Genomic DNA, 107,858 nt, shown 5'->3' with positions numbered 1-107,858 from the left:
GCAGTGAACAAGATTTGTTAAGACTCCAGGGAAAGTTAAAGCCTGTTAATATGATAAATTACAATAGATGATTATAATTTCTTTCTAGCTAGATTATAATAGTAACAACCACTGAAAATACCACTCCTCCTAAACCGTAACTTGTGACAAAACTAACTGCCCAGGATCATATGTTTACAGAGGAAAGAAGGAAAAGATTGAATCAGCTGTCTCAGTTAAACAAAAAACATCCCCAAGAAAAGATTTTCCATGTAACCAACTTAAATTTTACAGAAGTCTCTAGCTATAGCTAACAGCATTCTAAGGGCAGTGCTGATGCCTCATGAGAATGCTTCCCTCTGACTTCCTTTCTCTGCTAAAATGAGTTAGAGCAAATTGCAGATATTACAAGAGCAACTCTGCAACCCTGAAGTGACAGAATCCTACAAATATTTGAATCGTGGCAGAAATTCAAGTGGATACTATCATATTTTCAAATCTTTTGCTCTGACTGAATGCTTTGAAATGCAACAAGAATGGTTAAGAAATGCACAGTATTTTAACAGCACAAAGTAATTTCTTATCCTTCTAATGTGACAAAACAATGAAAAATGAAAATCCTGGTGGCAGAAAGTGTTTCTGCCTGGCAAACATTTGCATTGACAACACTGTATTCCCTATCACAGAAGAATTATATTAGCAGATATTGTGCCAGAAGTCATTCTAAGTTTTACACCATAATAAGTGGGGTTATTTTAGAACTGCAGGATACTTTGACAAAAGCTTTGACAGAATCATTTTGCTCAGAAAAGACCTCTAAGACAGAGTCCAACCCTTGACCAATCACCACACTGTCAAGTAGACCACTGCACTAGATGCCACATCCAGTGGTTTCTTGAGCATGTCCAGGGATGGCAATTCCACCATCTTCCTAGGCAGCCTGTTCCAATTTTAACAATCCTTTCTGTGAAGAAATTCTTCCTGATAATTCCTTTCTGGAATGTGAAAGCATTCTCTTACCATAAACTGACAATGCTAGGCAGTCTTATAGACACATACTCATAACAGCAGCCTAAATTCATTTAGAGGCAAGATTTTAAAAGGTTGGCTGTTCAGTGTATCAAAACTATTAAGCACCCACACTTCGCTAGGTTCTGTTCAATATTGAGCACTCAGAGCTTTCGAAAAACAGGCCTGACATCACGCATTTGTATGGCTGCAGAATACAATTTCGGTCACAAATGATGTGTAATTGGAAGGATTAGTCAATCCCCTGCGGGTATCCTGTGCTCTCGGCCCGCTCCGGACTGAGCATGGAATCCCCAGGAACAGGTGGGGCTGTCATTACTAAATCCACCCAGCAGAGGGCAGAAGCAGCCCAGCACTGTCTTAGGCCGTTCAAACACAGACGAAAACTGTTTCAAAATTTATGATTTTAAAGCCTGTTTTAACAAGAAAAATCCAGATAAATAGCCAACAATTTTCAGTGCAGAATACTTTATCTGCTATCTTCTTAATTTCCTTAATATATCATCATTCACAGAAACTGAATATTTTGGAGTATTACTATAGTCCATGCAATAAAATTCTAAAGATTAAAAGTTTGAAAGCTATCATTAAAACATATATATGAATTTTCATTTAATATATAAAACATAATTTGGTTATACAGACAAGAGATTGCCCCAGAACCTAGAAATTGTGAGCAGGCACTTAAAACCTTAGACTGGTAAAATAAAACTTCAGTGCTAAGAGAGCAAGAGAGAATCAGACAAAAAGAAGGTACAATAATTGAGTTGGTAAAAGGTTATAGATTTTTTTTAAAGGTCACAATGAGATAATGAGTTTGAAACATATGCAATTTAAAAATTGCAAACTCCCAAAATTTTATAGTGATTAGTAACAAGACTAATGACATAGATAATTTTTAATGAAGGGGACTATCTTATACCACCTGCCTACTTTTGTCCTTTTAGCTCCAAATTGCACACGATTCAGGAAAAGAGTGACAGACTGTACTCATTGTGTTCTCAATAACATAAATTTAAAACAAATTATTATGCAGCCCAGCATCCCAAATAGGGTCACAGGCCCTGGACCTGTTTCAGGAAAACACTGCTAGAATGTTTAAGTCCCATTACAGTCAGAGGCCCAGTATCAACCTGCCCGAGCCTAATCTGCAGCTATTGATGGCTGTTGACATGACAGCTTGCCCATTTTAAGAGAGGGTTTTTTGCCAGAACAGTTTTTCACCATCTTAGTCAATGTCTCAGCTTGTCACTAGGGTCAAATGATCCCTGGAGCCAAAGCAAGGCAATATGCCTGGAAGTAAAGGATGTGGCTTCATGAGCTCAAGCCAGAACTAGAAAAAAAGAAGATTAAGACTTTTGTTCATAGTGAAGGGCAGAGATACAAACAAACTGCAAGGCAAGGCATGCAAAACTGGAGCAGGGCTGGATTCCAGCGTGCAGAGTGGCCTCTGCCAACAGCCTCATCCACTGCCGTTACTGGACTGGCAGAGCCTGCTCAGGTAACCAAACGGGTCACACACAGCGCCAAGGGAGCCCTGCATATTGCCAGCAGCTACAAGACAAAGATCCTGGCAGGTCCACACTAATACTTGTCAAAGTGGAAAAACATCCAGCTGTATGTGAGAAAGTGATGGGCACAATTTAAACCTATGCTGGTCAAAGTAGGTATAAATGTAAAGTGAGAGGTTCTTTTTTGACTTGCTGATGAAGGGAAGAACAAACTGAGCCAAATGAAGCAAATCAGGCAACTCTGCTTTCAAATTCTTTTCCCCCTTGGCACTATGTGGGACACTCTCAGTACCTCACACCAATGGTCCTGCTGGTAACATTTGCTAATGGAGAGCAGGATACCAGGGCTGCTGCTATTATTATTCTGCCACTGTTCTACCGCTGCTCTTAAATTGCTTTGTCAGACTTCTGTCACTTGAGACAAGTTCCATTATAGCAGACATTAGGTGTATTTAGGTATTTGCCAGATAATAGAGTAAGGTTCTTAGGCAATCAATCTGTACAGATTAGTCTAATCTGTTGCTGCTGGAAACCTTGTTTCCAGCAGTAAAGTAGACAATAGTTTCAGATTACCTGCAACAAGGTTAAGCTTTGGGCTATATATGTTTTGAGGTGTGAAGAAAAACAAAATAGAAGAATGCATTCCCAATATTGTCTTTGCCTTTACCAGATCAGGCAGGTATCTGAACTGAGATTTCAATTTCTCTCAAACCTTTTTCTAATGGACCTGGTTAAATTTAAATTTCTTTACTTGTGAAAGTTGTCTTAATTATTTTGGGATGCAGGATACAACAGAAGTTCAGCTAGGAATGTTATTTCCCAAATCCAACAAAGCACAAAAAAATTAACATTTCAATATTGGATAAAAGTTTGTTATTTTCATATTAAAATCAGATTTCCAGAAGCAAAGTCAAACAATTCAAGATTTTTAGGATTCTGTATAAAAGTGAAGGCAATGAGCAATGAAGTTAAAAACACAGAAAGGCCAATAGCTGTAGCCCAGTTCTAAAGTACTGCAGTTTTCAGTGGTATTTTCCAGAAAATATAGAAATGTTTTTAACTCATAGCTCAAACTATCATTCAAAATACTGAGTAAGGACTGTCAGATCATCCTTCCCTTTAGCTTTTCCTAGTATGACACTACGTAAAATGATTTTTTTTATTGCCTCATTTGGTCAATTTACCTTTCAACCTATTGGCCAACAGATATGGATACGAGCACTGAGAAAGGAAGAGCAGTACTGTGTCTGTTCATGAAATAACGTACAATTTATGTCTGGCAAGAAACACAGGCTGAAGTCTCACTGAAGGATACCAGCTCTTCAGGCAAGTGCTTAGAGCTCTGCTGAACAAAGAACAGCATAAACTTGTACTTACAATGTTTTCCTACATTGTGGCCATGAAGAGTTGGGTGGGTTTTTTCATATAAGGCTCTCCTTGACTTCAGGCTGAATATCAAATATGAGGATAATTAACTTTCCTGTACTGTTTGATAAAAATGAATTCAACACCCTAAAATTAATGGCAATGATCTGGATATCTGGTCTGGTCCCTACTGAGTTGATCCCGTGAAATGCTACATTCTGTCATTAAAAGATAATAGGGCAACTTCCACAACTGGAACACTTTACTGACAAGAGAGGAGATAACCAAGTTAAAGAATTAAATAGGCAAATAACCTGAATTAATTAAAATTATGTAAAAATATTATAATTGTCAGCTTCTTTTAACTGAGCAGTTGTTCAAACTGAAGAGTCAGTTGAATATTAGACCTTCAACTTCAGACATGTTTTTCTAAAATTTACATTCTTTATGAAAACTATTGTATTCCTTGTAAATAAGCTATTTAAACTCCAGTGTGACAGACTGTTTCCAGTAGCAAAATCTATTTTGCATATTGTGTATTTCATACTTGAAACAGACTACTTCTAATACTATAAAACTTTGTCAAGTCATCTGCAGTAATTCATAGTGGCTGAAAATCTTGTGCAACCAAGGGTTTGCATTTTTTTGAATTGCAAAAATAACTTCTCTGAAAATACTTACTCAAATATATAGGAAAAGTTCACTTTTTCCACAAAAAATAGATTATAATAATACTTCAAGTATTTACAGTTTATTTGAATGAAAATTATAATAAACTTTCAAATCTGGGCATAAAATCATAATTACTATATCATTACTTAATACAGGTTATGAATAATTCTTCATTTTCTGTTGTAGTACTGTAACAGCAAGCCATCCTTCCTTCTACTCTAGCAGACTGGAGGTGAAACTATTTTTCACCATTAGGAATTGAGATTCTCTGTGTGATCTTTTCAGCTTTGCACGACGGTTCTGGAACCAGATCTAAAATGGAAAGAGAAGGGATGCTTTTCAGAAATACAGCAGTGGAAGCAGAGTAATATTTGAAACTTAAAATGTTCACACAGCATTACAATATTTTGTGTGATGACAGCAGTTTGCAAGTTCAATATAAATAAAATCTGCAGATGATAGCATGCAGTAATTCTAACATCACAGATGAAGAAAATAATATCCCAAGTTTAACTGGAAAGTGAGAATCAGCTTCACTATAATGAATATAAAGCTGGTATTAAATTTAGTGACAGAATCAGACCTTGGAAGACCCTGAATATCTGGAATTCACATTCGTCTTATGGTGCTATTTCTTCAGCTGCTTAACTATTTGCAACATCAAGTTTCACATCAACCCCAACATAATACTTGCATCAAAGCCTGATAAACAACAAAGTGAAGCCCGAATTCTAATGTTTACAGTATGCTTCTTATCACAGTCCATTGGACTATGTGGAAATCCATAATTTATATCCCTGAATGCTTTTGGCCAGGTAAAGACAGCTTCAAACACTGGTATAATACATATATCCTCTACTGGCAGTGTTGCAAAATATGCTGGCAGTCACACAAATTCTGTCCACACCTGTTTCAAATTTGGTTTTCAAATATGGTGACAAGCAAAATATAAATATTGTTTTAAGAAAATGATCAAGTTCTGCACGTAATAACTAGAGATTAACAGAGCAGATATTGTGGAAATATTGTAGTGATGAATACCTCATCAATGCTATGGAAGGCTTTAGATTTCAGAATGAATTTGGTGGTTTCCATTTCACAAATCACTGAATGCATATTACATGTATATACATTGTTTTAAATGGAGAGTATTAACATTCTCACTACTGCTGTCAAACTATTTACTTATTCAACCAGAGAGTACATATAGCTGGAATTACAGAAAAATTAAAATAAAATTTTAATTACCTGGATCCTGTCTTCATCTAAATCTAATTTGCGAGCTAACTCTTCTCTAATATCAATGCCAGGGTAGGAGTTCATTTTAAAAACATTTTCCAAGACTTCAATCTGAGGAGATTAAAACACACTTGTTGAATAGTTATCACTATGTTCATAGCAGTAACACACAAAATAAATAAAATAACAGTTTAGTTTGTTCAACAGGAGACTTCCAATCAGTGTTTGCACAATTTTGATTCCATGCATAAACACAGGTCTGCTGAAATTAGCAACATTCCTGTTAATTTGCACTAGTTCCTGATTACATTTCTCTCTGCAGAGGTGTATCACGCTGAATTAATCAGCTTTTACAGGTTTCTTCCAATATTTTACTAAAATGCATTGTTACCCATTTGTTAAATACTGAGGAAAGCCCTACCTGGTTTCTAGTGAATGCAGTTCTTGGTCTTCTACCCCTGTACCAGCTCAATTCTCGTTTGAATGACAGCCTTTCAGTGACTGAAAAATATTTTTCACATTTCAAAACTTTTTCCTCTTGCACTGGATCACTTTTAGCATGAAATAGTGGATTTTCATAGCAAACAACAGGGATTTGCAGATGGGGATTACTGTCATCACCTAAAACTAGAAAAAGCAAGCAAAGGAGAGCTTCAATTTACTGGTTTGCATTAGAAACATGAAGATAGTTTTAAAGGGTAAAAGCTTGAGAAGTCACAAACCAGACCGACTTACCCAAGCTGGTGCATGCATCCATCCAGGGTCTGTGAGGTTTCCCAGCTGGAATGCCATCTTTTTTCTGCTCCAGTCCCAATATACTCTCAATTGAGAAGGAGCACTGTGTGGTTTTACTCTCTGCAAAGGCGGACACTTTGTGCAGATCCTGGGAGGCTGCTGTGTTAGCAGCACACAGCGAGGGACCAGCCATGCCTTCGCCCTCAGCCAGCATAGCAGGGATACCAGACTTGCATTTCTCCACAAGCCCTCCTTATAGCTATGTTGACAAGGGGGTTGGATTTGCAACGTCATTAATTAAAATCTTTTATTAGAAAGTTTTAGCATGTCAATGAAAACTCTCCCACCAAGAGGCACGAGGAGTTAATTGTTTATTTGTTTGCAAGTAATTAGCAACTAATGGTGACACTAGGGGGGCCACCAAGGGGGACAAAAAGTGTTATCTCTCCTAACCAGAGCATCGACTTAACTTTCTCAAAAGAAGCTGTGCACAAATATAGTACTTCTCTTTTATTTGAAATCATTAATGTATAAAATCAGTTTTTAAAAAAACTTTATACTCTAATGGACTCCACTTACCTAAACATAGAAGCATGATAGGAAACCAGTCAAGTAATAAGTAATCTCATTTAAGTGAATTTCCTTCCAAGGAAATTTAAAAAATAATCTCTTAATGCTATTAGGGTAATCCCGATGAAAATGCCTCTGTTTTTTCATATGCATATGTAATGGTGAACGTGGTCAATAAAACAACAATAGCTTTTGGCATAAGGCACTGTGCAGTGGGTTGGCAGTGTTGTCAAAGCTCAGTGTAATTGCCTTCCAAGTGCCTGGATTAGTTAATAGGAACAGTTGCACCAACTATTTTAAATAATTCATGCATTCATTTTTCTTATTAAAATAACTTTGTTGCAGCCTTTTTGAAACATACCAGATGTGAAATTTCCTGATAATTCTTCACAACACAAAAGCAAAACTTCAAGTAATAGAAGCAGTACACTCAAATTTGCAAGTTTAAAAGCATCCTTTTTTTAGTAGATGTCCCTCCCTTCTTGTAGGTTTAAAGCAAATAGAAGTATATTTAAATCCTACAGAGCCAACACTTAAAATCACACCAAGAAAAAAAAGAGTAATGGGGAGAAAAGAGATAAAGGCTTTGTAATGGGGCTCAAAGTGTGACAGAATTCTGATTCCATCCACTATAAAGCAAATACTGACTACAATATTTTTATATTCAAGCTCATCTGTCAATCACACAGCAGTTAACATCACATGCACAAAATCAGCTTTTGGTTCAGGGCAAGAAAAGGAGGAATTTCTGTAGAGACTATAAAATCAAGATTTGTCCAAAAACAACACGCAAAAATGAGAACAATGTTTTCATTTCAGGAGGAAAAGTTACCTTTCTTACTGCTCTGACTTTGTGTCGTGCAGTAAGATTGTTGTCAAACCCAACTATTAAAAAGAGTGACAATTCCAGAAGTGATCTTACCAAGGACACTTCTCAGCACATATCAATAGTGGAACAGCATCAGTCCATTTGCAATGACACCTTCCAAGCTGAGCTCCAGCCATCATTTACAGACCTTGAACCTTCACTTGAAAACTGTATTTTATCATTCTGGCCCATTAGTAGTGACCAATACTACCTTGCAACCCATGTGAAATTACCTACAGACTTTTCACTAAATATCTTTGTAGGGGCAATTAGAGCAACATAACAAACATTAAGTTGAGAATCCTAAGTAATCAATAATAGAAAAACCCACTGCTCCTTGGATATGCAAATCCAATCCTCTTACAGCATCACATACTTGATGAGGCAGCAAACTAATCTCCCTTTCAGACTTTTCACCACTGTTTTTTGCCCAGGGACAGAGGAGTTCATCTCTTTAGTAGATGAAACTCTCGTTCTTTAGAGATGGGAAGCCTCCAAGGGCTGTTGACACCAGAGACCACACCGAGAGCTCTTGGGGACTTTGCTCTGAAGTCCCAGCCCTTACTCTTGCTGCCTTTGGCTCTTCCCAGCCATTGCTACTCCACTGCTGGGTCACCTTTCTCTAGAGGCTGGGCAATATTTTCAGCTTTTTAAAAGGCATAAATGGTATGTATTATCTTTCTTGATTACTTATCACACTCCAGAAACTTGCCCTTCACCTCATGCTTCCCACAGCTTCTTTACCCTGCTGCAGCAGTATTTCACCACCTCAGAAGTTGTGTTGTGTAAAGGTCTCTTTCAAATATATTTTGAACATGAATAACAAGTATTATATCAAAAGCCAACTTCAAAATTCTCAATTATTTTAAAGCAAGAATACCTCAAAATGGTAACACAAATTTTTACAACACAAAAGCAGTTAGGTGCTTCTTGGTTCAAGTCAGGTAAATTCAAGGTAAATCCAAGGTTGTCTCTAGCAAAAATATGAGAAACAGTGTTGTAAACAGTGGGAAACATTGCAAATAAAGCCTACCTTATCCACACAGCTACTGTTACCCTCCAGCTGCAGCAAAATGTTCTCTCTGTAAGGGCAAACATCTGGAATCCTCTAAAGATCTGTTCACTGCTCTTCTCCCTGTTGACAAAGTGCCAAGTGTTAGCTCCCCACATTTTTAAGGCCTCTTAGTAGACATTTTGTGGAAAGAACAACAAGCAGAACCAAATGAAACCCAATAAATCTCCCCCAAAAACCCCAAACCAAACAAAAAAAAACCCAACCCCACAAATCAAAATGCCCAAACAACAGCAAAAAACCCTCACACACAAACAGGAGGCCTGCAGTACTGAAAACAGTGCAGCACTAAAACCACACTTAGAGGATTCAGAGGGATTCTTCAGTTCATTACTACCACATTTGTTGCAGTCAAATTTGTAGCTCAAGTAAAACTTTTGGATGCCACTTGCAGCTGTAAATATACAAAGCTAGCTAAACTCAATCCATTTAAAGTTACTACCTTCCTGGATTCCACTGGGAAAACCCATCTGACAGGACAAAACAGAGTAATTTCTCAGAGGAGACTGCTGTGAAACTTAGTCACAAGTTAACTGTCCCAAAACCAGAAAGCACATATATTTATCGGTCATGAATCAATGTTAATGTCCTGTCACAAGGTTGCAGGTAGGAGATGTAGTCTTTAAAATACCTTGTAAGACAACCCTGAATTATTACCCTCATGGACAGGGAAAGGGAGAGGTGGTGTGACTTGTTTCAGTCAGGTGAGTCACTAACTGAGCTGGTAAATGAATTGACTGAACAGAATATTGACTTGGAAATTTCTTCACCACTCCCTACAGGGAAAAACAAAACAACATAACAAAAAAACCACCACCTACCAAAAAGTCCAAACCAACAAAAAAACAGACACACAAAAAAGCCACCTCAAAAAACTTTAATTGTTTGTAATTTAAAACACCAGCTCTGTCCTTTATCTGCTTCTAAAGGTAAATCATGACCTGATACAACATAAAAGAAAGGTCTCCATAACAAGACTGCACAATCATTAATCATTTGCTCTGCTGAATGACTTAATGTACTTTCTAATCTAGTTTTATACTAAGTTCACCTGGTTCCAAAAAGACAAAACCAACAAGGGAACAGCCTCTTTTTTTTTTTTCCTCCAGTTTAAAAGTATCATGAAGTCTACCAAATCTTGCTCTTTAAAACTACCTGAAAGGAGGTTGTAGCCAGGTGGGGCTTCCCCCAGGTGACAAGTGACAGAACAAGAGGAAATGGCCTCAAGTTGTGCCAGGAAAGGTCGAGATTCTATATTGGGAACAGTTTGTTCATGGCCAGGGTGGTTAGGCACTAACAATCACACCCCTGCAGTGTTCAGGTGTGTGGATGTGGCACTTGGGCACATGGTTTAGTGGGGAACACAGGGGTGCTGGGTTAACGGTTGGACTCCATGACCTTAAAGGTCTTTTCTAACCTTAGTGATTCTACAGTTCTAAGCAATTTCAGAGCTGACCCATTTTGCAAGTTCAACCAATGATGTGGTTCAATTCCAGCAAGCCCTCACAGTAGTTTTAAGCATTTAAAATTGGCCACCAACCTATAGCACCACACTTACTCAGTATAAGAGAGCAGGGAGCCCATTTTCGAATATCTAATCTGAATCCCCCGTCTCAGCTTAAGGCCTCTTGTTCTCTCGGTAGAAGTGACTGGCCTCCATCTGGGACGCCTCCACATGGCAGGGGAAAGAGGAGCATTCCCTAAAGGGATGCTCTAAATAACATGGAAAGGGTGCCAAAGATGCTCCATCACCGTAGGGACCCAAGAGGGCTCTCCCGCTGTGGGGCGGCCCACAAGTCAATTTTCTATGAGGAGAAGACAGCAACTCCCGGAGCACAGACAGGCAGGTCTGAAAGGACACTTTGCTCGACGCCGTTGCCCCGCACTGCCGGGCAGTCACCTCAGCGGGGACACACCCGGCTGTCTCCGCTCCGCTCCGCCCCACAGCAGCAGCTCCCGCCTCGCCACCCTGAGGGGCCGCGCGCCAGCGACCCCACCCTCAGCCCCGCGGCTGCGCGCCAGCGGGCGGGCCCGCCAGCCAATGGGCAGCCGGGCAGGCGGGGCTCTGTGCCCTGCCAGCCAATAGACAGCCAGATTTGGGGGCCGGCTGGCCAATGGGGAGGCAGGGCGGGCGGGGGCGGGACATCCGTCGCGCGGCGGGCGGGGGTCAGTGCGGGTCGGTCCGGCCGGGCCGGCGCGGGGGGAGCGGAGCGGCGGGGGCTCAGCGCGGCCGCCGCCATGCCCGGCATCGACAAGCTGCCCATCGAGGAGACGCTGGAGGACAGCCCGCAGGTGGGACAGACGCGGCGGAGGCCGCATCGGGCCCAGACCCCGCTCGCCGGGCCCAGCGCCGCGTCCCTGTCGCTGCCGGCCCCGGGAGAGCCCTGGCGGTGGTCGGGAGGGAGGGGGACGCTGCCTGCGTGGCCCCGCGGGGGTGCCGCAGTCTCGGCTCGGGCTCTCCGCCCCGCCGTGCCCTGCGAACGCCCTCCCGCAGCTCCGCGGCGCCGTGCCCCCGCTGCCCGGCCGGCGCAGCCGGGAGTGCGGCGGGGCTCAGCTCGGGCCTGGGTGCAGCGCCGGCACCGCTCCCTACTGCCCACCCTGCCCTCGCACCCAGCCTTGGTTCTGGACACCGCGGGACCCCAAAACCCGTGCTCCCTTCTCGAAACGACGTTTGCTCTCTGTTTTTTTACTGAAACCGCATGAAGGTTCAATAGACCCGTAGGAGCAGCAGGTACTGAGTGAGGTTATCGCGGCGGTGGTTAATGCGGAGAGCAGGTGGAAAGCACATGGTGCCCGCAGGCCTCTCGTTGCTCCGATTCTTCTGTTCCACCGCTACTGCCTGAGCTGTGTCAGCCATGCCCTGTAGAGCCCTGGTGCTCCTTTCTAAAGTAGCAAATGCTTTATTCAGTTGCACTGGTTTATCTTGGTGGCAGCAGCAACAGCAAGTCCCCGTACTGTGCTTCTAAGATGTGGGAAAAAAGTTTGCAGTATATTTTCTTTTATGGCAGCCTTTTGAATGAAGATCTTTGTTCTGATACGAGGTTTATGTAGTGAACAGGATGTCCTATATTGCAGTAACATGTGCATTGGTGGATTTAATTCCTTGGCCATAGGAAGAGAAATTTCCACTGCCCAATAGGGAATTTAACCCCTAAGATTACAGTAGTTTTAACGATTCTACATCAAGTGGAAGGACGACTTGAAAAAAGAAAGAGAAGGCCATGCAGAAAAGGAATAATTGCTTTCCTAATGGCAGAGCTTCACGTAGCTCAAATGCTGGATGTGAGATGAGATCTGGCCCCTCACGTGGGCTCTGGTGCAGGGGCAAAACCTGCTGTCATCTCACGAAGAAGAAAAAATTTTGAAAAATCTTGCAATAATACTGTTTTTTAAAAATTATCTCTTGAAGGTTTGTTCTTAGTATAAGGAAGTCACAACTATTCATATTTATACAAAATGTAAAATGTGACATTAACTTAGGACATTAGGACAATCTGAGGACATTTGGGAAGCACATGAAAAAATGCTACTTGTTGGAGCATAATTGTAAATTCTAGAATCTTCTGTGTGAGATTATTTATTACAAGCAAAACCTAATTCAGGCCAATGAGTTTGACATGCTTAACCTTAAATATTGGATTTGTCAATATTGTCTTATGATTTAGGTAGAAAATTTACGTCTTCCAGTCAACTTTAAAACTTCAGGTGAATTCTGGGAGCCAGGTCCTCTAGTAAGGACTCAGTGGTTTTCTGTTAGGTTAGTCCATTTGTTACATTAGTTAATTCCTGTTCCTTTGAAATCAGTGCAGTGGAAATGGCAACAAACGTTGCTTGAAGAAAGCAGAACCTCCTCTCTGGAGGAGTTGCCGTGACTTCGATGCATTCATGTTGGAGTATTGCAAAGCTCCTGGGCCTGGGTCAGTGTTCAGTGCTGAACTATGGCCTGGAGTTCGTGTTTCAGACACGAACTGTGGATGTAGAAACGTCGTATCAAACGTACTGTGTGTCTGAGGGAAGGAAAGGCTTTTCGTAAATGTCCAAACCCATTCATTTCCTGTTGTCACAGGTTAAAAATCTAACCGCTGTGCTGTCAGACCTAAACCAAATGCCAAGTTTACATAGTCTTTTGCATTGCAAAACAGAGCAATTTAAGTATTAACTTAGGGCATATATTACACACACGCACTCCAGTGTGTATTTAGAGAGAGTTTCTGCTCGCACTGATTTGCATTCCCAAAGCATTGCACAACAAAAAAGCCAGGAGACTCTGGCAGCACAGGCTCTGGCTCATGTCGCTTGCAGTTCCCTCCATATGATGGCACAGAAGGCTTAACACTGACTTCTGACCAGGTGGTTTCTTTGTGCAGCTTCTCCCTGGTCCTTTCCCATTTGCCTGCTCATATCCATGGGGTGAAAGAATCCTAAAGAACTTGCAAAATGATGCAGAGTTTTACTGGAAACACAAGTAAACAATTCCTCTAATTTTCTGCTAAACAGAAGTCTGCCATAACTTGTTTACAGTTTCAGGCTGATTTCTTTCCATCAGTATCATACAATGTGAGTTTGAAGGCTGAACATCAATAAGTGGCATTTTTAAAATAAAACACAGAAATACTTTTTTCCCCAATGTTCAGTTTTAAAGAGTAAGTATAATCCAGAAACCTTACATGATACTCCTTTAAAATTACAAGTTCAGATTTATTTATGTTCAGGTTTAAAGGTCACAAGTATGTAATTCAGTGGTTATAGTACCATGTAATCTTTTCTTTTACATTCCTTTGTGTATTTCTCCTTCAATAGGAGAGTCAAGGCTGTTAGGATGACACATGTTGCCACACCTGGCAAAGATTTAAGTTCTCCTGCACCTCTTTCCTCCTCTACCCCTTCTTTCTACTTGATTCTAAGCTAGAACCAGCTTTAAAGCTATTTACTGTGTTGATTATGCTGTTTGATTCTCTTTTTTAATATTTAAATGTCTTTTGGACATTATATAGCATGACAATAGTTGTGATACAGCCCAGCATCTAATGCAAGTTAAATAAAAGAATTTTATGTCAAAATAACTGTCAAATAATATACATTATACGGGTTTAGTATGTGCTCTTTGATTATCATTAAAAGCAAAAAATCAGAGAAGTAGGTGAAAAAGACCTCCATGCTTCAAGGGGAAATGGACTAAAGAATTTAGTAGTTTCAAGACAGCCTAAGGAAGACTAAGAAATAGAATTTCCAATTTCATCTGTTTAACAGTCATAGTTTGGGGGAAAAAAAAAATTATGTGCTTATAATTCTTTCCATTTTCTGTCTGGACATTGATTTTAGTGTAAACCTAAAAATAAAGCATAGTCCTTTTCCTAACACATTACTAAAGTATTTCTTTTGTGCCTCTTGTACATACTACTCCTGTTCTGCAGCCAAGCATCCCCAGCCACTGTTTTAAGAAAAGCCAGTGTAGCCTGTGCTGTTACTGGTACATCCTCTGCTTTTCCCCCTTTGGGATTTTTGTCTTGGTGGAAGGAAGCCATTCAATATCCTCATGGTGAGGAATAACCTTGCTTCCAAGTGCAAAAAGGATGCAAGAACACACAGTCAGCATCTCATTTAAGCTTACAGGCAAATTATACTTGAGCAACCTGATTGCCTTCTCATCGAGTCAGTCATTTGGGCAGAAGGGAGAGCTGGGGGTGTCAGTCACCCTGACTTATGCAAGGACTCTGACACAGTCTGGCAACATTCTTCTGGCCAAAAGGGACAGGTGTGGATAGTGGCCTGAGTGGAAAAACTGGCTGGGTAGTTGGGTTTACAGGGATCAGTGTTTTAGGCTAGTGGGTGGCCAATGATAAAGAGGTTGATTTTTGAGGTAGATTCTGTTAAGCACCATCAGTGATGCAGGCAGTGCAATAGGGCACAAGAGTCATCAGGCTTGGGGGTGACACCAGCTGAGGAACAGACAGACTGACAAGTTGGGGTAAGGACAAAAGGACAGATCTTTCCACTCCCTTTCAGTGGGGAGAGAAATGTATGTTGAGGACAGTCAGATCTAGGTTGTATCGTTTGTTTTGGTTTGGTGTTCAGCTCCTCAACCTTTTGATCACAGAATTGATGGTTATTTCACAGCTGAATTACAGGTCCAAGAACAGCCAGCAAATGTCTGTGTTGAGGTTGGACAGTATGGGAAAGCTGCAGCTGTTATTTGGATCTCACTGCAGGGGAAATGTGTATACCTGGCAAGCTGTTTAACCAGTCATGATAACCCTTCTCCTTAGGGATGTACTGTAGTGGGTCCAGTAGTTGCCCACAGTTTCAACCTTTTAACAGTTGCCCATCTCCCTTTTGTTGCCTTTTCCTTTCTGAAAATGTATTAACCTGGAGAGAGGCTGACAGGAAGAGGAAAGCTGAGCTTGGATATCTGTAAGATTCTTGGGCATGCAACAGGTGTCATTCCTTTAAACAGTGTTGGAGGGTTTATAAAATTTTCAGTAATGAAACCTGAAATAATGCTATTTAAGTCAAAATCCGTTACATTTAAATTCTTCTTTTCTAATTTGTCCTGTTGGTGTTTTGGCTGTTTGATTGTTACAGACCCGCTCTTTGCTGGGAGTATTTGAAGAAGATGCTGCTGCAATATCCAATTACATCAATCAGTTGTTTCAAGCCATGCACAGAATATATGATGCACAGGTAGTGTTAATGAAACTCTTGAATGCATTATAAAGCTTTTGAACCACATTTCATGTCTCTTGCTTTTTTTGATACTATTATGAGCAATATGCATTTCTTTAACTTCCATATTCTTTAAATGTAGAAGTGAGATAAAGTAAGAATTAATGATTGTTTTTCTGCATGTTAGGGAATGTTAAAGACTAAGTTCTTGTAATTCGTTTTGCAACAGAATTTCTTATGACAAGTGAAATGATACTCTGTCCTCCTAGTAGCTCTCGTGTATTTCCCAAGTGTTTCTAAAATGTTTTATACACACTAAAATTATCTTGGTGGGTATAATAGTATGTATCAAGTGGGAGATTATTTTTTACCCAAAATATATTCATGTTTTACTCATGTAGAAATAACTCCACTTTTATGCCAGAAACAGAACTCATTTTGTATGTTTTTCTAAAAAACTGAGTTTATGGCCATATTTTTAATTTGTAGATACTTTAACTGTTTGACTTTTTTACTGATTTTGCTTTTTTCCCATTTTTTATCAGAATGAGTTAAGTGCAGCAACTCATCTGACTTCAAAGCTTCTGAAGGAATATGAGAAACAGGTACTGCATAAAAATCATTGTTATCTATGTGTGGTCAGGAATGTATTTTTGTAGTCTTTTATCTCCCAGAGCACAGTGTAGAATGTATTTAAGTTTGGTCCAGATAAAATGAACTGCTGTAGTTAGTGGTTCAACTTTTTGCCAGAAGAATCTGTTGCCTTTGTATTAGTTCTTCCAGCTAAACAAGAATGAAATTCCTCTTACCATGAAAAATATTAATATGTTCTGAAATATTTTACTTTTGGATTAATGTTTTGGGAATTGCTTAGGGTGGTTCTATTTACTTTATAAACCTGTTTACCCTTAAGTGCTTTAATATCAGTAATATATTGATTGATATATTCTCTCAACAAGGAGAAGACATTGCATTGCAATCTCCAATTAACAACCATCATTTACTCTGTGAAAATGATACCATCTTTGAAAGCATAGACTGTGGAATCCATAACTTTATTCCAGGGGAGCCTGTAATGTGAAGGGCTCTCTATTTGTAGCTTTGCTGCTGGGCCCCTTTTTCTGAGATTAAACTTTAAAAACAAAAATGTGCTTCTTATAGGAGCCTGCTGCTCTCTATCTTCCCTTTCCACCTAATGAGGTGAACTTCTTCAGTGTATCCTAACTGTATATTATTTTAAAATAAAGGAATACCTGATAAACTCCTAGAGATGATTAATACAGTTTTGTGAATGGCAGAAAACACTGCAAACAACATAACTCTTTTTATCTTTTCAGCGTTTTCCACTCGGGGGAGATGATGAAGTCATGACTTCCACTCTGCAGCAATTTGCAAAAGTGATTGATGAGGTAAGTGCTTGTATTTGCTTTGCTAATGTTGTCCTGTATGGACTTTACCTTTGCCTAATTATTCCAGCGTTTTTTAAGCCAGGAGGTAGAGAAATGGCATTCATCAACAAGGTAATGCTTAATTGTACATTGGAGCATCTATTTAAAGTTATGTAACCTGAAGATAAAGAATGAATTCAAAATGAGGATACATTGCTGAGAAAGAATGTAGTTTAACTCAGAATAGATACAGTAAAACACTACAGGGTGGCAGTTAGCAATTATTTACATGAGGGTGTCTGTACTGCCTGATCTCAGGTACTTGACTGACAAAGGAACCTCCTGCTGTCTCCCTTAGACACTGACTGTAGGACACTCAGCTGAGCACCATTAAGAGCTGAGTCAAGGTTTTTGCTGTGATCCCTTTCCTCACTTAAACAGCATTTTAGGAGGAGGATCACATTTTGTTCTACCCCTGTGAACTGTGAAAGATGGGCTGTGAGGTAGCTGGAGGGAAACTGGAGAAGTAAACTGACTAGTCAGGATGTATTGAGGATGCTTTTGGACATGATCCAGTAGCTTGGAAAAGTTCAGACACAAACTAAACTCTGTAAAGGTCTTTTGTAAAAAGCTAATGATGAGATCTGGAACCTAGAAAAAAGCTGCAAAAAAAGGAATGTGCAAAAATGTGTTTGTGTTGTACATGTCATCTTTGAGTGACGTTGATGTGAACCTATTGTGATTTGATTTGGTCTCAGCATTGTTTTCCTAAGATCTCCTTTCTCTTGTCTTTTTCAGCTCAGCTCTTGCCATGCAGTACTTTCAACTCAGCTTGCAGATGCAATGATGTTTCCTATTACCCAGTTTAAAGAAAGGGATCTAAAAGGTACAGGATTTGACCAAATACTGGTTTTTATCAACAGCAGCAATAATAAAAACATTGCACTTAATCTCCATAGCTCTTGTTTCACTAAATAGAATACACCACTTATTTTTCAGCTCTCAAAAGTATGCATCTCCCCATTTAAAAAGAAAAGTAAGTTATTTCTATTCGTGAGAGTATTACAGTTGAATTTAAAACTATTATTGTTTCAACAAAAATATTACTTATATTAGGGAAGCACTTACCTTGTATTCAAGATGAGCATGTAGCAGCTACTGAAAGATGTTAGGAAAGAAAAATTTTCAGGTAATAGGCATTTTCAAGAAATATTTGTATATCAGATCATGACATCAATATAATTACTGAACTAAACTCAAAAGGCAAAGTGCCAAGGTTGTAGTACTTACGATACTAAGATTTAGTAATTTGGTTCTTCAACCATGCTGATAATACAGGTGACTTCTTATGTGCAGATGTAAGGTGCTTCCAGCTTCTTTTTTTGTAATAATTTTATCTTATTCTGCCTGGTTTAAAATGACATCTAATGTGTGTGATTATGGCAGATTTTACTCAAGATGCTGAATAGACTGCTGTGGCAAATGTACTTCAAGTAGAAATTATTAGGGTTAAACCCCAAGTAACTTATATATCCCTATAGGGAACATTCTAGAGTGGGTATACCTAAGATACGAGTATCTTAAGTCTAAACTGAAATAAAACTTAAAAGTCTTTCATAAGTCTTCTAACTCTTTATTAATCTTGGAAAATACATCTTTGGCAATAGTTTGCACCAAAATTATGGAATAAATACATTATGCTTTTGGTTTTGTTTTTTTTTGAGCAAGAAATCATAAATATCCCAAGGTGGATATTACTCCTCAGAACTTGGAAAAATCTCATGTTAGCACTTACTGAAGGAGCATCCTTGAGGCAGTAATTGCAAATTAAATTTTCCCACTGGAAGTTTTTAGCCACTAGCTGATGTAGTTTGTAATGACCCCACACTTCTTTATGGACTTCACAGGCACTTCCTGGGCAGCTTTCCCATGTTTTTTTGTATTTGCTTTACCATAAAGTTGACCATGGCTCTCTGCTGGGTTATGTTGTAATATGGCACAAACCACAGGCAAGGTCAGAACAGGTGTAAGGCATTGTGCTGCTTACAATTCCCTGACACAGTGAAACAATAACCAGCTGGAACTCAGCTGATTTTAGGCAGGAGGAGTCACAGTGTAATTTGGGCTTTGATACTTCCACTTCCTCATCTCAAACCAGAACTCAGACTGGAACTACAAGTAATGTATTTGTGTTGATGATGACTTTCAAAGAATTTTGACGAGAAGTTCCTCCTTACATTATTGCAGTATAGTAATGTTTTTTTTTTATAAGCCAGACAGGTATAGAAATGATGCTCAGGCCCCAGATGGGAGCAGACTTGCCTGATCACGTAGTGCTTGTGCTGGTAACTGAGGATGGTCCAAGGTGTTACCTTCAACTGCTCAGTAGTGAAACATTACATGAGAAACTGTAATACATGGCTGTTATGTTAATAACAACTTACTGAAATTGTGATATGTTGTTTTTGTAGAGATTTTAACTCTAAAAGAAGTTTTCCAAATTGCAAGCAATGGTAAGTGTAAAGTACTTAATCTTATCAATATTACAAGACAACAGTATTGTTGTAGATTATTATTTGTACTTAACTAGTGCAGTCAAGCCTGTAGGCTTAAAGTAACTAATTTCGGTGTAATTTTTCTTGGTGATGCTTAGGCATTTAACTTTCCCTGGTTCACTTGTAAATCCCTACTTTGTGTACTGAAGCATTAAAGCAAATTGACAGGGTTTTTTTACAATACTTAAAATGTATGCATGATTATTAAATAATATAGGATTGTGCTACCAAAATTACAAAAATAGTAAGGTGCTAGCTCGCTTCTTAAAGTCAGGGTCAATAAACAAATTTTACCTCCCTAAAATTAATTTCATGGTTTTCTTCCCTATTGTCAGAAGTTATTTTTTTAGCTATGTCTAATATATCCATGTAGAGAACTTACTATTTAAGTAAGATTCTGCGTCTCTCAGTGAAAATTGCTTCATTGCTTTGGAAGCAAAAAATATTAAATACAGGTTTTAATAATGTACAGTTTCTCTACTTAATGGCAAGTTCTTTGAATAATAGAGGATGTTTAGGGAACTTTGTAACAATTGGGCAACATTTGCATCTGAAGAATTTTTCTTTAGCCCAAGTATTTGTAGCAGTGAAATGATTATAAACAGACAAGAACAATTCCTCAAGGTGTTAATATGACAGAACTTTGCATTCAGCTGTCTATGTAACACAGTGATACAAAAGTTTTTCTGCTGTTTCATAAGTCATCAATTTACGAAAATGATAATAATTTTTATCTTGATTGCTTAGATCATGATGCTGCCATTACCAGATACAGTCGGTTGTCAAAAAGAAGGGAAAATGAGAAGGTAAAACAAAATCTTAATATAAAGATTTTTAGAGAAGATAAATAATTTTCTTCTTAAATATATTTATGATGGAACACAATGTGTGGTAGATTCCACCTGACATTTGATAGTTTGTTTTAGCATAGACAGAAAAGCAGGTTTCTCCAATACATGCCTGTCTTGTAACACTGATGATGCTTTAGGAATAACATTGTGATATTATACTCACTTTGTTTCTGTGAAGAAATAACCACACTTTCCAGGGAGAAAAGAATGCTGTATTTGTTTTTCACATGTCTTCTGTATAAATTAGAGAAGCAGAATTGTGAAATGAAATATGCAGCTGCTGGTGATAGAGGGTGGAACATGACTGTGTGTTTTCCCATGCTGGCTATAAAACTGTCCAGAAGACACGTGATCTGTGCCTAGTCTCAAACATTCCTTTTCCCCCCTTCCCCTGTCTGTGTCTCTTCAGATCAAGGCTGAAGTTACAGAAGATGTATATACTTCAAGGAAAAAACAGCATCAGACTATGATGCATTATTTCTGTGCATTAAATACTCTCCAGTACAAAAAGAAAATTTCTCTGCTAGAACCCTTGCTAGGATACATGCAAGCTCAGGTAATTTCGGATTCTGAAAGGTGTAGGTCTGAAAGAACATGTAAAAGTGTTTCATAAAGGTTTTTTTTGCAAGTCAAACTTTCTAGCATCTGGTGCTGCCACAGTGATTTGAGTAGAAATTAACTTCTGCACTGTCTGAAAGCTTTCCAAAGGCAAGAACTCTTGCTTTCTTTTGAAACTTTCCAGCTCGTATTTAAGAACCAATCTCTGCATATTTTGTGCAGCAAAGTAGTGCAACCTGTTGCTTAGGTGGAGCTTTTTGTTGAATCTAAGAAACGGAAGGGCAGGGCCATGTCCTGTGACTTCCTGTTCTGGGATTTCTCATGGCTGAACTCAATTTAGCTGTAGCTACTTAGAGGCTTTGGTAGGAATGAGGGACAAAAACAGATTTCTCTGAGAAACTTTAACCTCCTATGGCTTCATCTGTTAATTGTTAGTGTAGTTTTATCAATGACTAAATATTGCCTTTTCCTCTTTTTCTTTTTTTTAAAAGATAAGCTTTTTTAAAATGGGTTCAGAAAATCTTACTGAGCAACTGGAAGAATTTTTGACCAATATCGGCACAAGTGTACAGAAGTAAGTTGGCTTTGTTGAGTTTTGAACTTTTATCAAGACAATTATTTTTTCTGTTTCTACTTATTAATAAAGTATCTTCGTTAATAAGACATTTATCTTAGTGTTCGCAGGGAAATGGATTGTGAAGTAGAAAACATGCAACAAACTATAGAGGACTTGGAAGTAGCCAGTGACCCACTGTATTTGCCTGATCCTGATCCTACGAAATTTCCTGCTCATAGGAATCTAACACGGAAAGCTGGCTATCTCAATGCAAGAAAGTAAGACTAACTTGTTATTTAAAAATTCCTGAGTAATCAGTTTTGGGAAAGGAATGCTAAAGAAACTGTTTTTTTTTTTATTTTTATGTTACCTATGCTGATTTTACATATTTAGTTGAATAAGTCACATAGGAGCTATTATTTTTCTTTCTTTGGACTTCTTCACCTAATTAGTATTAAATTAATTGTTACACTGACATAATGTTGTTCAGGTGCAAAGCATAATTATCCTGATTTTAGTGTAATTTTGCCTGAAAAAAGTTTGAGAGTGTAATTCCCCTGCATCATAACAGGGAGGTAACAAGATTCCATCTGTTGGGATTGTTCTATAAGTATCTGATAAAGCTTGGGATCCAAGTTATTTATAAAACATTGTAATTTTGATATAAACAAGGCAAAACATTCTGTTAACCAAAAACCCCTTTGAAGGAGCTTCTGGATTCCATGCAGCAGTAGCTCGTTGTCCACAGGAGGGAGCTGTGCCTCTAATGAAGTCCAGCAGCTGTTTTTCAGAGTTATTAAAAATAAGGTGTAACATTCAGATTTTTTTACTGTAATTTATGTAATAAGCTCCAAGGAATTAAAAAAAAAAAACCAAGTAGAATAATTCTATAACATCAGCTGAAATAAAATACTCACTGAATTAGGCATGAATTTCTCTAGTAGAACACAATTGCAGCAATTAATATTACAGAGTATCTGAGCAAAAATGGAGGCTAACTGAATATCTCTTTTTATCTCTTAGTAAGACAGGGCTGGTATCTTCCAGTTGGGAAAGACAGTTTTACTTCACTCAAGGTGGAAATCTGATGAGCCAGGCAAGAGGTGATGTGGCTGGGGGACTTGTCATGGACATAGACAATTGTTCTGTGATGGCTGTGGACTGTGAGGACAGACGGTACTGTTTTCAGATAACATCTTTTGATGGCAAAAAGTAAGTGGTATTACATTGCTGTTTCTTGAAAGAAATACTGGATTCACTAATTAAGAAAAGAAAGATATTAGCTTGATATATTTTGTGGATGTTTAGAAGCAGGATCTGGGATGTGCTTTTAACTTTGTAATGTCTGGATTTTTGTTTATAAGCTTTATAACGTAGCTGAGTAATATTTCAGAATAAGATTATGATAACCAGTTTACAGTCATGTATTACTGCGTTTTGTGAGTATTTAAGTATTACATGGTCATAATTAGAATTTTGTTGCTTTTCTGTTTCCAATTGAAAGGAAAGCATAGGTTCCTCCTCTCCCTAATTAAATGTCGATTGCACTCAGCACAGACACAGAATCTTCAGCCTTTCATAGCTTCTTGTTCAGTGTGTAAACATGAAAATGTAATTTCCTGGATGACTGTGTATGTGAGGCATTTTAAATATATGAAATTGTCTTTTCCATTCTCCTTTTTCAGGTCTTCAATCTTACAGGCAGAAAGTAAAAAGGATTATGAAGAGGTAAGCTTACAGGAGGTTTGCATGGAGCCCATTGATTTTCTGCTGCACAGAAGGAATACATTCCTAACCATAGCTGGATACTGCATATATTCCAGTTAGTTTCCTCCTTCAGAGAAGAACTGAAAAGCCAGGAACAGAAGCAGATGGTTTTCCAGAGCAGAGAGAGAAAGCAGATTCTAGCTTGCAGATGCAAGAAATGGGCAAATTCCAAAAAAGGCAAACTGAATTTTTTAAATGTCTCAAGGAAACAGTCTCATCTGCAGCACAGAATAATGAAGAACAGGGAATCTTCATGATGTTTTTTTAATTCCATAGAGCTGTGAGTTAAGCTTTCTGTAGTTTAGTTTCAGTTTGACTAAAATAATTTTTGTGAGTAAAATCTAAAATCCTGCAGTATGCAGGTGGCAGTTAATTTAATGACAAGCTGGGTGTGCAGAATATTTTGCTCCCTGAATTTATAAAGAAAGTGGAAAAAGTGCTGAAACTAGCAGGTATTCAATCAAGTTTGTTTAGAAGACATGACTAATTAATTTTCTTTTTCCTTCCTCTTTTTCAGTGGATATGCACCATAAACAACATATCTAAGCAGATATATCTAAGTGAAAATCCCGAGGTAACTTTACTAAAATTTGTACTTATCAGTAATATGTCTACATTTATATTTATATATCAAACTCATATTAATACAAACTTACATAATGATTTTTTACTTGCTAAATTTTCAGAATTGGCCCATTAAAAACTGTTTTATATCAGAGCATGTATCTATATATGAAGTGTGTCTTCGTGGGTTTTAGTTCACAGTTGAGGGCTGCATTTCTCAAATGAGATTTTTCTTTTTTTTCCTGGCTACATTTGCTTGTTTTGCCAAACTTATCATTGCAACTTCACTCTACTGCTGTCTTTAATTAACATTGGTAGTAAGCCAGTGTCTTCACTTAAACTGAGAAAGTTAACATCAGGATATGTGTTAGAAGAAAAGTTAGAGGAAAATGCTGCAGGTGTGTTAGTGAAAATGTAGGAATGCAAGATTCTCATGAAGGGTTGAATTTACAACTTCTCCCAATTGCATATAAATAAAACTAAAATCTGAACATTTACTTTGAGAGAAATGCTTTCAGTTATCTTTTCCCATCACTGCTGCAGGAAATTGCTGCCCGTGTGAACCAGTCAGCTCTGGAGGCTGTCACTCCTTCTCCTTCCTTTCAGCAGAGGCATGAGAGCATGAGGCCAACTATGTAAGTGAAGCAGCTAGAGGGCATTTGAAGTGCACATATAAAAAGAGAATCTTGGATAAAGTTCCAGGGGGAAAAAAATCATAATGTCTCTTTTGTTATGTGATTTCATAATGAGATTTTTCTTCATGTGTCCAACTCCTAGAAGCAGACCTCAGATTGCATTATACTTAATATGTGATTATATATTGATGCTAAAACAACCTAATGCAGTTATTTATGGAAGTAGTAACCTTAACTTAAATTTGACTAGGTACATAGACTCTGTTTACTATATCCTGATCTGCAGGTTTTTACATTTCACTTTGTTTTACATCTAAGTTCTGGAATATTGTATTTGTGTCCCCTATGGTTTAATTTATTTTCAACCAACCCAAAGTCACATACCCTAATTCTGCCTTTTTGGTTTTGTTGCAGACAATCTCGTCCTCCTGCAGCTCGTACCAGCAGCACAGGCTCACTGGGATCTGACTCTACAGCTCTCTCAGCACTTTCCTTGGATTCACTTGTTGCCCCTGACACTCCCATCCAATTTGACATAATATCTCCAGTTAGTGAAGATCTGCCTGGCCAAGCAAAATCTTCAGGGCAATCGGGCAGGTAGGAGATGTAGAGAGAAGGAAAAACATCCCTAAAGTTAATGTTACTAATTCAAAAATGAACAAGAAAACCCCATTTAAGCTGCAGCTCCAACATACACATTGCCTTTTCCCTGACTGATGTCACAAATTCTGCAGTGGCCAGTGAAACAAAACAATTTGTTTAACTGTTAAATGGAATTGTAAAAAAAAAAAAGGCTTAATTACGTCACCAGAGTCAAGGTGTAGTTTTCTCTTTCGCAGCAGCTTTTCTTGCTTTAACAGCCAATGCTTTTTTTACTTATTGATTTATTTTGAACTTTTGATTTCATGAAGTATTTTCCTTTCCTATTGCTTGCTCACCCAGCAGCTTGGGTTATTTCCTCTTGGAAACTCAAGAGAAATTTGGTAGCCCTGCCTCCAGGTGATGATGGCATACGATGACACTCCTCTTAAGCTGAAAGGTGAGTGAAAATGATCTAGGCTTCTAGAGTAATTTCACATACAGACAAGTTAAAATCATCTAAGACTTCATCCCAAAACATAAAAGCATTTTCTCCTACTTGTTACTATATTTGAGTGGGAGATGTACAAAAAACTAAAGACCTGTAAATCATCATTGCATTTCTGGAACTATATCTATAGAATTCAGATATTAAGAAAATGTATTTGCAGATCCAGCTGCTCTTAACAACAACAAAAACAGCCAAAGAGATGAAAACTAATTTATGTGACTCTTGTCACAAAAATGTGTTAGATCCCACTCCCTTCTAGGAAAACATTTGAACTTTAAATTGCATCTCACAGATGTAAGAGTTAAACTTACATTTGAGATTTTTTCGACAGTTTTCTTTTTTCTGTGGTTTGGTATAGCAGGATAAGCAGGTTACCAGCTAGATCCTTCAGAATATACTGAGCTAAAATAGACTTGAACTGTATTTCAGGAAGGTGAAAGTTTAAAACTTAGCTAAATTCCTTTTGTAGCCTGCTCTAGCTCAGTTGATCAGAGCAGGGTGCCAATAACACCAAGGCTGTGGATTCAATCCCTGTATGGGCCTTTCACTCAAGAGTTGGACTCAATGATACTTAGGAGTTCCTTCCAACTCAGAATATTCTGTGATGTCATCAGTTACAATTCTAGTCTAGAAAATAAGATTTTTCATAGCAGGGAAAACAGAGTTGTGCTTAGTATTTTCAATTAATCATCACTGTCCATAAAGAACTGCAGTGTTTGTACAGCTAGGTAACGTGCTTTCCTTGGTTTGTGATACTGATGACATACATTTAAATGCTATTTTTGCCTTTTGAGAGATCCTATGAGATCTTGCATTTACTGTTCCAGTTTAAAAATAAATGACAAGAAAAGTCTGAGCAATAGAAGATGCTAGTAGAAAGAATTTGCCTTTACTGTACTTACACAGGTCAGCATTTAATGGGATGGTTCTTGATTGAGTCCATATTCTCTAAACATTGTAGCAATGCCATCTTGACTTCAATCTAGAAAAAGTTTATTACTTTAAAGCAGATGTCTCGTAGTTGAAAGATTTTTGATAATTGATAAAATAAAACTGGCAGGGTGATGTGAAACTGAACAACTTTTTTTCTCATAGTTCTGAAATTTACTTTTAGAACACAAACTATCGAGGTCACACTTTCATTAATCCCATAAAAAACCTAATTTGAAATATACTGAACCCTTGCCAATAGCTTTTCAGCTACCAGTGAGCCAAAGAGAAAGGGTGATTGCTTTTTCACAAATTTCAAATAAAATGTCCCCATTTCTTGTGCTCATTCCTTTACTGCTTTTGAAAAATGCAGATTTGGAAGCCTAGAGTATTTTCACTTTTCTTTGTAACTGATAGTAATTCTGTCTTTGAGAGCCAGAAATAGCCACATTTCTCTTGACCCTCTAGGAGTAAAACCCCAGTGATGTTTTCAGAAAGCTGCATTTGAAAAAAACCCAGGGGCTTCTCTTGAGTAAGTAATTCAACACCTTGAGAGTGATGAGAAGTGGGTGCTCCTGTGGAGTACTGAAAGGGCCTGGCTTCTGGCTGTGCTTCCTGAAGCTGTTCTGTGAAATTTCATCCCCTAAAACTACACCTTTTCAAACATTAACAAGATTTTGGGTGGGGCTTAATTCAATTATAAAAAAAATAAAAGGTGAAAAACTTTTAATGGCAGCAATAGGACAATATCTGGTATTTTTCCCAAAATGTGGGGCCTCAAATACAGCAATTTATGTCTCTCCTGATAAAATTGCTTCTCCTTATGATTCATGACACATTATTATTCCTCCAGATTAAAAGTTTGTGAACTCATTATATGTTGGTATTTGATGCACCATGAGACTACTGCATTATCCATGAATGGTTCCTGGAATCTGACTCCTGCTTTAATGTTTTCATTTTTTTAATAGACGCACAAATCCTTTTGGTGAATCTGGAGGCTCAAAACCTGAAACAGAAGGTAAAACAACAACTTTATTTAAATGCAAAATAAAAATAGAATTTGAAAATTTTACTTCTGTTTTCATCTCTAGCTTCTGTCTTCTAATTTAACACCAGTTTTAAAATGCTTAATTACATTGCAGTGTATTTGATAAGTTAAATCAGAGTACTGTCTGAAAACTTGTTGTAAGAATGACTCATTGCATCTTTTGTATTCATTAACCAAATGAAAAGAGGTGTGATGTGCTGTGTAGTAACTGCACCTCTAATTGCTAAGTAGAAGCAATCTCTTTCCAAATTAGGAGGAGTTTGGAGTTTTCCTGACTGCAGTCCACCTTTGGTTTTGAATGGGAGACTCAAAAGGGAGTTTGCTTTTTTCAATACTTTTCTTTTTTCTTAGATTCAATTCTTCATCAGTTATTTATTGTAAGATTTCTTGGCTCTATGGAAGTGAAGTCTGATGAAAGCCCAGATGTTGTTTATGAAACAATGCGTCAAATACTCGCTGCTCGCGCCATCCATAACGTTTTCAGGATGACAGAATCACACTTGTTAGTCACTTGTGACTGTTTAAAGTAAGTTTACTTCCTGACTTCTACTGATGTTTATTTACAGAATGATCTTCTTTCACTTTGGTAAAATTTACTTTCTGGTTTGTCTTTAAAAACAAATTTTTAGGTTAATTGATCCACAGACACAAGTTACAAGACTACGAGTAAGTAACTTTCCATTTTAAGATAAATACCCAGCAATGTAATTCTTTTACTTTAAAAGTATTATTATTAGATGATAGCAAAAATCAATGATAGCATGAGCTTTCTAGCCAATTTGCCACTGAAATTAGGAGACCAGTGCAGACATTTAGAAACACTTGCAAATCAGGTTTAGGGGAGGAATTTCAATAGGTCAAATTGGCTTTTGAGTCTCCCTTCCCCCTGTGATCTGAGAGGATAAAATGTTAAAGAGAGAACATTCATGATGGAGTCACATTAGTTCTGAAGTCCAAGAGGGTTTGTTTGCTGCTTGTTTTTTTGTTTTGTTTTGGGGTTTTGTTTTTAATGCATAATTGCTTTGAGGGTGTAGCATGGTTTCTGGTTTGATTCCTTGTTTTTCTATATTGAAAATGCACTTGATATAAGATGTAAGTGGAATTCTTGTTAGGATATAAAATAAGGCCAGCTTAATTTTTCAGTAGTAGCAGTCTTTATTCTTTATGTTTCAAAACTATTCTCTCTCCCCCTTTTTATGCACAGTTTATGGTCCATCATTTAATTTCTTTGTGTTTTTAAAAACATTCATCTTTTTGGAAGTTCTGAATGGCTTTCCTTTCCATAAAAGGAAATCTTGAGCATGGAAAAATATCTTGATATTTAAAGTTTGACATTAAGTTCAAAAGTACTCCTAAGCTGTAACCTTTTACAGGTGAGATACCTGAACTCAGGTTATGTCCCATATGCTAAATGCAAACATCTAATCCTAGGAAAAGCTCATCCTATCACTTTATAGCAGCTGTAGTAGGGACTCTCAGAATTTTAAAATTTATCATCTTTTAAGTCTTAAAAAGGTAATTTGAAGTCCAACTTCTTTTAAGAATAAGAATGCAAAACAGTTTTCTTGTAACAAACTAATGAGGGTATGTGGTTCGTATGGGTTGGGTTTTTTTTTCTTGCTTGTATAATTCAGGAGAGCTGAGCTAAATGCAATAAAGCTTTTTGAGGAGTAGTGCCTTTAGATGGAACAATATATTGATAGCTTAGTCACAAATGTAATTATAATGAGTGATTAAAACAAAATAAAAAATAAGTGTATCCACATTTACAAAGATGACTGACTCGCACTGCAAATGTGGTCCCTTTTTCTTACATGGAGTTTGTTTTTTAATATTTGCTTGCCTTTTAAATAATGTAATCCTTGCTGTCTCATCTGTGTTTTATAACGTTTAATCAGATCTTGTGCTGTGGCTGTGCATTAATTCACATGTAGTATATTGAAACCTCATGTAGAAAATGATCTGGAACCATTAATCTGTCCATATTTGATCCTTTTGGCAGTTTCCTTTGCCCAATGTAGTTCTGTATGCTACACACCAGGAGAATAAGCGCCTGTTTGGATTTGTGCTTAGAACCTCAGGAGGGAGAGTGGAGAGCCGCCAGACTTCCATCTGCTATATATTTGAATCCAATAATGAAGGGGAAAAGGTATTGGTGATGGTTAACTTGTATGAGTTGTGAATCTGGATTCCAAGATGCTAGATCCGTTCAAGCTGTCTAAGGGATTTTTTGGTTTATGTACTGAAAAACAGTTAAACCTGTCAGTTTAACTACCTGCAAGTGCTTTAATGTGCTGTTATATCTTAATTGGGGATGCTGGCTTAAATTTAAAGGCATTTTTAATTATTTCCTATCTGTTTTGTGTTTAGATTTGTGACTCTGTCGGACTGGCCAAACAGATAGCTTTTCATGCAGAACTGGTAAGAATCTTTTTGAAGCAAGGGATACTTGAGAATGGAAGGAAGGTATATTTAATATGTGTAATAGAACGTATTCTGCAAGAAGCTTCTAGATGCAGTAATACTGTTGTGAATTTTAAGATTTTTTTTTCCTAGAATTTACATTTAAATTCAAATTAAAAAACTGACTGATATCTACTCTAGAATAATACTCAATGTAGGATTAATTTTGCTACTTTTAACAACCACACCAGTCCTTTAAAAGCAGAATAATCAAAACAGTGATGTCACAGTCAGCAAGCTGGTATCAGTCAGTAGTGTATCAAACATCTGAGGTTGTTGTTACTGACTGTATTTCCATTTTTGCCCTTTAGGACCGAAAAGCTTCAGAAAAGCAGAAAGAAATAGATAGAGTCAAAGAGAAACAGCAAAAAGAACTGAATAAACAAAAGCAAATTGAAAAGGTACCTTTCATCATTATTTCTTGATATCAGTTTTTTTCTACTTACTTTCTTTTGCAGTTTTGTCCTCCAAGCTCCACTATCATACTCTGTGGTATGAGTTCATGGAATATTGTGAAGTTAATTATCAGAAGTGTTTCCTGTGCAGATTTTGTATACTTTTGTATGGTAGTTTTAAGAAGAGCTCCTTGAGGAGATAAATGACAAAATATCTTTATAGGAATATTTAAAGAGCAGTGCTTGAAGGAACACTTATCACAGGCCAAGAATAATTTGTTGCTGATGAGGGTTCAGTCACACAATGAGGAAAGGGGCTGAAGAATCATAGAATTGTTTAGGTTAGAAAAGACTGCTAAAAGATTGATTGTTTTGGTTTCCTCTTCAGTCTTTTAATTCCCTTTGTGCACAAGGCTGTCCACTGATATTATTGATAGATCATTTAGAAATCATAATAATGGTGTCCTGTGTCAGTTGCAGATGGCTTTAAAGTAATACTCTTTTTCTGATTTCCCCACTCCCCTTTTCAACTTAGGACTTGGAGGAGCAGAGCCGGTTGATAGCAGCTTCCAGCAGATCCAACCAGAGCAGCACAGAAGGACAGTTTGTGGTCCTTAGCAGCAGCCAGTCAGAAGACAGTGATTTAGGAGAAGAGGGAAAGAAGAAGAGAGAATCTGAAGCCTAACATTGCCTGCTTCATTAAAATTGGAATCATGGATTTATCTGGTGAAATGGCACAAGTTCTACAAGAGGTGAAATGTAGGTGGAGGGTCTGTCGTGGTATAGAAAAGACTTCACAATATATAGACCCTATTATGCCTTGATTTTTCTTTCTCAGTTAAGAGATTTCCATTTCCTGTCAGTGTAATTTCTCTTGTATGCCAGATGAAGCATGGTGATGCTGCCATGTTTATTACAAATATATGTTTTCTCAAGGCTTCTCTGCAGTATGGGAAAAAACATGGGGTTCTTCCCCACTTACCTCTGTGCAATTGACTGCTGTGGAAGCAAAACTGAAAATTCAATGGCTTCAGCAGTAACACAGAAGTTCTTTACACTGCACTATGGAAAACACCTTGCTGGAAACAAATGTGGATGTCCAAATAAGACAGTGCTAAGCTTTACCCAGTTTGTTGCACATACCTGTTGTTAGATTTAGAAAGAAGGATCCTCATTAACATCAGTGAGATGTACAATAGTTCTAAACAGACGGATCTTTTTTGTTTCATTTTGCACTGTATGATACTGTCTTGATTTTTTTTTTTCCTTTGGTTGAGTACAATGCTAAAAAACTTCTTTCAACGGGAGAAAAAGATACTGTCAGACCTAGAGAAGAGCTGATGAGATGCAGCTGAACTTTGCTGCATGATGAAAAGCATTCCTCATCAAATTATATGAGTAATGTATATAGCCTTGTAGCACAAGTGCCATGTTCTTGGTTTTTCCCCAGTACTTGGAATAAAAAGCTGTAAACCTTTGAGTTCATTTTTATAAAACATGCTTAGAGTTGCAGGAACATCTTGAATTCCATCAAATAAAAAATCTTCTGCATATGGAAAGCCTTGCTGCCAGTACACTTCATCTACTGAAAATGCATTGAGGCTCTTTAGTCTTTTTATAAAAAATTATTTTGCAAACAGAATTTACCAGTTCTGAAGTAAGAGATGATACAAATCCTACATCCTAGAGCCAATCCTGGAAAGCATTTTTCAAAGTGGTGTCTGTTTACAGCTTGTAATCTGCACTCCATATGCCAGACCCTGTGTAATATTTATTTTGTATAGTATTAGATGTCCATTCACCTTTTGATCCAGAAGAGAAATCTTGTCTGAAGAGAAATATTTATTTTTGCACTAATTACTATAAATACTAAAATCCAGTGGAACAGAAGATAGCTTTCTAATAGTGGCATGAAAATAACAGGATATGTAAAGAGAAAAGATATACTTATATTCCAAGTTATAATATAACAGTTATGAGTGATTTACAGTTCATTGCATGGCATTTCTGGTGTTCAGGAATGGAAGCAATTTTGATAGTATCTCCTCAGCAGCTGGTGATGGCCCAGCCCTTCCTAGCTGGAGTTGCTCAGTGCTGATAAAGTTAGTGAGGAATCTCAGGTCGTGTCTGTTGGATGGCTGTAGGTGCACAGAGGGCTCTTCCAGCACATGAAGAGTGCCCTGCATTGCCTAATGCCAGCATCCTCCTCCTGCCCTTGCTGCTGGACATGTCACTTGGTGTGCAGGAGTTCATGGCCTCAGCTCCTGTGACAGACAGAAGGGCAGCAGTGCCTGCCACCACAGCCTGGGCAGGAGCTTGAGCAGCCACCAAAAGACCCTACCTTGAAAAAGGAGGGGGAGGCTGAGGAGGGCAGAGCCCCCAGGTTTTCCTCCTGAGTTAGTTATGAGGTCCTGTTCCAGTGCATTTTTCATCTCCAGAGTAGCCATTCACTTGTAGAAATATCTGCTTTTGCTGTTGCCCAGTTAAGTCAAATAGTATTGCCCTGTGGTCAGATCTGGCTGGCACACTGCCACATGGACCACCAACCAAACTGAGGCTTCTTTTAAAAGACAGTGGCATTTTTATTTCATATCTAGGCCTCCATTCTCAGCTCCCATTTTTAAGAGACTATTTTTAATCTTGCCAGTGAAAATGTACAGAGAGGCAGCAAATCCAGTTTTTTTTCCTTTGTGCTAAAATCAAGGCTTACAGAGTGGCAAAGCAGACTGTCTCTGTAAATTGTTCCAGTTCATGTTTGTTTGTGTTTCTTTTTATTTACTGATATTTCTGTTTTCTATCAAATAATATCACAGGGTAGCTCAAGGTTAGTGGGTCTTACTCCTATCTTTCTCAAGTATATCCTGAGGATGAAGCAGTTTTGAAGCAGCACAGGAAGTCTGAAATCAGTGATCTCCAGTGTCTAGAATCCAGTCGTCAGCTTGTCAGAGGAGGACTGATTGTGTTAAGCACTGGAGCTGCAGTACCCCAGGCTCCAGAGGGAAGAGAGATAATAGACACGCACTCTCATGAAAAAGCATTTCTGATCTGTAACTTGTTTTGCATTAGCCTTATTGAAGAAAGGTCAGAAAATGGAATTACTGTATTGTTCTCAAAACCTACCATTACTATTTTAGATGTAAATCTGCAACGATGAGGAAGAAAATCTAATGAAGTTGGCAGGGGAATTTATTGTCATACAAGATTTTTTGGATTTAGCAATAAATGTTGAAATTATTCCATTTGCTTTTCAGGCTTTCCATATATGCCATTAAATAGCTTTCTAAAACAGACAGAGTAGGAGTAAAGTGCATTTCACTTAATGTTGGATGATTCTCATCTTAACCACTAAACTACTGATATGTATGAATGAAATGTAGGGGTTGGTTTTTTGCTTATTTATGGCAGTTTCACAGGTGTAAAATGAGCAAGAAGGTAAAAGCATCTGGGATAATGATGGAAGCTGCAAGAGCAAAAGGCATGTCAGCAGAGCTGAGCAAGTCAGACAGGAATGGTGACTGAGTTAGGGGGTGAGTGACTGAGCTTTGCCTAAAGGGAGGATCACACAGGTTGTAATTGGAACTATCTCAAGGCAAAAATAGCTGCTGAGGTTTTATCCTCGCCCTTCTTCCCAAAAGGAAAAGTTATTTGGTACCTTTTTTCCCATAAGGTTTAGAACTACTTCATTAGAAAACAGTTTTGTTAATAATCATTTAAAAAATACACAATGCTTCGTATTTTCATTGAGAGTATGACTTTTTGTGGGAACACCTCATTGTGTGCTGGGAACTGCTGCCAGAAAGATTTCACCACCTGAGTATTACTGTAACTAAATTACTAGATGGTTTCCTCTCCTAAATTACAGGAGATTAAATAAATTACAGGAGATTAAATAAATTCTCCTGTTTATTATTTCCTATTGCCTTTTATTCACAAACTGATCTTTCAAGCACTTTCAGCTGAAGCTGTAGTTTGCTTCATGTGCATCTATTATTTCAGTCACTCCTTAAAATACTGTTTCAAGTCCATGATTTTGAAGTGACTTCATGTAGGTACTGAATTGGCAGTATTGTTCAGGACTAACTTGTTATGTTGCTAATTGCAGCCTCATAATTACTGTCACACTTTTATCCCTTAGGTAAGAGGATATGAAGCTTGTTAACACTGTAAATTTATACACTGCAGACCCAAGCCAGTCTTACCATCAGTTGTTTCAAGCTACATACATTGTTCCTGTATGTAATGGCATGAATATAAAAATATATCAGGTGTGCTTATATAGCTGGCACTCCTCTGTGGCCACTGCCAGTTTGGCCAAGTCTGAACCCGAGAACAAGGTCAAAGTCATGTGCAACTTAAACATATCTAACTGGTTATCATCAGGTACTGAAAAGTTATTTGAATGTCATAGTCTTAACTTCCTTAATCTGTTTAGGTTTGAAATTGTATCAAGACAATTTACTGTTGAACAGTAAAGTAATATTTCAGAGTTAAGAAACATTCCCCTTCTAGAGGGCTGTCAGATTTCCTCTTTATATGGATGTAAACCCAGAGCTGAAAATCACAAAACAGCTAAAGCTATTTATGAAGCTATTTATGAAGGTGTAATTGACATACATGGATATAAAGAAATTAACTTGATTGTTTAAAGTAAATTCTGTCTATGTTTAAGGTAAATTCTGATTAATCAGTTGCACAGCATTTGGGGCAAGCCAGTGGTGAAAAATGCGCTACAACATAGTCTCTTATTATTTAGGAAATAGTTCTCCTAGAGAAAGAAAACTGCCACTGCTTAGTGAATTTAGTAGAACTATTGTCTAGTGTAACAGCAAAAGCTCATACTTTATATTCTTTCTCTTGCTCTGTATTACAAAAGTTCTTGCAAGTTAATTAGTCCCCAAGGCTTTTTTATTTAAGTACTAAGTTGACTTTTTTTTTCCCTGCCACTGTGGTATCTAAGTTGTCATGAAAAAAGTCAGTGTGTCATTGTAAATGCACTTGTATTCCTGATGAAATTTATATTGCAAGCCGAGGATTTTGTACAATCTTTCTGGTCATTTTTATAATAGAGTGAAGTGGTCAAATTCTTATGATGGTGTTCTGGATTGGTCCTGTTCTGGTGAAGTGTAAGTGATTTTTGCAATATTTGAGATTGACTTGCACATTTTCCCTGAATAGCTGTATTAAAAAGCACCAATGGCACATTTATGTCAACTCTGATTGTTGTGTCTTAATCTTGGAAACATGGATAATAACCCTATTGTGCCAGGGCTCCAGTCAGCATTTTGTATATTAAATAAAAGCTTAACTATAGTAACCTGCTGAGTGGGATTTGTACTGACGCAGAAGCCTCCTGCATTCTTCATCATACTGACTTTCAGGAAGTACCATTATTGGTGACAGGATGTGTTCCCTTCCATTAAACAAAGTTCTAACATGCAGTTATAGCCCTCTGTTGTCAAGTGTAGCTCAGTTCTCTTAATTTTTATAGTATTAGCCAGGTAACCTCAGAGGAAGTTGTTATACTTGGGAATGCTGATAACTTATTTTTGCAACAATCAAAGCCTGAAGGTGACCAGGAGCTGTGGCAGCTGGCTGGGCAGGGCCCATGGTGCAGTGACACAGGACAGTGAGGGCTCTGCAGCGCCACGGTTCTGGGAACAAGCCCAGTGCAGAGGCTCTACCAGTGCAGAGGCTCTACCAGCACAGCTATGACCACAGGTACTGGACATATCTTCACAGGCTGAGTTAGTTTATTATGTGATAACCACCATGTAAAAAACCATGGGCCATAACCACATTATGGTTAAATTTGTATTTTATAAGGTTTGTAGATTTTTCTGGGGAAAAGCAGACTTTTGAATTCTGTAACTTCCATGATAAAGATGCATGTATAACTAGAAAAAAAAAGATCTATGCTTACTTGATTATGAAGGAATAAATACTACTAATGCCAAATGTGTTGATGAACTTCTCTTTTTTCTAAAACAGGGACTGACATTTGCAGTATTTTTAAAAGGACCAGGCATGCTCTAGGTCCAAGATTTCTGTAACACTTCCTAAAATGACAGGGCTCCAAAAGCCTAAGCTCCGTCTCTATAGCGAGAAACTGCAAAAATTGCAAGCATGCTTTGGACAGCACTGTAAAACGAAAACCCAGTTCTAGAGAGAATAATCAAAAGTCCCTAGTGGAGGGGACATACCAGACCTGAGAAGGAGCTGCAGACCTAACACATCTTTCAGCAGTGCCACCTTGTTGAAACCTTGGCATGTCACATGAGCTGCTGTGATAAGCAGAGGGTTCTACAGCTTAATCCCATTTCATTGCCTAGAATGGGAGATTGCTTTATTGGGTGAAAAAAAATACTTAAGCTGCTCTTCAGAACTTCACTGTAGGACTTCACAAATAAAAAGGGTTTGCAGTGCTGCATTTTACACTTTGTCACGCTAGGTGTTTAAAATGCTGTTGCCGTAATATTAACTAATGAAATATAGGTCATATTCTAGGAGAGCTGTAGAACAGGATCCCCAATACTTACATTTTGGAGTTCTTGCCATTTTCTTCAGGGGGTGAGGGGAGAATGTGGGCATTTCTTAATATACAGAGGAGAGAAAATCCCAAAAGAAAAAGGCACAACAGCCTTATCCATGTTACCATTCCCTTCAAAGTACAGGGCTAATACTTATGCACAGTTGAGGTTGTAGATCCCTGTGAAGTTTTCCTGTCCATAAAGATCATATTCCTTGTACAGTATATAGTCTTTCAAGCGGTTTGGTAGTGGGAGGAAGGTCATGAAGACAGGACAGCGGAGACGCAGCCGGCCCATGCACGCCCGGATCTTCAGCCGGCAAAGGTGCTTCAGGGAGCGAGGATTTGCTAGAAAGGAGAAGGAAAATTAAAATGCTACCAACCAAAAAGGCCCCAATGCCAAACCATCTTGTTTTCACTAGGAATGTAAGCAGATGCTTACTTAAAATGAAATTGATGTCTGGCCAGAGATCTTGTTCTTTGAGAACTGCTTCGAGCTTCCAGCAAATCTTAACGTGATCAACGTAATCCAACATGACTCGCACTACTTTCGCAGACACGTGCTTCAGCCAGGACAAGGTTATCACTTCACAGAACTGATAGAAACAAAACGTCAAGTAGGGCAATATTCAATACTGCAGCAAATGAATTCTGTCTCTGAGGACAAGAACAATTAACTAACTTGCGCAAAATCCAAGGAAGAATGAATGTTTTGTCAGATAAGGGAGTTCAGCGGTTACCACAGTTTGCGTAGGCCTCACTAGTAGAATCTAAAAACCTGAGAGATGGTTATTTTGTACCAGATCCAAACCAAACTTAAGCAGTTGTATATTTGGTAACTTGGTGCTTAAAAAGAGCTACCACTCTCTAAGTGGAATTTAGACTTGTATCCCAGGTGCTTAATAGGGGGATCCATCAGCCCAGTGCACACATCATCCTCTTATATTTAGGTTAAAGAAACGTTTATTACGTTCAAATGGACTTTAAAAACTGCAAAACAATGACACTGATGGGTGTCTCTAGGAACCTCTTTAGGTTTGCTAATTTTTGCTCAGTGCTTATCCCACCAGTGCCAGCATCCTTACAATAGACTTGCAGTGTTGGTGTTCTGGTACAGGACAGTGCAGAGAGGCAGCCTGCAAATCCCTACTTTCACAGCATAGACAATGCTGCCCTGGAGAGCTAATTCCATACTGATCATTAGCATATCACCAGCTGTATTTTCACAATTCAAAATTACCATTCACAATCATTTGCTGTCATGAACCAGGCTATTTAATTTTAAAGCCTTGTCTATTCCTCTCTTCATGTGTAAACTGTCTTCAAAACCTCCATTTCTGACGCTGCACTAAGCACCTTTCCGTTCAGTGTTTAGGAAGGACAGTGGTAGTAAGCCAGCCCAGGCAGCCATGTGGCACACATACCATGGTGTCTTTGATCACGGTGGAGGTCCAGCCGTCAGTCACGTACTGGGCATGGGAGCCGTTGCCCCGCGGGCAGTCGAAGCAGCGGTGCACATCGTAGCCGTAGTTGAGCAGCATCCTCAGCATCACCTCATCTTTGAGCGCGTACTGCAGAGCTGACGGGAAATGCGTGGTGTTCACGCGGCAGAAGTAATTGACATTGGCCCCGTGGCGCAGCAGCAGATTCATCAGCTCGTAGTTGCCCATTCTCAAGGCTATTTGAAGGCAGTTGATGGGATCTTGGTTTGTCAGGGCTCCAGCATTCAGCAGCAGCTGTGTGGAGCAGATATCCCCGTTGGAAACGGCAAAGTACAGCGCTGATTTCCGGTGGTCGTCGTAGCCCCTGCGAACTCTCTGAGCCAGCATGAAATTGGCATCAAAGCCAGACTGCAGGAGAAACTCGAGGCACTGAGGATGTGCTCCTGCTGCAGCTGAGTGAACTGGACTTATCCCACTTTCTTTAATGGCAGCAAAATCAGTCACTGGAACTAAGTATTTCAGGGCTCTGAAAAATTAGAAACATCTCAGAATCTTAAATATATTGGTCCAGCTAACTCATCTTTGAATTTCTCTGTTCAGAATTCATCATGACTGTTAAAATAGTCTTAAATATACCCAATCAGTAACATGGCCTGCATTGACTTGAATTGCTAACAATGAAATTGTTAGGCAGCAATGGATACTGACTTTACACATACTACACATAAAATATTATGATATTATACCATTATTCATGAACAACCCATTCCTTGCTACAGGAATAAATTCTCAATAGAAGTTTTTCTAAAGTTTTTTCTTTATTGAGAAGATTCCTTCTCAATAGAAGTTTTTCCTGAACGTTGAAAGCACAGTGTTATTGCTTAACCTACAGGAATTAGGGAATTAATGAAATATATATTGTAATATGAATACATATAATCTGTAATGTAACATATAAATCTAAGTTTAAATATAACAATGTATACAAAATATTAATACAGTAATAAGGAATTCTCAGATTCTTGTTTCTCATTTGTTAGTTGAGATTTTAGTATAAATATCTTCCAGTAGTCTTACTCTTTAAAATAGGGATAACCCTTATTCCTTAGGTCTATTTGCTATTTAGTACATTCACTTTTCTGTGATGGGGTGGACATGGGACATTGAACCAAAGTAAGTGAGGATGTCCTAAGAATCTCACCATCACACTGGGCAGTGTTACTACTTGTGACAAATGGGGAAATACTATAGGGATTAAGATGGACATCCTAAAATGATGAAGATTTTATCCTGACTGGTCTCTTATGTTCAGACACAGAACAATATTCACACAGTCAAAAATAATTTCTTGTAGAAACTACAGATTTGCTGCCTGTTTTGAGTAAGGTAAAATTAGTAGAATTAATATTTCTGGTATCACTATGACTTGATTTTAAAGTATATTAACTCACAGAAAGTGTCCTCTATATGCAGCTCTGTGGATTGGCAAATGACCCGAGTGCTTTGGTACATTGGCATCAGCCCCATATTCTAGTAAAAGACTCACAGAATCTGGATTTCCTCCTCCTGCTGCTTCAAACAATACAGAAGCACAATCCTTTGCCTGTGAAAGAACATCTGCACCTGGGAAGAAGCAGCAAGGATTTGCACAGTTGTCACTGTACATATCCAGCTGTAATTAATATTGCCAGCCCCCCAGTGACATGGTATTTTGAATTTTGAATTTCAACACCAAAGAAAACCACTATAGGCATAAACCTTTGTGCTGGATCCTTGATTTTAGATGTGTTTATGTAATCCTGGGAACAAGAAGGTCTAGATTGCTTTGAACACAAACAGTAAGAATTGCTCCTAGAACTGGGCCAACAAAGAGTTTGGTTCTTATTAATCCAAACAGTTGCTTTTTGGCTTACATACAGTGCATTTCAATTCTTTTACTTTACAAAGACCAGACAGGTGTAACTGCAAATGTGAGAGAACCCAGTATCCAAACAGTTAATGCAATCCAGTTCCAGCGTTGCTGAACCATCACGTGAAATTCCCCACAATAAGTGTCTTGTCAGGCCTTCCCTAAGGTGACCTGTCTACTTTCTATTTGAGAAAACAATAAAGCATTTAAACACAATATAAGTCCTCACTAAAATATTAATATATTATTTCAATATAAAATTTTATCTTTATCAGGCCTTAATCACATCACAACAACCCTCTTGGTGCAGATAGCATTTAATTTTCTCTAGTAAGGTGAGTTACTTCTGCTGCTATTTCTGAAGGTGTGTCTGAAGCCTTCTCTCCCTATATGGTCCTATTAATAAAGTCTCACCTCTTTGCAGTAAGAGCTCCATGACTTCTGTATGTCCCATCTGTGCAGCCAGTGCTAGAGGTGTGAGGCCATATCCACTGCGGGGGTCAGGATCTGCTCCAGAATCCAGGAGAAGCCTTACCAGATCCTTCCTGCCCAGCCTGGCTGCCTCATGCAGAGCAGTTCTCTCATGGACACAACGCAGATTCACTCTGGCACCAAATCGTAGTAACAAGGAGGCAGTCTCATAGGAATCATGTTTAATTGCTGCAGGACAGCAAGCAAAGCATCAGACTGGATGTTGTTCAATCCTATTCTGTGCATTAAGGCTCCTGTTATGTGGCAGCCCAGGAAAGCTGTTCCTGACAGTGCTATTTATACAATGAGAAATGTCACCCTACATTGAAAGGTTTAACTCATCAACAAGTCTGTTCTTTGCTTCCAAGACAGCACTAAGTATACAAACGAACAATCTAATGGTAATGTCTTTTTCTCTCTGTAGATTTTTTCCTGTCTGTTGGTAATGGAACAGAACACAGCTTTCCTTGCCACTAGATGGAGATCACATCCAGGGCCGTGGAGCTCAGGAGCTGCCACCAGAGCTCCATTTAATCTCCATAAGCAGTTACCATAATGTGAAACAAAGCTTATAATGGCTGTTTCATATCCCTTCTTAACTTAATAAGCCTGAACTCTAAAGTCAGTGAGGATCTTAAAAGACAAATTTGCATTAACTCCAGTGGATGGAATGATTAGGCAACACCCTTCCCTCCTTCTCTCTTTGATCTTCCACGCTGTGCAGGATAGAGAGTGTCCTTCATCAGGACAGATTAGCCCGAGCAGCTTCACGTGCCACAGCTGCTTGAACACCAGTGACAGCACTGGTGATAGAAACTGGGATGGCCCATTATCTGAAACCTACACGGCTGCTTTAGATAAATCCTGTCCATCCCCTTCTTGGGGGAGTGCACTTCAAAAGTATCGAGGAATTCCCTACATTTTTTTTAAGCAGATGGCCCTGACTTGAAGCTTCAGCCATTTCACAAGGATGGGCTGGGGGTCCTACAGATGATTGCTAGGCTTTTTTCTCATCCTTTAACAACAGCTTTGAAAAAGAAACCACCCTTCAATACAGAAAAATGTACAGGTTCATCCAAAAATCTTAGAGTGCTCCTTTAGAATTTAGATAATGAGAACACACTTGCCTCTTTTTTGGCTAGGATGCAATAAGAGTGAAAGCATCATAGCCCAGACTGAGGGAAGCAAAGCAAATTAACACAGAACACTTTTGAAAAACATTTTGGCAAAATATGGTTCTTTACAAATCAAGAATTACAGTTCTTGTGCATGATCAAATTAAAGTGGCATTCATACAAAGAGTGTGGGTATGAGACTATACTTGGATCATGCTAGTTAGGGGACCTTATTCTTAAATTACAAAATATTAAAGAGAAGTGAACTGAGAATGTTAGCCTGGCTTCTTCACTTGTCATCCTTGGACCAATGCCAGTAATGTCTAAATAGCGACAAACTCTGCTTTGTGCTCTACATACTGCAGATAAATCAGGCTGGTTGGCTATAATTTTTGAAAATTAAAGCCAATTACCATGGGTTTTGGAGAAAGAGAGTCTGATGCAATTATGGAGATACCAGGTGGGCAGAATGCTTTATGCCTGCAGACATGAAGGGCAGTAATAGCATTAAGAAGCAGAAGGACTTGGTTACCTGGCACCACTGCAGAAATGATGCCAAGGAAAGCAGAGGATGACACTCTGCACTTCATGGAGAAAGTTAATTATCATCTGAGAAAAACAGACATGGACAGACACATTCAATGCTGAGATTAACATTTTTTCCCTCCTTACAGCAAAATACTTTAGGCATTGAAGTTAAATATATCAAATTGAAAACTAAAATATGTAACTGTATTCTCACTTCATTCCCTCACCTTTCCACCCCTAAAAACAGTATTCACCTATAACTAAAGGAGAATCTCCCTCTTCATTTTTAACATTGGGATTGCAGCCATTGAGCAGGAGATAGAGGACATTGTCCACAAAACAATGTCTTACTGCCACCAAGAGAGGTGTTTCCCCTGTTAGAGTGGTCTGTTCCCACGTAATGTCACGGGAGGCTGAAACACAGAAAAGCAGAACACATTTGAAGTTGGATGATTCATCAAACTCTACTTTGTAAAACCTTTTGATGGAAAACCAGAAGGACTTTGTACCTTTTAGAGTTATTTCAAGAATGTTCTTATTTAGCTGTGCTGCAGCTTCATGCACAGGAAGCCAGCCTTGATGATCTGCTTCTTCAAAGGCAGAACTGTGCTTCACCAACTTCTCCAAGGCCTCTTCTTGGCCTGCGATATTTTAACACACACAGGGATCCCATTACTTATCATAAGACAAAATTCAGACAACTAATACACTGAGTGCCATTTATCCCATCAGTGCACCTTTTAAAAGAAAGGCCTGGAATTTTCCCTTAATTTCAGGAGATGAAGCACTGGAATTTCTGAAAGGGGTAACACTTGAACCCATCCCACTACCATGATCCTATCTAATAAGTTAGCTTTTGGATGTCTTGTTTTTAATTTCCTTACTCCTCCCAAGACTATATAAAAAAAGCTGCACTTAAATCAGGTGATCAAACATTTCAAATGTAGGCATTGCTCAACAATTTCTAGGGGTGTCAGCTTAGTGAGGCGTATTTGCACTTAACTGTCCGAATTGCTGCAATGATCTCCCCATGTTCTTTACTTGCAGTATACTGGAAACTGAATAAACAGAGCAAGAATAAAATGAGAATTAAAAATTCATGTGAAGTTCAGGATATAATTATACCTCAATTTAAATACTCTAATTTACACGGTATGTTAGAGTTCTCTAAGTTACATTGGTTGTGTCAGGGTTTAACACACCAAAACACTTTTGTTGATCGTTTCCAACACTATAAATATTGAATTTTACACACAAAGGCCAAAGATTAAATGCTAAAATGAGGAGAAGCTCCCATACCAATCTAATTTTACACCACCTACTTATCTTCTACATAGAGCCTTATACTCATTTACATATTGAGGTAAAACATAATTTGGAAGTTCCCTACATTCCATATTTTCAAGGAAACAGGTACACTTTTCCAGGGAGAACTCAAAACAAGTGAGCTACCAGGGCTTTCCAGTGTCCGTGAGACCAGCTCAGCACAATACTACATGCTTACAATAATGCCAAGAAGACATCCAAAACAGAAATAATAACTTTTTACCTTTCAAACTCTGTTGCACTGCCACTTGTTTCAATTTTGTGCCTATCTTGCAAGCTTTCCTCAATAGCTTGTTGGGTGTGGATTTCCTCATCAGAATCACCATCAACCACATATACAGAATTATTCATGGCAAATCAGCACAACATGGATCACTTTTGTAGGGAAACACTGCTTTTTAATTAGAAGCAGCTGTTAAATCCTCAGGTTAAATCTGGAGTAGTAGAAGTAACAATCACTGTGTCAATATCAAGAGAAACGGTATGCAATTTAAAATAAATGACTACACTGTTATATACTTAAGTAGTCATGCTGTTCTTGGCATATTCAAGACCTCAGATGTTCTGTTGAGCTCAAACCTCTCATCTGTTTTACCTTATCAAAACTTCCACTCCTGTCTTTCAAGAGAGTGGGCCTGAAAAAACAAAACAAAACAAAACAAAACAAAACTACAGGACAAGAAGAAATGAAGTTAATAATAAAACTGAAAGCAAATAAATAACTTGGCAAAATGAATGAGCACAGCAAATTTAAGGAAGTTGTCAACATGCCAGCTACAAAGCTTGGAATAATTCTAGAAACATCTTAAAGTTGGGCAACAGCAATTCAGAGCAAACCTGCATAATTTAATTTGTTACCTGATTACCAAATGTGTGATTGCAAGGCCTTGCTCTGTAATTATATATGTAACAAAAAAGAGAAATATATTAGCAACATATACAGCAAGAAACTGTTAGTAATTGATTATACTATATCACAGTGAGTACATAAACATTTTAAATCTAGACTACCTTTTTTTTCTAAAAATACTACTGATTTTGCTATGAATTTAGAAAATCTACTGGGTTTCCTCACCTTCTGAAAGACGGAAGACTTCAGCCTTTGTAGAAGTGATTATTAAGTTGAAAGTGACATTTTCAGGATTGTAAACAATCTCTGCAGAGCCCATGTCCATTAATAGCTCACTATAAATACCCGATCATAAGATACTCTGGGACTTTCTCCATGGTTCTTTCACACACATCAGTTACATTTAATAGTCTGAGCTGACAAATGGTGCCAACAAAAGAAGGAATTAAAGTCCACTTTCCTTGTAAAAATACTTTTGATTTTTGGAATAAGAATTTCAGAACTATGGCAGTCACTATTCCATCGTGAAAAGAAAGTTCTTTGTGCTGTCCTAGGAGAGCAAACTGAAGGGGGTGTTAGGAGCTTGCTTAAGAGAGAGACAGCAGAAAAACTAAAACAATAAAAGTAAACATAAACAAGCAAATAATCAAGCAAAAAACTCTATTAAAATTATTACATGTTCCTGATTGCTTAATCATAATTCACACTAATATAAATAGAAAAGCAAGTGAAAAATAGAGTTTTAAAGGGAAAAGCAGTTTCAGAAAGACACTTACCCTGGTTTAACACCCAATAAGCAGGGAAAATAAGGGCACAGATGCCCAGTTGTAATAGTGATGGTAGGATGGAGTGAGACCTTCATGTGTTTCAGTCACTCCTACTGTATTTTATGGAGGGATCCATACAAAGAACTGGTGATGGCTGTATCTACTGCAAGATTGAAACAGTTCTTTGACAGAGGAGATATAGAATGAATGCTTGAGTAATGCTTTAAAATTGTTTTTAAAGAAAACAAAAGTGCAGAATCAAGTTTATTACCTGTAATGTTTCTCTCAAAAAGTGCAAACTACCTTTATTTTCCATGAAAATATATTTTGTGATATTCAAGATGTTCACACTTTAACAATACCACCAAGGACTAAAATCCTACCTGTATTGCTTACAGATCGTAAAGATGGTCATAATACATTCTTAATCAAGAAAAAACTTGAGGGTCAGAAAGTGCTTGTATGCCCTCTTACAGTACAAAAACCTCCAGGTGTTTCTTTTACATACTAAGTTCCACTTTGTGAGCCAACAAAAAGCTGTTGCAAAGGCTGTATGTGAACTGTCCACAGTCAGTCATCCAGCTGGCACAGCAAGGCCACACCTCTCTTGATCCAGTGCTGGACTGGTTGGTCTGTGTTGAGCATCAAAGCAATGACGAAGTTCGTGGAATGCCCAGTAGTGGATAAGACCCCTTTGCGCTCACTTGTCTTGTACAGAGGGCAAACATAGGCACTAGACTCCTTTATGTCCGATTTCACAGCTTCAAAAAAAAAACCCAAAATAATGCATTACAGTCAGCAGATCTTTAGGTAGAAACATAACCTACGTGCAAATGTCAAGTATTGACAGTAACATCTCTAAAGCTAAATAAAAATGCAAAACTGTTTTGAGAGCAACAGAATAAAATTATCTGGGTTTTTCTTTTTGCGTTTTCTTGTGAGGTGTGTTTTGGTTTTAAACCCAACAAATTTAGCTACAATTTGTTTTCAGGACTCGATGCCTTCCTGTGATTCTACCAGCTTTGTAATACTCATAGACACATTAAAATCTGAATAATTACCTAGTTAATACATAGCTTATACCCAAGTTTTTCACAGCTCTACAAGAATTCTGGTCCAGGTGCCAGAGAAGCTAACTGCAATTCAAATAATCTAATATCCAAGGACAGAACTCTCCAGGAACTCTTTGTTTACCCAGACTGCTTATGTGGAATTTGTGCAAAGCCTAAAATCATGCAGGTCTGAACAAATACATCCAACCGCAAGAGAAGGCACAAGCAGAGAAAATGGCAAATTTTAATACTGCCTATTTGCTAACATCCAAGTTGCGAGAGTTGCAGTAATAAGTTCTGATTTTGTGTATTAACAAAACCAGGGATTTATTCCTCTCAAAGAAAACAAGAGTTGTGAAAAACATCTTGCTAGTATGAGAGACAGATATCACAGCAGCTAAAAATAACCTGAGCAAACCCTGTTAAATTACATGAGGTAAAACAGTCAGTCTCTCTAAGTCAGTCAAAAGTTCTCATTGATCTTTAGTGAAAAAAAGGAAACCACTGTGGCAATTTCTTGTTGAATAGCTCACACATCAGAGAAATTTTACTCACTTGGCTTTATCCAAATGATCGGCATGGCATCAAAGAGCACTTTGGGATACTGCTCAGTTAACATTCCTCTGGAGAGAGAAAGCAGCAAAGGAATTATTTGTGGCTTGAGGGGTTTGGTGGGTGGTTTTTTTGGTAATTTGCTTGTTTGTTTGTTTTTTCTTCCCCACTTTCCATGCATGAAAGAGTACTTAATTTGGTGTGTTATTTCAATAATATGAAAAGTATTACTTAAAATATTTAAACCAATCTTGTCTGAGCACTGAAAAAAGCTTTCCAGAACCACAGTAAAACACTTGGCTACTGACTTGGCCCTGTCCCAGCGAGCTCCATCTAAAAATAATCCGTGGATGTAAACACCGTCCTCTGGTGCAGTATCAGCAGTATCCTGAGGAATAACCTGCAAGAAGTAAGTGTTCCATGTTACTAAACTTTCACAGCTCTTTGCTTTTTGAGTTATTATGCCAATTGCCACTTCTTCAGATCAATCCAAACTGAGAATAATATAGTAACCCTTCGTTTCAATATTACTTTTATATGTATATGTATATATATATATATATATATATATACACTTGTAGAGACAGCAGACTTCTCTGAGTTTGTCAATTACCTTTATTGTAGGTTATAAAATGAGGCTTTAATCACGCAGAAAAATACACACTGGATAGGCTCTTTTCTTGAGTAGAGTTCTGGGTGCAGTGATAGAATTACTTTTAATCACTTTGAGAATACCTCTTCTGTGCATGTTATTTAGCCTGCCATTGTTACCAAATAATCTAATGTATGTCTTCAGATTGCAGTGAGTTAGTTGCAGAATGAACCTTCCAGTTAGAATTTACTTACTAAATCTCACCACAACATCAGTACTCAGATTAATAAAATATTAATTTGTAATACATCCATACCTCAAATTCATATCCTAGAAGGTCAATAGGGATCCTGTGCTTCCTAGCATAGTTTTGCATAGCTCCAGTTAGGAAAGCTTGAGTAAAATAGAATCCTGACAGCCAAAAAACAGCAGGCTTCCCTGAGTCATACCAATCCTGGAAAGAGGAAAGTGGCATTCAAAAATCAGAGAGAGAGAAATCCCATACTCTTTAACTGTTTTCTATAGGATTGTACTCAGAAAATCTAAATAAAGCCTATCACTCCTTTCCCAATAATCCTTTAACATAAAAGACAAATTATACAGGAAAGTAGATTAAATAGTTGGCAGCACTGCCCCTTGTACATTACCTGCAAAAACTTCAGCCTTGCTAGCAAATCTATAACATAACTGCCTAAAGGTTTTAGACTTGGGTATGAATGCTGTGCCCACTTCTCAGGAACTTTTCCAACAAGGAGACTGCCAGACAGAGCCTCCAGTTCAGCATCCATAACAACCAGTCCTTTAATGGCTTTCTTCAGGTTAATTAGTGTAATACGAATAGTTCGGATTAAACTAGAATTAAAAAACAAAACAATTTTTACACATTTTGCATGATTTGTTAAACACAACAATGTCATTAGAAAGAAATAAAAAAGTGGATTATGGAGTCATCTATAGAACTTTTATACCTATATATCCATACAAATATCTGCACAATAAGCCATGTCTGTAAAGTCATGGATTTATGTATTTGTGCAGATTTATTTAAGACTTGGAAGAGCAATAAATTCTTTTGTTATCTCTGATATCCTCTGGATTGTTTGGTAAGAGGATACATTTGGAACTCCAAACATATCCACCATACACTGGATGAAGGAAAAAAAAAAAAAAAAGGTTTAGATTGCAAAAGAAGAGGTGTCCAGGGTCTGCAATAAGGGTAATTTGGAGATTGAAGGCCAGAGAGCATTTGGGAGAAAATGAAGCAGGAGATGTGAAGAGACAAATGGAAAAGAAGGAGGACAGAGAGAAAAGAGAAAGAAGGAATGAAGAGGCAGGCAAAGATGAGAAAGAAAATTAGCAAACAAAGTCAAAAGAGAAAAAACAAGTGATTCTAGGTTTGTAATCTTAGGAAAATAATTGTGAAAATAGGAAAAAAAAGCATCAGAAAATGGGGGAAAAATAAAAAATTTCAAACAGAAGCACATGAGACAATTAAAAACAAACAGAAATATATTTATCTTGGGAAAGGTTTCATAAACTGTAACTGTGCATGTATTACAGTTCCTAACCACTTTACCCTACAGGTCAGAAATATGAGGAAAATAAAATAAAATGAAGGTAAAGATGGCGAAAGGGAAAGTCAAGTTTTTAAAAAAAAGAATATAAAATATTGTTTGCATTCTCTTTTCCCAGAACTTCCTCATACTCCCTTCTTTTCTCTTTCAGTTAATTTTGCCACTTCATTTTTCCTGACATTTATCCTACACTCGCCTCCACAAGGAGCAAGGATGCTTGGACTGCAGATATCCATGCAGTCAATTAGAAGGGAATAAGAAACATATTTCACACAACACAGGGCTTACAGAATACGTTTTGCAGAAATTTTTTTCCGTAAATGGAATGATTTCTGGTAAATTTAATAAAATAGAGCATTCTTACTGGTTAAATCTTTCCATTTCCTGCACCAGCACAGTGTTCATACTTTCTTCATATCTCACAGGATATTTAATTAGGCAACTTTCAATGTCAAAATCCTTTGGAAGCTGTAAATAACAACACATTTGGAAATAACTTCATACCTAATAATGATTTTATAATAAATATATACAAATATTAATATTTGCAGAGCAACAGATACCACTATACTTTCTGATTAGTATCTTATCATGACAGTATTCAGCAGTTCAATCCAAATAAAAATTTGCGGGGGGGTTAATGTTCATCTTTTTAAAAAAACCTAGAATTTTTGATATCATGGAAAGTTATAAGTACATTTCCATTTAATAATTTTAAACTTATTCATGTGAATGAATCAACCGTTCTTTCAAGTTCTCTTTGCTCTTTTCTTTTTGTTGTCTGTTACAGCCACACAAGTTCTTACTTTCACATTGCACTAAATTCCTTCCAGAAGGTTTTACTTCCAACGTGAAATCTACTTTGCACTGAAGATTCTAGTTAGGGAATTTCTGCTTTGCAAAAAGAAAAAATGAAGTCATTTGTATAATACAATACCTTGCTGAGAATATCATCCGCAATTGCATAGAGAGTGCTGTCACCACCCCCAGAAGTTCCCTGAGTGCCTCCTCCTTGTGTTAAAAGCAGAGATTCAAAGATGGTCTTAGTTTGCTGCAGATCTTTTGCAATATCCACATTTTCATGCAAGCCAAATACCTCTGGATGCTGACTAAAGGGAAGACTCTAGGACAAAATAAAAAAATGTCTGTGTGACATAAAGCAGCAGGAATCTGATCCAAGGTTTCTTTAAGTCAAGTGAAAAACTAGCATTGACTTCAACTGCAGGTGAGTAAGGACCTTGTTGGCCTTAGTGGTATTTGCAGGCAGAATTACTGGTGACAGAGCCATCACCTCTCATACACAAAGCCATTTCCAAGGAATTATCAATTATCTATGCTACAGGTCCTCCTATCTACTTACTGATTCCCTCTCTCTCTCAGAAACATTCTAGATCATGGCAAGGATCATACAAGCTATGTCAGGCAAGAACCTGAACACACAATTTAATGGTCTGCAAAACTACCTTTTTAAGGCAGAGAAACCTTTAAGGATTGCTTTCTTAGCACATCATCATAACAGTTCCAAATCTTGTTCTACTTTTTACCTTAATAAACTCAATGTAATCCTCATATGTGCCTTTGGGTGGAGCATAGTAGTTGCCACTGGGAGAAAAAGTATAGCCAGGATTTTCAATGATATCTGGGTTGTAGAAGTCATCCAGCATGGTCAGCAGCAAACGTCTGTCCCAGTCATCTGTCACTCGACCTCCATAGTTACACTCACCAGTTAGGTAAGAGACAGCTTCAAAAGGGACATGGCTATACTCATTGATGAATAACTGAAACAGAAATGTGAGTAGCTCTAGACACTTGCAAGATCTGCAGAACAACAGTGTGGCCAACAGACTAAATGGCTGGAAGCTATAGCATGTGTAAACTGCAGTTTATGGATTTTTGTTCCTAGGTGTTGGAAATCCAAATTCTGAAATATTTTTTCAGGTAAAAACTACTGTTTAGAATAAAGAGGAGTTAATAGTAAAAGCCTCTTGTGAATATCAAAATTACTCAATCATCCAAGTAATTCTAGAATTATTTGCAAGTGGATGGCTTCTCCAGTCTAAATTTTGTAGATGGGCACTTCTCTGTGTCAGAAATAAACATGCACTTCACTTAATATATCTTTTATCTTCAGTACCCTCCAATCTCTTTCATTAACTTCTTGGTAACTTTTCCAAATCTTCAGCCTCAACTTCCATACTCCAGTTTTAACTCTCCTGACTTTCCTACACAGTGCCTACAAAAGGTTCAAGCTCAAATGGTATTCACCATTTCATGTCATGGAAAGAGAATAGTCTGAGGTTCTGTTAACTACCAGTATGTATGTAAAAAAAAATTCTTCCTATTAACCCCACTGGATAGGTGACTGCCACTGACAGGGTGCTATTTAAAGAACAGTAAGCTCTTATATACGACAGTTTTAACTTTTATAATACTCAGATATCTCCATTATATTCCATATATCTGTAGAAATCTATTTTATGTAATTTGTAATTTTGAAAATATTTATCATATGATTGACGTTGCTTGCATTTATAGCTGAAATCCTGAATATCTATGAACTTTCGATGTAACTTCAGTGTATTGCTCCTTGTGACTCTCAGCTGTGCATAGCAAGATCAGAGTTTAGGAGGTAATCAATGATTTTACCTGCAGCTGTCTGATACTGATTCGCAAGTCAGATTCATTAAATCCATAGGGTATATTCCAACCAAGGGGCCCAAACTTTCTTCTCTCCTGAACAAGAGCATGGAAGAAACAAACTCCAAAGAGCAGTTTCTCCCATACCTTTGAGAAAAGCAAAAGAAAAAGGTGTTATTAACTAGTCCATAAGCTCATGCTAGTGTGTAACCTGTGTAGAAAACATCCACTCTCCATCCAGATATAACTACAGGCCACCACTAAATACATTGTGGTTTTTGCCTTGGGAACAAGTGCACACCAGGTTGCCACATATGCAAGCACATTTAGCCAGTTCCTCAAGTACCATTATATTCTTTCATGTATAAGGCAACTGACTGCATAAGAATTCCAAGTGCCTAGATATTATTTTCACGGTTCATTAGATAAACACAAAATACAGATGTATTTTTGATGCAAGTCCTTGGATGCAGTCACACCTATGTATATTGATAACTCATATCTCTGACTAATCCCACTTCCTTCACAGGTAATGATTAGCTAAGTGGTATCAATAAGATTCATGAGCACTTGGTCCCTGGTAGCAAGAAAAGATCTCCACAGTGTTTATCATCTCAGTGATGACAGACATGCCCTTTTTTATCAATGTGCAGAGTCCATGTACATTGTGTACTATGTGTGTAACATGTAAGTAATTCAATAAATACTAAGAAACCATTTTAAAGACTGCTACTTGAAATTACCCGGCAGGGGTAATTCTTAATTAATTATCACTGCAAAACCTAAATTCACAACCACAGTAAAAGCTTTAGCTTATAATAGTCACTGGTCAGAAATCAATATATCTGTGGTTAAAAAAAAACCCAAACTCCAAAAACTTCTCAAGAGTTTGGCACATTACCCGTTCCTTTCCAGGGCATCCAGCAAAGAATTCAGGATCAGAAATAGGATCAGACAGAAATGACTGAAGTAGGTTTAACCGGAGACCAGTAGGAGGTTCATTTGTCATCTTCACTCCATTCTGCAGAATGGTTACTGGAAACTAGAAACAAAAAAAACCAAAACTGCATTCAGAAAGTGTGGCATAGATGCTATATTAACAATATATTATTATTCTGTGTTTTTTACATAACTATCTGAAAGAAATTACATTTTAAAGATAAACATATATGCTGTCAGATTGCAGTTCCATTGAGTAATACACAAAATATTGCACATCACAATGGCAAAATATTAACAAAGGAAGCTTGATATTATTATATGTATAATTATTTTTTAAATGTCCTTCCTTGGTTAAATTATTTCTTCAATGCCTCAATGCATTTCAGAGAAGTTTTGTATTATCATTGAGGTATATAAAAATTCCCAAAAAATGTAATCAACTTTGCCTTTCCCCAAACAGAGAACATTGAGCAATACATATACCTTTGGTGAGGGGTAACTTGTAAGCCAAAGTCTGAATTCTGGATGACAGTTTTCACTGTTAAGTTCCTCACATATTTTCTCCAGCATTGGCATCCAGGAGACAGCTAAATGACAATTTTGTAAGCAAACCCAAGTTCCTTCTTCCATTCCTGTTTGAATCATTTTTGTAGCTATCGGTCCTTGTCCTTGTCCTAATGAGATGGACTGAAACTTATCTCCTACCATCTCTCTGTCATTTGCCAATTTCAGGAGGCCTTGAACAGAAAGCATAAGATTTTAGCACTCCTTCATTAAAAAGAAGTTATGTCAGAAAAAAATATCAGAAAGCTTCTATTACTGTTTTGTTTCAATGTGCATACAAATTCCCATTTTTAAGAGGCACAGAATTCTACCAGTGTGACACAATGCACTCAAATCTACTTGCAGAAAGTCCAAAATAATCCTCACAGTGTATTGAAGGGGAATTTGAGGTCCCTAAATTGAAAAGCTTTGCTACATTTCTGTTTTCTTTTTCTGTGTATACTTACTAGACATGGGATCTGCTCCTGGAGATAGCACAAATATTAAAGGGACTGTCGCATTTGAATCTAAGTAACTTTTTGCTAGATCAAAAGGTGGTGGCTCTACGAATTTCTTCCCCAGTTTCTCAGTAACAAATGTTGTTATAGCTGGACCAATCTGGCCAAAAAAAGAATCAAATACAAAACATTAACATAGAAACAGCTGCAGATCTGACATCATATTTCATGTCAAATTCCCAAGCCTGCAGACACTTGTCAGATTTGGAGAGATTTGAGACTAGTCTTGCAGAATGATCCAGAAGTAAAGGTTTCCCCTCTTGTTGACACTTCTCTCCTTATTTTTTCCTTACAAGAGCAATAGTACTGTTTTTAGAAAATAAAGAATAAGATACCTCATATAAACAATATTAAATAACATTAAGGCATTGATTCAGGCTTTTCCTGATGTGGAGGACAAGCACATTCTCCCTTATAAAATATTATTATTTTTAATTAGTTATAGGGAGCAATTGCAATATGCCTTAAATGCTAACATTGATAGTTCCTAAAGAAAATACAATCCAATTTGTTAAGAGCAACAAAGGCAGAATGTGTTAAAAGTTCATCTTGGTTGTTTGAATCAACTCATGTCTTTTTGCCTTAAAAATCCTGTCTGAAAGCACATGGTATTAGATACCTTGCATATTTTTTTTCAAGCTAATATGTTCTGTTCTCGAGCATATTGGGTGCACCAGGAAACAGTCTGGCTATGAACAAATACTTCAAGAAAACTAGAACAGTGAGAATACTCCAAAAGATTCATTAAAGCATGCCAGAAAAACGATTTCAGCTGATCCTTGTGGTGTTCGTATTGGTCACTTGAAAAATAAGAATAGCATTTACTTTCTTAAGAAATATGATGAAGAACAGATTAGTTACTGTAACAGGCAGAGCAGCCTATGCTACAAGGCATGGCACAGTCTACAAACATTCCACAACAGATCATTTTACCTTGTCTGGTCTTAAACACCGAAGAACTATAATCTTCTGTAATTCAGTTAATGTATTATTCCACTCTTGTGGTAATGGAAAGTTGTGAGGCTCTTTGCTATCATACATTTTTTTCCATTCACCTATATTTTCAGAGACATGACTCCTAGAGAAAAAACCACAAGCACTATAAATAGATGGAGTCTTTTTTTTTAATGTTTATCAAAGGCAAAATACATTGTATTGTCATTTACACCACTTCATGTCTTCATCAGAAAATAATCCCCCAGTTGAGCTTCTCCATGCTGAATGGTGAAAAATCTCTTTCCACTATGCTGCTGAGGAGAGATTGCCCCTGAAAGGCTCCAAGTTGACAATAAGTTCTGTCTGTTCCTCCAGCCAGCATTGCTAGGACTTTCATAGGTCTGGGTGAATTTTCTGCCTCCACTATTTCAGGAAAACACCACACTTTAATTGAAGAAAATCACCAGGAAATTCAAACAGGGGAAAAAATTTATTTTCCTTCACATGACACGCAGAGTATGTTCTCTGCAATGGGACAACTCTCAGATTATTTAAAGGATTATCATCCACACTGCTACTAAAACTCCAAAGGGGCTGAAACACAAAACAACCTCGAAGAACAACTTCTAATAGCACAGTGTTACTGCACTCAGATCCAAATGCTCCAAATACTTGCACTCAGTCAGCTATTTTATGGAAGTCATGTACAGCCATGCTGGCTCCAGAATTTAGTGTTAAATCCTATTTAAACCCAGGGTGAAATTGTACTGAGTTCAAGAGAATAGTGTTTACTAGAAAAACTCCTTCCCCAAAACTGCAGTGGAATTCTGCCACATATACCACCTCTGGCTTTCATTGAACACTTAAAACACTGTTTCTCTACCATGAAGACATTTCAAAAGAAACAGTTCTTTAGGCAATGCCTCAAATAATTCAGAAAAAATAGTTTTATTAAATAACAGTTAGTGACTGACTGATTGGAGTAAGTGAAGCAAATATGATAATGAAAAAAGGGGGCTGGTTTTATGCCATTGGCATTCTGGCACAGATTTGGAAAACATTTAGCAAACATTTCTTTCAGCATGTTATGTATGTATTGGTCCAAATCAATTCAGGCCTATTCACATCAATACTTTACCTCAGTTTTTCCAAAGCTGGGAATTCACTTGCACGACATAATTCATCCCAGCTCTTATCTGACAGCCAAGATGGATCTGGATTCGTGTGCACATTCTTGAGACCCACACCTCCAGTTAGTAAGAACATAAACTCTTGATGTTCTATTTCATTATTTGCCCTGTATTAAAAAAAAAAAATAACATTCAGTAATTGAGATACAATTTTACATAATATAAACAGTTGTTTTAAATTAATTATACTTCATGGCCCTTTAGGAATGCTTCTACTTCAGTAAGAGCTGAGATCAGATTTGAATAATGTATATTATTAAAAAACTGCACGGTAAAAATATCTGATTGAGACTAAAGTAAGGGTTTCAAGAAGTAAATCTTAGAATCAATTAATTATTTAGGTTGGAAAAGACCTTTAAGATCATCAAGTCCAACTGTTCCCTCAGCACTGCCAAGCTATCACTAATACATGTCTCTCAGTCCCTAGACAGCTTTTAAACCTGTCTAGGGATGGTGATTCCACCACTACCTGGGCAGCCCATTCCAGTATTTGACAGTCCTTTTGGTGAAGAATATATTCCTAACACCTGTTTGTTTGTCTTTTTTAAGTGCAATTATTCCTGATTTTTAAAGGCTTTGTAAAAAATTATGCATTTTCTGCGATTACAGTAGCCTTACAAACTGGCCCACGAAGAACAGTCCATGTACAGATGAGTACACACTGCAATTCATTTAGTATGCACATTATGGTTGTATGATTTTGAACATATCATTCCTTTCATGGTGTATTCATACAAAATAAGGAAGAGAAAACAAAAAATCTGGTGGAAAGGAGAAGACTGCATCTGAGATCTCATGATATTATGCAAAATGATAACAGAAAGACAAAAAATGCAAAGACAAAACCCTAGAAGCTGTTGACAGTGCACATTACTGTGTAAGTTTCTTTCTAAAACGTTTTCTTAAATAATAGTAATTCTTTTTGATGTAAGGATGCTATGCAACACTACCCAGGTCCTTTAAAGACAGATTTATCATTGACAAAACCACTGACAAATGGAAACACTTTCTTTCATGTGTCCTGTAGTAGTGATACACTCACATACTTTTCCATTGTTAATATTACACATCTTAGAAAACCCAAAGTATTCATGACCTTACTCCAAAGGCGTAAGTATCAATATGCACAAAAACATTCCATCTCATCAGTATCTGCTTCTATGAGAAGAAAATCATTAGTTTCTATTACTAAAAGACTTCACAACAATGAGCTTACATGAGCAGATTACAACACAGCAAAAACGAGAAGAGCAGTTTGTCCGTTTCAAACAATGAACGACACACTTGGCAGTAGAGATTGTAGGTGAAGTGGTCATTCAGATACTGAAGTCGCTTCTTCAAAATTTTGGATTTATTACTAAAAAGAAAAGAAGTGAGAAACAGAGACTTTAAACTGCATACAATATGCAATCATTTAAGAAATCTCATTTATTTAGGATTGCAGAGGATTTATATTATACCCACATGATCCACAAGGGACTTAGATGCCAGTTTCCCCAAATCTTCAATTATACTCTGCATCTTTTTAAAAGACTTTAGCCCTTTTAAAAGTCCTAAGCAAAATAATGAGCTGAAATCAATTTGTCACAGTAAAGTGGTGGCACTCAGGGCTCCTAATGGAGCCTATTTCAGAAACAGACTTAAAACGTAAAGCCACATTCTCAAAAATATTTAATTGTGGCACATGCTTACAGTTCATCTTTTGCATAAGCAGTAACTAAAAAGAGCAATTACTTCATTAATAAATGATACTTTTCTTCAAGAGGTTGCATGTCAGGAGGTTTCCAGATGGAGAGAACTATTTACAAGAGAACGAAACCCCTTTATTTGACAGCAGACAGACTCTCTTTACCTGTCATGAATGGAGCTGATGAAGAGGTTGACAAACCAGCTGAGGGAGTACTGATACATGGGGTCGATGTTGGCCAGGTCTGCGATGCTGAAGAACAGCACGGCTGAATGCTGTGCCACAGGCCGGTACGCCTCCCGCGACTCCGCGATTTTCAGCTCTGTCTTCTCTGCAATCTACACACCAATAGTGCGGGATAAACAAGAGCTTTTAATATTCTTGGTGCTCTTAATATTCTACAAAAACATAACTACTTAATAACATCACCAAAGCAGTTCTATACAGCACTTTGTAACACCAGAGTAACACAACTTTTCTGCTCCAGAAGGACCACAGTAGGTGGTGACTACACTGGGTAAAATGAGCACTGGGCCCGGCCCAGTACTGCCTGATCTATTTACCTGCACTACAGATACAGGCTTTAAAACATCTTAAAGACTGAATAAACTACCAGTGAGGATTCTAAAACAGATCCAATTTTATTTCTCTTTACATTGCACAAGTACAGAATTTGCTCCTTTGCATCTAATTCAGAGACCTTCTGCTAGCTGCAAATTTTAACATTTAATTTCTCATTATTATTGAGGGAAGCACACATACACATCCCTTACCTGCTGTTTTTTTGTGATCTCCTTAGCCATTACTTTGGCAGAATCCAAGACCTGGATGGCAGTCTCATCTTCCAGAATATCCCCTTCAGATGACTGTAAGGTTTCTAAAATTTTCCTCTCAATTTCTTGTAAATTCTTTTTATTGGCTGCAGACTGAACGATGAGAGCATTTCTTTCCTCTTCTAAATCTGGCCTAATGAAGAAAAACACAAAAAGCAAAATCAGTCAATGCTCTTCTTCCACTGTTTGCAAAAAAAAAACCCATGAAAAAGGGCTCCCTCTTCTCATATATTCACAGTATTTGTGAATATTCTCTTCAGTTTAAGCAGGTTTTTGTTATTCAACATCTATTTACAATGTGAGTACAAACTTCTTTGCATAACTTCCACTCAGTATTTGGAAATAATGGTCTAATCTTTTACATCTTAAAATTTTGCAAATGACAGTGCATCCTACTTTTCCTTTACTGTACCCCTGCTGCCTGAAAAAAACCATGATGGGATATCAGAGCTAGTTTACAGCTGGAAACACTTTTTTTAGCAAACACAGTTTAGCCCAATTGCACAGACATGTCTGTCCAATTCAGCTACTACTTCTCTATGTCTCTGTGAGGGTTCAGATATGATCCATAATTAGTTTCAGAGGTGCCTTTATACCATGTAACATTCATCTTGGTAGACAATAAATCAATTTCTCATTTCCTTGGAATTATGCCATAAAAAACTTCCACGGCTGTTGACCATAAGAGAGACTTACCTCTCTTCTGCTACAACAATACCTAGCAGCTGGTCTTCAAGTCCCTCTGGCGTTATCATAAAATTGAGTAATAAAACTTTTGTAGCAAGTTCAGGCAGATAATGTGGATTTCTTAGCTTTGTGGTAATAAAAAACTTGAAATCACTGGAATACTCAATAATGCTCTCACCAAGCCTGATACACTCTATGCCTCCTAAAGTTAAGAAGAGAAACATTAAGAAAACTCATCACTCTTAGCAGATGAAATCAAGTCAATCCAATTACTACTGTACTCTCTATTTTCATATAAAAAACTAGAGATGGCAACAGAGAGCTGTGGAATTATTCCCAAATAATATATTTTTACAGACTACTCTTTCCTTTAATTACTTGTTTGAAAAAGGAAACCAAACACACACAAAAAAAAGCGTTTGAGCAGTACTTTCCGTTTTCTTTTAATTATGGACATGAAAACCAATAAAGGCAAACTAGGTAAGATGGAAGGAAAACATACTTTTCTTTATGTGCATTTTTCTGTCATCTGACAGGATGAAAAGCTGAAAACCGAATTCTTAGCTGCTTGCTATGTACAGTGAAAACTATGCCTTAAGTAAAATGTTTTGGCAGCTTTTCTTGATTCGTGCAAAAATTTAGCAAATATTATTATTAGACTAAAACATATGAAAATGAACAAGCAAAACAATTTCATTGACAATGTTCCCTTCGCAGAACTTCTTTAGTCTCCTATAGTGATATAGTAAAGGTTTTCACATAAAACCATTATCATGATAGACAGGAATGATATTTATTAAAAAAATAAAACTTCAGGCTGTTGTGCAATTACCCTTCTCTTACCAGAGGCAGAAGTAAGGCAAGGAGAGAGCAATATGAAAAATACCGGGCAATGCCAGAGACTATAAACTGAACATCAACGTCCTCTCCTTCAGGATTCAAGGTTAATTCTGCTGTACCTTGTTTAAATGTCTGTTTAAGCAGCAGAGGTTCAAGAGATGGGTCTAATTCTTCTCCAACATTTTCTAGCAGCAGTGGAGTCCCAAACTGAATGCAGTTCTCCACAGTTCTCATATAATCTGTGTCAGTGATCTTGATAACATTCAGACGGTTGTCCTTCTCAAAATTCTTGATCCATTTATTTGCTTGACCTTGAGGATCAATCATTAATGGCCTACAAAATACAGGAGAGATTTCTCAGTCCTTGCAGGAGTTTTTCAGAATTTTAAACTATTTTACATGTTTCCGTATCAGACCGTCAAGAAAAAGTGATACAATTTTAAATACGTTATTTTAAGATATAAGTGAAAAACAGATGCATAGGTGTTTTATGATAATTTGAGAAGCAGTAGCAAAACCAGTTTTAAAAATTGCAACAAATATTTATAACATTTTTTACAAAATACACCAGAATGCAGAATTCGTGTAAAATATCTTCCCCCTGGAACATAAAGATTCCAGTCCTTTTTCAATTATATTGTTCTACAGAAGCTACATTGTTTTCAGATTTTTTTCTTTTACAGTGGAAACTTGTTTGGATTTGAAAATTAAACCTTTTTTTCACCTACCAACGCCTTGAATTGTCAACAATGACCCCATTGTCTACAGAAAACACGTCAGTTGGCAAACCAGCAATATTCCAGGCTCTTATTTTTACAGGGTCACCAAGATTCTTGCTCAAAGAGAAATTCTCAGAACAAGGGATTTCTTTCTCCTGAAAAAGATGGAAAAAAACCCAACAAAATATACAGTTATCTTTATTCTGTGTTTCTTTACTTCTTTATTAAATGCTACTTCAATCCAGAAATTACAATGTGCATTTTCTTTTAAGAGACTGAAATAGGTCATGTATAAGTAGAAATCCTGGGAAAATAAAACCATCATTTCAATAATTAACTACATTTCCCCCCTGAATATTTACTTTCTCCTCAAATTTTACAAGATTTGCCCAGTTTTTGGTACATTCATAATGTGGGAGATTTGTTACATATATGACAATTAAGAAATTTATACACAGTTGAAAATATCTAATGATATCTTCCATTAACTCAGTACAGCAATCCAATGCAGATTTGTTACTGTTTAATGCATTTTTAAGTGATTCCAAATCAATTGTATTTATGAGCTATGGCATTCACGTAAGTCTGCTGGAAGTGTCCCTTTGCAAACAATACAATCAATAATTTAATTAATATGCAAATATTTGATGGTGTAAGTTACTGAATTTTTTTTTTACATTACACATAACTGCATTTTAAATTTAATTCTTTCATTTAAAGGCAAAATACAGAAAATTATGAGGTTTTATTTCAGTAACAATCAAGTGTTACAAAATCAATGATAGTCTCTAGTTTATGATATGCTATTGTAAATGTGAGGTAAATTCACTGATTTAATTAAATTCAAATCTACAAAATATTGGATCAGCAGAATTGATCCTACTGGTTTACCCACAAAGTTTACTAGGCTAATATAAAATAAATTACAAGGGACTTTTGAAGCCTTTTGCAGCAGTGTCAAAACCCCCAAATATTTATTTAAATCTGAGATAACCTTCTAACCTCACACAGTTTGCTCCAATCTTTGGTACATTCTTGTCGAAATCCAGCAGTAAAAGCTCCCAGATATGCTATTATACCAGCTGATATCAGAATATCTCCTGTCAGATTATCATATTCCTCTTGAAGGTCATGTGCAGCTTGATTCCATCTGTGACAAGCAGATTATACAGAAAAAGTGGTGCTGAAACCTCCACATTAACAATATTGATGTCAAAACTCAACTCGCTGTTATTGTTCATCTTAACTTCAGGTGGAGAATACGAAAACCTCATTCATGTATTCTATTCTTATTTTGAAGATTTTCTCTACAATTCTCCCTATGTTGCAGTCCATATTTTTCTGTTACAAACAACTAGGAATATTTCAAGGGCCCAGACATTCTTTAATGTTACAATCCTCAGACAGAAATACAGCATTAAAGGCTTGGAGAGTTGAAGTTCAAATTCCATGTCTACAATGGGTGCTTTATCTGACATTTGAACTTTAACCTGACCTTGTTTTCTCTCCACCAAGGCCTCCAATCAACTTCTCCGCTCGTTCCAGTTTTTTGGCACACATCTCAACCTGGAATTCTAAACGAGCCTTTTCTTCGGTCTTTTCTCTGAAGGTTTGTTCCAAAGCAGCCAAACGATTTTCAACTTCTGCAAGTGCTCCTCTTTTCTGATTCAACAGTTCCATTGTCTTTGCTAAGGACTCCTCTGCCTCTTTTAAACGTTCTTTCTTGGGTTCAATCTCCTATTCAATTACAACCGATTCACAAACACTTATAGTCCGTTTTTATAACTTTATTATTAACTACAATGCTTAGGGTGAATACAGGGAGAAAAGGGAAGGTTCCATAGCACTGAGGAACAAGGATCAAAACCACACCTTTGCCACCCTGTGATACACTTCCATTCCCTTAATCCATTTGCATAAACCCTCTGCTGCTGAGGAAGCTTTAGCCACCACTTGAGGATCAAACTCTGGATTAGTCAGGTACTCAGTCCGAATCTTCTGCATGACAGCGTCCTGGATAACAAAAGCATTACAGCACATCAAATCTCTGACTGACACTTCAAAATTGAACTGATTGATTGCCATTTCTCTACACAACGAAATAAGAACAAACTATTCAATATCACTGCTCATTTGATTCTTTTGATCTTCCTATCACGTTTCATGGTCTTTTCCTGTTTTCATCCTAATCCTTATAGTTTCTAATCATGCATTTGCTGTATCACTCATGTGGCAGCTCCCTAAGTGCTAAGAGCATTACATAGAAGCCTTAATTTACACTGTCCCTTGTGTAAAACATACCAATTCCATTATTTGCTATCTTTTTCTCAATACACAATTTTGGGGATCACTGTAAAAGTGTATTTCCACTGATGTAAGAGAAAATCTAAATTGCTTGTGCCTACTTTTGGGGACCAGTTTTAGAAAGGGCAAAGCATATTCAATTTCCAATGAATTCAGCATAAGGCATTGGATAGCAAGACCTTTGCGAGAAAAGATCATATTTGAAAGAATGTTATATAGTAGCACATTTCTGCATTTTTTTGTATATCTGCCAGTATAATTAACAAAATATTACACATTTTGTCATCATTCATTCAATCAAAATTATATAATTAGAAAAATATGTTAAGAAAGGCAGCAATGGGCAGTTCATTATAAAAAGTTTTTAATGCTGAATAATTGACCTAGAAAAACTAGCAAAACAAAAGGGAAGAAAGCCTGGATGTGAATCAAATGTCCACTGGTTCCACCAAAAACCCCAATCAACTCTCAAAGCAGAATATGTTAAAAGAGGCTAAAAGGACATAAGTTCAGAAGAAACTGATTGATTTGGACAAATGATGTCTCTAATACAGTATTATCTAATTTTATTTTTCTTCCCTGCAAGAAAGCATCTATGTGGTAAAAATTACTGAAAAAGCCTTACTGGAATGGGTTTCTCGGAACAGGCTTTCAAATCCTTTAAGAAATTAATGTTGCCAAGCAATTTCTGGCTTGTACCCCAATAATCCAAAACCTGCAAAACATAGTAGGAAATACCTTTTCAGGCTATAAAACACAAATACAAAAAATTACAAACCTCTTTTAATAAAAACTCATGCATATTTAATACTGATAACCTGGTACCTCCTTGAGATGCTAATAAAGCAGAAAGTCTGTCAGATCAAACATTTCCTTCCAATCATACTTAAAGCCAAAAAGTAAACAGTGTCTCAGGGAAGTTATGTATTATCTATTATCAAGATATGAGTCAAGCAAATTAAATTTGGCACATGACAAAATTTGGAACATAAGGAATTCTGAAAGTTTGAAGTAAAATGTTGGATAGAGGCCGTAAGTACTTGCCTGCTTTAATGGACCTTTGGTCATCTTGTTTATTAGACAAGTGTTGAGAAGATCACGAATTACATTTTTATTTCAGACTATTGTCTGCCGTTTTACCTTGCGTCCAGTTCCACGCTGCGCAACTTTTTCAGGTTTTTGTTCTCTTATGACACAGACAGCAGCCATGACAAGTTTGACACCAGATGGAGGATTTTTCATTGCTTTGACAAGTGATATATCAGAAGGCTAAAATAAAGAATGCATTTTAAAAATTATGACAAATATTATGTCTTTCTCAGCACCCAATCTATGAACTGATAGAAAAAAGAGAAATTATAACACCATTAGCAATTAACTTAAGTGGTTAGAGAGGACTTTTATAAGGGATCATACAGTGTTAGCATGACAAATAACAATATCCATCAATCCCCCATGCAGGGGAAATAAAATTAAATAAATGCCAATAAACTGTAAACCAATGATTACATTAAATTTTGTTTTAAAAATTCCAGGTCAGAATATTTTTGATACACTTTTGTGTCACATAAGACATCTCATATTCTTCTAAATTCCTACTTCATTTTAGAGAGTTAAATAACACTTTCAAATGCTGAAATTTAGATCAGCTTGCCTTCAAAGTGTCCAGAGCAGCAATTGCAGCCTCCATGACTGGTATTGCCTCTGCCAGGTCACTCTCACATTCATTTTTCAGTGCCTGAGCTTCTTCAGCTTTTTCTGTAGCAAGCTCTTCATCCACTTTTACAACTTTTCTTATTTCTTCTACTTCTGCAGATTCTACTTCTATAATCTAAAGAAAAAACATGAGTGAGCTTTATCCTGTACAGCGAATGTGCAAATAAACTGAAATTACCTAATACAGGACTTACGGAATACTGTAAAATATAGAGAGAATATTGAAGTTTTACAATATTTTAATATAATTGCAATTTATGTTAAGGGAATAATTTCTTAGTATATTACAACATCATCATGGAGTTTTAACAGTAGATAAATGGCATGAAATCAGATTACTCTCAAGAAAAACTATTTAACATATACTGGAAGTTCAGGAGACAAGAAACTCTTCATGTTTGTGCATCAGGCTGTAACAAAAAAGGACGAGCTTTTATAGGGATTTTTCATAGCTTCATAGTCTATAACATTGACTATGGAAATTTATTTTTTCTTCAAGGATAAGTCAACCCTTTACCCAACTCCCTTTGCAGATCTACAGAAGTGACATTTATTTTTCTTAGAGGTAGAAGAGATACCACTCTATCTGTAAAAACACTTAGGATTCAGAAACAAGTGCATAATGTGTCAATTAAATAATTCTTTCTTGGCAATGCAACAGTCAGTCACATACTAGATAAATGCATTTTCATAAATTGAAATTTTCAAAAACACCCAAGATGTTGGATCCTAAATCCCAATAAATTCCCATGAAATTAATTTGGTTTAGGATCCTTCTATCAGCCAAGCCTCAATGAGATAAGTATACACATGCTTACATTAAAAGTCACAAAGTTGTATTTGTATATACCTTCATCATGCTTGCATTTTCCACTTTAGCATCTTCCAGTTTGGGCTGCAGATCAATTAGTTCTTCTTTCATCATACCAACCTATGCATATGTAAAAGAATCAGGTAGGATCCAGCAGGGTCATGTACAATTTCCAACAATTTCTTTACGATCTAGATTTTACCTAATGATTAATTTATTGATAGAAGGCTGTAACACTGAGTTTCAAATCAAAACATTTCGAAGATAAAATTTAATCTCCTATGTGCAATGCCTAATTTTAAGAACTATGTTCACTTATAGTCACCTGTTAACCACCAAGGAAAGGGAAGCTCTGTTTATATAGTACCTAACAATATATGCTTAGGGATGTTTGGCCTTTAGCATAAGTCCTGTGATTGTAGGAAAGAAAAGGCAAAATACATTTCTTACAGTTTTACCATTGAAGATTGAGTTAAACAAAATCTGAAGTAACACTTTTGACTGACTTCTCCAGAAAAAGACCTGCATTTGAGAAACATTTTCTGTTTTCAGTTCCATATTTGCTTTAACTCACCTGTGACTCAGCAAAAGCTAGTTTATCTAGTCCATTCACATATTTCTTCCTGGCTTTCATTACACTGTCTCGTTTTTCAGTAAGAAGTCTCTGAAATGAAGCAATAAGCTCAAGATAAGAAGTAGGAGTAACATAATTATGGCGCCCCAGAGTTTGTAAGAACCTGTTAAAAAAAAAAAAGAGAAAGAGTAACATTAAATTTTTATTTATTTATTGAATTAATTTTTTAGTTTATTGTTAGCAAAGTTATGTAACAGTTTGATAGGACTTAATTTCAAAAATTTTATATAACACTTCTATGGAGGCAAATAGTTAACTTTTAATACATAAATGAGTAATAATGAAACTCAATCAGCTACTGTTTTATGATTGTTTGCAAAAGCAATAGACTGACCTTTCAGAAAGTGACAAAACTGAAGTATGAAAGTATTTACAGATGGGCACAACTGCCTGCCGCTCAGTGTCTGTGAGCTGAAGTGTTTCTAAGAATTTACTAGCCACACGTTCAAGGGCATCTTCAGGCCATGGCTGAGGGAGAAGTGAGGAGGAAAGAATTTGTAAAATTCAATTGTCAGCAGTCTTCAAATGTTGAATCAGTGTTTACCATTCAAACCACCAGAATGAGACACACGAGTCCCAGCTGTGTCCCAAAAACAATGAACTGATACAAGGGCTGGTTAGCTCAGGCAGCAAGGTCACCACCCATGCAATCTTTTCTGGCAACTCCTCGCTGATCTTGTAGTTCAAAGCTACACATTAACATTCCATCCAAACAGTTCTGTCATCCTCTGGTAGAAAAATGACATCAGCACTGGGCTGAGCTATAGAGCTAACTGTATGTTCTTGAGAGCAATACTGCTTACATCAATACTGCTTCTCCAAGTTTTATGCTGCTATAAAAGACCTAGTGATAAACAACAGAATTTTTATTTGCTAGCCATTCCTACAGTGGATGACCTGCTTAACAGGCAGCCGCAATTAAGATCATTTTACAGTCACAACAAAATTATTTCTCTAGTCCTTTAAAACATACACATTATGTAATAAAATTACAAATTGCCATCATCAAATTATGAATATTCACTACTTCAGAAATTTTTAGTAACAAAAATTTTAATTTATTTAGTTGTAAAAGTGTTGAGATCCCACATCAAAGAGCTCGCAAATTATAACATAAAAGGTCTAGGGAATTTTAAAATTTTGAAAAACAAGGAGTACTTCTACAAGGAAGACAAAAGAAAATTTAATGGCACTTAGAAATTCAGAGTGTCAGAAAACTGGAGTAGCTTTTTGAGGAAATAATGTAGATATTTTCCCATACCTGGAACCAATCTATAGTACAGCAGTTGATGAGCGATGGGAACTGTCTCAGACGATTGCGGAAAGCTTCTCCAATCGGGCTGAATGCCACCACAATATGGAGATTTTCTTTGCAGAAGTTCACAAAAAGTGCAAACAAGGCCAAGGGACTGAGTTCTTCCTCATTATCACCAGCCTGAGCTGCTGCACGAACACCCTTAGGAATAACACATAGTATAAAAAATGTTATTTAAATTCTCATTAAGTACATCTGAAGTCCTGTAGCAATCCTGTTAAGGGTAGCATCACCATGAAATAAATTTTTTAATTAGAAAGGAAAGAGGCAAAATAAAGTAGAAAACCAGATCAAGTAGAAAATACTATTTGAAAATAGGACTGCACGATTTATCTGTGAGCCTGACAACTCATTCTAGAAATGATCATCTGCTGCTCTGAGCAACTGAGAGCAGATCATAACAATAGAGTAAAAGCAGAATTCTTTTGAGGGAGCAGATTTAAATGAGTAAAAACCAACTTTGCTGCAGCTGGCACATTGTGGATAGCTACCAAGTTCCAGAATACACCCACTGAATATGTTCATATAAACTATAAAACTGGAAAAGAGCCCCATTATCTTAATATTGGCACTATATACATGGCAAGAATGAAATAGTAATAGACAAAGATTACTAGAATTATAACCTAACTTCTTTGAAAGATACATGAATCCAGGTATCAACATGCTCCATAACTTTAATGCAAGAAGAATCAATAGTAGTATCTATTGAGTGATACAGATATTGCAATAAAGAACATTAATGTGTATACTAAGAACCACTTTGAAAGTCACCTAGAAGCATACCTAGGAAATTTATTAAAGACACCACAGACATAGGAAGACAGCACAGCATACAGTTCCAAATATTTTGCTAACATGAAGTTTCGAATTTGATGTATACAAAGATTGATGCCCCTTCCTCCAAAATTGTGACTGCTGTTGTGAAAATCCAAGTCTTATTTTAGTTAATTTTTTTTTTTTTAGTTTGCAGGAGTACATTGCATATTTACTTCTGAGTCAAAATTCATGGAGCACACCTTTGCCCAACTTGACTTTGAGCAGAAGTATCAGGACTATGAAATTCTGTCTAACAATGCCCTAGTGCCCCAGAGAGTAAGAGCCTATTGACAAAGGCAGGCCACATTTTCTAGTAAAAATGTCATGTCTTTGCACTTCTCTTATCAATGAAAACATTGTGATGTACATTCTCCTACACAATACACTACAAAAATAACTATGGGCACAAGGTATTTGTGAACAAACCAAGTTCTCTACATGGATAACTTAATGTGTTTGTGAACAGAGTGCTAGGTCAGAATTAAAGGTGGTAGTTGGCATAACCTACTCCATAAGTTTACTAGTAACTGGTTGATTTACCTAAGGTCTCAAAAAGAAGTCACAGAATTAAGTGCAAATATCGAAAAGCCACATTTTGCACTGAACCGACCAAGCAGATTAAAAGGGAGATAGAACAAAACTAAAGAGAGTTTCTAAAGATACCTCTAAAATTTCTTGTCTCTCATCTGCTGCAAAAAGATTGGGTACCTCCCCTGTGTTGAGGACACTGTCAACATCTTCTAAAAAGCTTTCTTCTTTAATTTGTGCATCTGTGATTAGAAATACAGTTTTCAAGCCTTTTGCACCTGCATTCTTCAGAAGTCTCTGAAAATGCAAGACAGTTAAAATTAAACATCCCAAAACATCCATCCTCCAAATTAAGTCAAAATGCAGACAGGTTATTAACACTCACTTTCAGATCTTCTCTCCACTCGTTTGTACCATAGCTCTTAGAAATCTCTGGTTGAAAAACAGACATTCCTGCCATGAATGCTGCCAGGCGAGTCAGAGACTGCCGCCCACTTCCTCCCATTCCAACCAGCAAAGCATTCCCCCCTGGCTGCTTCAGAATGCGGCTTAATCGAGACAAATGTTCCAACATGTACCTGCATTGAAAACATGCTGATTACCAGAATGGCAGAAATACATATACATTAATGCACCTATAAACCTGTGAAACCAATCAAGGAGTAGCATCTCCCAAACAAATTTCTGAATGTAGGGCGGGGTGGAGAGGAAGAAAGAAAGTGGGCATGACCCACAAAATAAAATAAAACAGAATTCTTCTATTGTACAAATATCAATATTTAGCTAAATTACTAGAAATTACTAAAAGGAACACGTAGAGGTAAGAACAGGAGCCCTGTAAGGATAAATGTGTTAAAGGAAAAGAAAAATATTAACTCTCTACTTCAGAATCACAGCAGTATTACCAATTTTAACTTCCTTTAATTATAGCAATTCGATTTTTTTTTTTAAGTGACCACTGGGGGAACATGGTTTATATCAACAAACATATCCCTTCCTTTTACTTCTGACAGTGTTTTATAACTTATATGTGGAATTGACATTGGAACATCCTCAGGAAGCAGTATCTGCACATTACTGAAAGTCCTTGTGAAAACTCAAGCACGATTTATTTTAGAATATGCAGCAAGGCCTATAGGAGATCATCTGCTTAAGCACAGGGCGTGGGGTAATTAAAGCAAGCTGAGCAGCTATGCAAAGTGATCTCAAAAAAACTTTCAAGCATTTCAAACAAGGGAAATTCTTATTTATTTTTAATGGTTATATAAATAAAGGAAACAGATTCAGATGTTATTCATGAGATTGAACTGTAAGGCTACAGTTGAACATGGTCTCCTGGCTGCTGTTCAGTGAGGTTACTGGAATATTGCTTCTACACCCAGGAAAGGGTCTCTGATCAGAGTCTGCCAGCTCTTCAAACTCCCAGCCTAGCTGTATGTATAGACACTCACAAATCCAGCTTGTCAAAATGACCTAGGCTAAAATAAGCTGCTATTAGAAGTGTTAAAAGTAACCCTAATCACCTTCACAAAGTATCTACATGTCAAATTACCCTGGCAAATATGAAGAGGCAGTAATCTCTAGCAATAGGGAGGAGGAGGGAGTTCTAATCTCTCTCAGTTGTAGCTCTGTGTGATCACAAGCTAAGGTAACAATAAGGGCCTGCAGAGTCTAAAATTTCACAGGATTAGCTGCAGCACCAGCAAGGTGCACGGCTGTACTGCATAGTAACAGAGCAGACATTATTATTGTGCAACATCTCACACTTGGGATGCTTGTGCTTAGGAAATGAAAGTCCAGTCACATCCATTTTCACTGGTGACAGAGCCTTAGGAGAAGTACAGCACCTACCTGAGTCAATGCACAGTGTTTCCATTGCAACTAAGGAAAATATGCAAAGTCCCTTAGGAGAAAAGCTTCTCATTATTTACTTTCAGATAGAAAAAGGAGAGGCAGAAGAGAAAAACCAGTTTACTTCCATCCAAAAAGGTGTAATACCACAAACACTTTAAAGGATGCATAAAGGGGAGGAGACATACCAAAAACCACTGTCCACAAAATTGAATATACTGAATTATCAGCTACTGCTTAAAGCTCTGAGTAATACAGATCATAAACACCTGAAAACCACAAGGTTCATTCTTGTTTTCTGGGTTTGATTATATTCATCCAGACACTGCTCCACAACAACACTGAAGTCCTCAATGCTTGGAACCTCAATGTAAAGTCTTTCATCTCCCTCAAGGTCTGGTTCCATGTAGTCACCAAAACACAAACTTCTCATGTTTTCTTCTGTTACCTATGGTAAATATTCAACAAATTATGAAATCAAGTTTAATATTTAATAAATGTATTCCTCATTGGAATTTCAGAAAACAAAGGAGAATTAAGACAAATACCCCAGACACAAGAATAAGCACTCCAAAATATTTTGACTCACAGACAACATCCCCCTCAAAATTATGTTTCCTGCATTAAACTATGTACTTATTCTCAAATAGCCATTAACAGCCTCATAATCACGACCTTCAGATTACACCGAATTCATAGAGGTGTATATTATGAAATGGACAACAAACAGGTGTATATTATGAAATGGACAACACACACAAAGTTATTTCTTATATACATGAGTGAAATTACAGGGGACATAAAAAACAAAACAGGAAAAGGGAAGACAAGGCATAAAATATAACACAACTATACAGCATTTTGAATAATAAAATTTAATAATCACAGGATGCAGATGCACACATCTTCTAAGGAAAAGTAGTAAGTTTACTCACATTTTTAATGTAATATTTTTTGAAAAGAATGCTTATGTACAACATTTAAACCCTTCCAAACAATTTTCATTTGTGCATTTCTTTCCTCATGAAGCCATTTTGCCAAATTCAACTCCAACTTTAGTGTGCATTTGAATCAAAATTTCACCTGTGATTAACTTCCTAGTCCGAAATGTACAATAAAAGCAATTATTTTGCAACAGGTTAAATAAGATACTCACAGGGGAATTTCCTTCCGTCAGGTGTGCAAAAACTTTATCAAATGCTTCTTTGAAATGTTCTTTCACAATCTCTTTCACTAGATTGAACAACCAGGCTCTATCATCATCCTCCACCAGCCGGTCATAGAAGACGCGGAACACCTCGTGTACAAACAGCCGAATCATCACACGTTTGTTTTTAACTGCGCTTTTCTTAATGAGCAAACAGCCGTTGATAACCCGCGCGAAGTCACGCAGGTTGAAGGTATAATGAGATTTGGCTGGTGTGGGCAAAAGATTTTTGATGGCTTTCTTATACACCTTCAAATAACAACAACAGAGTACAGTAAGATCAACAAAACAGTAACACCGACTGTATTATTATCATAGATCCTAAATGTCGTCTAAAATGTTATTTCTCAAAAAAACCCCTTTCACGTTACCAATTCACAAACCATTTCACATTCACAAACCCTGTACATTATTGTACACCCAAAGAAACTTTAATGAACAAATTGAAGGAAATTTTTCTATTAAGGTATTTGCTTCTCACCTCTAAAGTGGCAGAGACAATTTGTTTTCCAACTGTGGAGAGGTCAGGAGGAAAGTCATTAATCTTTAGGTAAAGAGCTACTACAGTAGAGAAGATGCGGATCATGGTTTCATCACTGAAAGAATTGATGGTGCAAATGTTGAAGTGTCGCAGGAACCGAGGGGTGACAGGATTCCTCCCACCACCTGGAGGCCCCATAGCAGCCAGTAACTGTATGTCAACAAGGGTGATTTTAGAGGTGTCCTTAAAATCATACCTTCAAAATAAAATGCCATGTGACATTTAGATACAGATATAACACATTCATTACAGCTTAGATGAATCTATATGACAGACTTCTCTCTACTTCTCTCTGCATGCGTAAAACAAGTATTTAAAAATATAAAAAACCATAGTAGGTGTTACGTAATATAACATATTTCTATATAGTTTATATTTTTTAAAAACAAACAACTCCTCTTCCCCAAGAAACCAAAAAGGAATTAAACTGAGAAGTCCTCAGAGAGTAATATACAGGTTGCTTCAAATTGAAATAATGTATTTTTATATAAACTAAATCTACTTTAACGTTTACTAACTACTTGAAAAAAAGTTTTCAAAATAAAATTCAAGGGAATAAATAATTATAAGAGCAAATACAACAACAAAAAAATTTCAGTTGTATTTTGAATAATTACCAAAATCCATGGTCAAAGAACTGCCTTAAAAGCTCTATAGGAGGCTGTGCCCCATACTTCTCCAAAGCAGGCATATTCATATCATCTACAAAAATAATGCACTTTTTTCCCATTGGAGGGCCAAAGACTCCTCTGCGCCTCTTGTCCAGTCTGGCCATAATAATGTTCTGCAATGCAAACAGGATCATTCAGAACACAGATTAAATATTCACATACACAACCTCCTTGAGACATAAATTACCCATTCTGCTCACCTGGGTCTGATTGGCACTGGTTCGAGCTGAAAAATTAATGAAGAAGGGGAAATAGCGCTCCCTTTCCAAGTTGTTCATTAGCTTGTCCTTGACATACACAGATTTCCCAGTACCTGTTGGTCCCACTAGAAGCAGTGGTCTTCACAAAGAGAGAAATTAAGCACAAAGACTGCAGAAATCTAACACTGTAAACTATATGCAGCTAGAAGTCAAAGGTTTTACTAACTTGCCCTTGTTGTACCACCTCTGAAAACATTACTTGCCGAAGGAAGAAACTAAAGCATTCTAATGTATTTATTAAACCCTCTCATGATTTTAGTTTGCTTCCACTGTCAGGAAAATGGGAGGAGATATAAACATTTCTCATTCCCTCATTCTACAGGTGTGGGAGTATATGAACACTCATGGGAGTTATATTTCTCCTGATAGGTCTTACATTTGTCCAAACTTCATAACCTTTCAGCCTTGGAACCTGAGGCTGTTTTTTATTTCATTCTTGTATGTGATCTGGCCATGGCTAATATAACAGATTTTTATATAATTAATTAAAAAAATTAAAATATGTATTTATTTGCCTAAGTAGAAAGAGGGTACAAAAACTCTTTGGGCTGTCCTAGCAGCATCATCAGAATGAGAATACTAAAGCAAGACTCTTAACAGGTTTTCATAAAAAACCTAAAACCAGACTTTCGGTCAAATTGTTTTGTTTCTAGTAAATGTCTGTTTTAAAAAGACCAAATAAACTGAGGATTTGATAAAAGCAATGAACTCAAAGAAAAGAATAAGAGATATTTCTACCTTTGACAAATACTTCAGAAATTTGTAATGAAGCTACTTACTTTCCATGGGTAATGAACAGGTCTAGCAAATAGGTATAGCGAACTGTATCCATTGTTGGGACTATAAGATCTTGAATCTTCACATTTTTATCACTTTTACTAATTGGTTCAATAAATTCATTCCAGTGAGCCCAACCTACTTTGCCTTTCATCTAGTAAGAAACACAGATGTAGAACAGATTGGTGTTATACATATGAAGGGTTTTCTCTGCTACTTCACTTTTGAAAAATTAAAATAATGGACTTCAATAAATTAATGAATGTTTGATGTTTCAAAACTTCATACATTTAGTTTGCTTTACCTCACTAATAAAGTATTAAAGTACATACCTAAACTTAGACTCCTTTCTTTTCTTAAAAATTTTGTTCAGTGGAAACAAACAAAAAATCCCCATGCACAAAAAGCCACAACAAAAAAACAAGAAAAGAAAGGTGTCTAATAGACACTATAAACAAAAATTGTAACACAAGCAAACTGCCTATGGGCTTAATATTCTGCTTTCCTTCTGAACAGTCTACATTATTCCTTCTATACAAATGCAGATTTGAATCTGCTAACTGAGCTTGAGTTACAGAAAAACCATAATGTGGCAGTATTATAGCTGAAATGTACATCTCAGTATTTTTAAAAAACTTGATCAATACCCTGGTATTTGAAAAAGAAATGAAAAATGCATTGTGGAATTTAATCCAACTAACACTCAACAACATCCAACAAGGTTTCTAAAGTTAAAATACCCGTCTGGCTGTATTTTCCATCTATTATGACGAAGAATCTATTTAGTAGATGCAGAAGCCAATCCTACCTGATACACATAGTCATAGACCAAGCCTTTCTCTTCCAAGGGACACTCCCATGTTCCCAAACTCTCTGGTACAGGACCTGCTTTAGATGTCCCAGACAAAGTTTGCCTCAAGAAATTATCAAAAATTGTCCTGCTGTCACCATCACAAGTCCCACCAATGGACCAGACTGTGGCAAAAGCAAAACAACCCTGAAAGGGTAAAAAAATTATTAACTGTCTAATAAGTTGACATGTTACGTGAACCTTGTACAGTCTGATTAAAAAACATAATTCTGAAAAATATTGTTAAGCAGAGATGTTAGAAATAGGCCTTGAATAGCTCTGGCCTGAAGAACTTTAGAAATCTGACTATAGACAGAGCACACAAAAAAATCTTACTCAAGGGGAGAGAGAGAGAGAGAGAGAGAGAGAGAGAGAGAGAGATGGATGGACAGACAAACAGACAGGTGGATGACAAAAAAATAAAGGCCACTGACTACAGCAGTATGTCACATTACAAAGCCTGAAAGGAGTTCCTGACAAGCCAGGATCTAGGAACTTTCCAATTCAATTTTAAGTAACTACTTTCTCATTCTAGTTTCTTCAGTGTTTCATAAGAACAATCATATAAGGTCAGACAGAGGATCCAACTAATACAACTGTCAGAAAATCCTCTTCCAAGGAAATTTTGCTCAAACAAGCCAATCAGTGTTGCATGAATATTTATTTCCTTTAAGAGAAAGAAGACATTTCACTTTAGCTAACTTCTTGGTTACTTAAAAAGCACATTTAATAGAAACACCATCTCAATTAATTGGAAAAACAGTAAAATTTTTAATCATATTTGTCACTTGTAAGAATTCCATCTCATCTGGGCACCTCCAGAGTATGGGGAGAGAGAGCAAGGAGGCAGTAAAATTGTTTCACATGTGTCTTATTCACAAATTAAAGTTACATTGATTAGTACAACTGTTTTGAAAACTAGCATATATATAAGCAAATATACATTTTGCTACATGTTAAAAAACTAACCATAATCCAGGCACGGATGCCTTTGTTGGTGGGATCTTCTTGCACAGCTGGACAAATCAACATTTCAAAAATTCGTGTGAGAGATACTACAACATTGATATCACTTGTAGGTACCAGATCCTAAGAGATTCAAAAGGTTGTATGTCATTCTTTACATGTTCAGTTAATTTATCTTTTGGAGCTAAAATACTAAAATAATTAGATCATTAGCTAATTCTAACACATATTAGAAGGCAAGGTATACACTGACTTGTACTCAAAAATTATTCGCCCTCCTCAATCATTGAAATGTCAAGACCTTTAGCTTGTTAACCATGTTCATGGTTACCATGTGACCACTACAGTTATAGATCTTAAACCAAACCAAAACCCACAGAAGTAACTACAGCAACATATGAGCAAAATTCTAAGCACTGTCACACTGAGCTTGCAAGGAACACTTAAAAAAAAGTACTTCCTTATTCAACATGACATCTTTAAAGAAAAAAAAATGCACAAAATTCTCTTAGAAAAACTTTTTTAATCAGTGTTTAAATGCTTACTTTACTTTTGAAAATAAAAAGTTATGATCAAGTTTCAAGTTTTAGCTGACATTCTCATTCTAACTTTCTAAACTGGTCCCAGTAGCGACATATTCATTCTAACTGTGCTTGTCATGAGAGAACAGTCACCTCCTACCAAGGTACACAGAATGTAAATAACCACTAACTACAGAAGGAAAAAGTGGCAAAAAAATACCTTGCACTCTTTCTGACGGACTCTTAATGCTGGTGGCACCAACCAATCAAAAAGTCCCTGCAGAAGATCTTGATGTTCCTCTGAGTTCAGAGGTTCAGGCAGTGTACTCAGCCAAGAGGTAACAATTGGCCTCCAGCCCAGCTGAGAAGGTTCCAAATAAATCATGCCACAACGACTGACCGTAGCAGGCTAAGGAAAAATTGTAAACTTGTTTTGTTGTGGATTTACTACACTGAATTTTATTTTATATTTTCATTAAATATAAAACTTACTGATGCCTGGGAAAGATCCATTGTTTCAAAAATAAGAGTCATCTGAGGGGACATTTGGATGACTTCCCCACTCATCAAACAAAGCTTGAAAGATAAAATATAACATGCAAGAATAGAAAAAAATTAGTTGTAAATTGCACTTCCTATAACAGGAGAGTTTTATATGAAAATTGACAAAACCAAGTAAACTTTCAAGTTAGAAAATTGCATTACATCATTAAGGAAATACTATATAATTAATGTCTTTCAGCAATGAGTTGATACTGTGTTTATGACTCCAATAGAGTAAAACAAAACAAATTAAAAAAACCCTTACAACTTGTCACCAACGCCATCTTGCACTTGCTCTTCAAAGGTCAGGCACTGCAGTTTGTATATATGGTTTTATATGTAGAAGAATATTTCCAAAATGTCACATAATTTTATGTAGGCATTTGTTTCACTGGCTGATACCTTTTTGTTGTCATCCAGAACGGTGTTCATGCTTTCTATCCACAGAGTATCGATGGGGCCATCAAAGATGACCCATTTGCGGTCAGAGGTCTCAGACAACGCGAATTTCCTGAAGGTTGTAGCGACAACCCCATCTGTCCACTGACAGGGATGGACGTGGGAATGGGAAGTGAGACAAAGAACACAGAGTTCAGCTCGAGCTGCCAGTGACAGAAACCCTTCCATCTCCTTGCCATCATCCCTCACTTTGAATTATTCTCCTCTTGTGTTGCAGAGAGCAGCACAAAACTTTGCAGTTTCACTTAGGGTCTTGCAACACCAGCAAATTTTAAAATAGATTTTGTTTCACTTGAAATAATATTGTAACAAAAAAGACCAGCAATTCAATTTACTGAAACATGAAAGCACTTCTGCTCTGTCTTGCATGTTTCTCTCCAGAGTCACCCTAAATTTCACTGTTCCACATTTACTACTTCATATCTTTCCTTCTCCAAACCTAAGCTTCACACTTGGGAATCCATGAGTTCATAGATTTTTCTATATAGTTTTGCATTACTTTGGTTATACTAGTTATGAACAGACTGAGAAATGAATACAATTATGTTTGATATGACTTCCTAGCATGGATGCAACTATAAGAGGACAACGACCTTCAAAATGGTATTGCTTTTTTCTTTTTATATTTAAACCTATTTAACTGCACACACACGGTATTGCATTTTTTATACGCTAATTAAAAACAGCCATAAAAAGATTAGTTAAAGTAAAATACAACTGTTTTCTCATTTGAGTTTAAAACCACAAAATTATGAATTCAATGGTTTACTACCCATAATAACAGAAACATAATTTACAGGAAACATTACTTTTTACACATACATTACCTCATGGGATATCAGATCAAACTGCCCAAAAAGCTGGCCCATAGTGATTGATTTTGGATTCACAGTTCTATAAATTACTTTTTCTTCTTCACCATAACCACGCTCTTTCATAAGAGACAGCGTATCTGCCAACACATGTAGAACTTTGGTCTTCCCAGAAAACGATTCCCCCACCAGCATGAAGCTGTTAGATGGAAAAAAATCCTGCTATTAATAAATCTGTCTTGCAATTTACACTTTCACAGATCACATGAAGGCCATTACCCTATAATATGGGTAATGCCATATTGTATATATTTTCTCCACACAGTTGCTCTTCTGTAATAAATGCTAGAAATAAAATGACACTGATTGGACACTGATTGAAACTAATATTTTAACACAAATAAGCTTTTACAGCCGTAAGGTTTCACCATACTGATATCAGCACCTAAAATCATTATTATACATGTGCGAGTACTTCTGGTATTGGGAAGAGTGAAATTCCCCAGACATACACCCACAAGAATTTTGGGACATGCAAAAGCAGTATCACTAATCAGCTGTTCCACTACAAAGAGGAATATTTTGCCACCCTCAAAACCTTCAATGACTTAATATAAATAACTGATACAGTATAAGTCAGAATTACAAGAGATACTGCAGTGATGAGACTCTTACCCATGTCTAACAATCATCATTTCATACGTCTGTATAATTTTCTCCATAAAAGTTTGTACAGGTTGGACATTATGTCGAGTGCAACATTCAGTGGCGCATTCCAGAAAATCCTGAAATTAAATCATAATCTTATTCTTGCTACAATTTAAATTACTGGCCTGCACTACAATAGAAGAGTTTATACTCATTAGTAAGGGTTTCAAATTAATTAATAACTGCAATAGTATTAGTCACAATATAGCAAACTTCCTGTGGGGAAAAAGGTCTACTTCTGTACTTTATGTGCTAGAACAGGATTTAACTACAATTTTTATCTTGAGAAGGCATATCACTCTCAGGAAACCAGCAGTGTGCTTCAGAGCCATATACTTTTATCAAGATTGCAGTATTTACTGAAAACTTGAACGTTAATCCAATTTGGTTTTTCCAATATACTCATCCTTCTTTCCAACCGTCCTCCAACAAAGGATGCTTTAAGTGTTGCTATAAATAAAACAGAAGCACAAAGCTTAATCTCACTTAATTATATCCAAAAATTAGGGAAGAAATCAGAAAGCTTAAAATTTGGTAAATGTGCAGGTGAATTTCCGATCTGTAAGGCACAACCATTCTGAATGCAAAGGAACTCAGATGTGGATTATATTCAGCACAGACAACAGGATTCCCTTTGCTACGAAGTTTCATTGCAAACATTCAGCAATTTTCCTCATCTTGAAATACCTCCCTGCATTAATTGCACTTGATTAAAAAGCAAATCACCACAAAACAACCAACAATGATCACGACCAAGGGAAAACTACAAGAGTACTTACATTGTAGTCTGCCTCAGGAAGCTTGATTCCAGGAAATAAATCACTAGTTATACCCATGAACAGAGGTATATCATGTGACAAAAATTTGGGCTCATTCACATCTTTAATTGATCTAAGAAGCTAGAAAAAAGAAATATGCATTTTACTGTTCTTACTAAGAGACAGAGCATGAAGTGTTCAGTGATTAAAATATGTAACAAAGATGAATTAATTCAATGGTGCCCTTGATAAGCATTTAAGCCCAACTGTGCAATCATCAGCACAGCCCCAGGAAATGCAGCACGTATTTTATTAGTTTCATTTCACAAACTACAAAACGTGGATCAGTTATGTGACAACATGTGCTGGAACTGCCTTCAGAACTCAGAACTGCATGCATCTATAAAATTCCTCAAACAAGTATTCCCTCAGGAACTCACCAATATATCTTCATCTTCTGTGGGAAATTTTAACTTCAGATTGCCTGCAGCCACCAGCACAGCTTTGACTGCCCTCATGCCATAGTCATAGTGATACTGAGAGGAAAGCTGTTCTGAACACAGTCTGTAGGTCATGACTATCTTCACTGACAGTGACTTAGCATTCAAAAATCCATATGAATAGAGGGAAATTTCTGCTATCAGAGCATAGTTGGGAACCATCATGGCTACTGTTCGGAAAAGAACCTGAAATACATACCCAAAGATATATCTTCAAATAATTAATTTAGGAATGGGAAGTAATTCAGAACTTTTATAAGTGATGGATCAGTGTTCTCCCACCATGAAATAGAACTATCAATATTTGCAGCTTATGACTCCCTAGAAAGTTAACCTAAGCAAGCTGCCATCAAAATCCACCTCAATGTACAATGCAGTGCAGAAAGACACTGTCCCTCCCAGCTCTCTTCAGTGGCTCAAGAATGCAAGAATGCAATTTGCCCCTTGCACAGATACATCCAGAAGTAAGGAAGGAAAATGTGGTCCATGGCAGGTGAGAGAATGCACTTCCTTTATTTAAGCAACCTGCAGTTGGTGTGTTTCTCTTCCTGCACTATCTCTATTTTACGTTAGCAAAGCCTCCTCATGGAAACAGCTCATCTGGTCAAAATAAACATCTCAAAGGTTGCAGATACATCTATTTTATTATTTTACCTTCAGATTATCTGGAAGTTCAGAACGTCCTGCATAACCAGGATTCATAGTAATTGCTATAAAACAGTTGGGGTTAAGCTTCAGCTCAGTTCCTTCAAAATTAAATGTTTCTAGCTTTATCTGTATGGCTCTCTGGATGCAAAGGATCTGCTGTGCCACTACAGACAGCACTTCCAGTTCAATGCGATTGAATTCATCAAAACATGCCCAGGCACCTGATGAAGCCAAACCTTTGAAAAACTATAAAGGAAGAAAGAAACCAATAATATTGCTAACAGAGCCTCAGAAGATTCAGAAGAAACTAAGACTATAATGTTGGAAGGTTAATAAGATTAAAAAAATACAATTATGATAATAATACGTAACCCTGTTTAGATCATACATCAGGAATGTACTGAAGAACAAAGTTTTATCTTGGCTCTAAAGCAAGCTAAATCGGAAGATCCCAATCCCATGAACTCTTGTTCCTTTCATGTTTTAATTAGCAATTTAAGAGGTTTCATAAACCACAGAAAATTAATCATGTAGAGACGAGCAAATAGCGTCCGAGGGTAGCAGACCACAGGTGCCCCATTTATTTGTCTCTGCAATGGAGGGACCCTAAAATTTTCATGCTAAAAATAAAACACAACATTTATTTATTTTCTATTTACCTTTCCCATTGCCAGGTAATCAAGGCCATCAGAACAGTTGAAGACAACACACTGAACAGCAAGAGCTTTAGCCAAATCTTTGGTGGTCTCTGTTTTACCTGTTCCTGCTGGACCCTCAGGGGCACCACCAAGGTTTAAATAAAATGCTCCAATCTAAAGTACAGAAATAGTTTATGGAAATTATTTGTAATTCATTTACATGAAATTATTCTGAATGAAAATGGTAAAATTAAGTTGCACTTGATAGTTTCAGACACTCATTTTATCTAACATAACAAGTATGGTTTTACTAATTAAAAGGAATCTGAAAAGTACTTAGCTGAGAAAAGTATACAAAAGAAAAGTATGCAAGAGAATTTAATTTTTACCCTAACAGAGAATTTAGTTTATTTACTCTCTATTTATAACAGAGAGTTTTATTTTAGTTTTATTATCATTGTGACCATGAGGTAACTCAAACTTTATTGTAGCCAATCTTTCAGTTCTTCTAAAGATACATCTTTCAAGTTAAATTTGTTGCAGTTACTTCGTTGCTACTCTTTTCTCTGTCCTTTAATATATTTTTTCCTCTTTTCTATCCCACACCATCCCCCTTTGTTGCATGTGCATACCATTGACCATTACATATTCTTTCCTATATTCCACTGAAGTAGGAGGAAATCTGACAGAAAACAAAGAAGTTGCAGATTTTAAATAAACAGTCCAATTCTGTAACAAGGCCACATCCATATTGATTGACAAGCTCTGGGAATACTTCATTAAGACCTTGGTGGGCGAAGCACAAGACTTTCATTTGCCAGAATGCCAAACCTGCTGTGTTCTGATTCAAGGTTTGTGTGCTTAAAACTGAAAAGACTACCAGCTGCATCACATCAATGTACCTTGATGTTTTGACAAACAGATATCAAGCATCAGCTATAGCCATACCATGGGTGCCTAGTAAAACTTGAAACCATAGTCCAGCAAAGAGACTGCAGGAAATGATAGTGAGAAAAGCCACTTCTGAGATGACTTTGATAACTTTCAGATGTCAGGTTAGCTGAGGATAAACCAGTAAAATAATAAACACCTCTGCCCTGAGTAGGGATACTAAAAAGTTGCCAAACTTGTACTGGTCTTAGGAACAGTGTGATCAGAGGTGAATCCTTCTCCACTTAATTTAGCAGCCACAGAACACCAGAAAAGCACTTTGTGTTCTTATAATCTATACAGCAATCAAGTATTTTCTGGTTTTCCTGTGTGTTTTAAAAAAGCACAACCACAACAGAACAACCCACTAATGTTTCAGGCAGGTTGGTAGGCTGTCCAGATTTGTTGTTATGAGTGAATTTAATGTTTAATATTCTGTAAAAATTACAATTACATAAAACCTCATTCTAGCAGAAGCAGCAGAGTCTGAAGATAACCATAAGCCCTAAAAATAGGGCTGCACTGAACAGTGTAAGCAATACCACAGCACAGTAAACAGAGTTTGCAGTAGCCCAGGAGGAAGCTCATACCAAGGTGCGATAACACCTGTCTGTGAGAGGAGTGATGACCAGGCGTGGGGAGTTCCCCAGGTACTCGTAGGCATATTTCACATTGCAGTTAATGATGCACACACGAACGTTCTCATTCTGCCAATAATATCGCAGTTGTGCAAGCCACTGAAAGTCTGTTTCTCTCTGCACACCTGACAAACACAAAGTTGAAAGCAATCACAAAAGATATTTTAGATAACTGGATTTTCTATTATGGTTAAATTTAAAAAAGCTTTGAAATTATTAAAGTTGATGCTCATATCCAAATACTCACAAAGGCGTCTTCATAAAGTACTGTTATAGGCAGTAAAATCTGATACGTTAACTATTTTTCATTAACCATGTGTTAGAGAAAAATGTTTTAAAAAATAATTACCACTTTCAATCATTTCCTTGATGACATCTCTAGCATGAACATCAATAGTAACCAAGGCACCCAGTGTAGTCCTTGTTTGCTTTGACAGTTTTCCTCTTACCAGCTCTACAATATCATTAAGTTGAAGCTGAAGTGTATCATAATAACCCTTTAAGCCCTAGGACAGAAAAGGTAATTTTGAAACTGATTAGAACACAGTTTCAAGTGTTCCAGACTTCTTCATGTTGACCAAATATCTTAACAGAGGTTGCTTATTAAGCTACTCTTTTACGCTGCCATGGTTTTGCATCAACTTCTCTCTTACACACAGTTATGCATTTATGCTGCAAAGCTACATTTTGAACTATGATTACTCTATATAAAAATATTCAAACACTTGAAAGAATGGTGTAAATCACTGTACATAAATTCATGTATGTCAAACTCATATGCTCGTGATTTTTCAAATTTTGATTGCAAAAAACCATTTGATTCAGCAAAATACATTAGCTGAAATGAAATACCAAGCAAGATTTTAAAAAAAATATGCATTACACAAGTACCTGGGGTCCATAGTGAAGAACGTCATGTACCTCACTTGTCCAGTACATTTGAGACACACACAACACTACTTGGCCAGGCCAATCCAGAACCCACTGCTTTCTCTCAGTCTCTGGATATGCCTGAAAGAGTTAAATACATTATATAAACACAGTGTCTGGGAATATATATCACAATGTAATACAGAAGCATATAATGTAATCCTATTACTATTCTTAGTTTAAAAAATACTATTTTCGTTTTTGCAATGTCCAAATGGAGTTTTAAATTATCTTTTCCCCTTAGGTTTACAATTTTTTAGCCAATAAAATTGAAGATTCTTAGAATTATCTTTCCATACCACAGAAATATTCACAACTTGTTAGCTTCATACAAAGAAACATTTTCTGTCTAATGATTTTCTTTTAGGAAGAAGCAAGCATATTACAAGTGTTGTATTTCTAATTTGTAAGAAACCTGAAGTATTTACATCATGTGATATACCCTGTAAAACAGAATTGCTGTGAAACTTTTAGAAGAATTTATACCCAGTATTACAGGAAAACAACTTGATTCTTATTCAAACAAAACTCTAATGTATATCACTGGCCCATAAATTCAAGTCACGTTTACTTGGTCCTGGCCCCATAACTTCATCAACTCCTGCATTGAGGAAGAATTTCAGAAAGCCAAGAGAGAGACATAAAACAAAGACAGGTGCTACAGTTCTTAAATTATCACAAACTCCATACCATTCTTGATCTGGCAATTACATCACGTACAGTCTTCAGCATTATATCTTCTACTTGAACCAACCACTTCTCCACTGCACCTCGAGCTTCAGAAGTAGAAATGTTTGAAATCAGCTGTACACGCTCGCCTTCAGAGCTACACATTCCTTTAATATCCAAATTTTCAAGGAAGTCCAGTTTAGCAATGCCTTCAAAACACTTCTTCAAGTGAGGCTGAACTCTGAGAGGATCCTTAGTCTCTGACAGGATCTCCAACATTTCATCATTAGACAAGAAAAAGAAGCTAAGAAATTTAGAAAAAAAAAAAAAAAAGACAACTGCATTATCAAACTATTTTTAAGACCGCTCTTATTCACAACAAAATAAACATTCAGAATTTCTGGATTTTAAATAACCAAAGCTCATCATACCGGGGAAAGAAGAGACGTTTTTTCTCAAGGTAAGCATTAAGCCCTTTCATGATTTTCTCAAGAAGCTCATTACAGTGCTGAAGCTTCTCTGTCAATCCTGGCAAGGAAGTAGCAGCAAGAACCTGTAGCAACAAACACACGCAAACTGTCAGCTATGAGTATTTCAAACAATAGAAGGTAATCAAATAAAGAACAATGTGACTTAGTTCCTAGAAAGCCTAGGGAACTGAAATTGTGGTTCACTTTATATATTTTGAAACCTAAACATCCCCCCCCCCAAAAAAAAAAAGGCAAGAGAAGCTACTGTTTCCTGTTAGTAATGGGTATTTCCCTTACCTTTGGGTTTTGAACACAATATGTCATAATTTCTCTCCAAAATCTATCCACAGTGTGAAACTGCTGCCCCTCTTCTGGCATCTGTTGCATAATATCCTCAGAAGAAAAGATGGGTTCCAAATACAGCCACTGGGCCTGCAGTTTCAGCCAGTCATCAATATTCTCCTGAATTTGCATTAAGCGGCTTTCCCATTCCTTAATAAATGTTTAAAGAATGTTAACTTGACATTTCCAAGCAAAATATGTTAGAGACAACAAATTCTGAAAAGGTAGACACTGTGTTATTCTAGCTCCCAAAGAGAAAAAAAGCCTACCATAACCAAAAGCAACAATCCTGAAAAATATTCAGGACTATTTCAGTTCTTTCACATATACATATGGCCAAAGGACCTCAGAAATTTCTACTTACTTGGAAATTTATTTTTACTTGGATTTATTTATCACTTTAGTGCTATGAACTTTTAACTACTTAATTGTTGAGCAGTAGCCAGGAGGCTACCAGTGACAAATTCTGTTTCATATCCCCACAGCAAGGAGCTCTTGTAGCTGAATGGCAGCAGGTACACAATACCAGAAAAGCCACATCAGCTCATAGGAGAGATCCAGCAAGTCCAGCAACCTGTTCCTAAAGTGGACAAGAGCAAAAACCTCTGAAGCAGGCTGGAGAGGCTGCCTGTAAAGTGTAAATCCTACCTATGTTCACTGAGCCTGAACATTTCCCACATAAACCAACACAGAACTAGGGAGAGTAACTGCAGAGCAATTCCCCCAGCTTCTCTCCTGTCAATAGCCATGGTGTTAGCACCACAATGACTACTCTATCCCTGAAATTCAAAAGCAGGTGTAAAGTGCTGCCATCACTGCTCTGAGGTCTGATTGAAAAACCTTCTCCCAGCCATCAAGAAGTTTCCTTGCCCAGAGGAAAACTTTACAGCTCAAAACTGGAGTCCAAAACTCAAGAATTATTACATGTTCTTATGAGTAGTAATACAAACATAATTTCCAGGTACAAAGAAGCAAGGTTAATGGACATAGTGATTTTGCAAAATATTAGAAAAAATAATAATGCTCTCTTGGTTGCACTTGGATCTGAATGGAAGAGAGAATTCCAAAACAGAAGTAAGGTAAGTACAACTACTATAAACTCAAAAGATTCTTGCTGAAAAATCAATGAAAGCATTTCAATAACAACTCAAAACAATGAAGTTGCAATACAATCAGTATACTATTGCACTACAGTTATCCTACAAGTAAAAATGGTTGAAAAAAGTACTCATTGTACCCTGATTTCTTTGTCAAATGGTTTAATGAAAGGTGATCCTCTCATTGTCTGAGTTTTCATAATCTGATCATCGAGAAGAGCTTGAATATCATCCACTGAAGACAGAATATGAATACCAGTCTCACGATACGCATTTGTGATGAAGGAAATTGAATCCCATGTTTCCATCATGGTTTGCATTGCTTTCTCCAAGGAAAATTCCTATTTAAAAAGAAAATAACTTGGTCTAGTCACTTTTTTTTTCCCAACTAATTAATTTAATATATAAGCTTATCTAGTGGAATATGGTATTTTGCTCTAGCAGCACATATTAACTACTTGTTACTTTGCCTCAGTAAATCCTTTTCTAGCACACAAAAAGCAGCACACTTGGGAAATACTGATGATGTCACGTGAGATACAAATGCTTACACTCATCAGTAACATATAATGGGCCAAGGTCTCCCCAGATGTCTTCTGTTGCATAATGGCAAAGACAAAAAATTCTAGTAAGTCATAAAAGTATACACTAAGAGACCTGATGTCATATTTATCACTGTAAGATCTCTGTGCTTACCTTGCTTGCAGCTACACTTATTGCTGCAAACTCTTCCATGTAAGAGGATAGATTCTGCATTAAAACTTTTCTCAGGGTAGTTCCAGCATCTGGTGTTAGATCATATCCTACCATATCTGACATCTGCTGCCAATGACGTTCTCTCATGCCAGGGTTACAAAAGACACTAACAGTGGGAACATTCTCCTAATTCAGAAAAGACATATATAAGGTAAATATTGTCATATGCATTATTTCTTAATTTCTTAATAATCTATCATGCACATTTAAAATTCTGCCACTGTAGTCGAAGATATGAAAATATTTTCCAAAAACTGCAGATGGCTCCATTCAGTTATGAATTCAATTTCTAAATAATTATATTAATTACTGAAGAAGGAATATAAAAAGCTATTAAGCATAATTTTTCAGCTACGCAAAAGCTTGCTTCTATTAACGAGTCCCATTTCAAAATTCCCAACTACATCCTTAAATGCTTTCATGTATCCAAGAATTACATTTTCCTGTATGTGTTCACTCATTAACCACTCCAAAATCAATAAAAATTTCCAAAAATCCGATTTGATTAACACGAATGGAATGTTTCATTTCAGTACAGTCTGGAAATGGGGATTCAGAGCACTCACTCTCTCTCTCTCTCTCTCTCTCTCTCTCTCAATAATCTCTGAGATTGCATCATCTAGCTGTACTGAGCCTGAATTTAGCATTTGTCCCTCAGCATCAGACATTAATATCCCTCACATTTTCTTACCTTAAAGTCTTTAATCTGTTCCAGAACAGAAGAACACATTGTAATAGTTGGATCACCCGTTGCTCCTGCAGCTTTTTGTCTCACCTTCCTTCTCCTGTCCTGTTGCGCTTTCTTCTGCTTTTGTTGGAAGAGTCTTAACAGTTTGTATACCTCTCTATAAAATTCATCAATCTCAGCCTCCATGCTTTCCCCATTTAGGTCCAAAAGGGTCCCATCCATCCATCTGAGAAAAAAAAATGAGGTTACAAAACAAAGTAACAAATGTAGCTCACAAGTAATTATTACTTTGTTTTGCAACACATTAATAGTTATTTAAATTAAAGCAAAGCTCTTCTCTATTATTGTCATTCTTTGCAAAATTCTAATGCCTAACTAAAGGTGGCTCAACCACATTCTTCTGCACATTGTGTAATTCTCTCAATTACACAAATTCAGTCACACACTGAAACTGAGTAACTGCATTAATGGAGAAATATTTAAGTTAACCTCTGGACAGAGATTGACCTATGACATTTAAAAATACACTAGGTCTTGTGTTATGGCTGAAAGTATGGGAGGTTTGCAAATACATTGTAACTTCTGAAGAATGCATGAAATGATAAACAACCTCCCTTAATTTACACACAGAGTAGAGTTTTTGTGGTAGGATCAGCAATGCAATTATTTGAGCCCACCATTCTGGACAGCTAGTAGGTTAAACCAGTTTTGGTTATGTACAGATGATGAGCTTTCTAGCTGAACTTCTTTTTCTGGAACACAAAATGGCTCATAACACACTTTTTCTTCTTAATACATTTCTTTCCCAGAGCTTATCTTATTACAGGCTACAACAGCATGACCAACACAATTAGAACACAGTCTGAGATATGCTGCTCTGCTGTCAGGGACACAGTGTGATTCCTGGGGCTGTCCTGTGCAGGGCCAGGAGCTGGACTCAGTAATCCTTGAGGGTCCCTTCCAACCTAGGAAATCCTATGATTCCATTATTTCATTTTAAAAATAAAAACATATCAACATTTTTTTCTAGCTCAATTAAAAATATGATCTGTATGTTATATCACCCTTTTACTTTGCTTACCAATAACACATGTTAACAAGAAAACAAGAAAACAAATCCAAATTCTACATCTGACATGAAAAAGATCAGCATAATCATTTTTCTCACTCTCCCTCATTATAGCATTAAGAGCTGAATTACTTTTTTTCTGTTCGCTGCCACTTCAGTATAAGATTAAAGACTTTATGGTATGGTTCTATCTCAGCTTTTATGTTGTTGAGGAGTGGGAATTCACTCTGTTTCCATCCGAGCAGAGTCTCTTCTTTATTAAGAGCAGCTATTGCTTCATCAGTGTCCTGTATAGTTTTCTGTAATGTCCTCACATCAGTCACATACTGAAATAGAATAATGGTATGTCTTGAGAAATAACCCAAGTATGCTCTGAACAGCTATCAAAATAAGACATCAAAATATTATAAGCTTTCATATTATAATTTTAGAAAATAAGAGTAAAAAACTTGTCTGCCTATTGATGAGTACATCAACTGTGAAGAACCCAGATGAACACCATGAAGAATAAAATTGGTTCTCATCACTGAATTTTATAGTATTTTCAAAATGTTTGTGCTTTAAAACTCACTGTTCCAGGACGCAGGCACACACTTTTTTATGTACCTGGCATATCATATTGGCAACTGCGATTTATTAGCTTAGGATTTCTGGTTTGTGCTTTCAAGTGTTTTATTTTTTAAAAAACCAAACTTTCTTACTATTCTTACTATGCAATATCCTCCAATTAAAGCACAAGGCATGGTCCGGAAATTAAAAAATACTGCTAGAAATTCAGGTGTTTTTGGAGCCAGTGGTCTGCTCTCCACTAGCCTAACAATGAAGTTTTGTGGTTCATAGGAAAAAAAAAAATTGCTACCCAACACTCTTTTCGAACTGCTACTATTATTACCTATCAGCTAATTCAAGCACAACTTTATATCAAACTTTGCTCTAAATAAAATGTTATTGGCAATGAAAACCAAAAATGGGAGGGGGACAAGGGTAATTTTATGAGCCTGTTCACTGCAGCAAGAGGATAATAAATGTTTTACTTCACATTTGTTAAACTTGTAATTATAATTTTTCCCCCTATCCCTGTGTATTATACACATCCCTGTGTATAAAGCATTTCTACCCATTTTATACTATTAATCAAACCTGGTGCATGCGATCCAGTTCTGAGTATTCTTCTAATTCCATCACAGAATTTGAAAGCTTGTCTAATTCCACATTCAGATCACCACATTTCTGTTGCACTTCTTTTTCTCTTTTACTTCTAGACTGTTGAATCAGCTACAAAATAATTTATTTTTTTCATGACAAAAAAGCAATGCAAAGGTGGTTGTAAGTCCTTTCAATGATTAACATACATACTACCAGCTAAAGATTTAGTACAAACAGACAGAAAACTAACAATACAGATAAATTATTATACTTAAAACAATTGGAATTTCTTTCCCTATGTCCCACTTAAGTGTGTGCCACCTCTATATGCTAGCATGGAACTTTTATCTTAAAAATCATAGCAGTTAGGATTGCCTTAAAGGCCTCCTTCAGCAATCAGACAACAGAAGGGAAAGCATTACAGAAAAGAATAGATATTCTCATCTTTGGGATTCAGTACTTTACTACCAAAAAGGACACCTACAGCTGTTGAAAGCCAATGCTATCCCACATGTACCTGTAACTGTAAAAGGCAGAATTTCTACAACATAAGACCACCTTAAAGCACTGGGTCTGCACGCTCAAGGGTCAGTGTTAAGGTAATCAGCCAAGACAGGGAGAATCTCCTAAGACAAGAACACCTACTGCCATGCAAAATTTGTGAAGCAGACAAACAGAACTCCTCCAAAGGAGGATCTAGTCTTTTCCTTTTGTATTAGAATAAGAACGGACTCACATCTGAGAGTATAAAATGTAAATACACAGACTCATGAAAACTTGATGTGAAATTATACTCATCCTCAAGCTCTAGCACAATGCAAGTCACTTGACACTCAGCTACACGGTCCCACTGCTGGGCAACTCTCACTAAGTCAGATTCACTATTTACTATCATTTTCTTTAAAAAGAGTTAAAACAAGCATCATGGACTCCCTGCATAGAAGTAGAAAATTAATTTTACTGATTTATTTTTTGGGGATTAACAGAATGATAACATGCAAATGAAGTATTTTACAGACATAGTAATATCCCAAGCTGGGTATTTTTCAATCAGAGGCATATTTACTACCCTTGGATGTATGCCTTAGTATATAGACAAAACTTAGTAAAGGAGAAATCCTTAATTGTAATATTTAAAAGATACTGATTTTTAAAATGTTAATTATTAATGCTTTAAAAAGTTCAGAAGAAATTTTTAAATCTATGCTGAATTACTGTAGAGAGGCAAGAGAATACTAAAAGGCTTGACTTACTGTCTCATAGACAGAGACAAAGCATGCTCAGCAAGATGAATACAGGAAAGTGGAAGAAAAGTAATCTACAATCACACAGAGAAAATGAGATGTTGCGTATTTTCTACTAATGATTGCTGGAAAACATTGTTCCCACTGTTTCTTTTCGACAGAACAAAATACCATGTTAACTAAATGACTCCCTGTCCTGACTCTCAGTCTTATTGAGGGCCTGACAATTACATTTTCAGTACTAGACAAGTGCAGTGTAGTCAATTTTCATCTACCTATGTACTACCTAGTACTGACCACAAGCAAATCAGGATAAGAAGACTTGCTGAAGCATTTAAGTTACAGTGATAGGTTTGAAATTTATCCACAAAAAGCCCACTTTTGTTTCAAAAATCTGGAAATATGTTATTCATGCATGTCTAAATTAGTATGGTTCATGTTATATGTGTATATACATTTAGCCTGCTGAGGAAATAAATAGCTCAAGTAAAGCAAGAAGTCTAACAAGCCAAAATATACCATAAACTAAGAAAATGCTCTTACAATATCATGCTCTGCAAAAATGAAGTTAATCTTCTTTGGCCATAATATAGCTGTTGAATTTAGTTCAATGTCTTCAGGAGTAAATGGAAAAACATCAATCAAGTAACTCATTTGCCGACAGCACTCCTACAAAAAGGATTTCACAAAACTTTAGTTACCATAGGTCTATTTAAAATATAAGATAGGAAAATATTATCTATGAAGATAAAATAGAAATCTACATTTCGTGAACTTTTCAGAATTCAGAGCAACTTCAGCCAACTGAATATTAACACCCAAAATAAATGTGTTAAATTTTTCAAATCCCTGCCCTGATCATGAGCTTGTTTCTCTAAATATGACTCCTGTGGTCTGTAAATCTATATGCAGAAATCCTAATATTACTAAAAATAGACAAAATGTAATTTCTGAAGATATAAACATAATGTGTTACATTTATAGACCCATTACTATAACAGAAAATCTGATACATATTCACACACACACACAAACTACTACTAATGTAACATCACCTGTATTCTACTCAAAGACTAAATGGTTTCTCCCATGTTCAAAGTCTGTTAACTGTTTTTTTACAAATGTCTGTTACATTTTCACAAGTAGATTTTTAAGCAGTCCTGAAGTAGGTCTCCAGGTCTTAAACAATAAATGGAGCGATTTATTAAAAGCTGTGTTTCCTCACAGACACGCAGAGCATACAGGAATGGGAAGAAGAAGCAAAGGCATATGGCAAAGAATAAGCTGGACTTCCCACTTCTGTCTGAAGTAACACAGAGTCTATACACACACAGAGACAAAAGTCTGCACTCCAGAATGAAGACTGTATTTGTAGAGGCCAGCTTGTCTAATAAAAGACCAAGAATTAAGGGATGGTCATTTACCTTGCTCCTTTGCGCCAACTCCTTAATGTATGTGGTTTTGACCATATCTACATAATCCATTATTTCTACCATTTCTTCTGTTGTCTCAGGAACTTTTAATGCATATTCCTGAATGGCTTCAAATTCGCTGCATATCCTATAGTTTTATTGTACATAAAATACCAATATTTTAAGATTTTAGTTTGACTGGGTTGAAGCTCAGCTTTAATGGAATTAAACATTAGAATTATTTAAGTATTATCCCCACACAAATTCCATTATTTATGAAACTAGAAAGGGAATATGACCAAGTCAGTCTAGACAAATACTAGTTTCTGACTTGCAACAATTGCTTTGTTTGGATTTTTGGAATTCATTTGCAATAAATACTTTGGTTGCCTGTTGTTAGTAAAAGAACTTCAGAAAAGTACCATTGGTGTACACACAAACACTTTCGTAGTAAATGTTTTCTCACTTCTCACTTAACCTTGCAGAATGAAGCATTTGACTATGATTAAGGGGATGAAATGTAATCAAATGCCAGATTCTGCACCCAGGATGGAGTAACACCCAGCACCAGTACAAATGGGGAGGAATGGCTTGAGAGGCAGTCCTGCTGAGTTATCTGTCAGGTGATTAGAGAGTATAACTAGTCTTTCCTTTGACAGTGCAGTAATACTGTAATTCACACTTACAAATACAGAACAGTAATTAAGTTCTTTGATCTTTTAGCTCCTCCATTATCCAAGTCTATACCAACATAGACAGGTTCTCCTACCTTTTTTTGAGACTAAAACAGCAGAAAAAATACAACAGCTGGTGCAAACTGCATCATTAGTCAGCCAAGAATCTTCAGTAAACAGAAGTATATTTGCATTTCTTCTACATGTTTCTACTATGCATTTAACACATTAAGAATTCACAAGCAGAAAAATTCTACTTACTTTTCATTTTCCTCTCTATAATTTGTAAATATTTTCTCCATTAGCACTTTCGCAAAGTTGTTTGCACAATTAGCCAAACCTTGCTTTAGATCCTCACAATTCAAACAGATCATGGGGAAATAAATCACCTCTGGCAGACTCATGATTTCCTTCTTGAGGGTGAGGAATTCATCTATGAACTTCAGAAAAACATCAGACTTTACACTTCAGAGCTGTTGTTTAAATACCTGGCTACATGAGTAAGTATTGGACACTGAAGAAAATAAGTAGTATTTTCTTCCATTTACCACAGATTTTTAGGGGCAAAATCAGTTATGTTGTAGATAGTCCATATAATTTTTAGCTAAAGGCTAAGAACCTGTTATGCTCTGTTACCTTTTCATTATTGCTGTGTGTACAGTAAAAATTATTTATGAAATGTAAAACTAAAACTTACATTAGTATATTCATCAAAACTGGGTTGCTGTGTTTCAAATCTGTGTATCCGTTCCTCTGCAGTTCCATCTACAAGCCAGCCATAACTTTCAACTACAATTCAATTACAACATATTTATATTACTAAAACATGTATGCCATAGAGCAAGTTATTTATCACAAAGAAGAGACACGGTTATTTACACACTCTTCCATCACTTACCATAGCCTTTAAAGTGTTCCTTTGGGCCTTCTAAGTTGTCTCTGATAAACTTTAGCAGAGTGGATTTGGCCCATAGTATGGTGTGAGGAGGAAGCTCAGCATCCAGAGTAGCAGTGCCTCCCGTTAGCCAAGAACGTATCGTTGGGACATTCTGAGAGTAGAATAAGTGTTGATTACTAAAATTTTAAAAAGCAGTGCAGGAATACATCTACATTAAAAGTAAGTTGCAATCTGCAGAACACACAATTGGAAAAGTAAGAGATCCTAACCACAACCAAGTTCAGATGCTTCATAGACATGTAGAATCACTTTTCCTGATGCAAAAAGTTGAACAGGAAATATGTGAAAGGAAAAATAATAAATTATCCAACCTTGCATAAAATTAAATTATATCATATGTGCAAATACAGAAAACCAACCCCAAAACACTTCTCTGAAAGTACAATCATGAATGACTAGTGACCACTACTCAGTTCACATCTAAGGCCCCCAGAAAGGCTCTCTTCCCTGGAACCACAGACAGGTTCCCCAGACATCAATCTTTTGATATTGTATATATTAGTTTTTCGAGATTTTTTTCGATTTTCTTTTTCTTAGAAAGAAAAGGAATATAAACTCTAATTTTTCTTGTCTTTCTCTGAAGAGCTTAACTTTAATGCGAATTTATTGTAAATCATCACACCTATAAATAAAGATGTTATTATTATAATTGCAGATCCAAAGAGCAGACTAAAACAATCATTAGCAGGTGCACCAATTTTTTACAAATAAGGAATTACAAGATGACTGTCAGAGCCTGAAGTACCACTGGGCATCAAGATTCATGATGTGACCTGTAGAATGATTGTGGAAAATAAATACAATTTGCATTCTGATACACTTGCCACGGTAGTCAGACTCCTAAATCACTAATATTTTCACATACTGAGCATCTTAACAATTAAATACTTAAATAAAGACAAAAGCACACCTGGAGAGTCTGTCCTATACAATCTACTACAAACAGAATTGCTTCTTCAAAGTCTTGTAAGCTTGGATAAAACTCCATTCTGTTTTCATCAAAAGTTAAGTCCATCCTAAATAAAGGCAGATGACTTCTGTCTTCAGGATCAAAAAGTTTCACAAAAGCTTCAGTGGTTCTTCCCAGTAATTCTTTCAGCTAGGAAATAACACAGATCACCAATTAGTTGACATAACAAAGGCCCAGCCCATTTTTCATTCATCCAGTAAGCCAGGATTTCCATGCATTTTAGTACTTCTGGCCTGATTCATGGATAACTGAAGCAGTGTGTATTTTTCTAATAACTCCAGTGGGTATTAGTCCCAACCCTTAAATGATGAAAACTAGTAAAGATTTCAGTAAAGTCCATGCATTTATTTTTGCTACAAAAGTAAGTCTGTTACTAATACATGTATGCAGAAATGAAATATCTTGAAAGCATTTATGTCTGACTATTTTTTTAAATGCAAAGATTTGATTAGACTACTGTTCCATTATTTTTCCACAAAGGAAGTAGTGGTTTAATCCCATTAAGTTTATCATGGGGAGGAAAGAAATTTACCTGATTAGACAAAAGCACAGCCACGCAGTCATAGAAAGACTCAACCTGATCCAACTTTACACCATCCAGGGCCTCTGACTGAGTAAAGAAACTGGTAACTCTTTGGTACCATGTACTCATTATCTCCTCTTCTGTTTTAGAACAGTTTAGAGATGCATCAGTTTTAAAAGATTTACAGTCAACTGGCCCTTTCAATCTAGAAAAGAAAGTTACAGGCAACTTTATAAACAAAATTTAAACAAACCAAACATGGAGTAAGGTAATAGTAATAAATAATGCATTACAAACACAGTCTTTCACCAGCAGAAAGCACAGCGGGAACCTAAGCATTGCTTAAGCAGATTAAAAGGCAAGAAAAAACCTACCTCAAACTCCTGGAAATACAGAACAATTACCAGAAAAAGCAATGAGGAAAAATATTTTGAAAATGATCTTTTTGAAAACTATGAAAATTTAAAGTTCCAAGATTAAACAGAAAATTCTACTGATGAAAGCCAGCAAGAAGCCTGATCTTCATACTACTAGAAGTTGATTTTTCATAGTGCTACTTTAAACAGATTTCTATGGGGATTAAGCATTAAGAATAAGCGACTAACAGGAAAAACTTCACAGAATTAAAGGCAAAATATTAATTGGAAGGTCTGATATTATTAGCAACTTGAGCAACAATAAAGTATGTAACAGAGAGAAGAAAAGTCACACGTCATAACACAGAGTAACTTAACCACAGAACACTAAAATGGTGCATCAAAGAAATTTGTTACATAAAGTCCCCTATTATAAGTAAATAGAACTGAACAAACTCGTCTTTGCCAGTTTCAAAAAACTGTATGGGTCAATAATTCAGCAGAACAGACTTTACCTGGAACTTGAGAAATCCACTACAAGAAAGTTAAAGAATGTTGCATAACCGAAATCCAGTAGAGTTTTCATTGTGGGGTGAAAAATGTGTAAGGTGGAAGTGATTTTTTTTTTTGCTTTGATAAAATTGTTATGCCACGTACTAGAAAAATCCAGGCCCCTGAAAAAGAAAAACCATCAAAAACCCAAACAAAACAAATAAATAAACAAAAATTAAGAGCTCAAGCACTACTTGAATAAAGCACTCATATATAACAGGTAGTATTCAAAAGCTTATTCCCTAGTATGAACAGTTAATTAAATGCCACACACATGTCCTCACTATCATGCAGTGAAAGTCATAAAGATACTCTGTCTCATAAAACATGACTTACCCTACATGGGATTTTTAGATCACCTGCTCTGCAAGAAGCTCTTTCAATGTAAACTCCTAACTTCACCAACTGCTCTCAGGAAGCATTTATCACCAGATTTTGATAGCACACACTCTGGATGCATCAGCAAATTGTGCAATTCAGGCATTTATAGTCTCTCTACCTGAATTCCTTTTCCATGATAGGAGAGCACAATACATACACCTTCAGTCTCAAGGTTTCATCTCATAAAACCAAAATCACATGAAAGCTGGGCATTATATGCAGTTTTAGGATGTCAAAGTGCTGCACAATGCTGCTGTCTGCCATAAAACTTCCCCATACACATACACTTCATTCCAGAGGCAGCTGCACTATGACTTCAGTGTCAGGGCACCCAGTGCCAGGTTTCATTTGCAGTCATCAGTGCTGTTCTACATAATTGTAACAACAGTAGTAAAACACTGTCAGTGCTAAAACTTTGTAGAACAGTCAAATCAGAGATGTTCAAATGCAAGGTCCTCCACAGAGATTTAAAAATGTCCCATTAAGGGGCTACAGAATTAATATTGTGCCATAACTCTGTTCACACAGCGCAACAAGAATTTCCCTCATGAACTCTGCGTTTTGCCAGTGAGTTATTTGCTAACTTAATCTACTCACAGAGGCAATGAAGACAAAGGTGCCTCCTCTTCCTCATCAAGTTCTTTTATGTCTGGTTTAACAAGAACTCTTCTCACTAAGAAAAAGAATACATAGACATTAGAAGAAAATTAGGCCATATTCAATAGTCACTGTACTTCCTCAGTCTTTCTCCAGGTATTTGAACCAAGCACACAGTAGGATGAAAAAGTGTGTCACCCTAGTCTCCAAGATACATTCTCCCAAAGGTAACTCAAAATCAAAGCTTCTGCTAAATAGTTATACAGATTCAGGTTCCTTAATTCTAGTTCTGGCCCCTGTTACTGAAGGTTTTCAGGTGGGCTTGTGTTTAAATAATTAAGTACTTAGGTAATTTCCCTGCTGAGGGGATGGTCAGACATGGGAACAAACTGTCCAGGGAGGTTACCATGGCATCAAGCCTGCCAGAGTGCAAGGAACATCTGGACAGTGCTCTCAGTTGTCTGGTTTAGTTTTAGACAGCCCTGCAAGGAGAAAGGAGCTGGACTCTGATCCTTATGGACCCCTTCCAATTTGATATATTCTATGACTGCAGGAATTTATGGCAACTTTGTTTGACATAATTACAGTGAGAAACTATAATTATCCCACTGATTACTTTACAAAGAAGTTAGTTAAATTGTGTATTTTTGATCTGTATTTTTAAAAATATCAGCCATCTACTAAAGTACTAACAAAATTTGGCTCAATTTCAGATTCCAGATACTACAAACATAAATAAGAAGAAATTAATACATTATTTCAAGGGAAAACACTATCAAAATTCTAGTTCATTATTCTTTTAAAATGGTTTTAAGATCGAACTGAGTTGTATGAGTAATATCTGGAAACAGTAATCTTTGCAGATTCTTATTGCAAGCCTCCTCATGCAACAAAAACACCATCAGAAAATTTAGGAAAGTGTTTGTGGATGAGCAGCTTAAAAAATGCTGCTGTTCCTGAAGAGGGAGAAGGAATGACTAGTACATAAAGTTTCCCTTTCTTTAGCAGTAAACAGCAATACCTTGTTGCTTCAAATTAACTAAATAGGTTAAAGACTTAATTAAATAACATCATCATCAAAAAACCTTTTTAACATCAGGTCTGTAGATGCCTTTGCTTGAACTGTACTTTCAGCTGGAAAACATTTTACTGGTCCAAATAAAATACACAAGTTTTGCCTTAAACATTATAGCCAACATACATTTGATGAGGCAAAAAAGATAAATCAGTAGTTAATTACAAAGATCATGCCTGGCTGAAAGCACAAACTAGAAAAACTATTTTCAGCAGGAGAACACAGAGCTTATAATACATATACTAACATTAATATAAGTGGTGAGTAATTCACAGTACTTACACCCACATCTTTTCATGCTCTTTTCATAATCCCTTACTACCTCCTTCAAGAGCTCTTCAGTGAGCAGCTCTCTATCTCTGCCCTCCATGAGGGACTGTGGCACCCTGCTGAGCATGGACATCAGCCACTGCTGCTGGATGGGAACCACTGGATTCCTGTGCACACACTCCTTCATAAACAGGTAGTCTTCCTGAAAGGACAAGATTGTCACAGGTCTAGTAACTGCCTATGTACATATTTTTGTGTTAGGCTTGGCAAAGTTCTCTTTTTATTCATAATTTCTTATCCTGAAGGGCAGGAAACTTAATCTAATCTTTTCAGTATTCACTGACCAATACACTAAAAGCTGTTCTGTGGTTGGTAACATGGTCTCTCTATTTTAATGTTTAAATGTAAAATATTGTACTTGTCAGTATGGCATTTTCCTTGGTTCTCTGCTAGAAGCTTATGGTGGAAATAAAAAAATTCAAGGTTAACGTTATTATTCTTTGGACAAACATCTGGAAAAATGTGTGGACAAACATCCCCCATAAGGGGAGCAGGTCTTGGCCAAAAAACAGGTATTTCTGCTTTTGATTGGCAGTTCTGTTATAAAATCTCTACAGTCTACAGAATAGGTTTACGTAACAACAGCGAGGCAAAATTGGTGTTACCTTAGGCTACTTCATATAAACATTTCAATACTAATTTGAGTTTCAACTGGCTCTCAGAGATGAAGTCTTATTTTAAAAGCTATACACAATTTTCAGGATAGGTGCATGTTCCTCAAATTCAGGGAACAATATCAAAGACTACTTTTTGTACAGGCTAAGGCACAATCCATGACCTCAACTGAAAAAATCCTGAAGCCTTTTAGTTTTTCTTCCTAAGTAATGATCTTTAACTAAGATCTTTACTTAGGTTAAATTAATTCTTCATAGATGTATTTTCTATAACAAAAAATACTTTCCTTTTACAGGACCAAAAGACAAGATTCCTATTTTGCTCCTATTCCATTTCTCCCCATCAAGATTAATTTTTCCTTGTTTAATAACAATAATTCCACATAAAAGACTCAACTTCTCTGAACAGGGACCATTCAACCTTCTACTCCAAAAAAAGCTAATGAAAGCATTTAACTCACTCTTTGTTGGCTTTCTTCATCCTTCATCTGTATAAAAAGAAACAGAAAATTGTTATGTATGGAGAACATACAAACAAAAATACCAGAAATATAAAATTTAACAAGCGTTAGTCATAAACAAAGGCTTTATTCCGTAGATATCCAGGTATACATTTCAATTGAACTACCTGAGTATATAAATACATTAAAGAAACACTGGGCAATTTTAAGTAAATTCTGAGAAGAAGAATGAATGACCCAAGAGCAAAGAACTAAATATGAGAGACTCAAAATAATAAAGAAATACTTTCTCACAGTGGAAGGCAGTTCTCTGATAGGAGGAAGTTCAGCACCTCTGTTTTCTGCTTCATCCATGGTCATGTAATAGACTTCAAGAGCTCGATCAATTCTAAAGTATAACACAGAATCAGAAACGCAGAAAAACTACAAATAATCTATCAAAAATAATGCTAACACTTCAATCAATGCAACCTATTTTTTCATTATTACCAACTCCTTGATCACTAAATCTCACTATAATTATATTAAACAAACACCATTATTATTTGTCAGATATCAAATGTGTAAAGTCTCTCTCACTTGAATTTCAACATGTCTTGAATTACATGAAACTCACAGTATCTGATTAAGCATCTTTTGCTGCTTCTTGCTTCTTTGGTGTGCCAATAGCTTTTTCTGTGTTGGCGACGTTTCAGGTATGACTGGCGGAGGTAAAGCAACGGGACGAAACAAAGTTCTCAAACTCCGTTTATTGGAAGTTGCTTCATCTTTCTCCATCTAAAACCATAAAAAAACCAAGATTCTAGAATATAAGCCTGTCCAGAAAGGAGCTTAACATACACATATATTTAGTTGAATGCACATAAGACATAAAATGAGGTCACCTCAGGGATTTCCACAGTTTAGGTATGACAGTTCAGTTTTCAAAAAAGAGACTAACAGTGTGTATGATAAAAAGGCAAAGTTCAAGGGAAAGTGTGTACACACATATCCTGCCATAAAAAATGAAAAAAAAAAGAAAACAAGAAAAAAAACCCCCAACAAATTTGTGCTGTGCGACTGGGCTAAGGTTCAACTAAAAGAGCACCCTTCTGTGGCGCCTTTAGCGGCGGAGTGTGGCTATCCCAAAGACTGACCGTCGCGTTCCCCTGGAAACACAATGCATAAACTCACAGCTGCATTTCAACAGGTTCCCGCAGCGCCGCACAAAGCCAACGCGACTTCCTAAATCAGTGCTAAAAAGTCCTAAAAACGCGCTAAACAGGGCGGTGCACCAAAGGACACAAAGCTCAGCTCTCGGACAGGCGAGACAATATCGCCTTTTCCCGGCGCTCCCTCAGCCCCGCCGCCCGCACCTCTCCCGCTGCCGCGGCTGCTCGCCTCAACACCGCGGTTGCCCCGGAGCCGTGAGGGCTGCTCGGGGCTCGCCTGTCAGTGCCTCTCGTGATAAATGTAAGGGAAAAAAAAAAAAAAAAAGAAGAAGAAGCAGAGACTTGGAAAACCTTACCTTGACCGGTCTGCCTCAGGGCTGGCACACTCCGAGCGAGTGAGAAAGTCCTTGTGCTGCAGCCTCCGCCTGCACCAAGCAGACCACAGCAAGAACGCTTGAGAAATTACAAATATAACAACCTCAGACAGGAGGTGGCTGTTGCTAAGCTTCTGCTTTTTGTACAACTATAAACGGGAATTTCAGGGAACTCCAGGGATTCGCTACCCCCCTGCCCACACTTGACAAAGAGGCTTTAAAACCCCAGTTTTGTGTCTGTGGGGTCAGAGCCCCACCCTCAGAGGCTGCGGGAGCAGCGCAAGGGAATTTCAGGTGTTTTCCAAAGTCCTGGACACCTTCCTAGCGTGGCTCTCACACCCCGGGATTATTCACCGTGAGGCCTCAAACCAGACATAAAATGTTTTCTCACAAACAGAACACAAACCCAAGCCCTTGACGTTAAAGGCTTTATCCACAGGCAATTATGATCGGGGCGTTATGAGGGAGACCAGCCCGCGCCTCGGGCACCTGTTGGCCGGGAAGCTGCGCTGAGGGGACGGGGTTTCGCTGCGGAGGGAACAGGACCCGCTGGCTCTGCGGTCGGCCTGACTCACACGGTGCCGGCGGGTTAACGGCGGGGCGCGGGGCGCGGGGACAAGGGCGCGGGGACAAGGGCGCGGTCACCGGAGCGAGCGCCCCGGAGCGAGCGGCCAGCCGGAGCGGCCGCGGGACACCAGCAGGGGGCGCTGCCTCACGGCCCGCACCGCCCCTTCCCGCCTCCCGCGCGGCCCCGCCCCTCGCCGCGCGCGCAGACGGCAGCAGCCCCGCCCCGCCCGTCGCCCCGCCCCCCGTCGCGCGCGGTGACGGCACAGCCCCGCCCGGCGGTTCCGGCCGCGCCCCGCGGAAGCCGCAGCGCCGCCGGGTCCATGTGGCGCCGGCTCCGCTCCGCCCTCCGGAGCCTCCGCGGCTCCCCCGCCGCTCACCCGCCCGGCGGTGGCGGCCGCCCGCCCGCCGCCATGGAGCGCGCCGTGGTGCGCTGCGTGCCGTCCGAGCCCAAGCTGAGCCTGCGGTTCGTGCTGCCCGACGGCAGCGCCCGGCACATGCAGCGCGACCAGGCGGAGCCGCTGGGGCGGGCGCTAGCGCGCATCGCCACCAACGCCGCCAAGGGCCACGGCAAGGCGGGCAAGAAGAGCAAGAAGGCGCGGGCGGAGGGAGGCGCGGAGGGCGAGGCGGCGGTGCCGGCCGTGCGGCTGTTCTCCCGCGACGGCGCGGCGGTGGCGGAGGAGGTGCCGAACGCGGCCGCCTGGCAGGACGGCGCCGTGCTGCACATCGGGGACGCTCAGTACCGCGTGGAGCGCAACCCGCCCGCGCTCACCGAGCTCCGCCTGCCGCGCTCGCTCCTCGCCGGCTTCCCCGTGTGCCCCAAGGTGAGCGCCGAGTTCGCCGCGCCGCAGCACTGCCTGTTCCACTGGTTCCACGAGCAGCGCCCCGCGGCCGGCGGGGACGAGGCGGGGGAGGCCTGGGTGGAGACGGCGGCGGCCGAGCGCGTGTTCACGCCGTCGAACGCGCTGGTGGGGCTGCGGCTGAAGCTGCGCTGCACGCCCGGGGACGGGGAGCAGCGCTACGGGCCCGCCCGCGAGGTGGAGAGCAGCGGCCCCGTGGAGGCCGGGCCCGGAGCCTGCACCTTCGACGCCCGGCACCTCTACACCAAGAAGGTCTGCGGGCACGGCTCCGTCCGCGCCGTCACCTACAACATCCTGGCCGACACCTACGCGCAGACAGAGTTCTCCCGCACTGTGCTCTACCCCTACTGCGCTCCCTACGCTCTGGAGATCGACTATCGCCAGAACCTGCTCAAGAAGGAGCTGGCGGGCTACAGCGCCGACCTCATCTGCTTGCAAGAGGTAGATAAATCTGTCTTCGTGGACAGCTTGACCCCGGCCCTCGATGCTTTTGGACTGGAAGGGCTGTTCAGGATTAAGGAGAAGCAGCACGAAGGCCTTGCCACTTTCTATCGCAGGGACAAGTTCAGCCTCCTCAGCCAGCACGACATCACCTTCAGCGAAGCCCTGCTGTCGGAGCCGCTGCACAAGGAGCTTTGTGATCAGCTGGCCAGGTACCCCCTGGTGCAGGAGAAAGTGCTGCAGAGGTCATCTGTGCTGCAGGTATGTGCTTGGACATACCTTCTTCTCTTTCCCCTCTTTCTTCTCCTCCCACTGTCTCCAGTCAGGTGCAGCCAGGCCAGCTTTGCTGCACCTCAAACAGCAGATGCGGGGTGAGGGATTAACAATTTGTATCATGGAAGTATGTTGTCTGCTAGCTGGGGTAATGGATGGAGCAGAAGATCAACTTAGGAATAAGAACAAAACATTGAGACCTTACTAAACGGAAAGGTGTTGGAATTACCAAGATTTGGTAAAAAAAAGAATGTTTGTCAAACACCTGGATGTAGTGGTGATATTTTGGCTGATACCCTTATGTAGAAGATTATTGAAAAGTACAGCTCCAAAATTGAGTTTATTTGTTGTAAGAATTAGATTATTTGAACTGGATTTCCATAAAGGCATAAGATGACTAGTGCATTTTAAAATATACAACCTCTGTATTTAAGGCTTAACAAAGACTGCTTTTTCTCTTAAAGGTTTCGGTTCTTCAGTCTACAGCTGATCCTTCCAGGAAGCTCTGTGTAGCAAATACCCACCTATACTGGCACCCCAAAGGTAATTTTGGCACATTCCTGCATGTAGGATAACCGGCTTTGTAAAAGTTTTTGCTCTTCCTTGGGAGAATAGATTTCCCACCATTCTTTTGCAGCTATAGCCTTTTCTTCTGGAACTGAGGGTTTCCTGCCTGACTTCTTATCTAAATGAAATCAAGCCAGACTCCTAGGTCTGTTTATATATTTATTTTTCTAGTCTGCCTAGGAGTCAACAGAATCCAGCTGAAGGCAAGGCAAGTCACATTACACACACTTCACCCAAAAAGCAGACCATAAACCAGAGAGAGCTTTGGGTGTTCTTGTGGTTTCCCAGGCCTGTTGAACATGTGGCTCTCTTGGGGTACTGCCAAGAGGGCAACCGGATTGGGCTACAGAAGCTGTTAGAAGAGATTCTTCTCAATTTGTTTTCTTTTGGTTCTGTGCCTTTTTGGGAATATTATTAGGATGGTTGCCATGAAATGGAAAGCTGCTGCACTATCGGTGTTAAAGCTGCATGTGTGAGTTTAAAGTAAAATCATCTTCCCTGCAAAAACTTTCAGTCACAAACTTTAAAGGCTTCTTTCATGAAAACTATTCTAAAGTGCAAGACTGCTGTTTCAGAGCTATGCATGCTTAAATGAGCAACCCAATGATCCAGTGCTGTTCTGCAGTATTTGAAATAATATTTTTTTATATTCTTAGGTGGGAACATCCGTCTGATCCAAATTGCTGTGGCCATGTCTCACATCAAACATGTAGCGTGTGACTTGTATCCCAGTATCCCAGTCATATTTTGTGGAGATTTCAATAGCACACCCTCGTCAGGAACTTACAGTTTTATCAGCAGCGGTGGCATTGCTGAAGATCATGAAGACTGGATCTCAAATGGGGAGGAGGAAAGGTGCAGTATGTCCCTAAGCCATCCTTTCAAACTGCTAAGTGCTTGTGGAGAACCTGCTTATACAAACTATGTTGGTGGGTTTCATGGATGTCTGGACTACATTTTCATTGACAAAAATGCTCTAGAGGTTGAACAAGTCATTCCATTGCCAAGTCATGAAGAAATAACAACCCATCAGGCTTTGCCAAGTGTTTCACATCCTTCTGATCATATAGCACTAATATGTGACTTGAAGTGGAAATAGAGCAGCTCTGGCATGGTGCCTATGGAGGTTTTCAAACAAATTTAATTTAAAGTACTGCAGAGGAACTGAGGTTAGACCCTGACTTGTATGTTCCTAAAAGGAAAGCTGAGACATTTAATGAAGAGTTCATGTGTTTAATGGCTCTACTGAATATTATGACACTGTTCAGAATATTTGCATGACAATTTCCCCCTTTTTTATATGCTAATGGAAAAAATATACTTAAGACAGGGTTTTGAAAATTGGATTATCACATACCTTTTTAGTGGTGTTTTTAAATGATTAAGAATTATTTTATTAAAAAATATTAATATAATCTGATTTGTAAGACTGTACAAATGGAGCCCTGCTTAATTCAGAACCAAACACAGGACCCAAGCCCAAATGGATTTAGTTGACTCAACTTCACTGTAATTGTTGTCATGATAATTTAAGTGCAGAAATTGTCTTGTTCACTTACCATTACTATGGCCCGACTTTTTAGTAAGTTGCATGAACAATGTACTTACACCTACCAACTTCTGAAAAGAGGTTCTTAATTATCAATGAATAGACTTTCTGTCAATATATTATCAACCATATTAAATTCAAGGTTATAATTGATTTGGCAGCAATTTGTCTGCCCACATAACATGGGTAATGAGGATAATGTTAATACCTGGTGAAATTGGCCTACATGACGAGATAGCATCTGCTTTGGACTGGTTTGAGTTACTGGCAATAAAAGAAGCACTGGAGTTTGCGACAACCAGCTTTGGATGGAAGGGAGCTTTTTATCAATACCGTCTGTTTTCAGGTGGGGAGAGATACAGTGTAGTGTGGTGCAATAGCTATCTGTGCCTAAATCTTTACAAAGAAACACAAGTGACTTGCAAACCTTTATCACAATGGTTGTATTTTGTTCCTCTCTTGCATACAAGCCAACCTGAATTTTTAAGTGTTTTTATGTGCATTTTTTCTTTCTAGAAATAGCTTAGTTTTCCTTATTTTGTGGGATGTGGGGAAGTGTATTTTATCGATGCTTTCACTGAATGTGTTGGGGGGGTGGAATCATTTAACAAGCTTCTTGCCCTGCTTCATTAGTCCATAGGAAACAAAGAGCATTTGGAAACCATTCACTAGATCTTTCTCTTTCACCTAATAAAACTGCCTTTATCAATTGTCTGTCACTGTTGTCAGCTGTTTGGATTTTTTTTTTCTAGTTACTGGTGTCTTTCATGGCAAAACAAGTCTGCCTGGGTTGTTAAAAGCTGTGTACTCTCTACTTGCACACCTGCTAACCTCTCCTGCATTCTGATGCATTGTAAGTTGTAGCTGGGATTCACTCAACTGTTTAATCACTACTAAAACCAGGCAGTCACTTTCAAATAGGATATTTCTGAGGGTTGCTGGTGCTGTCTCTTGCCATAGTACGTGCTGTGCTGTGAAGGGTGGTGCTTTGCATAAGCTTGTAAGTATCTGCTTTTGTCTGTGTTATTTCCAATAAAATTACTACTGTTCTTTGCTGCTGTAGAGTCTGGGCATCCACCATGATGCTGCTAACTGCACTAGCAAAACCATCAAGGCAGGTTTACCTCCTGAGATCATACAAGGCTAAAAAGATACAGGCCCAGAAATCTCCAAATGTGTCTCAAACAGCATGGCATAGGAAGACAGATCTTGTGAACTGTCCAGTATTTACTTACCAACTCTGCACACAGATAAAGGGAAATGGAGAAATCTCACTACTCTGGGTCTGTAGAAGCCTGTGTTGCTAAAAAGCTCGTGTAAATGTCCTCTGCAAGTAGCTGCTTTTCAGCAACAAGCAGTTAACCTTCCCTCTTTCACTCATCCCAAACACTTTCCTGATCCTCCTCTACCACCTGTGAATTGTCTCTTTGTTCCTGCTCATGCCACGCCAAAGTAAAACAGGGACATGATCCTGTTAAAAATATGGGGCCTTTAGTTCTCTTGCTTGTATTTCCATTTTAGGGGATCTTTATGTCCTGAACTTATTCACCATAAAGCCATTTGTGCCCAAAGAGCGAGAGACAGACTTGGAGGTGGAAAGAGGTAATGAAAGCTTAAA

General features: G+C 37.5%; 5 protein-coding genes and 1 long non-coding RNA gene across 11 annotated transcripts; 3 read left to right on the top strand and 3 right to left on the bottom strand.

Moving 5' to 3' along the window:
- Positions 1-4,648: 4,648 nt before the first annotated feature.
- HESX1 (HESX homeobox 1) lies at positions 4,649-10,678 on the bottom strand. Of its 2 annotated transcripts, none has more exons than XM_085072695.1 (6): positions 10,599-10,678; positions 9,002-9,103; positions 6,531-6,789; positions 6,217-6,296; positions 5,805-5,906; positions 4,649-4,868 (listed from the first exon to the last, which is right to left on the bottom strand). In XM_085072695.1, exons 3-6 carry the CDS (start codon positions 6,742-6,744, stop codon positions 4,770-4,772), a joined length of 495 nt encoding a protein of 164 aa, XP_084928821.1. In that variant the 5' UTR covers positions 6,745-6,789; positions 9,002-9,103; positions 10,599-10,678; the 3' UTR covers positions 4,649-4,769. The 2 variants fall into 2 exon arrangements, with proteins under 2 accessions (XP_084928821.1, XP_084928820.1); XM_085072694.1 differs by having other exon boundaries at positions 4,651-4,868; positions 6,217-6,422.
- A 520-nt stretch (positions 10,679-11,198) lies between these two features.
- Positions 11,199-34,216, top strand: APPL1 (adaptor protein, phosphotyrosine interacting with PH domain and leucine zipper 1). Its single transcript, XM_085072691.1, has 22 exons — positions 11,199-11,332; positions 15,623-15,721; positions 16,249-16,308; positions 17,041-17,112; positions 17,890-17,977; positions 19,563-19,604; positions 20,394-20,452; positions 20,907-21,053; positions 21,547-21,629; positions 21,731-21,889; positions 22,635-22,823; positions 23,297-23,339; positions 23,896-23,952; positions 24,486-24,577; positions 24,992-25,174; positions 27,569-27,618; positions 28,000-28,174; positions 28,278-28,314; positions 29,651-29,797; positions 30,019-30,069; positions 30,423-30,512; positions 31,042-34,216. The coding sequence occupies exons 1-22, from the start codon at positions 11,279-11,281 to the stop codon at positions 31,189-31,191; spliced, it is 2,127 nt and encodes a 708-aa protein (XP_084928817.1). The 5' UTR covers positions 11,199-11,278; the 3' UTR covers positions 31,192-34,216.
- Positions 22,472-45,552, bottom strand: ASB14 (ankyrin repeat and SOCS box containing 14). 4 transcript variants are annotated; one of them, XR_014854739.1, is made up of 11 exons: positions 44,343-45,552; positions 44,047-44,257; positions 43,503-43,555; positions 43,007-43,141; positions 42,752-42,910; positions 40,798-41,043; positions 39,926-40,097; positions 38,457-39,000; positions 37,475-37,628; positions 37,043-37,380; positions 22,472-27,606 (listed from the first exon to the last, which is right to left on the bottom strand). XR_014854739.1 is itself a non-coding variant. In XM_085072692.1 (10 exons), the coding sequence occupies exons 2-10, from the start codon at positions 44,172-44,174 to the stop codon at positions 37,187-37,189; spliced, it is 1,785 nt and encodes a 594-aa protein (XP_084928818.1). In that variant the 5' UTR covers positions 44,175-44,257; positions 44,343-45,552; the 3' UTR covers positions 37,039-37,186. The 4 variants fall into 4 exon arrangements, 1 of the variants encoding a protein (XP_084928818.1); XR_014854740.1 differs by having other exon boundaries at positions 44,047-44,217; positions 44,419-45,552; XR_014854741.1 differs by having other exon boundaries at positions 44,047-44,214; positions 44,419-45,552.
- Positions 45,553-45,691: 139 nt separating this feature from the next.
- Positions 45,692-102,644, bottom strand: DNAH12 (dynein axonemal heavy chain 12). Of its 2 annotated transcripts, none has more exons than XM_085072690.1 (75): positions 102,562-102,644; positions 101,969-102,037; positions 101,078-101,238; positions 100,756-100,849; positions 100,462-100,488; positions 99,339-99,528; positions 97,982-98,057; positions 96,967-97,125; positions 96,105-96,300; positions 95,513-95,701; positions 94,543-94,693; positions 94,342-94,433; positions 93,906-94,084; positions 92,983-93,118; positions 92,102-92,227; positions 90,309-90,443; positions 89,301-89,494; positions 88,103-88,325; positions 87,352-87,537; positions 86,796-86,996; positions 85,514-85,708; positions 85,178-85,299; positions 84,768-85,050; positions 84,039-84,158; positions 83,497-83,653; positions 83,100-83,272; positions 81,601-81,753; positions 80,948-81,187; positions 80,234-80,479; positions 79,815-79,934; positions 79,003-79,112; positions 78,343-78,526; positions 77,459-77,599; positions 77,006-77,089; positions 76,734-76,922; positions 75,996-76,115; positions 74,985-75,173; positions 74,179-74,330; positions 73,340-73,478; positions 73,086-73,252; positions 72,409-72,664; positions 71,877-72,176; positions 70,990-71,168; positions 69,255-69,447; positions 69,005-69,166; positions 67,469-67,663; positions 66,542-66,675; positions 66,148-66,310; positions 65,613-65,693; positions 64,701-64,877; positions 64,187-64,315; positions 63,672-63,761; positions 62,615-62,755; positions 62,238-62,479; positions 61,745-61,892; positions 60,752-60,897; positions 60,143-60,357; positions 59,193-59,385; positions 58,437-58,629; positions 57,829-58,001; positions 57,193-57,333; positions 55,925-56,083; positions 54,784-54,928; positions 53,800-53,950; positions 53,273-53,526; positions 52,749-52,889; positions 51,857-51,994; positions 50,755-50,988; positions 50,148-50,333; positions 49,575-49,678; positions 48,284-48,488; positions 47,953-48,090; positions 47,353-47,444; positions 47,048-47,115; positions 45,692-46,201 (listed from the first exon to the last, which is right to left on the bottom strand). In XM_085072690.1, exons 3-75 carry the CDS (start codon positions 101,236-101,238, stop codon positions 46,011-46,013), a joined length of 11,856 nt encoding a protein of 3,951 aa, XP_084928816.1. In that variant the 5' UTR covers positions 101,969-102,037; positions 102,562-102,644; the 3' UTR covers positions 45,692-46,010. The 2 variants fall into 2 exon arrangements, with proteins under 2 accessions (XP_084928816.1, XP_084928815.1); XM_085072689.1 differs by having other exon boundaries at positions 102,476-102,575.
- On the top strand, positions 47,368-54,613 carry LOC146431723 (uncharacterized). Its single transcript, XR_014854742.1, has 2 exons — positions 47,368-47,453; positions 51,746-54,613. It is a non-coding gene; the product is annotated as an uncharacterized LOC146431723 (long non-coding RNA).
- A 184-nt stretch (positions 102,645-102,828) lies between the features above and the next one.
- PDE12 (phosphodiesterase 12) lies at positions 102,829-106,959 on the top strand. The gene is made up of 3 exons (XM_085072688.1): positions 102,829-104,112; positions 104,589-104,667; positions 105,348-106,959. The coding sequence occupies exons 1-3, from the start codon at positions 102,874-102,876 to the stop codon at positions 105,788-105,790; spliced, it is 1,761 nt and encodes a 586-aa protein (XP_084928814.1). The 5' UTR covers positions 102,829-102,873; the 3' UTR covers positions 105,791-106,959.
- Positions 106,960-107,858: the final 899 nt, after the last annotated feature.

This window comes from Lichenostomus cassidix, chromosome 12 (assembly GCF_008360975.1).
Source record: "Lichenostomus cassidix isolate B80296 chromosome 12, HeHo_3.0, whole genome shotgun sequence".
NCBI classification, from domain to species: Eukaryota; Metazoa; Chordata; class Aves; order Passeriformes; family Meliphagidae; genus Lichenostomus; species Lichenostomus cassidix.
This window is presented reverse-complemented; position numbering and strand designations above follow the sequence as displayed.

Bases quoted from the DNA above. Each gene is read 5' to 3' on its own strand.
- HESX1 (XM_085072694.1), bottom strand. From the start codon at position 6,744: ATGCTGGCTGAGGGCGAAGGCATGGCTGGTCCCTCGCTGTGTGCTGCT. The intron at 6,423-6,530 runs GTAAGTCGGTCT...TGCTTTTTCTAG, and splicing joins GGATGCATGCACCAGCTTGG to TTTTAGGTGATGACAGTAAT. The intron at 4,869-5,804 runs GTAATTAAAATT...TTTCCATTTTAG, and splicing joins TAGATGAAGACAGGATCCAG to ATCTGGTTCCAGAACCGTCG.
- ASB14 (XM_085072692.1), bottom strand. From the start codon at position 44,174: ATGAATAATTCTGTATATGTGGTTGATGGTGATTCTGATGAGGAAATC. The intron at 40,098-40,797 runs GTGAGACTTTAT...GCTTCTTCCCAG, and splicing joins GGAGCTCTTACTGCAAAGAG to GTGCAGATGTTCTTTCACAG. The intron at 37,629-38,456 runs GTATGTGTGCCA...TGTTTCTATCAG, and splicing joins CCGTGATCAAAGACACCATG to TTCTGTGAAGTGATAACCTT.
- PDE12 (XM_085072688.1), top strand. From the start codon at position 102,874: ATGTGGCGCCGGCTCCGCTCCGCCCTCCGGAGCCTCCGCGGCTCCCCC. The intron at 104,113-104,588 runs GTATGTGCTTGG...TTTCTCTTAAAG, and splicing joins AGAGGTCATCTGTGCTGCAG to GTTTCGGTTCTTCAGTCTAC. The intron at 104,668-105,347 runs GTAATTTTGGCA...TTATATTCTTAG, and splicing joins CCTATACTGGCACCCCAAAG to GTGGGAACATCCGTCTGATC.
- APPL1 (XM_085072691.1), top strand. From the start codon at position 11,279: ATGCCCGGCATCGACAAGCTGCCCATCGAGGAGACGCTGGAGGACAGC. The intron at 24,578-24,991 runs GTAAGTGAAGCA...GTTTTGTTGCAG, and splicing joins GAGAGCATGAGGCCAACTAT to ACAATCTCGTCCTCCTGCAG. The intron at 30,070-30,422 runs GTAAGAATCTTT...TTTGCCCTTTAG, and splicing joins TAGCTTTTCATGCAGAACTG to GACCGAAAAGCTTCAGAAAA.
- DNAH12 (XM_085072690.1), bottom strand. From the start codon at position 101,238: ATGGAGAAAGATGAAGCAACTTCCAATAAACGGAGTTTGAGAACTTTG. The intron at 100,489-100,755 runs GTGAGAAAGTAT...CTTTTTATACAG, and splicing joins TCAGAGAACTGCCTTCCACT to ATGAAGGATGAAGAAAGCCA. The intron at 72,177-72,408 runs GTGAGAAGCAAA...TGTTATTTGAAG, and splicing joins TTGTCTCTGCCACTTTAGAG to GTGTATAAGAAAGCCATCAA.